The sequence below is a fragment of the Maylandia zebra genome, linkage group LG9 (assembly GCF_041146795.1).
Source record: "Maylandia zebra isolate NMK-2024a linkage group LG9, Mzebra_GT3a, whole genome shotgun sequence".
Taxonomy (NCBI): Eukaryota; Metazoa; Chordata; class Actinopteri; order Cichliformes; family Cichlidae; genus Maylandia; species Maylandia zebra.
This window is the reverse complement of record NC_135175.1, coordinates 14,085,834-14,226,309: the sequence shown is the minus strand read 5'-3', so window position 1 is coordinate 14,226,309 and position 140,476 is coordinate 14,085,834. Positions and strand designations below refer to the sequence as shown.

At 39.8% G+C, this 140,476-nt stretch overlaps 9 protein-coding genes, 1 long non-coding RNA gene and 4 other non-coding genes across 16 annotated transcripts; 9 read left to right on the top strand and 5 right to left on the bottom strand.

Annotated features, from left to right (window-relative positions):
* The first annotated feature begins 14,572 nt into the window (after positions 1 to 14,572).
* Positions 14,573 to 39,989, top strand: LOC143420490 (uncharacterized). The gene is made up of 4 exons (XR_013100319.1): positions 14,573 to 14,605; positions 15,319 to 15,381; positions 22,530 to 22,600; positions 39,709 to 39,989. It is a non-coding gene; the product is annotated as an uncharacterized LOC143420490 (long non-coding RNA).
* A 10,104-nt stretch (positions 39,990 to 50,093) lies between these two features.
* lg9h11orf65 (linkage group 9 C11orf65 homolog) lies at positions 50,094 to 52,823 on the top strand. Its single transcript, XM_076888759.1, has 9 exons — positions 50,094 to 50,207; positions 50,916 to 50,997; positions 51,094 to 51,186; positions 51,258 to 51,311; positions 51,426 to 51,635; positions 51,809 to 51,931; positions 52,134 to 52,330; positions 52,435 to 52,490; positions 52,661 to 52,823. Exons 1-9 carry the CDS (start codon positions 50,164 to 50,166, stop codon positions 52,741 to 52,743), a joined length of 942 nt encoding a protein of 313 aa, XP_076744874.1. The 5' UTR covers positions 50,094 to 50,163; the 3' UTR covers positions 52,744 to 52,823.
* A 613-nt stretch (positions 52,824 to 53,436) lies between these two features.
* On the bottom strand, positions 53,437 to 53,525 carry trnat-agu (transfer RNA threonine (anticodon AGU)). Its single transcript is given in 2 exon segments — positions 53,437 to 53,472; positions 53,488 to 53,525. It is a non-coding gene; the product is annotated as a tRNA-Thr (tRNA).
* Positions 53,526 to 53,987: 462 nt separating this feature from the next.
* On the bottom strand, positions 53,988 to 54,059 carry trnac-gca (transfer RNA cysteine (anticodon GCA)). Its single transcript has one exon. It is a non-coding gene; the product is annotated as a tRNA-Cys (tRNA).
* A 117-nt stretch (positions 54,060 to 54,176) lies between these two features.
* On the top strand, positions 54,177 to 55,798 carry pomp (proteasome maturation protein). The gene is made up of 6 exons (XM_004569534.2): positions 54,177 to 54,334; positions 54,654 to 54,751; positions 54,884 to 54,944; positions 55,136 to 55,237; positions 55,325 to 55,418; positions 55,514 to 55,798. The coding sequence occupies exons 1-6, from the start codon at positions 54,257 to 54,259 to the stop codon at positions 55,579 to 55,581; spliced, it is 501 nt and encodes a 166-aa protein (XP_004569591.2). The 5' UTR covers positions 54,177 to 54,256; the 3' UTR covers positions 55,582 to 55,798.
* A 953-nt stretch (positions 55,799 to 56,751) lies between these two features.
* On the top strand, positions 56,752 to 56,823 carry trnap-agg (transfer RNA proline (anticodon AGG)). Its single transcript has one exon. It is a non-coding gene; the product is annotated as a tRNA-Pro (tRNA).
* Positions 56,824 to 57,699: 876 nt separating this feature from the next.
* On the bottom strand, positions 57,700 to 57,786 carry trnat-agu (transfer RNA threonine (anticodon AGU)). Its single transcript is given in 2 exon segments — positions 57,700 to 57,735; positions 57,749 to 57,786. It is a non-coding gene; the product is annotated as a tRNA-Thr (tRNA).
* An 8,278-nt stretch (positions 57,787 to 66,064) lies between these two features.
* zgc:56231 (kinesin-like protein KIF20A) lies at positions 66,065 to 72,932 on the top strand. The gene is made up of 18 exons (XM_024799270.2): positions 66,065 to 66,336; positions 66,495 to 66,590; positions 67,156 to 67,275; positions 67,360 to 67,498; positions 67,576 to 67,760; positions 67,864 to 67,951; positions 68,032 to 68,190; positions 68,280 to 68,391; positions 68,466 to 68,528; positions 69,594 to 69,740; positions 69,958 to 70,117; positions 70,190 to 70,369; positions 70,640 to 70,779; positions 70,894 to 71,059; positions 71,279 to 71,402; positions 72,044 to 72,114; positions 72,206 to 72,325; positions 72,528 to 72,932. The coding sequence occupies exons 1-18, from the start codon at positions 66,235 to 66,237 to the stop codon at positions 72,741 to 72,743; spliced, it is 2,388 nt and encodes a 795-aa protein (XP_024655038.2). The 5' UTR covers positions 66,065 to 66,234; the 3' UTR covers positions 72,744 to 72,932.
* Positions 72,933 to 73,557: 625 nt separating this feature from the next.
* rgs9bp (regulator of G protein signaling 9 binding protein) lies at positions 73,558 to 77,293 on the top strand. Its single transcript, XM_004569533.4, has 3 exons — positions 73,558 to 74,004; positions 75,316 to 75,622; positions 76,359 to 77,293. Exons 1-3 carry the CDS (start codon positions 73,909 to 73,911, stop codon positions 76,730 to 76,732), a joined length of 777 nt encoding a protein of 258 aa, XP_004569590.1. The 5' UTR covers positions 73,558 to 73,908; the 3' UTR covers positions 76,733 to 77,293.
* A 497-nt stretch (positions 77,294 to 77,790) lies between these two features.
* Positions 77,791 to 83,723, top strand: mcur1 (mitochondrial calcium uniporter regulator 1). Its single transcript, XM_004569532.3, has 9 exons — positions 77,791 to 78,191; positions 80,239 to 80,334; positions 80,438 to 80,541; positions 82,047 to 82,148; positions 82,350 to 82,391; positions 82,540 to 82,611; positions 82,842 to 82,895; positions 83,022 to 83,136; positions 83,244 to 83,723. The coding sequence occupies exons 1-9, from the start codon at positions 77,939 to 77,941 to the stop codon at positions 83,297 to 83,299; spliced, it is 894 nt and encodes a 297-aa protein (XP_004569589.1). The 5' UTR covers positions 77,791 to 77,938; the 3' UTR covers positions 83,300 to 83,723.
* Positions 83,724 to 83,959: 236 nt separating this feature from the next.
* On the top strand, positions 83,960 to 87,490 carry dph2 (diphthamide biosynthesis 2). Of its 2 annotated transcripts, XM_004569530.4 has the most exons (7): positions 83,960 to 84,101; positions 84,362 to 84,518; positions 84,709 to 84,821; positions 85,157 to 85,377; positions 85,516 to 86,205; positions 86,497 to 86,679; positions 86,802 to 87,490. In XM_004569530.4, the coding sequence occupies exons 2-7, from the start codon at positions 84,369 to 84,371 to the stop codon at positions 86,927 to 86,929; spliced, it is 1,485 nt and encodes a 494-aa protein (XP_004569587.2). In that variant the 5' UTR covers positions 83,960 to 84,101; positions 84,362 to 84,368; the 3' UTR covers positions 86,930 to 87,490. The 2 variants fall into 2 exon arrangements, with proteins under 2 accessions (XP_004569587.2, XP_004569586.2); XM_004569529.4 differs by having other exon boundaries at positions 84,001 to 84,518.
* Positions 87,480 to 92,179, bottom strand: ncf2 (neutrophil cytosolic factor 2). The gene is made up of 15 exons (XM_012924228.3): positions 91,971 to 92,179; positions 91,685 to 91,767; positions 91,433 to 91,541; positions 91,159 to 91,293; positions 90,851 to 90,958; positions 90,612 to 90,671; positions 90,448 to 90,491; positions 89,584 to 89,725; positions 89,356 to 89,421; positions 89,147 to 89,201; positions 89,001 to 89,044; positions 88,763 to 88,911; positions 88,571 to 88,682; positions 88,307 to 88,403; positions 87,480 to 88,215 (listed from the first exon to the last, which is right to left on the bottom strand). Exons 1-15 carry the CDS (start codon positions 92,142 to 92,144, stop codon positions 88,124 to 88,126), a joined length of 1,470 nt encoding a protein of 489 aa, XP_012779682.1. The 5' UTR covers positions 92,145 to 92,179; the 3' UTR covers positions 87,480 to 88,123.
* A 734-nt stretch (positions 92,180 to 92,913) lies between these two features.
* garem (GRB2 associated, regulator of MAPK1) lies at positions 92,914 to 103,359 on the top strand. Of its 2 annotated transcripts, none has more exons than XM_014411056.4 (6): positions 92,914 to 93,300; positions 95,168 to 95,308; positions 96,570 to 96,700; positions 98,497 to 99,684; positions 99,966 to 100,120; positions 100,252 to 103,359. In XM_014411056.4, the coding sequence occupies exons 1-6, from the start codon at positions 93,180 to 93,182 to the stop codon at positions 101,108 to 101,110; spliced, it is 2,595 nt and encodes an 864-aa protein (XP_014266542.2). In that variant the 5' UTR covers positions 92,914 to 93,179; the 3' UTR covers positions 101,111 to 103,359. The 2 variants fall into 2 exon arrangements, with proteins under 2 accessions (XP_014266542.2, XP_014266541.2); XM_014411055.4 differs by having other exon boundaries at positions 100,249 to 103,359.
* Positions 103,360 to 105,035: 1,676 nt separating this feature from the next.
* Positions 105,036 to 136,464, bottom strand: prkdc (protein kinase, DNA-activated, catalytic subunit). Its single transcript, XM_004569526.3, has 86 exons — positions 136,167 to 136,464; positions 135,374 to 135,450; positions 135,190 to 135,294; positions 134,941 to 135,015; positions 134,644 to 134,752; positions 134,431 to 134,543; positions 134,207 to 134,306; positions 134,080 to 134,135; positions 133,972 to 134,002; positions 133,736 to 133,893; positions 133,445 to 133,591; positions 132,982 to 133,146; positions 132,721 to 132,889; positions 132,542 to 132,591; positions 132,310 to 132,426; positions 131,818 to 131,967; positions 131,528 to 131,637; positions 131,122 to 131,281; positions 130,837 to 130,923; positions 130,583 to 130,702; positions 129,679 to 129,838; positions 129,480 to 129,589; positions 129,112 to 129,199; positions 128,826 to 128,989; positions 128,361 to 128,513; positions 126,933 to 127,040; positions 126,571 to 126,797; positions 126,350 to 126,444; positions 125,953 to 126,055; positions 125,592 to 125,725; positions 125,172 to 125,402; positions 124,819 to 125,045; positions 124,516 to 124,724; positions 124,255 to 124,387; positions 123,980 to 124,138; positions 123,609 to 123,812; positions 123,309 to 123,497; positions 123,046 to 123,150; positions 122,782 to 122,949; positions 122,431 to 122,558; positions 122,088 to 122,295; positions 121,296 to 121,474; positions 121,027 to 121,195; positions 120,515 to 120,580; positions 120,374 to 120,437; positions 120,132 to 120,280; positions 119,810 to 119,950; positions 119,513 to 119,632; positions 119,276 to 119,419; positions 118,925 to 119,076; positions 118,051 to 118,182; positions 117,604 to 117,715; positions 117,291 to 117,415; positions 117,028 to 117,177; positions 116,384 to 116,557; positions 116,013 to 116,111; positions 115,663 to 115,873; positions 115,351 to 115,525; positions 115,041 to 115,244; positions 114,754 to 114,869; positions 114,480 to 114,611; positions 114,098 to 114,277; positions 113,788 to 113,996; positions 112,854 to 112,992; positions 112,496 to 112,684; positions 111,609 to 111,833; positions 111,307 to 111,415; positions 111,050 to 111,152; positions 110,789 to 110,951; positions 110,528 to 110,702; positions 110,224 to 110,423; positions 109,788 to 109,971; positions 109,446 to 109,606; positions 109,053 to 109,264; positions 108,872 to 108,959; positions 108,649 to 108,792; positions 108,281 to 108,488; positions 108,116 to 108,183; positions 107,810 to 108,030; positions 107,490 to 107,582; positions 107,271 to 107,372; positions 107,091 to 107,162; positions 106,799 to 107,000; positions 106,387 to 106,575; positions 105,704 to 105,843; positions 105,036 to 105,446 (listed from the first exon to the last, which is right to left on the bottom strand). The coding sequence occupies exons 1-86, from the start codon at positions 136,327 to 136,329 to the stop codon at positions 105,242 to 105,244; spliced, it is 12,360 nt and encodes a 4,119-aa protein (XP_004569583.3). The 5' UTR covers positions 136,330 to 136,464; the 3' UTR covers positions 105,036 to 105,241.
* Positions 136,465 to 140,476: the final 4,012 nt, after the last annotated feature.

Below are 140,476 nucleotides of genomic sequence, written 5' to 3'. Positions count from 1 at the left end.
CAACCAGCTTTATCTTTTTTTTTTAGTTTTCTTTCTTCTTCTTCTTCTTCTTCTTTTTTTTTTTTTTTTTACCTCTGTGTTTTGTCTGTATGTCTTTCACTCCTGAACAAGGAGCACAGAGGTTTTTTTTTTGGTTTTTTTTTGTTAAATAATGGTGAACAAAAGGAGCAGCTAGTAAAATAAAAATGAAAAAGCTACGCTTCTAAATAGATGTACGCTATTGGTTTTTCCATATATATGGTAATTATGATATATCTATTATGGCATCTGTGTATTCACATTCACATTAATTTATTTACTGTCACTGACATTCTTGCTGTTAAAGAAATGTTTAGTGAGTTGCGCGTTTTCCTCCTAACTTTCAGTTCCTTTGTTCAAGTGTTTTGAAGCACTTTTCCTGCCAGCAGCAGCATTTCAATGAACAAACTGGGTGGATTTAAGTCCCATTAAGTGGGTATTGGATGCTCTTCTTTGTTCCAACTTCACTTCCTGATTTAGGATGATAACACATGTATTTATAAAAATGACTCCTCTAAATCACTGTCTTTTTGAGTAAACACAAAGAGCCAGTTCTTCTATTTAATTCATTCTGGTGTGAGCTTTATAAGGATCTTATGCTTAAGTCTTTGGGATGAATGATTATTCCACAAAGCCATTATAAGCTAAATTGTTTAGGCAGAAACTGACATTCTTCCAGGAGTTTGTCTAAACCTAATTTGTGCTTATTAACTTTCTTTTATTCTATAAAGTATCTCTCCCTTCACTGGCTGCGTACTTTAAACCTCTTCTGTTCTTTTCAGTTGAAGCTGTGACCTTAAAGAATTTCTTGCAAAAGCTTTTCATTGCATAAGCAGGTTAATCTACCCCTGACTTCACTTGTTCTCTTATAAAATAGCACAGCAAGGCAAGCCTCATAAAAGCTTGCACAGAAAAACAGGAACACAACTAAACATGCACATTTACAGAACATACGCTGTCTGGTAGATTTACGGTTTGTTAGCTTGTTGGATCTCTTAGAAAACAGGAAGTTCGGTGGAAGGCACTGGCAGCGTGCAACACCCTTGACCTCTGGGTGACCACTTTTGATCACAAGGGGATTGCACAGGCCAACTGCTGGGAGGCAACCTGTATCCAAACAATCACAAACCAACTTGGACTCAATAACTCTCAGACAGATTTGTAAAGGCAACAATGCAGATCAGCAAATAATTGCTATTTAATTTATAAATGCAGATATATTTTCATTGCATCAAATCAGTGTGAACAACTGCAATAGTTTTCTTTGCAATGAAGGACTCAACTCAACTGGTTGCCAGCCTTTTGTATTCTGGGTGTAGGCATGTGTAAAAGCAAGGTTGCCAGGCACCTATGTCGTTTTGAAGTGAAATTGCTTTCCTGCAGCATCATTGGAATGGCTGGACTCTGAATGTAAGTTGGGTTCAAGGTTTTGGAGAATGCAGATGGCAACAGATTTGCAATTGTTTGCAGACTATCACAAACAGATTGCAGGTTATTCTCAACTTAACCTTGTTCAATAACAAACTGACAGCAGGGTCACTTGTTGTCTTGTTATTGCCGTCTTGTCACATCAGAGTCGCTTTGAAGTTGGCAAATGACTCCGAGTGGTGGCAGACCTGGTCTTAGTCTATGAAGCAGCCATTTCAAAAGCAACGAGATCACAAGGTCATTGCACACGATCATGATAATTCTGGTTCTGCCATGGTTTTCTCCATTCTGACTGTCGCATGATGGTTAAACGGGTCTCTAACTGGGGCAAAATGGTCTGTTTCTTAAATAGTGCTTTTCTACTTGAGCATTTAAAGTGCATGCCTCATTCAACTATTTTTATACAAGCACTTTTTTTTCTTTCTATTCAACATTCACACACATTGGTGAGGTACAGCCACCCCACTGATGGCTATTAAAATATTCATGTGTCTTATATTTAAAAAAGTCTGTTTTTTGTTTTTAAATCACTAAACGGCCGGGGCCCTTCTTACCTGCCTGAGCTCCTATTTATTTATGCTTCAGAAAGAACCACAAGGTCCATGTCAAAACTATCCTTAACTATTCCACGGACTAAACTTAAGACTCGTGGTGACAGAGCCTTCTCTGTGACAGGTCACCGACTCTGGAATAGTCTTAGATCTGCACAAACACTCGAACATTTGAAATCGTTACTAAAGACACATTTTTATGGTCTGACTTTTAACATGCATTTTACATTGTTAAGCACTTTGTGCAGCATGTACTGTTTGGAAATGGGCTACATAAATAAACTTGACCTTGGTGAAACACTGACTTTAAAGCAAAACTAAAAGTCAGGTCAGTAGAAGATACAGCGGGAGTAATAATTATTTGATCCCCTGATGAATGTGTAGGTTTGCTCACTTACAAAGAAGTGAACGGTCTCATTTTTATTGTGCACTTAAATTTTAATGGAGAGAGACAGAATATCAACCCAAAAATCCAGAAAAACCATATTGCATAGATATTATACATTGATTCCTGTCTTTGAGTGAAATAAGTGTTTGATCCTGTACAACCCAGGAAGAATTCTAGCTCCCAAAAATGAGTTATTGATTGACTTGAATAATGAATAAATGAATAAATCATTCAAAAACAGATACTCCAGACCGCATCTTGTCATGTGTATAAGGCATACCGCTCCACAGAATCTGTTTCTTCCATTACAATCTCTCCAGCACCATGGTTGACACCAAAAACTGATACCTTCCTTAAGGAAGCAAGCTTACATATTCAGCAGGTGATCCAATAATTATTTATCCCACTGTAAGTTATTAATAGCAGAAAAGGGAAAACATAGTAAAGGGTGGGAGTAATAATATTACATAAAGCAGGATAATTTAAAAACAAAATCCAAACAGCTGCATATTTCTTGGCTCTAATGTGAAAATGTGTTTTTGCTAATTTAATTTTCTCCCCATGGACAAGCTCACAGCTTGCAGCTTTTAACTCTCCGTGGGGGAAAAAAACAACAAAACAAAAGAGAGCAATTTACTGCTCGTAGCTTCTAGCTGACACAGAGCCAGCCATTGTGTCCGTGCTCGTGTCTATGCGCTTCAAAAAAGTTTTTCACGACAAGTGACTTGACGCTACGCTGTTCCCTGACAGAGTGAAATGTCCCCTGACTACTTCCACACACTGTAAGTGTAATAGAGGAAAATACAGAATACAAATGATCGTAATGATGTTTTTGTGGATGTACAGATTGTCGGCTCTCATATTTGTCATCATTGCATTGCCTTATGAAAGGCATAAATCTTGGCTGTGTAAATTACTAGTTTGTTTATTCCAAAAAGAATAATGGATACCCAGAGGAAACAACAAAAACCTTTGAGTCGTGGATGCAAATTCTCACATTTATGGAGGCACTTGTATTACTGTATTCCATCATAACGCAGTCGATGTGACGGGCCATCGTTCAGAATCTTTTAGATGTATGGTTGGATATCTTTGACACCGGGGCACCAAGAAAACACACACAAACAGAGGAAATCTTTAGAGTTCAGATAGCAGAGGTGTTGCGCTGATAAACCCCCTGTGAATACAGACTCTGTGTCTGACTCATCGCCTTATCTCCACGGCTGCTCCGTCTCAACACCTCACATGGCAGCTACATCTGTGTGGGCCTCCATTTTTCATTATGCAATTATACATCCACCAACTCCCTGACATTAGACAGGTTGTGCTCTAAGAATTTATGAGCAGCTTGACATATGCGGCCTAAGCCTACACAGTGTGTTTGTTAGAGGAGGCGTAGTGGAAGGGGGGAGGGGACCAAATGCCATCAGAGCCCAGTGAGCAGGCCGCTGACAGTTTGTCAAATGGATTTTTCTTGTTCATATGGGAAGGAAATAACAGCACAAACATCAAAGTGTAGGAACTACTAACAAAGGCTATTTAACCATATAAACTCTGGCTGTGCACTTCCTGTTTAATTTAAAAAGATATTTTTTAAACATTTAATCAGTCCCCACATTTCCGTCTCAGCAAGTACAGGTCACTTATGGTCAGTAGACTGAAAGGTATTTTTAAAAATGTGTTTATAAAAACCACAGACGATGCTCGACTCCTCCTTGTCATCTGCTCAAGGTCAGGATTTTGAAAAAGGCTCAGCCACCCACAGCCCAAAGAAGAGTTTTTTTCCCTACCTGACTGCAAATGAAATCGGTTAATATGCAGGAGAGAAACAGACTTAATATCTGTTTGAGTTTTGTTTTCTATTGACAGCCTATTTATTTTTGTTTTCCGTCTAGCTGAACAACACGACAGGCCTAATCCATCTGTATTTCTGGCTGTTTTTTGCTTGTTTTTTGTTATAGTGTATGCTGATCTCTGACTCTGTCTGGCTCTGCTAAAACATCAATACCTTACCTTAAGGAATCTGTCATTACTGAATGAGATGGATGAATATTTATTTGCAAAATAATAAATTACCAAGAGAAATGTGGAGTACCAGCCTTCATTTAAAAAAAAATATTTTGCTTCCAAGGAGCCAGAAGAGGTTTTGAGCAACAGTTCTCCAGGCTTTCAACTATATTTTTCCTTTGGACACTGGCTGCTTTTTCTTTCTTTGACTGTGTGTGAAAATAGTCACATACACTCCCTGTATGTGACTATTTTCAGCCGAATGCTTTTTTTGGTGTTGTCATTGTTGTTTGCTAAACCACCTACCACTGATCTAAGTGTAGCAGCCTGTTGCAAAACACATCATTTGTTCCACTTTCTGTAGCTAAATCTATGAAAAGCGCCCGCGACAACAGTATAACAGACATAAACTAGTCTTTTTGTATCAACAAGCTGAATCCCAGTGTTAAAAGCTGAAAACGTGGTGCATCTTAGCAGAGTGTGCGCTGTGTCCTTAAAATCGGAGGAAAAGTGAAGGAGAAAAAAATGCCGCATGCCTAAAAAACTATCTACAGCAGACGAACAGTATCTGAAAGTCATGTCTTAAAGAAACAGGAGAACCCTGCTGACAATCTGAGTTCAGTCAATAGATGAACCTGATGAATACTGGATCTAGATGTTTCATAATGCCTCTGTAATCCTATAACACTAAACCTTTAAGCCTGATTTAAACAATAAACAGTCCAGAATTGTTACTGTTTTTTTCCCTGTTCATTGCTATATTTTTCTTCCCTTTCACACGTGTAGTTCATCACCACAGTGTCCATGGGCTGGCGGTATGGATGGATGGAAGAGGTCAAAATCCAGTCACCTGTGTTTAACTGTAAACAGTTTTCTCACAGCGGTCACTCTTCCGTCTTCATCAGAATAGTGTGTATGTGTGTGTGTGTGTTCAGTCACATAATGAATCAAACTTTACCCTTTCCCATGCACATGCTTGGTTCAGACGACCCTTCAGTGACTACACACACTCACACATGTTATGAACTGATAGACTATGATGAAAATTAACCCATGAATTTATAAACATCAAGCATTATTTATTCGATTTTACAAGCCCCACTTTTCTCTTCTTACGCTTTAGCTGGTTTGACCCTAATGACTCGTGTTTTGCATTTTTCACTTGGAGCAGAAATCTAAACCAGCTTGATTACAGGAAACATGTATTTAGAGCTTAGTTCTCATCAAAGAACATTAACACTAAAGCATAGTCGCAAATTCCCATTTCTTTTACGAGTGTGTTTTGTAACAGACTTTAAACTGGATCTAGTCTATTAACTCAGTCGTAGTTTGCCTTTTATGTTGTGGGATGAAAAGTGGTAATGTGGGCATCTCTGTGCGAACATTATTACGAATAAGACAAAGCATTAGTGTGACTCTAAGGAGAAAAGAAATCAGATTTTCACTTCTAATCTTACGAAAAATAGGTCGATAAAAGGCATTTCATTATGAGACTAAAGTTATATTTCAGTGTTGTGCTGTGTATTACAGTAATCCTTCAAGTAAACGCCCTCTAGAATGACACGTACAAACATTAAAAAAAAGATATATTTACACTATTTGGCTTCAATAAGTCTAGCAAGCACAATCATCAGACAACATTATATTACTTTACTGTACTGGCGAACTGGCATGTTCACATGAAAGAGGCACTGTTGCTGCCAGATGACCATGTTATGTACAACCTGTCATGATTCTCAGGGACTCAAACACTGACATTTTATGAGACCACAGCAATCTCAGAGGTAATCACTGGGTGCACTTGGGAGTCATGGCAACCCTGCCAAGAGAGAACCGTCCATCTATTCTGTTAGGCTTCAGCCACACTGGGGAAAACAGTGGTTGTAGACTGCAGCATGACCAACATTAAAATGGCTGTGTACAATGAACTTGTATCCCTTGTATCTCCATCACTCGCAGCAAGTTGCCATCTTCAAAGTGACTTTGGTGCATCAAGATAGCAATAAAATGGTATTAAGACAAGTCTGCTATCAGTTTGCTATGAGTTTGTGATTGAATGAGGTCAAAATGGCAATTACAGTACATAAAATCTATTTTAAACAATATAGCAATTAGGTACGACAGATTGTCAAAAATTAAAAATCTTTTGCCATCTGTTGTAAATCTGTTGCCTCCTGCCGACAAAGAAATTGATATTCTTAAACTTACATTTCAGCCAGAACTTCATAAATTTGATGAGTGGGACTCATCTGCAAAATGTCTTACTGAGACTGAGTGCACTGCGTTGGCAATTTGTCTCTGGTTATAAATTATATGGCAATTATTTGCTTAGAATAAAGCCACTATTATCCACATTGAAAGGAGCCAGTTGAGGTGGTTTGGGCATGTGACTAAAATGCCCCCTAGGTGCTTCCCGAGTGAGGTGCTCCGGGCATGTACTACTGGGTGGAGATCCGGGAGTTGGAGAGCTGGAGAGATTACACTTCTCGACAGGCCTGGGAATGTTCCCCTTGGATTGGAGGAAGTAGCTGGGTAGAGAGGGGTCTGGGTTACTCTTCTCAGGCTTCTGTCCCTGTGGCTCGGCCTTGGATAAGCAGAAAATGAGGGATGGATGGATGGATATTTGCAGAGCTTTACAAATTTAAGCACCACTCTGAATTGGACTGCACTAGTTGATGTTTGCAGTCAACTGGTCATTCACTTCTTGCAATGAGTCAAAGCTGGGTAACCACTGATTTTTTCCCCAGTCACAAGGAGGTTGCCATCCAATTTTTTTCTCTACTGTGGCGGAGTCATGAAGCACTCATCTATTTCAGGATTGTTAGGGATGTGCAGCCTGGCTGACTGTGACTGAGAAATGGAGTACACCCCTGACAGGTCACCCGCTTATCACAGAGCTAAGGCAGACACAAAGGCCACCATTCACACCTTTAGACTCACCACTGTTCTGGCTGCGAGCCCTCCTGTATGAATTGGAGATTATGTATTTGAATTTCAGGAGCGGGACCACCCCTCCAAACACGCTCCTTCCGGTTGTCATCTATATAGGTTCCCACAGTTCTGCAAGCTGTTCATTCTCGTTTACGTGCCTCCCTCCCTTCTTGTTTTCAGTTCTTTAACTTCTTCATTTCTATTTAGTGCACGGGGATCCGCCAGGCCCAGGCGCCATCGCCAGTCCCCTTCGAGGCCTTCCCCAAACCGCAGCTCCATTCATGTCAAAGCATTCACTTTTACCTACTAAAAGGCTGTCAAAGCTAAATGAGACCGTGGCCGCAGCTAGTGAATCCCCCTAAAATGCCAGGAGCTTCAATTGTGGTGTTAATCCCAGGACTGTCCCATAGACTTTTTTTCAGACTCTGTGTTCTGTTTTGGATTTTCCTCTTTGCTTTCACGCTGTTTAGTTTTGTATAGTTAGGTTTGGGCTGGAATACAGCAGCACCGCCTGCACACATAAAAATTACTCTGATGTAATACAACGCTGATGCAAGGGGTAATGACCTTGCCTCCATATGGCAGACCGGCTTCGGCATAGGCTCGTATTTTTTTTAATTATTTTTGTTTGTTTGTTTTGTTTTAAACTAAGTAATAAGATCTAGATCCAGTTTCTCAGACTGACTGTCTGGTCTGTACCTGCAGCACAAGTTTACTTTTACCTTTTTACTGAGCTGTGACAAACGGTTGTATCCTCATGCGAGTGATGGACTTCTGCTGCAAACATAACTTAATCTGCTAAAAGAAGACACTATAATAGCTATGATGCAATAAAACCTCTTCTATTCTATTTTTGGTTCTTCCAACATGAAAAAACTACAAAGATGGAAATAAGAATGCAGTTTGGATGGATAGCAGATAGAAAAAGAGGAGAAATATGAAACAAAGTTCCGAGTTCAGCAAATATTTTGAGTGGAAAAATGAGCGCTAGACAGAGCAAAAAAGACAAACAGTGTGTGTGTGTGTGTATATATGAAGCCCTCCATCCAGCTGGCTTTTCTCCCCCAGTTTTTCCAATAACCATTCATTCTCCCGCCACCTCTGAACATTTTTCTCTACACAGCTTGCATTATTCAGTCATTATCCCCCAGCAAAATATGACTTATGAACACCATTGTGACAAATGCTTCACAACACACCCAAAGGAGTTCAGCCAGATGGATGTGAACCCACAATGCATACAGTTTGGAGTGAAAAATGACACGACATTAAAGTGTCTCTCATTTCAGATTTAAAGATGGAGATATTTACATGCTGCTGGTGATGCTGCATCAACAATAAACTGCTTTTTAAATGATGCTGTTAAATTGATTGAACACGTTTTCCCACCTGTTTTTTTTTTCTTTTTTAATCATTGTTCCTTCATTGTCTTAATTGGCTTCTGTCTTCAGCTTTTATCCTCTTTTTACAAGGTTTAAAAAACTATAATATAAATCTCTTTATTCAAGCACTGAGATGATGATGAATCCTGTCTCTTAACAAGGTTTCCTCTGTTATGTGCAGAGTAATGTGATGTGTGGAGGTATGACAAGCCTCTGCACATCAGGCTGTGCAGGGCCGCTCTGTCATCCTCGATTCCTCTTCCCTCTTCCTCCTGAACTCTTTGTCTTTCTCTTAACGTGTGCAAATCTTCTAATCCCTCTCTCTATCTGGAGCTGGATTTCCATGTGAGTGTGTCATGCAAATTATGATGAATGCAAACTGACAAACTGCAGGATTCTGGCGATGAGCTAAAAAAAAATCCTGCGTTTTTCTTTCATTTGTTTTTTTGCTTGTTATATATGTTAATATGGTAATATGTTATGCCCTGGTCACAACCCCTGAATGTCTCAAATTCTATTAACTTTATTGTATGAAGTTAATAAACTAGAGCTGATCTAGCTGTGTATATGTATGTAATGTAATGTAACGCCAATGTGGCTGAAGCTCTGTGGCTAAGTTGGATAAGCAGTGTATACCACAGCAGCGTGTCATTTCAGTACGCTATTCCATCTAATGTAAGCCCTGATTATTTCATATTCATTAGTATGCATACTAACTTTTTAATGGTTAAAATGACTTAAAAAAAACCCTAGCAAGCTTCTATGTGAATAAAATAAAGCTTATTTATATGCTTCATGTACAGTGCTCAGCATAAATGAGTACACTCCACTACATTTGTCAGAAAATCTTTAGTTTCCTTTCAGAATCAACATTTTCTATGAGATACTATAAAACACTCCCACAAATGTGGGCCATTGATTGCAAACAAGATTTGTTAATTTGCACACACAAAAAATGATTTTCCTAACAAATTCATTCAAGCCCATGTCGCAAAAATGAGTACATCCCAAATATAGTCTTGGGAGAAAAGCCACACTTAAGACTACAAAATTCGAATTAACAGGCATTCAACCACAGGTGAGTCTAATGATTCATTTAAGAGGTGTCCAGCAGACAGGTGACTACAAAAGGGTACTTAACAATGAAAAGCCCTTTCCATTTCATGCTGTCAGCAATGGCTCCACATGGAAGAGAAATGTCACAAAATCTGAGAAAGGAAATCATTTCTTTCCGAAAAAAAAGGTGAGGGCTACAAGAAGATCAGCAAAGGTTTACATATCAGTCAAAATACTGTAGCAAAAGTGATCCAAAAATTTAAGAAAGATGGAAGTGCAACCATCTTACAGAGACATCCAGGCCGTCCACAGAAGTTAACCTCTTGACAGGAGCGTCTTCTGATGAGAAGGGTTGAAGAAAATCACCATGGAAGTTCACTGCAGTTAGCTAAAGCAGTAGAAAGCTAAACTGGAGAGTCCGTTTCCTGTGACACCATACAGCACACACTGCAGAGGAATGGCATGCATGGATATATTCCACAAAGGAAGCCTCTCCTAAAGCCCATGCACAAAAAAGCAATTTGCTAGGGCCCATGCTGAAAAAGATGAAGACTACTGGGACTCTATACTCTGGAGTGATGAGACGAAGATCACTGTTTTTAGAACTAAGGGTTTCAAAACTGTATGGCGTTGTAAATGTGAGGATTTTAAAGAGAAATGCATGGTGCCTACAGTGAAACATGGTGGTGGCAGTGTCCTTATGTGGGGCTGCATGAGTGCTGCTGGTGTTGGGGAGCTGCATTTCATTGATGGTGTCATGAACTCTACTGCTCTATGCTGCCATCACTCTGTGCACTTGGTCGTCGTGCACTTTTCCAACACGACAATGATCCAAAACACACATCTAAAGCTACTGTTGCATTTCTGAAGAAGAACAGGATGAAGGTGATTGAATGGCCAAGTGTGTCTCCTGATCTGAACCCAATCGAACACCTGTGGGAAATTCTGAAGTGACAAGTTGAGCATCACTCTCCATCCAGCATCCGGGCTCTAAAAAAGGTTATTCTTGAAGAACAGAAAAAGATAGATGTTGCAATATGTCACTAACTTGTTCATTCCATGCCTAGAAGACTTGGTGCTGTCCTTGAAAATCACAGTGGTCATACAAAATACTAGATGTAGTAGTTTTTGTTGCTTCAACCATTTTGAGTAAAACTTAAGATTTTGTGATGTAAGTTATATTATTAACCTTAATTTCATGTTATGGAGTTAAACAAGTGTTCAATAAAACTCAGCCTTGTGAAAATTTTGGAAATTGTTCTTTTGTTCATTGAGCTACTGATTAAATTAGTACTTTTTAAAGTGGGTGTACTCATTATGCTGAGCACTGTATAAAGAGGCAAGTACAGATGCTCCTGAAGGGCTGGAGCTGCTCCCTATAAGCACCTGAAAAAAATACCAACTCAGCTCATTTAAAGACAACTGGTTTTCACCAAAGTGCTGTGCAAAAGATAAAACAGATTAAAAAAATATAAGGGAATAGATAAGGAATAAGTAAAAAAAAAAAAACATGTTAGAAGGTGGAAAAATTTATACAATTGTGGCTGAAAAAGGCACAAGAGACACAATAAGCTAATCAGACAGACTCAGATGGTCTCCCTGACTTCACATCTAGAGCAGGGGATGGTCAGAAGCATCTAATTATCTGACCTGGAAGGTAAGCAGGGATTTAAGAACCAACTTGAAATGATTATTTTAATTTACAGTGCATGCGGTGGTATCTGCCACTCAGACCAATTCATTAAAGCTATTAAAACAGGTTTGCAAATTTCAGCCTTTAATTTCAGACTAAAGGAGAGAGACAAAGGCAGCCTTTCATTTCTAAATTGTTAACATGAAATTCAGACCTATGAATCTTGAAAACTTATTTCATGAATTAGAAGAAAAGGCTTATAAGACAGAGTAATTGAGAAGGCTGTGAAAATAGCCACCCACTGTCTGGTTTTCTAAAGGAACAATAATGTGCCTCCTCTGTCTGTCTGAAAAAGGCAGTTAGTCACTGTTCTCTGCCTTATTACAGAACCGAGAAAAATACACCTCTAGTGGTTTCTACATCATATAACGTGAGCAGCATTTCCAGTCCTTGTTAAGATATTATAGTTTAACAAGGACCATTGTGTGTGGATATGGCACTAATCTAAAAATTAATCTCTGGCAGGTCATAAACATGAAATAGAAAGTTCACCCTCTTTCAATTTTAAGGTTTTATATCTCTGGACATAATAAATCTGGTCCTTAGCGGGTTTTGAAATAACGTAAGTACAACTTCAGATGAACAATCACATATTACATGTTAATAATTTAACAAAACTAAGCCAAAATGTGGAAGCAGTGTGTCGAATGCACACTGCTACACATTTCTTGCTGCTAAGTGCACCTTTACTGCTTGCACAAGAATTAAGAGGGTAAGTAGCAGCCAGGTGCTGCAGTCTGTAAAAGCAAAGTTTTGGCAGTTTGTTGATCTGGAGCATTCAGGTGTATTAATACAATGTCAAGAAGGAAAGACATCAGCAAAGATCACAGAGGAAAAAGTTGTTGCTGACCATCAGTCCGGAAAGGGTTATAAGGCCATTTCCAGGCAATCTGAAGTCCATCTTTCTACAGGGAGAGCAATTATTCACAAGTGGAAAACATTCGAGACAGCTGAGTCTTTCCAGAACTTGATATCCAAGCAAAGTGACCCCAAGGTAGGACCATGTAATGGCAAAAACAGAGGATCTGAGGCTCTATAGCCGTCAGTTAGCATGTTAAATGTTAAAGTTCATGGCAGCACAATTATAAAAAGACTGAAGAAGTATGGCTTGTTTGGAAGGGCTGCAATGAAACACGGCTTAGGTTTGCAAAGTTACATTGAAACAAACAAGAAGACTCCTGGAGCAAAGTGCAGATTTTTAGCAATCATACACATTGCCACAGTACGGTGGTGGAGGAGTGATGATTTGGGTTTGTTCTACCTGCACAGCACCTGGGAACCTTGCAGTCAGTGTATCCACCATGGACCTTTCTGTATACCAAATGTTTTCTAAAGTCAATTATGAGGCTGCCTGTTCAACTGCTAAAGCTTGGTAAAAACTTTTAGTTCTGCCTGCAAACCTCAATAAAGTAAAATAACGTAAAGATGTGTGGCCAGAATTTCTCTATAAAAATGTGAGACCCTGATAAAGTCATAGCCATAAGCTACAGAATGATGGCATGAAGTTAATTTTGGACACACTTTATCTGTGTTTTAGTTTAGTTTTTATTAAATAAGTAATGACATGATGTAATATGTATTGTGTTGTTGCTTAGTATATAGCCTGATTTGTAAAACCTTGAAAGATGGTATACCCTCGGTGTCCAGTTTTATTTGAAAGTAGTTTAGTTTAGTTTATGTTAGTTTAATTTTTTATTCATTTGTTTTATTCAGGTCATATTTAGTTCATTGTATTAACATAATAAAAACAGCAAACCCACCGAGATAAAGTTCAGCAAGCCTGACACACTCGCTTCAGGACACGGAGTATTTCTGAAGTCTGGCGTAGTGCTGACTCAAATGACTGTCTGAGGATTAAGAACTAGAAATTCATAATTCATCATTAGTGGGACAATCAAAGAAGACTTCAAACCTCCCACAGGGATTTGTTCCTGGTGTTTTAGAGGCTTTTCCACTTCACAATCCAACATCCAGCTATTAGAACAAACAGCAAGAGGAAATCTATTATTACAGCATGAAGATGGCAGGTTCAACTGAGAAACTGAATTATAGCATACTGACAATGAGTCATCCTCATTAGAGACCATTAAAATTTGGTTGGAGGCAGAAAATATTTAGCTCAGCATAATTAGTGGAATATCAAACACAGCCACATGCCCCAATAATCTTTTCAATTAACAGATTCAACGATTATTTTTATATTAATTTACAAATTTTTATTTTAAATAAATCTGTAATCAGTAAATGGTAAATGGATTGGTTCTCATATAACATTTTTCTAAAGTGCTTTATAAGCAGTTTGAGCTTGACCAAGGCAAACATATAGGATGTCGCCTCCAGGCCTAGCTATTGTATACTTTGTCATGCAATAATACATCATTTAAAAAAAGTTGGCCTATTTATTGTTAAATATGAAACATAAACTCTAAATATTTGTGCACTGAGGAAATGGTTCAACAAGCAGTAGGAATTGAGCTCTAAAAATGTTTTTAATATAAAAGGCTCTATATAAAAGATGGACGTGGCCACTGTGACATCACATTGGGCTCATTTGAAGCTTCATACACTGGAAGACAAGAGTGGAGTGTTACATTATCAGTTGCATACAGTATGTCCTAATTAACTGGTAAGTAACAGACTCAAAATAACATCATTCAGCCCAAATACAGCTAGAGCACAGACTTATTTACCACACAGCAGGCCATGATCCTCTTATGATGGAGGAAGGTAGATAATTAGAACATGCCAGCTTCATTGCTTAAGTTGTGCAGTTTAATGGGAAATAGGGCTCCATGGTGTAGTGGTTTACACATTGAGCTGGAATCGAAGGAGATTTGAATCTATCTGGGGATCTGTCAGGATGGGTATCTGATTCTAAGTCAAAAGATGGTGAGCCAGGGGCGATTTTAGCCCACCCCCAAAAATGAATCAAAGCACCCCCAAAGTTTTCTTACTTTTTTTTGACAATATTTGCTGTTTGTGTGACACACTACTAAAAATATAAAAAGCATACAGTACTGTACTTGTTTGAGACGTAACATTTTAACAACAAAAGTATAGATAACCCCCCTCCCAAAATGGTTTGTTCCAGCTCTCCCCTGCTCTTGCTCTAGCCAGAGCGATGGTGGCTGAGACGCAGCGGAGCGGAGGTGTAAGTGCCTGGCTTAAAATAGGACATATTAGCTGCATTTAACCTTCAGTTACTCTTTATATAGTTGCTAAGAGTCAGACCATGTTTCTTTTTAGCTCAAAAACATTACACCAGGTAACCTGCAGTGTTGAAAACGTGTTTACCGACTGTGTTTGCTACCCTACAATCCGTCCTGCTCTGTAGTAAATTCAGCGACATTTGACCGTCCTGTTGCTAACATTGAAATGTATACAGCCTATTTAAAATCTAAAACTTTAAATTCTCCGTAGCCTGCTGTTGTTACCACTGTCCTGTTTGAAATGGATACTAACTAGCTAACTGACTGAATGCCCATTAGCCTTATAACTCCTGTTGTGTGTGTGTGTGTGTGTGTGTGTGTGTGTGTGTGTGTGTGTGTGTGTGTGTGTGTGTGCGTGCGTGCGTGCATACAGAGAGACAGCCAGGTTCATAATGGATATGAGGAAGTTTTTTTAAAAAAGGAGCCACATTCAGGTGAAAGTGTAAAATCAAATGATCCGTCAATCAAGAATAATGTTGGATCAGTGTTTCAATATTTATCTTTTATTAGATGTTCATGTGGTTTGGTTATTTGCCTTTTGGTTGAAAGTAAACTGAGAGAGGACTTTTTTTTATTAGTGATCTTAATAGTATTTTTTCATATTAATTTAATTTATCATCTAATTGAATACAATCTATTTGTGCATGATTGTCAGTCCAAAGAGGGAGAGAGGAAAGAGGGGAACGTGAGGAGAAAGGGCACGGTCAGGAAGAACCAGGTAAGAAAACAGAGAGGGAACAGTGATAGGAAAAACAGAAACTGTTAAACTGACAAAGAAAAAAAAACCTGATTTTACTCATACAATCTGGAAGTTGTGTCCTCCCTATAATAAAGCTGATATACAGAATCTGCTAAACAAACTGGGTTGAAACATTTTTGAGCCTCTTTAACAACATTCCAACATCACATTATAATTGATCGGGGAGATTAAAATTAATGATATATTTTTATGTGGTTCAGCCACAACTCTACTGAAACCTCAGCCAGTAATAGGTAGGCCAATTTTTGGACCCTCCAGTTGTCTGTATGACTGCCGCAGTACGTACATCACATTTGCACACTATCAGAAAGAGCCAAACAGCCCTGGTGGAGTGAGGAGCTGTAAAGAGAAGCAGATGCTCTGTTTATATTCTAAACATGTTTTAAGCTTGTTTCAAAGATTCTGTACTGCAGCTTTAAATGTTTTCCAAAAGCACACACACACTTAACTTATCAGTGTTTCTCACACTTTTTACAGTGTGTACCACCTGATAAAAATGTCGAGCTCTCCTAAGGACCACTATGAAAGCATGAAACTCATAAATCTTACAACACAAAATTAGTGTTATTAAATTAGTAAAATTAGCATCTGCAGTAAAGATTTTTTTCATACATTGTATAAATTCTACCACAGGCAAAGTTGCCTCCATTTTTATAGTTTTTATTAATATTTTGTAATAATTTATTTGTAATAATTCTGTTTTGGGAGTGTTTTCTATGTATCTGTATTATATTATACAAACACATTAAAAGTGAATCTCTGTCCAAAAAATGCACTCAGTTTACTTCTTACTCACTATGAGCATCATCAGACCACCAGGACTGTTAGGAGGTGGTCAGAGGAGGCAATAGCGGAACTACAGGGCTGTTTCGAGGTGACCGACTGGGAAACACTCTGTGAGCCTCACGCCGAGGACATCAATGGGCTTACTGAGTGTATCACAGACTACATAACTTTCTGCACCGACTCCATTGTTCCAGCTCAGACTGTTCATTGTTACCCAAATAACAAGCCGTGGGTGACTAAGGACATCAAAGCCCTCCTCAACAACAAGAAGAGGGCTTTCAGAGGGGGCAACAAAGAGGAGGTGAGGAAGGTCCAGGTGTTACTAAAGGACAAGATCAGAGAGGCTAAGGACAATTACAGGAGGAAGCTGGAGTGGAAACTCCAGCAGAACAGCATGAGAGAGGTGTGGAGGGGCATGAAGACCATCACTGGATTCAGGCCAACCAACAGCAGGGGAACTGAGGGAGGTGAGAATAGAGCCGACGAGTTGAATCTGTTTTTCAATAGATTCGACACCACAGTGTCTGCTCCCACCCCCACAACCTCACCTGCAGTCAGCCTGGAATCCAGAGCCACACCACTGTGCCAGCCTCTCTCTTCACATGTTGCCTCCTGTGAGATTCCTGACACCCCTCCCCCACCCATCACCTTCACTCAATACCAGGTTGAGATGCAAATGAGGAGACTTCACTCAGGCAAGTCTGCTGGACCAGATGGAGTGAGTCCCCTTGTCCTCAAGGCCTGTGCCCCCCAGCTGTGTGGAGTCTTTCATAAACTGTTTATGCTGAGTCTGAGTCTGCAGAGGGTCCCGGTGATGTGGAAGACATAATGCCTCGTCCCTGTACCAAAGACGCCTCGTCCCAGTGGCCCCCAGGATTACAGGCCCGTGGCACTGACCTCCCACATCATGAAGACCCTGGAAAGGCTCATCCTGGACCAGCTGCGACCCATAGTAAGACCACATCTGGATCCCCTTCAGTTCGCTTATCAGCCTCGTCTCGGAACAGAGGACGCCATCATCTACCTGCTCAATCGTGTCTACACCCATCTGGACCAGCCGGCGAGCACTGTGAGGGTCATGTTTTTTGACTTTTCCAGTGCTTTCAACACCATCAGGCCGACCCTCCTGGGTGATAAGTTAGCAGCGATGCAGGTGGATGCTTCTCTGGTGTCCTGGATTGTTGATTACCTGACAGGAAGACCACAATATGTACGTCTCCCACAGTGTGTGTCTGACAAGGTGATTAGCAACACAGGGGCACCACAGGGGACTGTCCTCTCCCCCTTCCTCTTCACCCTCTACACCACAGACTTCAGCCACTGCACAGAGACCTGCCATCTTCAGAAGTTTTCTGATGACTCTGCGGTGGTTGGATGCATCAGCAGGGATGATGAGACAGAGTACCGGGCTGTGGTCGACTCCTTTGTCACGTGGTGTGAGCAGAATCATCTGCAGCTCAACGTGGCAAAGACCAAGGAACTGATCGTGGACTTCAGGAAGACCAGGAAACACTTGACCCCTGTTTCAATCCAGGGGGTCAGTGTTGACATTGTGGAGGACTATAAATACCTTGGAGTACACATTGACAATAAACTGGACTGGGCTAAAAACACCACAGCACTTTACAGGAAGGGCCAGAGTCGTCTCTATTTTTTGAGGCGACTGAGGTCCTTCAACATCTGCCAGAAAATGCTGAGGATTTTCTATGAGTCTGTTGTAGCCAGTGCGATCCTCTATGCTGTTGCATGCTGGGGGAGCAGGCTGAGGGTCGCAGATGCCAACAGACTTAATAAACTGATCCGTAAGGCCAGCAATGTTGTGGGGATGGAGCTGGACTCCCTCAAGGTGGTGTCGGAGAGGCGGATGCTGTCCAAGATAAAGACAATGTTGGATAACACCTCCCACCCACTCCATGACATGTTGGTCAGTCACAGGAGCTCGTTCAGTGAGAGACTGAGATTACCGAAAAGCACCACTGAACGACACAGGAAATCATTCCTGCCTGTGGCCATCTCCCTGTACAACGCATCCACTTAACACACTGTTTGCTGCTACAGCTACACATGTTTCTTTTCCAAATATTTATTTATAAGTGACTTATGTATGTATGTATGTATATATATGTATATATTGTACTATTCTTAGTTAGCGTATTGTCTGTCTTGTCTTAATGTTGGTTTAAAATGGAGCACTGTAACAAAAAATAATTTACCCCAGGGATCAATAAAGTATTCTGATTCTGATTCTGATTCTGATTCATTATTCTCCCCCAGTAATTAAGGTTAGGATATGTATTTTTTTATTCCAATACATTCTTCTTTTGTAGCATTTAAAAAACCTTTATCAGATTTGATGGTTTTGTTACAGACTTTTCAAAAAAGTGTTTTGCTTTTCTTTCACAAATGTGGGGATTAAATTGTGTTAAAATGTACAAAACAGTGATGTCATGTTTTGTGACGAGGACCCAGGCACAGAGAGACTTGATGAATTTAAGAATCTTATGATTTAACAAGGAAATTTGCAGACTTGCACAGAGATGGTAAAATTATGATGACTGATAACGGAGACGAAGACAACAGACGATGAGGACAGAGAGGAACAGGGGTTTAAATGCACCAAAGTGACAGTCAGAGAGAACTCGGGACAACATTTAAGGATGCAGGGACTGACAGAGACAGGTTTATCGTGCCTGGCTGGGCAGCTCTCTGGGTGCTCAGCACCCCCAAAGCTCTGATCCTAGAATTGCCCCTGTGGTGAGCCCTTGTTAATAAGGAGATAAAATCATTGGAGATTGATTGATTCTGGAGCCTCACATGGCTACTAGAGGAATTGCAGGCTTTTGTAATTTTGCATTGGCTTCATTTTTCAACAGACGTTGCCAACTGATTCATGACGTAGTACTTTTAGCTTCTTGGTGGTGCCAAACATGCAATCCTCACAATCCTCACACACAAAACTGTCCTCATCATGATCGTCTGCAGATTAAACCACACCAGTCCATGTCAGCACACTTTGCAGAATCAGGTTTTCTGACTATGTCCACATTCCCACAACTAGATACTAACTGGCCAAGTGCTACAGAGTTAAAAGTGTGATAACAACCGGTACTTCCTGTTATGGATAGCACCTATGTAGCTGCAGCCAAGATTGATGACCTGCTGATATTTTGCATAGAGAATATGTGTTGGCTATGTGATTAAAAAAAGACTTCACTACCAAGAAAATTCCCAAACTTCCCAGTAGCCACTCTATTCCTGTTTGTGATCAAGAATGTGGAGGAGAAGCTTCTATTGTTGTTAAGGTTGCAAAAACCCTTAAATCATGATCTTATCTGAAAGCCAATAAACAGCAGCTGAAAGCGAGAACAATAATAACAACAACATGTCAGCTATCTCACCTTCCCCTCACTTTCAACCAGTTGCGACAGATGGCTGTCCGTCCTTGAACCTGGTTGTGCTCATGCTAATGATAGCATTTTGCTAAGAGTCACATTTGTTAAGTTATACTTGAATTGCCTTTGTACATCTTACCTTATATCCTTTGCTTAATTTAAATTTTAAAGATTTAAATATCCCTTGGTGACTAATATAAACAACAGCTTTAGTAATCATGGATAAAATGGAGAATTACAGAAATGCGGCTAACAAGGTTATACTAATATCTTTAGTCCTATACAGGTGAGTTGTTATCCTGGCTCCAACTCTGCAGTGCACTAAAACTGCAACTCATACTGTGACACTGATAGTCGCCAAGGGGGGGCATGTGTCTCTATGAAAATATCACTGCAGAGAGAGACTGAAAACGAAATGTTCAGTTCAGTTCAGTTCATTTTTATTTCAAACATTTCAAACATGTGCCTTCACAATCATTACAAAATATCATTCCATTATTTGTTTGAAAAGGAGTAGGCTGAAGTATTTACTTATTTGTCCCTACCCCCTCAAGTTTTACCTCTCATTCATTTAATTTTTTTTTTGTCTTAAATTAAACAACATATGAAACATATAAACATATGAAGTAAAACAAAACATAACATACATAAATCAAAAACAAGAAAACAAATGTTAATGTGAAGCACACTCAGCTGGCCTTGGCTTTGCCTCCAGTTATTAAAGCATAAACAAAGTTTAATCTATAAACAAGAACAAAACAAATAAACAGCTGTCCTCAGCTCTCTGCTTTGTGAGCTTTGCATAGGATCATTCAGGACTCGTGGGCATTTTTAGGCTATTAAATTCCAGCTTGGGGTTTCAGAAAAAGCATGAAAGTCTGCTGGGACACTCACTACATGAGGAAAAATTTGAAGCTATGCTGCAGGAAGAAACAAGTTTAACAACTAATAACAACCTATGATTGAAAACAGAATGAACCTATGATCTGTGTGAGACCAGCTACAGCAAGTCAGCTGCTGTATAACAGGCCCCATTGATTACATGTGAGGCTGGTGAGAAAGCAAAGTTACAATTACAGTTGTGTGGCTGTGCAGTAAAACATTTCAATTGATCTGTCTGGACCTCAAACAATGATAAAAATGAAGAAAGAGTAAAGAGACGGTTGAACAGCCAGCAGTGACAGAAAGAAAAGATATCCCAGTGCAACACAATGCAGTCCATCCCAATTAAACTTGTTTATATAAATCTATGCTATGTAAATCTCTCTCTCTCTCTCTCGCTCTCTCTCGCCCTCTCTCTCTATATATATATACATGTGTATGTGTGTGTGTATATATGTATATATACACACATATGGGTAATTATGGATTTCTTTCTTAAGACTGTGCAGGACAAAAAACCCTGGTAAATCAATGAATACTGGCCAAGTAACCCCATCCACCGTGGGAGGGTTTCAATCAGCAGTTTATAAAACCTCTGATGCCTCACTCTGCTTTAAAAGGCTGCTCACCCACTTTCATTAATTTCATTTCATTAGAGGGACAATCAAAGGAGATTTTAAACCTCCCAACGGGGACTTGCAAATTTTTTTCTTCCAACATTCGGGTTAGTGTTGTGAAGTGGAAAATTAACCAGAAAGTGCATTTCTTAGAAAAACACTTTCCAAGAAATAAAAGGTTATTTTGAGATTCTGTCCATTAATCCATAAAACATGGATGGAACATTGTTTAAATTACTGATAAGTTACAAAATGGAGTTCTCAGGTGGTAAACAGATTTGAATCCAAGCTGCACCATGATTTCCTAAAGGGTCTCATCTCATATCTGCACTTTTATCCAGTGGCTTTCATAAAAATAATAGAAAATTTCAGTCAGATTTTAACAATAGTAACCAAAAATGTTTTGTTATTTTAGTTCTGCTATTTAATAAACCAAGATATGGTATTTTGATGAAGGTCCAAAGTTAAGGTATTAGATAATCATAAACAGCTGAGTGCAGAGCAGTCCGGTGTGGTAAACATTCGATTATTTAAAACACTGTGTAAAAGTCTTGAGTCAACCATCATTTCTTTATGTTTTGCTGCAAAAATAGGAAATACTTTATTAGCTGCAATTTTCTGAAACATTCAAACATATGAAATACAGCATAAATAAAAATACAGCATTCTGTTCCGTTTTGTGTTTTTCCTGTCCAAGTATGCTGTTACTGCACTAGCTGTGTGTTGGGAATCACTGAAATGCTGGAACCTGAATCTGTTGCCAATCGGATGCTACACACCAACATAGAATCGGAGCGTATAAGACAAAAGAGAGTTTGGATATTCTAACAACCTTGGTATGTCCAACTTTGTTCTTCAACACAGCATGAACTCTTTAAGCAAGCTCTCTTATAAATTCTTTAAGTAGTCTTCAAAGTAGCTCTCCAGGCTTTTCAACAGCCACTCAAAGACCTGCTTTGGGCGTTGGCTGCCTTTTGTGGAATAATAGTGTTGCGGTCCGGGCTCGGTGGAGGCCTATCCATGACTGAAAGTATTCCATTGTGTGTTCTTCTATTCAGGGATGCGTCTACTGCATTGACAGTGTGTTCGGGATCATTATCGTGCTGAAAAAAAGCCACTGGCTGTCAGACATATTTCCAGATGGTATTGCATGTTAAATCAAAATCTGTTGACACTGTGTTCAAATTTTCATCAGTTTTGATAAAATCCCCACCAGCAGTGACTGAAATGCTGCCCAAACCACGACAGAACATCCACCTTGTTTTATTGATGGTTGTAAACACTCACTGTTCCACCTCTCTCCTGGTCTCCTCAATACATAATAATGATAATTTGAATTAAAAAAAATTACTAAGAACTATGATTTTCAGCCCTTTTCTTCTGTAATTTGGTGTAGCTCAGTCTTTTCTCCTTGTTTCCCTTCTTTAAGAACGGCTTCCTGCAGCCACCCTTCTGATGAGACAACTTCTGACAAGACTTCAGCGATGGATCAAGTGAAGGGTGAGAAACATCCCTCAGGTCCTCTGTCAGATTTTCTTCCATTGCTTGAGGATATTACTTTCAGATTCTGATCTTCATCTGTAGAAAAATGAATATTCAGAGTTTTAATTCTAATAAAAAGGTAAAACTGTCAAAAATCTAGTTTACTTGATGGAAGTCACAATTTAATCTTAATCATGGCACAATCAATACTACAAAACAAAAAGAGATAAAAAAAAATCATTTTGGTTTGCTCATGGCTGAGATAGAAGAGAATGGATGGATGGGTTTGCTCCTGTTAGATTAAGAGATAGTTAAACCACTCAAAAGGTAGTAACAAACCTTAAACTAATTCAAAATTTTGACTCAAACAAAAGTTGGACAAAATGATCTGACAGTCTAACTAAATACTGAATTACGGTGTCGATCTACAAATGTTAATATCTTTATGTGAATGACTTTTCAGTTGATTATTTCTGGCATAAATGGGCTTCCATACATATCTCAGGCCAAATCCTAAAAGACTGCCAACTCTTCATTTTTATTTCCATTCTCAATGCTCCATCTCTTACTCCATCCAGTAACACACACAGCAGCATCATTATTCAGAATTTTGCTAGCCACAGCTGCAAACTGGGCTCAGGAGTGATTGTGGGAGGTCAAATGAAGATGCATGCACCACATTTCCTCATTTACAGCTGAGGGTACATTCATGTCATTAAGCTCAGCTGAACATGCTAACAAGCGAGTTATCTGTGAGCTTCGCCGATGGTCACATGAGGTCTGACACATATCAGACCTCATGTGACGCTGTCAAGTTCCTGCCTACATGTCTCGCTGTCAAGTTCCTGCCTACACAGTGACTGAGACTCCAGCAGCTCTATTAGGATATTAATCAGATCATATAATAAACACAGGAGCAAACACTGCTCTGCATGCCTGAGTATGAAGCTGCATGGTGTTTAAAATTTAAAGGAATCTGGAAGATAAACACTACTATCCCATGAATGCTAACCCATCTGGTACAGTCTTATGAGCTACTTCCATTCTGTTTGTGCTGTAAAACCACAGCTCTCTGCTTGTGCTTATGCAGTTATATGACTCAACAGGAATTCATAAATACAAGGATACGTCCTCAAAAACACGCTTAAACATCTGAGAAAGATTTTCATTGCTTTTATTTGAGCGGGTCTAAAAACAAATGAGTGAAAACAAATGTCTCGAAACTGATGAATTATAGAAAGAGACGTTCTTTATTTTGCTGTGATATTTATAGGGCTGCCTTTGAGCGAGTGAAACACATCACACATTTCAGCCCCGAGAGAGCGCTCACCTGTGGGAGTGTTAAACCCACTGAAGCCTGACATAATTATGACAGATGCTTTGCAGTCTAAACTTGGATGAAATTATTCTGCACCCTTTGAAATTATTCAGCAGCTAACCTCACACTGACTGCTCTCAGGAACAATAAGCGAAGGTTGCGTGATTAATGTGCAGGAGCTGCCCAGAGGCATCACCGTGGCGGCGCGCCGCGATGAGAGCTGTTTCGATTCAGCCTCCTGTACTTCGTGTAGATACTTTGTTTTCAGATGAACTGCAGTATACATACTATCCTCTCTTCCACACAAGCGATCAGTGTAACAGTTCATTTCAGGTTATCTCTATTGGCTTTCACTGCTGCCCAACTTCATTTAGGTTATTTTCTACTAATAGATCTTAGTGTTGGCCTCAGACGACACAAGCATTATGGAGAGAAGTAATTGGATTAAAGGGACCCATTCAGACAAACAAGACGCATCAGGGGAGAGGATTAGGAGAGATGATGTTGGGAAGGAGCAGACAGAAGAAAACAGAGAAGAAGTGACGTGGAAGTGCAAGAGAGAATGAGCGGTAGAGGTGGAGGGGGCAGCGTGAAAGACTGTCACAAAAAGGAATGATGGAGAGAGGAAAAGAAGAAGAGTGGGTGGATAATTATACGAATAAAGGTGGGAGAGAGATGCGCAGACATTCGGTGGGTGGAGGAAGATGCATGTAAGACGCTGTTCTTACTGCAAAGAGGCATGTAGAGATTAGTTTGTCATCCAACTGTGAAATTACAGCACTGTGTATGTTTTTATTATCTTGTTTTGGTACGATAACACAAAAGTAAGTTTCAAAGGTTTAATTAGAAAGGCTGTTTTTATTTCCTAGGTTAAAAATGAATGTGATAAGAAAGCTGGTGTACAGTAATGATGAAACAAGACTCGACTTTTGGTTTTGCATTACAAGAAAGAGTTTAGATAGTCTGTGGCATTTACTTCCCTTGCAGCCAAGGGGTTCCTGCAGTGCTCGACATTGAACAGGTCTGTTGTGATTCAGACAGGGTGTGAACATGAAGCTGTCACACTTAGATCTAAACCATGACCAGAAGTGAAAGAATGTGATTGTAGTGTATCTGGGTCCTTCATTAGAAATAAAGTAAATAGCTCAGTTTTCAGAGTTGATCAGACTAAAGCTGCTACTCTCGCACATTGAAAGTAGCCAGCTGATGTGGCTATTATTCCTCCTGGACACCTGCTAGGTAAGGTGTTTCTGACGTGTCCACCTGGGAAGCGGCCCTTTGGGGCACACCCAGGAATCTTTGGAGAGATTATGTCTCTTGCTTGGTTTGAACTGAACTGAAGGCCTGGGCTTCTCTACTTAGACTGCTGCCACAGTGACCCAGACAGAACATGGATGTAAGGATGGCCATTCTATAGACACACTACCAACATTACTTGGCAATGGAATTTCAATTATTCAAAGAGGCGAGTGAGACTGAGAAGATTGTGTTGCACTTAAAGGTAATACATGCTGAGCAACATTTACTTTGACTGAAATTACTGCGACGCAAAAAAGGAAAAGTATGTTGGAATCGACTGAACCTAGACACAGATGGCAGAGCTGTCATAACAACAAAATGGCAAATGGTGACAGGGCTGCAAATTATTTGCATTATAAGGACGCAAGACACAATTACAGCTTATTGGATTCTGTAAAATAGTGACAAAACAAGGCTAAGAAAGTTCAGTTTGACTGAACTACCAATTAAATACCTTTAAGTGGGTGCCCGGGGCAATTTTATATTCCACTTACGTAACTGCTAGACGTACTCTGACATTTAAAATAAATGCTCCTTTAAAAACTGCTAGAGACAGGCGCATTATCATAATTTTTAGACCATAATACCTCATTAAAAGTCTCTCTGTGTTTTGCCTGTTAAATCTAATGCCTAACATTAACATTAAATCCAGCACAGTGTTAGCTCAGGCTGGCCATGCTGGAAACTTAGCCAGCAGTCCCAGTAGATCAGCTGGTAATAGCCCATGATTCATCTGATATGCTTTCAAATTTGGACAAAATTTGATATTAGGGGTGTGCTATTTAAGATAAAGATTAAGATCCTTCCTGATGTGCAGTGCAGTGCATGCCACTTTACAACCCGCCTCAACCACAGACCCTTCTTTCTTTCTGTCGCACCTAATCTTCTTTTAACTGAAGTATTTGTTGTTAACATTATCTTGAGTTTAACTGAGGGCATTATTGTTCCCACAGCATGCCTCCAAACAGCAGAGCTCTGTTCCCTATCAAAGTAGAATCAGCAGTTTTCTTTTGTAACAAAATGTATATACATTTAAATTGTTATCCTCCCAAAGCCAAACTTCAAATACCTGAATGTCAATGCTGACTTGTAATTGCGCAAAAATATGGATGGATAAAATTATATTATATTACTGTCCAACAACAGCCATGCATTATTAATGCAACTTCTGCATCAGCAATCAAATCCATTTTTATAGCAGCAGCAAATACAAATGCACTAAACTAAACAGAATGAAGATATCATGATGCTTTTTTATTACACAGTGGGGGCTGCATGTTGACTACATCAGCAGTTTGTATACATGCATGTGTTGTGCAGCTTGCACATGTTGTAGTCTGAATATTATAAGAATAACAATTTTAACATTCTTATAGATACACTCTAGAATTCAAGGAGCCACAGGTCTTGAGTTCAGTGGCAGAATGGCATGTAACTTCATTTTTCTATGATTAAAAGTATATTTTTAATGATTACCTGAAAAGTTGTTGTAAAGAAAGAGGTAACGTTTGATTTAGGTTAGTGCTACAATATCTTTACACTGATTTATCATAGCTTGTACTCATATTACACATCTCTTTATACAGTTGTTTTATGGAAATTTGTGATACGTTTTATGGAAAGCACAGATCCTCAAAGCATTAAATAAAATGTATTAATAAAACATGAATTACAGTGAAGGTTAGTTTAGGTTTAATTACGTTTAGGGTAAGCAAATCATATATATAGTCATGAAGTAAGTGTGTCTCGAGCAGGGAAGCCCTGTCAGTATTTGATTTTTATCAAATCTTTCCAGCTCCGGTTGTTTACCATTGACTCAGCAAGTCAATAGCTTCCTCTTCTATTGTCTGTGAGTGATGACAGTTTTCCCGCGGTCTGGACTGCAGTCACACAATAGGGCTTACTTGTCATTTCCAATTTTCAAGATTGTGATTTTAAGAAGAAAAGAAAAATCTATTGAGTGGTTTCAAACCCAGTGTCTCAGCTCAGAACAAAGTGTCAAATAGAAACAATAAAACTATCCTTATAACCAGCTCTATTTCCTGAATGAACTTCTGTGTGCTTTGAACTTAGATTTTTATAACAAACTTCCACTGTTCACCATGTTTCCCTGTTATTTTTCAGGTGCCTTTGGATTTAATTGCAGCCGGGATCATTGATTAGCTTCCTGGGAAAAGTCGATTTCTTCGTCCACCGTGACAAATAATCAGTAATTTAAGTGTTTTCAGAGCTGACACATACAGAGTTTGGGGCAAAGACAGTCCAATAACATAGCGATCGATACTGATCCATTATCCTTCCCCTGTTTCTTGACCGTTTGAGTGGATTGGGTGATGCAACCACATCACCTTGAAATTCCTTGTACATTTAAGGCATCTCCAGTCAATTAATTTAAAGCTAAATGTATTTTCAAGAGATTAAAGTAGCATTATTCATATTTTAGCCTGTGTAAAAATGATAAAGTGTTGATCCATATGTGTACACAGTAATCAAATATTGCTTACTCATATTCTGTGGTTCCTTTTCAATTCATAAGTACAGAAAAACTCTTAATATTTTATTTTCCAAAAGTTTTACAGTGAATTAAAAAACCTTCTATATTTCATGACAACAAAGGGCAGGTGTGAAGTGGCTTAGGTCTCACTTGCAAGAGAGCTTCCAGGTTATGCAAGATCTCTGATAATCTTGTGTCTGGCATTTCTCAGCAATGGGCCGAAGAAGACATGTAGAAGAAGACACGAAGTGTGTGTGTGTATATGTATATATATATATATATATATATATATATATATGTACTGTGAAGAAGCCTTTAGTACCCCCTCCCCCAATAATTTTTAAATAGGTTGCTTCACAGAGCCAGTTTTTGAAAATGCCAAAAATAACACAGATTGATGGGCATATAATAGTATTTTTATACCAACAAGGTGATTCCAGAAGAGCTAGTTGAAAACCAGCCATATTGTTGCATGATGTGCGCATTGTGCCCTTAAAATTTTTGAGGTAAATGGGACAAGAGGAGGACAGAAGAAGTGGCAGATCTAAAAAAAACAAAACAAACAAACAAAAAAACCTCACAGCAAATGATCAGTGTCTGAAAGTCAAAGAAAGACACACAATGGAATCAGTCATGGATTGGTCTCCCCAGAGCTCGGACTGCGACATTATTGACATAGTGTGGGATCATCTCAGGAGAAAACATAACAAAAGAGCCAAAGTCCAAGGGAGAGGCCTGGAGAACTATTCCTCAAGACGACTTAAACAAGAAAGCTTGCCTAAGAGAGTTCAGGATGTGTTGAAAAATAAAGGTGGTCAGACCAAATATTGACTTTCAATAAATTGCTAAACCTATCTTACATTTTACTAGCAAAATATAAAGAAATAAAGAGTGATTTAATACTTGCAAAGTTCTGCACTGAGATATACTGACGTATATGGAATAGTTGGTTCACAGTGAGGAACATTGTTGTTGTTAAAAATGCGATGACATGATTACAACAGGTCTCCATGGAAGCAGTGTAGATAATTTGACCAAGCATCTTTGGTGAAGCAGTTTATTCCCCCAGGTTAAAGGTCACAACTGTCATGATTGTTTGCTGTTGTCAGAGTTTACCTCTGCACAAAATATCTCCTGGGTTGTACCTTTGAATTTGTAAGAAAATTCACGTACTGTTGCAAACTGAGTCAAAAAGTTACAACTGCATTGGTTTAACTGTTATTGTTATAGTGTAGCATCAGTATGTGTTCATCCCCAGCTTATAGAAATCCATCCTCAGCACTGCGTACATATAAACTACTGTTATTGCCCACAGAGATTATGACCCTGACAATGATGCATAAAGCAAACTCATCTTCCTCCTCTGTTCTCTTCAGCTTCTGATCGCTGCCATTTATTCACAGTTGCTCAGCACTCATATAATCCAATCAGAAATCTGTCAGCACATTTGCTAAAAATTGCAGAACGCAGCACATCATTTCCACATCTCTGGCACACTCTCCAATTTCCTTCATATTCCACTGATCTGTCTAGAAAAGCTTCACTTCAGTCATAGAAAATGTTGAGTATCATGCAGACAGCAGATTCAGCGAAAGTCAAAATCATTTTTTCTTTTGATTTCCAATCAAAGTCTGTGGGAAAATGTAGGGATTTGACGAGGTTGTATAGTTTTTCTACATGTCAGCTGTGGTCAGGACCCTAGGTCAGAGTTCAGTTGCCAAAAGCATATACGCTTGCTGCCTACCTGCTGATGTAGAAGGTTTAAAACCTGTAGCATATTCTCTGTTTTTTATATTTATATTTTTACTTTGGAAAGAACCTCATAAAGAATTCAGAAAGCAGCTAGTGAAGAGGCTGGTGGGCTCACTGGAACAGCAGCTCCTAACTCTGTACATCAGCGCTGCAAACACCATCAAAGCAGCAGACAATGTACCTTTGTGGTCTACACAAAGAGGGAAGACAGACAGACTGTGTTTGAGCTCAGGGAAGACAGTAAAAGCTATTAGAAATGTCAGGCTTGAAATGTAATACTGATCCTTTCATCAGACTCAGACAAAAAGAAAATGCATTTCCCCAAATATATGAAAATACATCAACAGTAATCTGGTGAGAATTTGTAAGATTGCCTGTACGATATCCCCACATACCCTTCTTCCTGTTAAAACAACATCCTACATTACTGTGCATTGATCAGCAGCCATGCAATTAAATTAGTAATATATTAGAGAGTTGGTTTAGCCACAACAGGAACTAAATGCTATGTACTTAATGTGTAATGCATGATAATGCATGGATTAATTCAGAAATTTGTGAAACATTTTTGCCCATTTCAGGAATATTTGGTTGCTTGCTTGCTTTTGACTTGGCAGAGAGAGATTTGAACCTTTCTCCCTGGATCTTATAAAGCTATTCTTTGCCTTGGTTGTGTCGTTCCTATTACAAATTGTTCATCATCCATCACTTCTTGCAGAATAAAGGCTGGGTAACTCCCGCTGCCACAGTTGCTGTCAGGTTTATTTAAACTGCTATGAAAAGGCAGAGACAGCTGACCTTTCCCCATGCTGAGGAATGTCTTGTGTGTTTTCACACTGTAGAAAACCGTTGTTTATAATTGGCTGAGATCCTGAATTTCTTAGATATGTAGCTACACATCAAGTGTTTTTTGTTCTAAAAAGATATACTTGTACTCTACCCTCCACATTTACCACATGAGGAAAGTTTCGTCCTTGAATCAGAAATCTATCTTCAGTCGACTTGCCTCCACCTCTGTCTTCAAATCTATCTGCAGCTTGCACTTTTAAGCTGAGGTCTGCAGGGGCCACTTTAGATTTTCAGAGGGACACACATATATATTTATTTATCACTGCTCTACTATGATTTATCTGCAAAAGCTTTTCAAGGTTAGCAGAAAAGATAAATTAACCACTGACCAAGTCCAAGGAGCACATCTTTTTCCAAGGCAGCAGGCAGAGAAAGAGTTTGGTGAGAAAAGTTCAGAAGCAGTAGCAACACACTGACTTTCAACCACTTTCACAGATATGGAATAAAACAAGTCAAAGACTAACAGAAGAATTGGCTCAAGAGTTTCAGAGACAGAAGACTGGGCCTGATGAAGATTCAACACTAACTTAAAGATTTAGCTGTGATTAAATATAATTATCATCACACAAAGGACTTGATATACTTATATCTATATAATAATTAATCGTTTTGTCACAACAGATACAGACAAAAAACGACCTCAGTTCATCCAAAAAGACTCATCAAAAAGCCTAATAAGGAGGGACTTTCTAAAGTTATCCATTATTGCGGGGGCAGAGGGTCAGAGCCTTTATGAGAGCTTCAGACAAGGTTATAATTATTCTGACATGTTGATTGGCAGCACCACCTCCATCCGTTTCCTGCACTTCTGCCACCTCACTCAGAAGAAGGGTTTGAAGCATATGGAGTGCTGATGTATGTGCTGTAAGAGCACTTTCTTCAGTATTGCCTCTTAAATTTTTAATCGAAATGGACATATTCAAATATGCCTTTAAAGACCAAGTCCTCGCCTGTCTTTGCCGATTCACCCTGTCTTGTGAGGGCAGAGCTATTAGTTTTCTAATCACATGGCAGACACACACAGACACACACAGAGGGTGGGAGGTATTATCCAACATTGTCTTTATCTTGGACAACATCCACCTCTCAGACACCACCTTAAGGGAGTCCAGCTCCATCCCCACAACATTACTGGCCTCACGGATCAGTTTATTGAGTCTGTCGGCATCTGCGACCCTCAGCCTGCTCCCCCAGCATGCAACGGCATAGAGGATTGCACTGGCCACAACAGACTCGTAGAAAATCCTGAGCATTTGTGTGTTTGTGTGTGTTTTTAGTCCAGTTTATTGTCAATGTATACTCCGAGGTATTTATAGTACATAGAAGTACATATAGAAGTGCATGTTTTACAAGAATGGATTAGATCAACATCAGCGATTCACTTTTCAGCTAGTCCAATCATCAGTTCCAAATTAGTCAAATGCAGTTAACAGAATATTATTCAGTCATCAAACTACATTGTTAAATGAAATCAACACTTCAGGGTCTCTAATTGTGTAGATAAGCCTTTTAAGGTGAGCTTGAATAGAAAGAATGTATGAAGAAATAATTATTTGACTTTTGCCGTCTGTGAGCAAGATTAGAAAAAGTTAGATTAATGGAAACTTGATCGGAGTCTCTGGAGCTCTTAGAAGTGCAGCGAGTACTAATTTCACTGCTGTGAGTTTCTTTGGTTTAATGAGGTCGCTCAGTCATTAAATGGAGATTGAATATTATTTAGGTTGCTGTGGATTCATTTTTAGAGCAGTAAGATCATCATCATCATCTGGAGTACCAACATGGAAAAAAACACAGTGAATAATATGAATATGAGGCACTTAACTCAGGGGTTCCCTCAGGATTACACGTATTATTTGGTGCTTCAAAAGCTTTAAAACTCTCTACGGTTACATTTTTCGGTATTTATTTATTTTTATATCTCCAGAAGCAACTTTTCACACTTGCAGGAGGAAACCGAAACATAAGATGCAGGAAAGCAGAATAAAGTCTCAAACACAAAGCTGTAAGAAAAGGCCGAGGTCATGCACGGGTCGGCAGGCTGGCAACGTGGCAGACAAACAAGTGAGGGCCAGGCAAAAGTCAAAGTCCATGAAAGTGCGAGAAAGTCATGCATGAAGAGAACACTTGGAAACATGTGTATATAAAAAATAGAAAACTGGAAAATACAAGGATCATGAAAATGTGATGGAAAGCTGCAGCACTTTCTGTAGTCCAAACAAGAGAGGGTGGGGAAAAGGCTGGAAGTGACGTGACAGAAACACTGATTTCAAAATGAAACAGGAAGCGATAAAACAAAGATGTAAACCATGGGCAGTTGTTGCTGATCACAGATGTTTTAAACACAAAGCACATAAAATTGTCAACAAGCCCTCACTTACTCACTGCTGACACAGCAGAACAGAAGGTAGCCAGTGACAAAAATATTGTCATAATCTCCTCTGTAGGTCTGGAAGATTTATTTGTACACTTTTACTTCACCAAAAATGTAAAACTAACTATCTAATTTTTTTTTTATTTCCTTCGATTAGGAGATTCCTGGTTCTCTTAATTCCTCCTTGTCCTATAGAGGTCATAAATTATTTGCTACCACTTAAAAGTTTCCTCTTCCTTCATATAGAGGATATGTGTCAGTCTGTGAACTTTGTTAGCAGTAGAGTTTATCATTCTCCAGATTGTAAACTCATTAACATGCCAGCACCACCTGGAGTCTTACAAAGATGTGTTCCTGTTTCCTTTAATATTAGACTCCTGCAACTCAGACTTGTCTTCCTGTCTTCGTCTATAAAGAGAGCAAACATCTCTGTGTTGGCTGAAGGAGCTTTTTGGGAAGTTCTGGACTGACTGCAAAGTTATTAACAGGCTTCCCAAATAGGGCTGTGCTGCACGTGCCAGCACCGAGACACCCATCCTGTGGAAACTCCTGCTGACTGTGTCAAGAGTGATGCCTGAGAAATCTGCGTCTGTAGTCTCCGTAGAGTCTGTAGCTTTTTCCACTAAACTTGAACTCGTTAATTTCAGTCTGCAGATTGAGTTGGCATATTAAAAATCTGTTTACAGTCTTTTCAGAGGGCTGCTTGGGGCATTCACATCATTTATGCAAAGCCTGATCTCACAATCAGCATTTACTCAAAACCTTTACCTGAGGTATGTCAGAGTTTCTAAAGTGTTTTCTTCTGATTGCACTTTAAAAGAAATCATTCCTGCTTGTCCTGAACACCCTGAGACGCCAGCCATTGTCCCCAATTGCACTGATTCTTCAATTAGCACAGCGGGAAAACACAACACAATCAGTATCTCTATTCAGACTTTTGCATTGGTCACAGGAGGGGAACATGACATTGTTTATTGTTGTTAAAATAGCATGCGACCCAGGGATAGGGAACGTCGACTGCGATCATTTCAGCTTTTTTTTAGGCTTTTTCGAAGCCTTTAAAAAGAGTTTGAATAAGTGAGATAATACTAAACAATGGAGGGAGCCAGGAGCCAAGCAGCTAAAAATAAAGGGGAAAAGAATCTGGACATAGGGTGTGCGTGTGTGTGTGTGTGTGTGTGTGTGTGTGTGTGTGTGTGTGTGTGTGTGTGTGTGTGTGTGTGTGTGTGTGTGTGTGTGTGTGTGTGAGAGTCAGTTTCTTAAGGTCAGTGGAGAAAAACTGCAAAAAGAGGAAGCACCTGTTCTTTTTCATAACACACATTTGCACTGCTATCTGTGTGAGGACTGGCAGTGACATTATGCATTAACTAGCCCTGAAACTTTATTACAGTTGAATGTCTAAACTCACCCTTATGTGAACCTGATTTTAGCCTTAAACTTAAAACCAAGTCTAAGCCCTTCAAACAGCCTTTGGTTGTTATAAAAGAGCAAAATGTGCCCAGTCACAGTGCCTCATATTCAGAGTGGTTCCCACAAAGATACATATACAAGCACACACAGTTTACAGTCTTGTTTACATGGACGTGGCCCAGGGCAGGCCTCCATGGGGGGCACACGAGTGAAATGAGCATGCAGAGGTTTAGCGCTTTATCTGTTTTGTATTCTCCAGTTTGCTGGAGGATATGCAAAAAAATAAATACATTTCTATAAAAACACTTGTAGTATAAGATCACAAAAGCCTGCAAAGCAACTGTTTACACAAAGTAAAGGGCTGTATTCTGTTAGCTATATTTATGATCATTATTTGTCCATGGTGGTAATGGCTCCACGGTGTGCTGGTTAACACACTCACCTACAAACCAGATCTCTGGTTTGAGTGTTGCAGGGCTTATAAACCCACCCTCTAGGGGTGTACAAGCGAGTATACTGCCAGTTCCAAGTGTGGATTAATAGAAGAGCGGTATTAGTAAAATCAGCAACTGATCAAACGTGCAGATGCATCTGCTGTGGCGACCCCTCGGGGAAATAAAGGAGCAAAAGTTCTTTATAGTTTTGTTTTTCCATGAGTCTTATAAATGGACACACACATATAATGAATAGAATAGAATAATCCTTTAATTCTCCCACAAGGGGAAATTTGGTTGTAACAGTAGCAAAGAAAAAAGCACATATACAAACAGAACAGGACACAGAACAGAAACAGACACAATCTTTACAGAAAAAATATTTACATAGTTACAAAAACAGAGTACTGTACAGTTTTTATTAATTAAAGTACAAATAAAAATGGCAAACCCAGGTTGTAATGTGCAGACAGAGCAGGCTACTGGAAGATGTTTAAATAATTAAGAATATTTAGAAATAGTACAGATTGTGCATCGTACCTGTGCATTAAAAAGTAAATTTGTAACTTCCAATAAGTTAGTATATATAAATTAAGAAAGATAATGCTATAAAAATGGAAATAGGGGCAGAGATTTATTAATATTTCTACAAACATACATGAAAATGGAGTATGTAAGTATAATATACATTGCACATTCTGAGGAGCTTGAAGGTCAATATTAGGTATGACCACCTTTATTCTTCATTACAGCCTCAAGTGTTTAAGGCAACCTCTCTTATAAATTCTTTAGATAGACTTCAAAATAACTCTCCAGGCTTTATGAAGGACCTTCAAAGCTCTTCTTCAGATGTTGACTACCTTTTGTTCTGTTCTCTATCGACAGAGAGGACAGAAAATGGAATAACAGTGTTGAGAGCCGGGCTCTGGGGAGACCAATCCCTGCCTGATACACTTCTTTTGTGTGCTTTTCTATGCAACAGTGTCATGCAAAAAAATGTAGTTGTTATCAATCAGAAACTTTCCAGAAGGTGCTGCATCATAGATCAAATCTGATAGTACTTCCTGTTTTCATAATCCCATCAATTTTCTTAAGATCAACACCACTGGCTGAAACAGCACCAAACCGTGACAGAGCCAGATAGCTGCCCCTGCTCCCTGTTGTACCTCTCTTCTTACCTCCTACATACAAACTGATGATGGCTTTCAGGTCCTGCAATGGGTTTTTGCTGATTTCGTTTTCCGGCTTCTTAAGGACATGACACTCAATTGCTGATTTTTGCCCGATAGTTCTTCTTTTGTCCTCCACTTGTCCAGTTAATGTTATGTGTTTTTGTGAAGTTGCTGCAAAACGTTGTCTGTTATCTGTATACAAAAAAATGGGTTTATCCCTGGAGTTGAATGCCATTTTTATGCTTGAATGATTCATAAGTCAATGTTAAAAGCTTAACGAACAAAAGCAGTCCTCTGAAAATGGCCAGGTACAAGGACTGGACTGGATTAGTGAAAAAAGCAGCCAAAGAAATGTCCAAAGAAAAACTTTGAAAAGCCTCCTGAAAACCTGGAGAAGTATTGCATGAGGCTACTTTTAAAATGCTCCATGAACCTTTTAACTATCAATTATTAAGTAAAATGGATGTGTGGCTACCAAGTTCTTTAAAAAAAATCAGAGAGGTGCACAAGCTTTAGCATCACAGCTATGCAGTGTGGCAGAGATTCAAAGTTTGATGTGCTGGATGGCTGGAGGCCGATATATGAGTTTTTCCCAGGCGCTATGGCTGTTACAGGCCAAAGATGTGTGTTACAAATTGGCTGCACAGTAGGTGTTAATGTGAGAGCAGTTAGATTCCCAACAACATGGCAGGGGCAGACTCAAAACCATATTTAGAAAAGAAGGCAGACTTGGAGTCGTCACTACGACTCGGGCTTAATGTTAACTTTGGATGCTAATTTTAGACTTCATAAACCTGGCCTTGTAAATGTATGTACCGGAGACAGTGGACAGTGAGCTCCCTGCAGTGTCTTTCAGTACAATGGAGAGTTTAACAAGACAAAACAGCATGCAACATTGCTTCAAAACAGCCACTAATAATGCATAACTCTAAGCCTTCATCAAATTCAAATGCGAAGCATTGTGCCCAGCTTAGGAGGTAAGTAAGTGAAACATAGGACTTAAGAGAGTGTTCCCGCCACGGTCCTGAGAACAGGAAGTCCAGCTGTAATTCACAATTGAAGATGTGGTTTTTTTTTATATTATTTGTCAGAAGAACTATCCCAAAAAGCTGAAGTTATATAAAAAACAAAAAAAAACACACATAAAACTAGCAAATGTTTGGAAGCCGAGGACGGGACGTGTCAGTTTCTGCCAGGGAGCAACTTCTGGAGCCAGGGTTTTTGAAACGACTCGATGACAATAAAGACAAACATAAAAATGTTGTAAAGTTGTTTCAAAGGAAGGAAAAACTAAAGAGACCAAAGCCATTTTTGGTACCAGGCTATAAACATTAAATATAAAGTCGGGCATTTCCAACATGGAGCCTTAAGAAATGAAATTTCTTCCAAGGTTTTTCTTGGGGTTTTACTATTGCATTTAATTTGCCTCGTCATAGTTTCATGTCAACACCTCTATTTGTAGCCAACACCTGATGCACAGATATACCCAACCTCTTTGACAAAACTGTGTCTGAGGCACAGCTACAAATGCATCATCTTCTTAAAATGAGAGAAAACACACTAAGAAAAAAAGTTCAAAATTCTGTCTTTTCTGTAAGTTTTTCAGTATTATTATTTTAAATTGGAGTTTAATTTACCTGTGTTTGCAAAGATGCTGGTGTTTATTGTGTGTTTGTGTGTGTGTACGGAGAGACAGGTGGAATAATTTGCACATGTAACAAGGATTAAATAGTTTAGTAGAATAACAGGCCTAAAGAAAAAAGCTAAAAAAGAAAAGTACAAAGTGCTCTACAAAGCACAGAATCCTTGTATCATCCATCGCTGCACGGGCTTTTCTTAATTAATGATATTTTTTGCCTTCTGCTGACTCAGGAAAGTCAGGTCTTTGATTCACATGTTCCAAATTTTGGTCAAATATTTGCAAAGCTAAAGCGTAATCTCAAGTGAATACCTAAACTACTTCTTTCTTTGAATTTTTTTGTTTCATACCTGTTGTTGCTGTGATCTCCCATTTGGGAGATGAAAAGTTCACACTGTTCACGCGGTCCCGGTCCTAAAGGAAACAATTTCCAGTCATCTTAAAAATTAGAACAACTTTTCCTCCAGGTAAACGAGACACCCCTGTGATCATGCACATTGCACATGCTGCATGAAACAGTTTACCTCATATTATCTAAGTATTAATCTCTGTTGAGCTAATATTTGTCATCAACATGCATTATAATGCAAGTCTTACAAAACTGTTCTGCTCTAAATGAAAGCCATTTTACACAGTGTAGAAAATGTATTTGCTTCAATATGTCTCCAATGTTTGGTTAAATCTATACAATTCATGATGTCACACCTCACTGCTCACATTTATTTAATTGCCGCGCGGAAAATATTCCAACGAGCCATTCGTCAAACATAATGAATTGTCAGATTTTATTAAAGGAAGTGGTAACGGAGACCCTCAGAGGTTATGTTACAGGCGGATATCTGTGTACATTCAATTACATTCTGATGGAAAACAGGAAGGCTTTGCCTAATGAAGCCTCGAATCTTGTCGGGTTCCCGCTTAAATGAATTATAATAACAAGACAAAAAAAAGGCAGCAATCAAAGATGGGCTTCTTGTGGATTGTAATGCTGCACACGTGTGTGTGTGTATGTCTGTGCAGTCTTGTCAGTATTTAAGTGTAATTCAGAACAATCTTTTCCTGATTGCACACACCTGATATGAATGCAGAAACAGACACAATGGGACTTTTTTGAAACCACTTTGCAATTGATGATTAGATCTACATGCAAACTGGATGTTCAAAGAAAATATTTTTCTGTTTGCTTCACACTTTGGGCCTTATAGCGTACTTGTCTGTCCATCTGAGCGTCTTGTACTGCACAGTGACATTTCATATCTTTAGCTTTTTGTCATTTACAGCCATCAATCATGTTGAAAACACATATTGTTGGAGACCACGCTTATTGATGGTACAGATTACTAGGTCACTATACACAAACACTCTTAACTCGTCACTAATGCAAAAAGCATAGAAAAACAAAATATGTAAACAGGATCAGCTCAAACTGGACTCAGAAACCAGAGTGTCGACTGTTTACTGAGAGCAGGAATGAAATAAAGGAGAGCAGATAAGCAGCTAGAGAAGATAACCTTTCAAATATAACCAGGAGCGCTGCCAGAGAGGCCAAGGTGAGTTCAATAGGATCTTGCAGTATTTGTTTGTTTCTTGAGCAGATGCTCTGGAGGGTAAATGGCTGTCAAGTAGAAGTCCAAGATGAATGGGTGAGCAGCAGTGAGAAGTGAACAGGCAGGTGGAGAAGGGGAAGTCCTTTCCTTTGCAGGTCCCGAGAGCAACTGACCGGTTCAGGCAACAGTGACTGGTGGTGATAGCAAAACTCCTCATAAAAGCAGGAATCCAGGAAAACAGGTTTACACAATGATCAACTACAAAGGAGACTGAACAAAGACTACAAGAACCGTCACAAAGAAGCCCTAATCACACTATATAGGCATTAACCATCTGGTAAACGGCAGTAGCACCATCCAGTCTTTAACCCTCTCGAGGCAGGCGTTGCCGATTTGCAACAGTTAAAAACTAACAACCTGATTACCCCACATACATATTTTATGAGTTTTGTTTTACTCAGAAGTACCACTGCAGGACTTGGTTGTGCATTAGCAACAAAAAGTTTAATTTGAGAGGGTTAAAGCTTCTCTGTCTCATGGCTCTGGTTCTCCTGGATTCTCCTTGTTTCTCTCTTTCTCTCTCTCTCCCTTTGTTTTTGTGTGTATGTGCAGTGTTGATCGTGGGCTGGACTCTTCTTGAGTCTCTGCCCTACTCGGCTGTGATTGTTCCTCCACCTGCAGTGGAGGAACAATCACAGCCGTTCTAAGGCACAGAGAGACAGCTGTTCATGGCTGGAACATTAACCACGCCGTTAGCGAGACCCCGGCTCAATCTCTGGTTGACTTGTCGTGTGTTTCCTCGTGGCTTCCCTCGGTGATTGTTTGCCTTCCTTCTGTTCAGGTTGTTGTCCCCTTCGTTGTGTCCCTGGAGTGAGGTGAGCTAGAGAGTTTCCCCTCAAACCGTGAGAGTGTGCGTGGGTCGTGAGGATTGGATGTTTGGACTGCCCTCTGACCTCTGGATCTCCCCCACATTAACCCTCTTCTGTGTGGCCTGTGATTTTCTCTTCTCTGTAAATAAACAGAAAGGACAGATTCTAAAAGTCTACAGTGAGCTATGTAGCTAAGCCTGGTATAGCTAGCAAACATCTATACACGGGCTGTTTGTTGTGAAGATATGCATAAGGGGGAAAATAGTTTGTTACATGTGTTACTGAAAATAAACATTTAACAATAGTAAAACTGTACCGTCGTGCAGGACGTAAACTGTGAAGTAAAAGGTGAATCTTTTTATAACGAATCAATAAAAAGCCAGTTTAAGGTAATATAATAAACCTAATGAATGAATTAAAATGTGTTGTATTTGACTCAGGGGGGCCACAGGATGACCACCACCGCTCTCAATCATTTTTTCTTTTTATAGAACAGCAATTTCTCCCTTGCAGCTATCGGAAACGCAGCTGGCATGAAACCCAGAATGGCAGGGTCAGCAGGTGGTTCAGGGAGAGACACAGAGGGGAAACAGGCAACCAGAAGGCAAGCTTGATAACAAGCAGAATGGACAGATAACAGCTGGGCAGAGAGCAAGCAGACGGACAGAGGAAGTGTAGGTAAAGAGTGCAGGATCTTTGAGATGAAAACCAGAGGGAAGGTATTCAGTTAAGTAACGACAAAAAGGCAAATGAGTTTTCAGCTCTCTGGTCTTTTCTAATGTGAGATGATGTGATACGCTGCAACAAAGACAGAGGAGAGAGAGGAAAGCAGCAGTGCCATTAATGGAGGCCCTCCATCAGGATGAAAGAGAGCTGCAGTTGCCTCAAACCGTGGACGCCCACACAGCACCACAACTTCCCGGTGACAAGAAACTTAGGACACACAAAGAGATGGGGGGGGGGGTGACTGTGCTGTAGAGTCCTATATATCAGAGGGCCAGCAGACAGAAGAAGGTAATGAGAAAACAAAATAAAGTTTAAAAAAAAAAGAGTGGGTAGAGAAAGAAGAAAATGAAAGGACGAACTGACGGTGCTTACAGACCTCACTGTACAGTATGTTTTCTGTCTCCACCCCCCGAGTCCATTATTTATTTTATTGGAAGAAGGCATTTCTATTGTCCCACATATTGATTTATGTGTGTACATGCTGAAGTGGTCTGATAAAGTACATTCTGTGTATCTATGACATTTTAGAGGTCAGCGCAGCACCGTCTCATCTATTTCTTGTCAGTTCGATTTACAGTGCATCACTGGAGGAGTTCCCATCAAACCCAGACCTTGTTTATATTAATTTCATGACAATAATAAATGAAAACGGGGAGTGTTTTCATTTTGAAACATGAAAAAACTGCTATGCGTTCATTTAAAGACCAAAACAAATGTCTTACAGTGTGCGATGTTAGCTGGGCTGGTGTGAGATGTTGAAGCACAGTACAAAATCTATTTTCTTCCACTCATAACATCTGATAGAGCCATGAGGGTCACTGAATCACTAAAAATCAATCTCCTCCTGCAATCAAGTCCTTCTGCCTTTGTGAGCATTATACTTCATATCAGATGCCCTTACATATGCAGCTTGGTCTGAATACAATGAATAAATGTTTATGAATCGTCCCATAACTCGCAGAAAGACAAAGAATATTGACCTTGGGAAAAAAAAAATCTCCAGCTTATGCATATCAGTTATTTGAAGTTTTTGGGGAAACTAGTTTCGTGAGATCTGTGACACAGATAGTTCAAAGCATTTTTTAAAGACTTTATTATCAATTGTCTTAGCAAGTGAGGTTCTTTCTAGAGATGTCCCAACTAAACATCATCATCCTCCTGCAGCTCTTATATAAGCAGTTGCACTGCATCTTTTAGCTCATTCTTTGGGTTTTATTGCTCCCTGTTGTGTTTTAGTTCCCTCTAATCAGACAAGTGAAGTAAACATCCTTTTTTTCCCCTTCCCATTAGCTGGTTTGACAAAACCACATACTACAAACCACATCGGGCTGTGTGCCCTATGCTCACTCACACAAAGGGTTGGAAGGAAGGACTGGTTGACTCTTCCACACAAAACTGACCAAGTGCCTCCCCATGAGCTTTATTCAGACAATATCAGAGAGTGGATGATAAAGACATATAAAGGATATTAAAAGTTGGCAGTTGTATTGTGTTGACGAGGACACAACCTCAGGACACAAAGACAGGTGATGTAAAACAAAAGGTGAGCTGTTCAATTTCAAAAAACAAGCAAGAAATCTATGAGAATTACTAAGAAAATATCATCATCACAACAGAGTGTATTAACACACAGTCTGGCAAGAGCCAAAAGATAAAGACAAGACTATTTATACACGCTGCACTGATCAGGGAATGAGACACAGGAATGAGACACAGGTGGAAGCAGTTGCGCACAGGCATGGGAGGGGATGAACGGGAAGCCATGTGACACATTACATCAAAGAAAACAAGCCTTCAAAGTAAAACAGGAAATAACCAAATGATGCACACATAAAGACAGAAATTCCCAAACTCAATCCAACAAGTAATCAAACACACTCCTTAGAGCACTAACGTGGCAGTAAACGCAACCAGAAAGCACATAACACAAATGCAAAGAGCTACAAAGCAGCTCAAAATCCAGGGACTAAAGTACATTAGAAAAGGCGGTAAAGGGGAGTATGTTTGTTTGACCACTCAGAGCAGTGGTGCATTTTGATTACAATGTAGCAGCTGCACATTGAGCTCTGAAATTTACTTGTTGACATTTTTAAACATTAAGATCTACTCAGTGGTATCAGATCAGCTAATTAGGTATGCACAGTATGAACTGAGTCTGTCAGGTGGAAATGCAACATACACAGCACAGCTTCATTTGATGCCATTAACAATACATGACTTCACAAGTTACCTTTACATACATATAAATCTATCTATCTATCTATCTATCTATCTATCTATCTATCTATCTATCTATCTATCTATCTATCTATCTATCGATCGAGAGAGAGAGAGAGAGAGACTGAATATAGCTTAATACAGATCAACATTAGTTACCATGGTGATCGAGCCAGGTAAGAAGAGAGCCACCTTCGTGACACTGAAAACCCGACATACCTCAATAAGCCATTAATCTCCCTTTGTAGTACACTCCTCTGGTTGTCTTCAGCTCCAGCGGGCAACTGCCCAGCATCAAATGGCTGCATAATGGGATATTTAGCAGAGGAAGACAGAAATAAATAGAGGATGAATGCTGGACACAAACCTGCAGTAGAGCATAAGGTCGTACTGCATAGTCTAGGCAACTATTTGTTAGCCAAGTGAATCAGGTAATAGTGAACGGTCAGTGTGCTAGTTCATTCAAAGTTCAGCAAATTGGGTGCTTGCACAGACAGATGCAGTCCTTCAGGCTATCCAAGTGTTCCAATACATTTGTATACACAGTAGGGCTGTGTGTGTGTGTGTGTGTGTGTGTGTGTGTGTGTGTGTGTGTGTGTGTGTGTGTGTGTGTGTGTGTGTGAGAGAGAGAGAGATTAACTAACTAACTAACAACAGTAAAAGGTCATTTTAGCCTAACCCTACTATTTTTTGTGTGTGTGATGGTGAGAACATTTACTGAGTGATGAAGTAAAAGTTGTCCTCGTGACACTGGCTGTGATCCATAATTACAGTCTGGAGTGGGGACAGCTTAATTGTCACGTACAAACACGACAGAACAGCTAACCAGTTAGCTGCGTCATGCACATGTGCAGCATGAACATACAGTGTGTATACAACTGTAAACAGAGACACAGAGAAGTATGCAAACCCTTGTGTATGTTTACAGATGCATCATCCAAACATACCCACACACATAATTAGTCCCACAGTGTTTTCTCTCTCTGTATTATTCATGCAAACTTTCTACATTAATTATTAACTGTAAACCAAGTATTGTTCTTCATATCTGGAATGTTTTCCACCAAGCTTTAGCCATAGTTATAGTTGTTATATGGCACATACCAGTCTTCGTTATCTTTTTTTAAGGACATTTTTAATTTCAGCTGTTGTTCTGTATCTGATATTGTTTAGTGATTCAGATTTTCTTTTTTGTGCATTGTAAAAAGTCTTTACTGATCGAACAGAATTGGTACAAACAATCTGCACTACAGATTGCCATCATGCCAACTCATTGTCCTCTATTGTATTTTACAAAGAGCTCTAATGAGATACAATAAGGGCTCACTGGTTTGCTCTTGACTGAATCCAACTGACTGCTTTTTCTAACCACCTTAGACAAAACCCCTATCTGACACTCACTGGTTTCTTCTGTGCAATAATGACACTAATGTTTCTTTCTTGCCACATCAAAGTAATACTTTTGTGTTTGTCGTGCCTGAAAAGGTGTGTCGGACTTAAAACAAATAATACAGCTTTCACAGCACATCACTAATTTGAAAATGTATTCCAATATAACAATATCAAACACAGAAACTGAAAAAAAAAAACGAATTTATATTAACTGATTTTGAAAAACATCTCTGATAATACATGTTATCTATCAAATGTGTGCTCTTGGACTATAACACATTATTCAAATATATATATTCCTGTGGCTTGTATTGTTACTACATTATTGTGTATTTTTATCCCCTTTGGAATTTGTCTTATACTGCCCCCTACTGTTTGAGGTATTAACTATTCCCCTGTTCTTGTGAGTGGAACAATTTTCCCTGTCACAGAACACAAAAATGCACTTATCAAATTTGTGGGACTTTAACAGTAAGGTTGTGACATAAATGGTGTAATATCGATTTAAAATGTAATCAAACACTGGAGTTCCCCTCCAGTGTTTGATGGTGGAGTTGAAATGTTCCCATTTTGATGAGGGTCTGAAACGAAGAAAGCATTTCCTCAATTGACTGTCATCTCTCTGGGGCCCTGGCACTGAAATACTGATAACATCTGGAGCCAGGAAAGAAAAAATAGTGAAAGCTGTGGGAGAGAGAAATATGAAAAGCTGAGATTGGCACACCTAGTTAAAATGCAGGAGGTTAAAAATGAGAACATGAACAAGAAATCTGTCCACATGTCTGTCCACACAGAAGAACAAAGACCTCTGTCTTTTGTTTAAGTTGGGGTCAGCAGCATGATTGTGACGATAAATTTGCACTTTTTAAAACAGAATAAGAAAAGAACTTTCAGATGAAAGTTGTTTTTAACAAGAGCTTTGCTACAGGGTGTTTGAGTGTCTTGGATCCTTAGACTGTGAGCTCCACAAGTGAGCAGTGCAAACAACAAAAGGCCTGACCACCTTTAGTTTAGCCAAGATTTCAGAACTGTTAGCAGGGCTCTGCCAGAAAATCTCAAGCAGCAGTTGGACTCATTAGCAGAACCCACACATAAAAGCAGGAGCTTGATCGTTCAAGTCAGTAAAAACAAGCTGTGAAAGGCATTAGATAACACTGAAGGGCAACAAGGATTAGTGCAATGTGGCTAGTCCCCTTCAAACGTGTTACAAGGCTTGTAGAAGCCTTTCAAGTTAAGTTATAGTATTATGATGTTTCACCTTCTGATGCTTGAATAACAAGCGCTGCAATAATGCAGCATAGAGGAGATAAAAGGATGTATGATTGTTTCTAGATTAAAGGTTAAAAGAACTGGTCTAGTGCTGGTTAAATATTTCAAGAGATGAAAAGAGAATGGTAATGCTGCGAATGCTGGGCCACTTGGCGTAATACTAATTAATTCTGATTTGGAGTCATTCAGCTGCAGGAAACTATTGGACATGCACTACTGAATTTCATCAACACAGAACATGATAGATGACACGCTGGTGGTATCAGGACATGAAGCTCTTTTTCATCCTCTTAGTAGCAGAACTCTATTATATGTTTAAGTCTGATTTGACCTAGTGGTTAAATTTATATAGGAAACGTAAAGGGAAGATAAAAATAGACCCCTGTGGCCAAGTATATGTAGAGATACAAATCAAAAATCAAATCAAATCATTTTTATTGTCACATCACATGTGCAGGTACATTGGTACAGCACATGTGAGTGAAATTCTTGTGTGCGAGCTTCACAAGCAACAGAGTTGTGCAAAATACAATAATGTAAACAAGCAAAATACAAGAATGGCTACATCTGAAACTAATAAATATATGTACAATATATAATAGTATATGCATTCCTGGATGTGTATACTAAATATTTTTCTACGCGTGTGTGTGTGTGTGTGTGTGTGTGTGTGTGTGTGTGTGTGTGTGTGTGTGTGTGTGTGTGTGTGTGTGTGTGTGTGTGTACACATATTTTACAAATTTTACAAATTAAATAGAGTAAACAATAAATAAAATATATAAAAATATACAGAGTGAGACATGTGCAAAACAGTGGCATTACTGTACAGTATGTAGTGCATAATGTTGAAGTTCCAGTAGTGAAGCTGAGGTGTCTATGACGTGTTCAGCAGTCTGATGGCCTGATGGAAGAAGCTGTCTCTCAGTCTGCTGGTACGGGACCGGATGCTGCAGAACCTCCTTTCTGATGGAAGCAGTCTGAACAGTTTATGGCTGGGGTGACTGGAGTCCTTGATGATCCTCCCCGCTTTCCTCAGGCACCACTTCCTGTAGATGTCTTGGAGGGAGGGAAGCTCACCTCCAATTATCCGTTCAGAGCACCGCACTACTCGCTGGAGAGCTTTGCAGTTATAGGCGGTGCTGTTGCCATACCAGGTGGTGATGCATCCAGTGAGGATGCTCTCAATGGCACAGTGATAGAAGGTCCTGAGGATGCGGGGGCTCATGCCGAATCTTTTCAGTCTCCTGAGAAAGAAGAGGCGCTGCTGCGCCTTCTTCACTGTTTTGTTTGTGTGTACTGACCACGTAAGATCCTCAGCCAGGTGTACACCAAGGAACCGGAAGCTGCTCACTCTCTCCACAGCAGCGCCGTTGATGGTGATGGGGGTGTGTACTTCTCTGCACCTCCGGAAGTCCACTATCAACTCCTTTGTCTTTGCGACGTTGAGGGTGAGATGGTTGTCTTGACACCAGTGGGTCAGGGCGCTGACCTCCTCCCTGTAAGCCGTCTCATCACCGTTGGTGATAAGACCCACCACTGTAGTGTCGTCCGCAAACTTCACAATGATGTTGGAGCTGTTAGTGGCTGTGCAGTCGTAGGTGTAGAGTGAGTACAGGAGAGGGCTCAGTACACACCCCTGTGGAGCACCAGTGTTCAGTGTGATGGGGGATGAGGTGATGCTGCCCAGTCTGACCACTTGGCATCTGTCAAACAGGAAGCTAAGGATCCAGCTGCAGAGGGAGCTGCTCAGTCCTAGATCCTGCAGTTTCCTGTCCAGCTTCGAGGGAACGATGGTATTGAATGCTGAGCTGTAATCTACAAACAGCATTCTCACATACGCGTCTCTCTTCTCCAGGTGTGACAGGGCAGTGTGTAGTGTCAGGGCTATGGCACCATCAGTGGACCTGTTGTGGCGGTATGCGAACTGTAGAGGGTCCAGTGAGTCGGGTAGTGCAGAGCAGATGAAGTCCCTGACCAGCTTCTTGAAGCATTTGCTTACGATGGGGGTCAGGGCTACAGGTCGCCAGTCGTTCAATGAGGAGATGGTGGAGGATTTGGGTACAGGGACGATGGTGGCCATTTTGAAGCAGGCTGGGACTACAGACAGATACAAATATATATGTCAAATATATACATACATACACTCCCAGTAATACTTATTTTGGTTTCCATTAAGAAGTTGCAAGTCAGTGTGATTCTGGCAGGATAATTGACCGCTCTTGGCAAAATTAGTAGAGTTCCCAGCTTTTAAGCCCAGTCCACAAATTTTCAGTACAGTCGAGGTCGAGTTTTGGTGAGGCCATTCAAGAAGCTTAAAGTTAGCCTTCTTTATCCATTCCAAGACCAGTTTTGATGTGTGTTTGGGTTCATTGTCCTGTTGGAGCACTCAGTTCTGCCCTAGTTTCAACCCTTTTGCTGCTGATATGACTTGTTGAAGTTGATAGAATAATAAAAACGTCCTCCTTCTTCTTTGTTATATTACTTTTTTGCACTATACCAGTACCACTGGCAAACAAAACGCCAGCTCCAGTGCATGATGCTACCACCACAATGCTTTACAGTTAACTTCACAGATTGCAGTGAACAGTAACACTGGTGTTCCAGCAGTTCATGACAGGTTTTCAAAATAAAATCATAGATAAAAATGTTAGCTGAATGGTATGTTTAAAATTACAAGAGAAAGCTTCTTTGAAATAACATAATTATTAGAAGTTTGTAAATTAAGAGTGGAAATGCTCCTAGTCAAAGAGCAGACTAGAAAGAGCTTCTTATTTAGTATTCCGACATAGCAAAAATAGGTTTTTGTGCTTTTTCAAAGTCATTAACCATGAGGTACTGGGGTGAATTAAGGAGCACTTTAGATTCAGTTTGTAGAAATAACAAAATTCTTATCACCTAAGCCTGTTGACATATACTCTTGCATCAAGATATAGATATTTTTTTCTTCATTTTGACAAACTTCTTGTCAATGCTTCAGTTAGCAGCTATGAAGCACAAAGGTGTCAACAAAGCAGAATGGAGGAGAGTTGTATCATCAGAAAGGCAAACTTCAGATTTAACAGTCAAGTACTTTTTTTTACATGCTATTATAATGTAGTGTGACTTATGCCTTTGCAACACAAATTTCAGTCAAATCACAGGGTTAGGCCAAATATCAACAATTCCAATACATACTCAGGAATCCAAACTGTGTTGAAACTATCTCCAATTCCAATTTCCCACTCGTGGGACTAATAATAAAGGCATCTTAATATATCTTGAGTATTCACCCTAAAAACCAGCCTAGCTAATATAAAAATATCTGTCCTTGTTAGGAATCATAGTGACAGCACATCCCCCACAGAGAGAAAAGAAATAGACTCCTGCTTTGAATACATGTGAAATGAGTTTTGCTACATGCCCACAGGCTTTGGTTGGGAAATGCATTCTGTGCCTATTTGCATAAAGGACATCTGTCTAGTTAGCAATTCATATCTACAAATGTTCTCGTCCACAGCTATGCGGACAGTTTATCTGGAAAGCAAACAGGACTGGAGTCTGGGTGATATATAGACCACAAATGCATGTTTGAATATTCAGCAGCTAATAAATATAGAAAGAGTGCTGAGAAATTCTGCCCGCCTGCAGGCAATTCACTTCTTATTTAAATGTTTAGTATGAAACTGAAGGAGCAGAAAGTGAAATATAAATGTCTCATCTTTATGTGTGAATGTGATTGATTCGTTTGGGTTTGGTGGAGTTGGTTTGATAGTGTCGAGACAGTGACTCATGAAAGCACCTGTCTTTGCACCGTCAAGATAAAACAAGGCAATTCTGCAATTTTTTGGCTTTTGGGTTCCTAAATTTCTTTCAGTATGCTGTATTTGAAATAAAATCTCATGCGCAGGCTCTGGGCTCTGGTAGACTTTTAGTGCTAATGCATGAAGTCACCTCAACATTAAGAGCTCTGATTTGCTGCAGTTTCTTATTACCATGGAGAAATCCCACACAGCTGGGTGATGAATCTGTGCCTCGCTATCTGACAAACTAATTGAGTGGGTGGACTAAGAAACACAGGGTCTTGCTGCCTGGCCTGGCTGTTCAAGTCAAGAGGCTGAGAGAAAAGAACATTACTCATTAGAGATTTGAAAAGTTCCTTTCTGATTCAGTATGTGTATGTGAGTGCTGGTACTGGTATTGCTCATTTTGTGGGTACAAGTCTGTTCAAACATTCATATTTAATGGACGTGTCCACCTTTTGTGACAAAAATAAACAAATCCCAACTAATGGAAAGTTGTGAAATTGTATTAAGGATTTGGCATATAGTTAGAGTCTAAAGTTTCAGAAAATATATGCATACTAAAGATTAATGTCAACCATAAGAGTGGTGGAAAAACCAGAGAAGCCGGGGTTACTTGTAAAAGAGCTCCATCTAATGGTCAGTGATATTAAAACTACACTCATCTGCCACTATATTAGGTATGCCTGTTCAATAAGTCGTTAATGCAGATATCTAATCACCTAATCATGGCAGCAACTCAGTGCTTTAGGCTTGTAGACATGGTCTATTGAAGGTCAAACTGAGCATCTGAATGGGGAAGAAAGGTGACGTGGTTTTCAGTCTTGGTCTTGACTTATAGTGAACGTCTATGTCCAGCCGTTAAGTAATACAACTGAGCAAAAGAACATTTTATTTTGAAAGTATTTCCCGGAAGACTAATTAATGTCAGGCTACGTTGCCAAGTAACCTACTGAGATATTTTCAAAACATCTGCTGCCATCAGCTGATATGTTTAGAGAGTAATTGGCAGCAGTCATGAGGTGATGTATATTTTACATCACAATGACGTTTGCATGTGATAAGAAGTCACGTGTGTATCACACAATGTAAATACTGTATATTTTATTTCCCTGGCTTAAGTTAGCTAACGTTAGCTGTTTGATGCCTTTGTTCCCAGATAAATTGCAAACTTTAAATCAAGTTGTTTTTGTATTGTATATAATGGGACAACATTTTTTATGACTTTTCCATTATGCAGAAGTTTTTATGCCGTTTTATTGATACATACACACACACAGAAAACCTAATTTGTATTTTATCACAGTAATATGCTATGTCAGAAATTTCTTGAGTGAGTTATTATTAGACTTTATGTTGGACCTATACCACAAGCTATCTGCATAGTATTACTAAGGCTATTTAATAGGCAACAAATGTGCTGCTGTGTATGATATTTTAGAAAATGGCTGCACATTTTTATATGTAAAGTCCTAATCTATAAAATAACATTTAACCTTAACAGTTTGTTAAAAGTAATGGAAAACATACATTAAAAAAACCCAACTTAATTCCTCCTAAAGAAAAAAGTGTGGTGAATTAGCAATATGAAGTCAATTAAAATGACTATAATTTGAATGAAATAAAAGTGCATACCACCAGATTATATGAAAAATAAGTATCTAAATCAGAGTAAATATTCCCACTGTTGGTTCTCTCATCAGTAGAACTCATCATAAGACACATTATGCAATATTTTGTAATGTAAAAAGTAATCGGTCTCTTTGTCCTTCCTTCTCATGTTTCCTCTTCTGTAGCTTGCAGGAGGACGAGCCCCAACAAGGGACACTGCAGGAGGTGGCAGCCAGAATAATTCAGAAGACTTGGAGAGGATATGTGGTAGGAACATCTACTACTACTGCTATGGGAACACAGACTCACATATGTGCACAATTGTAGTAACAGCTTTTTTTTTTAAATCTACCCAAATTGCAGGCCAGTGAAGTCTTCAGGTATTTCAAAGAGTTGATTTTCTACTGCAAACAGCAGGATCCAAAGACCATCCTCAAAACTGTCAATCCTCGAGAGGTAATGGAAATTGCAACCCCTATGAAATAAAACCAAATCAAACAAAATGAAATGTGATTTTGTTGTGGCAGGCCGAACTGCTGGATGCTGCAGCTGGAGTATTTATCAGATTTCGACTTGGAGGGGTAAGAACTCAGAGAGGAAATAGTTTAGGTCAGGAATAGATCACTCAGGAGCTATATGAATATAATATTAGAGACATGCCTTCCTCTCTAAGGCTAACCTCTCTGCCATTTTAGATCAACTTTCCTCCTGATATTTATTACAAGATCTTCACCCATCGGCCAATTACAGATGTGTGTGCAGGCAGCCCAAAAGACTACACCAAGCAAAGTCGTAGGAAGCTTGTGGCCCAGAAGACCAACAAAGGCCCAGCTGTCGCAAAGGATGACCGATCAGGTTGGTACAAGCGCATGGAGAACAATAGTTGGAGGCTGTTCTGTAACAAGGTGAGGAACAAAAATGATTTTCTGTTCTGCTTTAGTCAAGTTCTGCCATTTGTTTAGAAACAGGGAGCCAAAGAGCTACAGCAAGTTTACAAATGCTGTTTAACAGGAAGCCTCTAAAAGCCGAAGTTCTGCAAGTCTGTTTTGGGGTTTTTTTGCTTCGTCTTCTCTCTTAGGTGGTTTTGGCACGTGAGCCTGCAGAGATCGGTGCTGACAAAAAAATGGACTTTCATTACTCCAAGTTGCAGCGGAAGCAAGATTTAGAGAGTTGGAGGAAAAGAAAGAAAATTGAATGGCTGAAGCAGAAGCAGTGCTTTATGTTTTTGTGAAATGAAACAGTTGGTGAGCAAACCACTGTAGCATCAGTGATCACAATAATGCACATGCAATCTAAAGTTTGTGTCTGTTACTTATTAATAGTGATAGAAACCTCCCCCTTATAGAATCACATCTTTGCTAACAAACACATAATGATGTGTTGTTTTAATTGTGTTAAATGAGCTGTCACTCCTGTTCCTTACATACAGGTATAAAGAGGGTCATCTGCAGGATCATGCAGAGCACAGACACATGGCGGCCCTGGTGGAGAGTTCCGCCCAGGAATTGATGGAGACAGTTGAAAAGAAAGGAGATGATGAAATACTGGAATGGGAGCTGGATGAGCTGCTGGCCTGGACCAACACTCTAAACTTCGAGGAGTAAGGCACTCTGATTAGAATGTTTGTGGCATTTGTAATCTTTCTCATAATTTCCTGCATCATGGGATGCCCCCCGTATGAATTTTCCTCTCTTGCCTGTGCAGGTATATGGAGGAATGGAGACATTTGGCCTGCAGTTACTCCTCTGAGCTGAGCAAAGGTAAAAATATTCCCTAAATACTGTATTCTGTGCTGCCATCTGATTTTTTTTAAATTGACAGCAAACATGGCAACATCATGTATGTTGCTTTGGAAGTCTTTGCATTATCCTGATAATCCAGTCTCATGCTATTCTGTCTTCCTTTTTTCTTCATCACCTTTTTCTCATCGTATCTCCTACAGATGGCCCTTCTCACCCACCCAGGTTAGATCCACACGAGCTCGCTGATGAAAACGCAGCAGAACAAACATGATTTGTGTTAAAACTGTGCAGTCTCGAAGTGGAGTGTGCCACACTGTTATTGTCGCAGTATTCACTTTAATAAAGTCTGAAACTTGCAGTTGTTTACAGTCTTTGTTAGTCTGTCATATAAGTAGACATCACTGTGTGACATTTTTTGTTAGTTTTAAATAGTTTTTAAAAAACTATAAACATGTGATGAGCGTCTTTTGAAGTGGATTTTAATATTACGCTGCAGCCGAGAGAGCACTCTGGTCAAACGTCAAAATGGTCTCTAAGTTTACACGTTAGTTTTGACTGCTAATGAAAATAGTTTTCTTTACAAATAACTCTCGCACTGAACTAACAGCCAATCCCTCAACAAGTTTGTGCTCTCTGCTCATATTGCCTTCATATTAAATCATTTTGTGCTTTTTAAAGAACTTATTTTAACATTGCACTCAACAACAAACAAATCCTCCCTTACAACAAAAGTAACTTCAATGGCCAAACTGCATTATATTTCTTCAGGTCAATATACGGGCCCCAAGTAGGAGGGAGGTAAGCTGTGAGTTTGAGACCCTTGCTAAAATGAAACGGTGGAGAGTCCCAGGTATTTATACACCAGTGGGATGTGTCCCTTAAAGGAATCCGGACACTCATCTTTCAAAGCTCCTTAGACTAACAGGCCCTGGATGACTGAGAACAGACAAAACTACTATCTTTTAGGCACTGCTGGGAGTTGAACCCAGGATCTCCTGTTTTCTAGTTTAATACTTACTAGACAGGCACTTTAACCAACTAAGCCACAGTGCCACATAGACACAGATGAGTGACTTGTTAGTGTGTAGACTATAGTTTGTTACAGTAACATTGTGTTAAACCACATTCCGAATTCCAGACAGTCAGACTGCCAAAAATTGCTGCTGATGATGAACATCTGCAAATCAACATACAGCTGATATCCTGTGTGTTTGTATCTTGACTGTTCAATTTCAAATATATGCTGGTGGTATATGAAGGCAAAATGACAATCCCAACTGGTCCTAACTGTATTTATGCCTTTTGTGTTTCTTAACTTGAATCTGAGGGTGTTCAGCTCATTGTGATAACACACTGTAGCACTATAGAGAGAAGTGCATTTTAAAGGTCAGCCTTACTTGTATTCTGGCTGTTATTATTATTATTATTATTATTATCATTAAATTCCAAAAGCTTTACTTGTCATTAAGGTGACAAATTAAAGTTTTGCAAATGACTAACGCAAAACTGAAAAACAGGGGGCACCCGGATTTGAACCGGGGACCTCTTGATCTGCAGTCAAATGCTCTACCACTGAGCTATACCCCCTCACATTAAGCACAGAGGACGCATACGTATTTATCATCATGATCATAATCATTCCCCCATACGAAGTTGGCATAGAGTTCATGTTTATATCTTCAATTAAGTGATAACGAATTGATTTCGTATACTTTACATATTGTACAGCACACCATTGTCTGTTTAACTGGAAAGACGTGATCCTGTACATAAGCTATCAGCGGATGTGTCGTCATCAAAACGAGACGTTACCGGATACAGCAGTGTATCGAAAGGAAAGGGGAACAAACGAAGTGACAATGGTATGATAGCGTTTTTAATCCCTATACCATATTTTTAAATATCTTAAACCTTGTTGTTGCGTACTCTCTCTGCTTTATAATCTGTGTGATCATTTGAAGTCTCGGTGGTGAAGTTGTTTGTCTTTAACCGTGCCCAAACTGAGTAGCTGTGAATTTGATTAGTCACTCGAGCTAATGCCAGCTAGCGCTTAGGTTAGCCACAAGGTCCCTTAGATAAATACAACTTCCAGTATTTGTTGCTATTAGCTACATTAGATAGCCATTAGCTAAGTGTTATCAAATGTAAATGGTTTATGTATGTCTTTGATGTGGACTACAGAATTCCAGAGGACTTCGCTCTCAGCTTAAGGACAGTGTACCTGTGGCTGGGTTCTCTCCACAGGGAGCTTACGGAGTGCAGGACTCCCTCCGTAGTGGGTGAGAAACTGTTAAAAATAAAACTCTGTTGCATGGTAATCTCCAAAAACACATTTTTGTATTAGCCCCCAAATAAAGAACAATGTGCTTTTCGTAATACTGTTTTTTTTCTCTTCTACTTTTATTAAACAGATTTACCAGTGTTAAGAATGAACTGCTTCCAAGCCACCCGCTGGAGCTGTCAGAAAAAAATGTGAGTCATTAAACCAATTAATGCGGTTTTCATGAAAGGCTTAAATGGTATTTGTGTTCTGTGCTTGGTTTTACTATAAAAATTACTGTTTTGTCAAATGCAGCTCAGTTTAATCACAATAGACACAAAGTGCAAGTAGTAAAAATAGGTTTCTGTGGGTATCTCACTGTTTTCTGTTTCTCCATGAGCAGTTCCAATTGAACCAGGATAAGATGAATTTCTCAACACTCAGAAACATCCAGGGTCTTCACGCTCCTCTAAAACTGCAAATGGAGTACAGGGCGGCCCGACAGGTAGCTGCAGTCCTTTTTCAGGTGTTCTCGTGTTTTGTTTTGTTTTTCTCCTTCTCAGTCCTGACACCAACTGTTTCTTCCCTCCAGATCCAGCGTCTCCCATTCCTACAGAGCTCAAATTTGGCTCTCGATACGCTGCGAAACAGCGATGAGTCCATTGGATTTGAAGACGTCCTCAACGGTGGGAACCTTGTCCTTCCCTTTTACACCTTCAGTGATATGTGTGACGACGTGAAACCATGGCTTATACTGTGCTTTTGTCTTTTTCCTTTGTAGATCCAGCCCACAGTGAAGTGATGGGTGAGCCACACATGATGGTGGAGTACAAATTGGGATTGTTGTGAACAGAGTTGTGCACACAGATCCATATTATTATTATGTATGAATACATTTGTTTATCAACTCCATAACCAAAGTTAGTAGTTGGTGGAGAGTTTTAGTTGTGGAGTACTTTTGAGCAGGAAATGGGTGTGCGTGTGTAGTGATCTTGAAAAAAGTCACTCACACAGGCTGCTTTTGTATGATTTCATTTGGTTATTTCTAATAAACTTCATGACTCTCCTCATTGTCCTGGTTCATTTGATCAGTTATTGACATTTTTAGATGAGCTTGCGCTGATAAAATTACCTGGTGATGTGTTCAGAGAGAAGGTGTAACAAAGCCTCACTCTACCCACTCTGAGTTTGTTCACCTGTATAGCTAACATTGATTCGCCAATGCAACAGGTTAATAAAGAGCAACACTTGTATTTTAATCCATGTTATTCTTCACTTCACTCATTTTTCATTTGCCTAACTTGAAGTATCCTTAAAAACTCATTGATATCTAAATCGGGTTTTTTTCATCCCACAATTAAATTCTTCAGATATGTTATTTAAGTCTAATTGCATGTTTATACAACTGTACTCTCCAATTAGAGCTTAAGGAGCTGTTGGCAAGGCTCTCCGCTCTCTTTTAAAATTTGCACTGTGAAGCCCGAGCTTGTTAACATTAATAGCAGGGTGGAAATCACTGAGGTTGAATTTATAATGGCTGATGCTTGGTGGCATGGGCCGGTCAAACATCTGCAGCGAGCTGAAAAAACGCAGAGTATAGGTTTGTGATTGCTGCTTTTCTGGGTGATGTATGACGTTCATGTGAAAATGTGCTAAAGAGAAATCCTACAAATGAACCCTAAAAAGGCACATCTGTGAAGTGAAAACCATTTCATATATCATGATGCTCATTGAGAGAAGGCTGAGGGTTTGTGGCACTGTGAAATAAGCAAAGCGTGGCTACTTCCAGGAATCTAAAATTTAAAACATATTTAGTTATTTATCATTCTTTTTGATGGTACATGATTCCATATTTCTTGCTTCATTTATTTGACGTCTTCAGTTTTGGACACACATTGTCAGGGTTTTTCTATATTGTAGATAAAACTTTTGACTGGTAGCTTTCAAGACAATCTTTCATACATGCCGCTTTATTTGCTCTGATATGTGACTTTTGGAAAAGACTGCATATTTTCATGTGGCTCGTTGGTCTAGGGGTATGATTCTCGCTTAGGGTGCGAGAGGTCCCGGGTTCAAATCCCGGACGAGCCCATATGTTGTCTACATGACCAAAATGTTGTTTAGCCTCTATTTAATCCAGCAATCAGTGAGATGTTCTCTACAGCTGCAAATCACACATGTTCCCATAGTAACTGATTTAGAGGCCGCTAAGAGATCTGATATGAATGACCTCATTGTCCTTGGCCAAGTAGAAAACATCCACAAATATTTCCAAAAATCTAGTGTTGTGTTGGTTTTTTATTTTCAAATATTGAATAACAAGACAAAACTGCAAAGCTGAATTAATTATTTTCACACTCTTAATTAACTGAAGCCTTTCACTGAACTACCAAACAAACAACTTGGTACTCTCTTTCTGGCCAGTGTCATTGAAGTTTTTAAAAAACTATAAACATGTGATGAGCGTCTTTTGAAGTGGATTTTAATATTACGCTGCAGCCGAGAGAGCACTCTGGTCAAACGTCAAAATGGTCTCTAAGTTTACACGTTAGTTTTGACTGCTAATGAAAATAGTTTTCTTTACAAATAACTCTCACACTGAACTAACAGCCAATCCCTCAACAAGTTTGTGCTCTCTGCTCATATTGCCTTCATATTAAATCATTTTGTGCTTTTTAAAGAACTTATTTTAACATTGCACTCAACAACAAACAAACCCTCCATAACAACAAAAGTAACTTCAATGGCCAAACTGCATTATATTTCTTCAGGTCAATATACGGGCCCCAAGTAGGAGGGAGGTAAGCCGTGAGTTTGAGACCCTTGCTAAAATGAAACGGTGGAGAGTCCCAGGTATTTATACACCAGTGGGATGTGTCCCTTAAAGGAATCCGGACACTCATCTTTCAAAGCTCCTTAGACTAACAGGCCCTGGATGACTGAGAACAGACAAAACTACTATGTTTTAGGCACTGCTGGGAGTTGAACCCAGGATCTCCTGTTTTCTATTAATACTTACTAGACAGGCACTTTAACCAACTAAGCCACAGTGCCACATACACACAGATGAGTGACTGATGAACACCGAGAAAACCTCCAACCGTTAAATAGATTTGAGCCTAAACAGAAACACATGAAAGGCAGTCTTGTTTCTTATATTACTCACCAGAGGTTGTCGCATAAAAAGAGACGACGTGTTTAAAACTCAGGGGTTAAAAGTGGGACGGTGTTTTCGTTTTTGCTAGCTAAAGGTTCAGCTGCTGTTTTTCACAGGGAGAGAGAAGAAAGGGAGCTAACATCACATGGAAATGGAGAAAGATAAGAAAGACAGGACAGGAGAGGTGAAAGTGGTTCACAATAGTATCACACAGATGTACATAAAACATACATCATCATCATACAGCACAAATCCATTTAGAAGCTAGTCTAAATAAATGAGTCTTTAGCTGCTTTTTAAAAAACCTAAAGGTGGAGTCAAAGCATTCCACAACCTGGGGGCCACCGCTCTAAAAGATATGACTCCTTTGATCCTAAAACGTGCTTGTGGGACCACCAACAGCCTTTGATTAGATGATCCCAGGCTGTGAGAGGGAGGGTGGGGTTCTAACAGATCAGAGATGTAGGCAGGAGCGTCACGACTCAGAGCTTTAATAGTCAGCAGTAAAAGTGAATTCTATAATGTACTGGAAGCCAGTGTAATGAGAAGAAAACCTATGTAATGTGCTCTCTTTTTCATGCCTTTGTTAAGAGCCTTGCAGCAGGACTGACTGGAGATAGTTACGATTCTTTTGGCTCAAACAAAGAAAACAGCTGTTACAATAATCTAAGCAAGCCGAAATAAAAGCTTGAATAATTATTTCCAATTCAGATTTAGACAACAACAGTCTGGTGAGGGGTAGTTTGGGAGACTGTGGGTGTTCATAAAGTACCTCCTATTCCTAGACTTTTTCTTTGATGTTGATGAGAAAAGGTCATTGATAAATCGATAAACGCCTGTGAAAAATATCATTACAAAGGTTGGCATATGAAAGAAAGAACCTCTAGGGTCAGATTTACTCGTGTCTGCAGCAGCTAAAAGCCTTCTCTTGACATTAAAAAGCTGTTGGGTTTACTAAAGAGGCTCAGTGTCAGCTTGTGACTGAAAGTTGTGAACAGGAGTATTTTTGCAGCTGGCCTTTGATTCAAAATCTTAAACACTAAATGGGATTTGAGGCTAAGAAACTCAAACTGAGGATCATCCACAAAGACCAACAAGTCAAAGAAAACAGGCACGTTCTCATTTTTACAATCTCACATGTCAGTGCAACAGGGACTAATATCAGGTTTAAATGTCAACATAGTATACTCAGCTTAATCTGTCTCTCAGCCCAGGAAGTCTGAACAGCCCCTGCTATGTAGTTACCAGCACAACAACCTGGATGTGATCCTGATCCCAAAGCTCTACTAAGGGAATAGTTTAAGCTTTTAGCCAATTCATTTCTGTGTTCGGGATTCCCAAAGTAATTCAGAGGGATCAAGGCTCTAATTTTACTTCTAGATTATTTGCACAGGCTCTCCAACAACTTCATTTTAAACATAAATCATTGGTGTGTCATCGTCAAAGTAAGGATTCATTAGAACGCTGCCATCAGCATTTAAATCATTGCTACATGCTTGTTGCACCAAACTGAAGGCTGATTGGGATGAAAGTTTACCTTGGTGCTTACTGGCAGCCAGAGTAAGTAAGTTAATCCATTTTTTTATATAGCGCTTTTTAAGACATGAAGCTATTAAAAAGTGCTTCTCAAGGGAATATAAAAGCGTATCAAACAAAACAACATATTACACACGAACGTTACCCAAATGTCTGTCTAAACAGATGTGCTTCAAGCTGTTTTTTAAATGAAGCCACAGAGTCGATGGTGTGTAGTGGGGGAGGTAAACTGTTCCACAGTGTTGGAGCTAGGGTTTGAAAAGCGAGATCCCCCTTCGTTTTCAAACGGGTCCGTGGAATAGTCAGAAGACCACTATCACTGGCTCTGAGGATCCTGTTTAGAGTTTGAAGGTTGAAAAAGCTCCGCGATATAGGTGGTGGCCTCACCTTGTAAAAATATGAACTTAAAAGTGAGGATTTTAAACTGATATCTGTACACAACCAGACGCCAGTGTAAGGATTTTAACATGGGAGTGATATGGGACCTAATTGCAAGCGACAACGTAATTCAAACAGAATTCAAACAGTTTAACAGAAACACATGAAAGGTAATCTTGGTTTTTATATTAATCACCAGAGGTTGTCGCATAAAAAGAGACGACGTGTGTCAAAGTCAGGGGTTAAAAGTGGGACAGTGTTTTTGTTTTGCTAACTCTCCACGACACTAAACTTCAGGCTGCTCACCTACAGTCAGCCTCCTCCATTGCCTCTTGATGCCCACTCACACTAGTCAGCTTCTACGACAGTGGGTGGGGTAACTGCAGAGTTACTGTAGTTTTGCTTTTTCATTTTTTCATTTGTTTTTAATTTTGTCTAGTTTCACTTACTTTCTGTTGTCAGTTTATGTATTTTAGTTTAGTTTTTATTGTTTGAAATTGTTTTGCTTTTCATTACAATTTTCAGTTCAATTCTATTTTATTTACATAAATAAAATTACAAATCACAGCAACAGTTGCCTAGGGGTGCTTTAGACTGTAAGATCAGACCCTACAATAACACATACCCCACAGCGGCCATGAAGAACTCCCTTTTAAAAAGAAGAAACCTCCAGCAGAACCAGGCTCAGGTAAGGGGCTGCTGTGCCAGAGAGCAAGAGAATAATAATAACTAATAATAAGATGCAGAGTGGCGTATAAACACATAGTCAGAAAAGTGACATGAGAAGAATCTTATTGCAGCATAACTAAGGGAGGATTCAGGGTCCCCTGGTCCAGTTCTAACTTTATGCCTTATTCAAAATGAAAGTGTATGTTAAAGGAATTCCCTGACTTGCACGGTCTTTGTGTCTTTGTTTAGAAGCAGAACGACATAGATGGATCCACTTCTCAACCCTGTCATCGCTGTGGTGGTGGGAAAGATATTTCTGTTCTAAAACCTTTGTGCATACAAAATAATACGACAGGACTTGAAGGAAAGTAACACATTTACTCTCATTTGGGGCGACTGAGGATGGATCAGATGAGTTTCACACCTACCTTGTGTCCTCATACCTGGTGGTAATGGACAGCATGTTGCCTTATCAGCACTGGGGTCTTTTGTTTGATGGTTCCACAGTGCCTCCTTCTGGCCGTGAAGAAGCACCACACCTCTCTGCTCTTTCCATTACAGGGAATGTGTAGAAAGCACAAACCTTTAATAATCACAGCTGAGATCATAAAGTGTAGTTATCCTTCCTTCCTTTCCTTCTTCCTTCCTCTTAAGCACTTAAGGGTTGCTGGAGAGGGGGTTGAAGAGTATCCCAGCTGTCACGAGGTAAAACTCAGGGTACACGCTTGACAGTTCACCACTCATGATCACATTCCCAATAGATTATTGTAGTTCCCAAGAGAATCAACAATTAACCTAAAAAAGCAAGTTGTTGGACAGTGAGAGGGAGCCGGAGCATCCTCAGAGAACCCAACATGCAAACAGCAGATTCACATGCACGACCTTCTTGCTGTGAGGCAACAGAACTAACCACTGCATCGCCATGCTGACCTTAGAGTGCAGTCCTGTGGTGGAAAATGTTACTGTGGGTGCTTTAGATTAAATTACATACAAAAAAAGTACTGGTTTATTATATCAGTGGGTAAAAGAGTCAAGATTGGATCTAAAGGATGTAAATGGACACGCACAGTGCATTTCTGCTCAGTCTGAACACTCAACGCAGCCTCATTCGCCCAACTGAAACTCAGCGTTCAGTATCTCCTTTTTTTCACCAAAAGACCTTCTCTGTATCTCTGCTGTTTGTTTTTGACTTGAAACACTAAATAAATGTTTTACTACACATCTGTCTCGATTGTTTAATCAGCTGCTGTAAACTGTCCAAATTTAAAATGCTACATTTAGTAGATTTAGAGATATTAATTTCACTATTTTTAGGTAATGATACTTTATAAACCTATTCTGCTGTTTAACAAAGACAGTATCATCATGTTTAAAGCACTTTTAAATCTGACAGCAGCACTCAGTTCTCCTGCACATGTGTGATCTTGGAGTGAACTGAAGGTTCAGATGCATCTCTCAGGACCTGTGTGGGGACTTTGCTGGACTTTTGTCTGTTTCTTAAAGATGTGACTTTCAGATGCTATTCAGCTGGTGTGGATGGTGTGGATGGTGTGTGTGTGTGTGTGTGTGTGTGTGTGTGTGTGTGTGTGTGTGTGTGTGTGTGTGTGTGTGTGTGTGTGTGTGGGTGTGGAGGGGGGGGGGGGGTAGGTCTGAAACATCTTCCAGTTTCATGCTTGTTTAATCAAGTGTAATAATACTCATCGATTAAATGTCCCAAAGTTAAGAAATCTCTCTGTGAACCTTTAGTTTGCTGCCATCTTGTGGCATGTGGAATGCTCCAGACAAGCAAACTTGCTCACGGTCAGTTAATCAAGTGCATAGAGCCCTGTGATGAATTTTCACATTTACTCCGTGAATCTTCATTCTTCTAGCTAGTCTTTACTCTTCTAGAAGCTTTCTTTGCTCGGATTTCTGCAGCATTGAATCTATGTCTTCTCCACTGCTATTCCAAACATGGTGCTGATGCAGGGGTCATTAGCACAGTAAGATTTAAGTGCACAAAATGTTCACATCATAACTGCATCCATTTTGACAACATTTCTAACACCACTGGCTGAAAGGCAGCCCCAAACCATGACGGAGCATCCACCGTGTTTTAAAGATGGCTGAAGACATTCACTGCTGTAGCGCTCTCCTGACCTCCTCCGTATATGATGATGATTTAGACTAAATTTGGAGTCATCACTCCATCAAACCTTTTGCCCCTGATTTTCACTTGGTGTTCAGGAGCCAGACTGCTTTGGGGGAAAATGCTATTGCACAATCTTTCCGACCTGTTCCTGATGACGCAGAGTCGTCTTTTGGATGGAACGGTGGTAAACAGTTGGTGGGAAGGGTGATGCGGGTCAGCCATGATGTTAGTGGCTTTCCCAGTGAGGTGTAAATAACCTGTAGACTGGGTAGAGAGCTGCCAATAACACGCTCAGCGGTCCACACTATCCTCTGGAGGGCTCTGCGGTTGGATGCGTGGCAGTTTTCATACCAGACTGTGATGCAGCGGGTTAGGATGCTCTGCATGGTACCTCTGTAGAAAGTATTAAAGATGGGTTTGGGGATGTGCACCTTCTTCAGTCGTCTCTTGAAATGCAGTCGCTGCTGAGCTCTTTTTGTCACTGATTTGGTGTTGCTGGTCCAGGACAGGTCCAGGGGTGGATCTAGAGAAATGTTCCTAGGGTGGCATGGAAATCAAATGGGGTGGCAAAATCAAAGCCTTGTTTTAAACATATATGCAGGTGTTACATATGGTTAATGCATAAGTATATGTTTCATATAAATATGGTCTATAACGTAATTATTTTCTATAGCCCACATAATTAAACATTTCTGTTACATAAAATGTGTGAATTTGTATTTTATGTGCTATATAGCCTTTATAAGAAATAAATATGTAACCAATGAGTATAAAATCCAGAAAGCTACACAAGTCTAACTTAAGCTTCACACTGTTTTTTGTTAGAAAAACAATCAAATTGTTACTGACTACTACTACTGTCAGAAATATGTACTGTCACAAACAATAATTTAAACCTAATTTTTCATGATTTGTTGGGTTAATATTTTGAGGTCAAAAATATAATTGGCCATTTTTGTCACGGTTCTGGGTCAGTTTCAACCCAGTATTTTGAGTTTTGATTGTTAGTTTATTTTTGAATGACTGTTGTGGTTTTGGGTGCTATGAGTATTATTATTATTATTATTATTATTAGAGTTCCATGTTTCTGTTTATTTGTGTTTAAGATTTGTGTTCTCATGTTTTGTGTGGGTTTTAGTTCCATGTGTCATTTTCTGTCTGTCTCTCAGTGTCGAGTCTGCGTCTTTGTGTAGTGTTCTTGTTTCCTGTTTAATTGTGAAGGTCTGCGTCTCATGTGAGTGTGTTCAGTTTTACCTCTGTCTCCTCGTGTTGATTACTCCCAGCTGTGTTCCCCACCTGTGTTTCTCTGTGGCTGGCTGTGTCCCAATTCAGAGTCTGCAGGCTTGACGTAGGCATTTTAAGTGCGGTTACGTCACCGCCACGCGTAGACGGCTGTCCCAATTTGAAGTGTACTTCAAATGCATACTCCTATAACAAAGTATTACATACATAAATGCCGATATGCTAAATCCCCCCCTTCATGGCCTGCTCTTAAAAACGAACTCTCCCTGTTCCGTAAATCTCTTAAGCTAATAAATAAGCCCCAAGCAATCAAATTGCATAGATTTTTAGAAGAGTTTGATTTTTCTTAGCCCCTTATTTAAGTTATGTGTCTTGTTTATGGAACCTCACTTTCAGAGATTTTATGATCCCCCTTGTCTCGTTTATTTCTGTTCCTTGTTTTTCTTTTTTTTCTCATTCTTTTTTTATTGTTATTTATTTTTGTATTGGTTATTCATCTTTTATATTATTATTATGTAGATGTGTGTATATAGATGTGTACGTATGCATGTGTATATGCATATATATATATATATATACATATATATATATATATATGTGTGTGTATGTATGTATGTTTACTTTCAGTTATTGTCGATTTCATTGTGGTGTACAGGAGGTGTGATTCTGTTCTGATTGATTCAATATGTGGCTTGTCTCTTTGAGATTGTCATTATTATTGTTCTAAATAAAGTTCATTTAAAAAAAAATGCATACTCCAAATGCGCCATCGATTTCCCCAAATATCAAGCGTGGTCCGGTGCACGCTTCGTGGTCCCATATATTCCACAATTCATAGCGCCTCAGATACTCAACTAATCAAAGTGATGTCATGACAAAAATGAATTTTTCTCCTTCATTTCTGTCAAACAAAGCTGTATGTAACGTGTCTCGCGTTAGTATCATGGTTGCTAGGCAACCTGAACAGCGCGACAAAGCGTATACCGTCCCATTTCACAAGCCTCTCACTTCCGCACTTCTCGTACTTATAGTACGCATCGTACGTAGTGCGCGTAGTGCGCGTAGTGCGCGTACTTCAAGCATGCGGTCTCTTAATTGGGACACAGCCCTTGAAGTTCTCCAGAGACCTGGTAATGAACTAATCATTTGATTCAGGTGTGTTGACCCAGGGTGAGGTCTAAAACCTCCAGGACACCGGCTCTCAAGGCCTGGAGTTCCCTACCTCTGCATTAGGGCCTATATATAGGCAGTGCAAAATTTTGTACTGGGTTTCTCCCTGGCGGTTGCAAGTGAAAGTAAACCTAACTATGCTAATAGTTCCTTTCGATTCCTCCTCAGTATATTGATTATTAAGATCTGCCTCCCATTTTTCAATAGCACTCAATGTACTGCTACTGTGAGCATAGAGTGATGAATAAAAAGCAGAAGTAAAATGAGTTCTGTATGTTTCCTTCATAAGAAATGTCTCCAGGTCATCATATATAGCTGTTTCTAAAAATTGTGACAACACAGTTATGAACCTGGAGAAAGCTAAAAAAAAAAATGTTCGGAAGAAAAATTTAAATGTGACTTCAATTGTTGAAAGTTCACCAATGTGATGTTTTGATCAAGGTCGCTGATCATTTGTAACCTGTTGTTACGCCACATATCAAACAGACTGCAGTTTCTCAATAAAGGGGTTAAAAATAATGTGCTGTCTTCTCTATCCAACCTCTTACGTATCTCCCACCAAACCCTAATTATGTTACAGTATTTGGGTTATTCTTAATCTCTGTTTGTAATTTCGTTTTGTCCCAGACAACTAAACTCCAAAGTGAAGGTGGCTTAATTTTTAAGTTTATTTTGCGTAAACCTGAGCAAAAATAAGATTGGTTTAATCCTACAGACTGCGCTTGTGAAACCGGCTGCAGATCTAAACCACAGTGAACACTGGTGGGTTAGACTGCGCTCTCCAACATCATAATCAAATCAAACCAATAAGGAAATCTATGTTTGGAAGAATCCTCAAAGACTAAAATGGTTCTATTTTGTCTTACTTGCTTGTTTGCTTGCTTGTTAACTTTTTCAATATGTCACCTTTTTGTACAGTGACACATTCATCAAATGAGAATCTGACACACAGGGCACTCCAAGCTGGTTGGACATATTGATGACTTGCTTGAACTCACATCTGCTTCCAATTAGCAGTGATTAGAAGCTTTCCCTTGATTCTCAGTGGAGGGAAAACCAGCAGGTCTACTGGCTCTTGTTAAGTTATTTCAAACCTACAGTAGTCAGTGACTGTTAAATCAGCTTTAGTGCTGATATCTTACACTCAATCTCATGTATGAATTTAACAAATAACTATTACTTCTTTTTGTAGTTGTTGTTTGAGCTAATTTACTTGAAGATGAGTAAAGTTAGTGAAATGATTCAGGAAAACAGTGTTTGTATGCAGTCTGTTGACATGGACTTGACTTGTCTTCCTCCCGGCAACACGTCCCTGCAACAGGTAATGTTTATTTGTGTTTGTTTGTGTTTTTAATGCATAACCATTACTGCCAATTCTTCGCTTATTTGGGGTGTCTGTCCCAGTAACTGAATGGAGGGACTGGAAGAAACGGTTTAAACTCAGCTCCTCTGCTTTGATTTGTCTTTTTCTGTTGTTAGACTGATGCACCCAGTGCAGCTGAACAGCAGACAATGAGCGTTTATCTCAGAGTGAGGCCTTTCTCTAAAGAGGAGCTCTCTAACAATGAGGATCAGGTACACTCGAACATACTGGGATGACCAATAAGGAAAAAACAGTGTGTATCGTCTCTGCTTTCTTCTGCAAGTGTTGTAGTTCATCTGCACATTTCCATGAATATAAGGGACTGGAACATTTTGTATTAAAACACAAGAGGTCCCCCCCCCCCCCCCCCGTAAATGTAAATGGCCTGTATTTATATAGCGCTTTACTAGTCCCTAAGGACCCCAAAGCGCTTTACATATCCAGTCATCCACCCATTCACACACACATTCACACACTGGTGATGGCAAGCTACATTGTAGCCACAGCCACCCTGGGGCGCACTGACAGAGGCGAGGCTGCCGGACACTGGCGCCACCGGGCCCTCTGACCACCACCACTCCCCTTGGATTAGATGATCTTGTAGCCTAATACTATTTAAGAGCAGTTGTCTTGCATTCAAAATAAAACTAATGGAAAGAGCACCTGATTTAAGACACAGTTGCCACTTTTGCGCCAACATACTGCCCATGCCAGTTCTGACTCTGAGATAGTTGGATTTACAAAGACTGTTAAACACTTTGTTTTCCCATCTCTCAGGCTTGTGTTGTGATTGAAAACAGCCAGACGGTGACACTGAATGCACCAAAAGGTTCTGCCACCATCAAGAGCCGTGAGAAAGGAATTGGCATGTCACTCCACAAATTTTATTTTTCACAGGTCAGTAACATTTGAAATGACCCATTTTCTCCCCCCCTTTCTATGTCAGTAATTGTCGACTTTTTATCTTCTGTTGCCTTTTAGATTTTTGGGCCTGACACAACACAGGCTGAGCTGTTTGAGAACACAGTCAAAAGCCAAATGAGTGATTTCTTGGATGGGAAGAACGCACTGATATTCAGCTATGGTGTAACCAATGCTGGGAAAACCTTCACAATCCAAGGTACGTACAGAAGCACAATATCCTTGTGAAGTTCAAGTCCTGCAAAGTTCTTCTGGTAATGTTTTGAAGTCCTACAGGATCTCCAAAAGAGCCAGGGATACTGCCTCGAGTGCTGGAAAGCACTTTTCAGTACATTGGAGAACATCAGTATCCGGGAATGGACCTGAAGCCCTACCTCAGGAATGGTGTGCAGTCTCTGGATTTTCACCAAGTAAAGCAGGAAAGAATCACTAAAGCTGCCATTTTTGCTTCATTTAAAGAAGTAAGGACTCAGTTCTGTCAAATGTATTCCAGAAAAGAGAAGATGGTAATAAAGCACTTGAGTGTAGTGCTGTTTACATTCGTACGTCTCTCCTCTGGTCTAGGAGTGTGATTCTCTCAGAGGCAGTGGTTGTCTAGAGTCTTGTTTGCGCAGCCGTCTTTCATCCTCTTCTGCATTTTCAACTCAAACGGGTACTACTCATTAGAATAGTGATTATTGTTGTGGATTCTTATTATTTCTATATTTACGGTCTTCTGTGCTCCTACTTTAGTGCTGACCAGCAACAGCCAGTTTGCCTTATGGGTGGCTTTCTTTGAAATCTACAATGAGTATGTGTACGATCTTCTCCAGCCATCTTTGTGCTCCAAATCCAAGAAACGTGCCTGTCTCCGTGTATGCGATGATGGTGCTGGAAATGCTTATGTTAAAGGTGTGGAAATGACCTTGGCTTATGTTCTTAAATTATCAGGTGAATGTTAGCATTAATGATTAAAGGAAAAGCATTTGTTTTGATTTCAGACCTCATTTGGATCAACATTCATAACCTGGGTGAAGCCTCCAAGCTGCTACACTTTGGGAATAAAAACAGAAGTGCTGCAGCCACAAAGATGAACCACTCATCTAGCCGAAGGTAAAACCAGTTAAGTTTATCATGGATGTGGTGTTAAACAACCTGTTCAAAACTCACACAGGCTTTCCTTACAGCCACAGCATATTTACAATGAAGTTACTGAGGATCAATGGAGGGACAGCTGAAAGGGTCTCTGAGTAAGTATATGAAAGTAGAAGTTAACTTTAACCTGCTCAGAAAACTTGTGTATTGTAAAAGGATTTTGTAACATTGCAAAAGTCCATCCGTCCGTGACTGAGATAAAAGATGGGGGGATTAAAAAGACAATAAGCAATTTAATATAAAGATGAAAAATAATTGACTCAAAATTAAACAAATGTGTAATGCTAAATAAGAATGTGATTTTTTGCAAATGCAAATAAAGCATACTAACAATCTAAAATGGCAATCAATAAATGTAAAGTGTACTTAATAATATTTTTTGCAACTAATTTCTCAAGTTGAAAATCATGCTAAAAATCCCTACTAACAATCATGGTTCCATCTCAGTTCATCAATATTTAAAACGGTGGTTGTCCTCCTAAAAGTACTAAAATGCATTATTGCTGCAGTAAAGCTAATGAAGATCATATTTAAATCAAAAATGTAATCTAGTACAGTGAAAAACAAAAGTTTTGCACTTGGACAGAGTGTCTGATATCTTGATACTTGCTCAATCATCCAGGTAAGTAAATCCCAAAGAGTTGACTTTAAACAATAACTGAACCTAGCCAAATTAGTGGGCTAGGCCGCTTCAGCTATTGTGCAAATGTATTGTTTATAAGATTGCAGTCAGCTGAGACTGAAGAAGTCACTTGGATCAGTGACTCCCACTGAAAACGCTACGTCCAGATGAACAGAATGAACTCTTTGGGAATGGTATCCAATACTTATAGTATCGAAAATAATAGTGCAGTAAAAAATGGAATATTGTGTCAACATGATATTTATCTTGCATCTTTGCTATAGAAGTGCTTCTCATAGTGGTTTTTGGGATCATGTTTTAAATGTTAAAATAAACTAAAATGGTTCTTCAAGTACAGGAAAATAAAATGGATCACATGAAATGAGTTTCCCTAAGGGAATGTTTTGGGGCCTTCAGCGGGAGTTATTAGGTGAGAACTCTGATTCATTGCTGGGACTGAGGCACTAACATGTCCACCTTTTTTGTAAACATAAATTGTGAAACTATGATTCTTCTGTTTGTGTTTTTTCTCTCGCAGGTTCTCTCTCTGTGATCTGGCCGGCTCAGAAAGATGCAACAAAACAAAGACTTTTGGAGAGAGGCTTAAGGAGGCGGGTAACATTAATAATTCCCTGCTTATTTTGGGGAAGTGTATCACTGCGCTCCGCAACAGTGGGCCTGACAGGTACAGTGAGACTATCACCACCAGAGCAAACATGAGTGTTGACACAAAATGCTAAAGCTTTTGTTTGTTTTTAAGTAATGTAACTTTTGTCACATCTTGTCCTCGTTAGCGTTATTGTATGTTGGTTATGGTGTTGGCGAAGGAATAAATGAACCTTCATGTCGGATGGTTATGTGTTTTTAAACCTTTTGCATGCTTTTATGTTGTCATCCATCAGAACGAGGAGCATCCCCTTCCGAGAAAGCAAGCTCACCAAGCTGTTCCAGGCTTTCTTCTGCGGGAAGGGAAGACCCTCCATGATTGTCAACATTAACCAGTGTGCTTCCACCTATGACGAGACTCTCCATGTCATGAAGTTCTCAGCTGTTGCCAAACAGGTTAGCCCGAGTTCAAAATGCAGAAAAGGCCTTGGTGACGTGAAGCACTGATCTCAGCTCTGATTTGTGTAGGTGGTGCAGGTGATCCCAGATAAGGCTCTAGAATCTCTGGCTCCTCGTCTCGTAGGTCATGATGGCAAGCCCCTGCTGAGCAACGGGGTGTTTGACAGCAACGTCCTGGAGAGTTGCCTGTCTGAAGATGAGCTGCTTGATGAAGAAGAGGAGGCTGACATGTCTTTGTTGCCACAGAGTGTAAAAAAAAAAAAAAAAAAAAGTCTTCCATTAAACACTGATTTAGCTGAAAGCATGCCCTATGCCCAACTGTAGCTTGAAAGTAGCAGCAGCATGCCTGTACTCACGTTCTTGAAAGATAATGGCTAAGATAATAGAAATTGTTTCGGGGGGTTTTTTTTGTTTTTGTTTTTTTGTCTCATTTCTAATATTAACGTTCATTTGTTTCAACTTATTATTATTATTATTATTATTATTATTATTATTATTATTATTATTATTATTTTATAGGAACTTTTGAATGTGGTTGAGAACTTAAGAACAAAGCTACTGGCTGAGCGAAGAAAAAACCTGCTGCAAGAAATCGAAATTCGCAAAGAAATGGGAGACGCCATGTTGCAGCAGCTGATGGAAAGTGAAGAACTCCGCAAGTATGTGCAGTTTTGCAAAAGCGGGCCAGCGATCTTCCATAAATGTGTATGCTGTTGGTAGTGATTTCAGGTGAAGTTGATTATTTTCCAATATTATCTTCTGCAACTGTGAAGTCGTCAGATCGAAGAGCTGAAGGAGAGCTACCGGGATAAACTGGAAAACACATTTGAGATGTACAAGGATGCTATTAAAGAACATGCTTATCACAGCGCTATGACCAATCTGGAGGATAACTATGTACCGCTCGATGAGTTCACTGCAGAACAGGAGAAAGTGGAAGTATGTTTCAGTTGGCTGTTGAAATATCCCGTCTAAACTTTTTCCCAGGGTCTTGCTAAATTCACTTGTGTACTGATGTAAGGGAATCTTGAATAAAAGATTTGTCAAACAATGGATCAATCGGTAAACTGCACATTAGCTATGCTGACAATTTAAGTAGCCAACACCCTGAGATACTGATGATGAACACAACAGCTTTGACTCTTCTTGACTGTGTAGGCCCTCAGGCGTAAAGTGTCAGAGTTGGAGGCCTTGACTTCGAGGACCGGTGTAGTTCCTGCTGCTCCAACCGTGGATCAATCGAGCCAGACTGAACCACTGAGTATATGGGCAGGAGAAGCAGGTTGGTCCAGTTAATGGGTTTTTTGTCTTGTTTCATAGATGTGAATTTTCCTTTGGATGGTGGCACACATTTCTCAGCGTTGCTCTACTTTGTACACCATCACAGGACATGTAAAACAATCAAGACTTGAGTAGAGTTTTACTTTTAGACTTTTTACTTTTTTTAAACTTCCTTGAAATAACAATAGGAACTTAGAAAGTTGACAAATGCAATGATTTTTGAGAAATGTAGTGCCTCAAGGTTTTAGAGACTGATAAAATTATTTAGTAGTTTTAAGTGTATTTATGAATAAGGACTATTTTTAAATTTTCGAAAGGATTAAAAAAAGAACCCCTTCCAAAATACAAAAAACTTGAATCCGTTCAGTTTTCTTTTTATAGCGCAAAATCTCAACAGTTGCGGTTTATATTGAAAGGTTGAGACCCCACAAGAATGCAGAGAAAACTTAGATGACCCTCTGAGCAAGCACTTGGGAACAGTGGGAAGAAAAACTTCCGTTTAATGGGAAAGTGGTTTCCTTGATTTTAAATTTTAAGTTTCCTGCTCTTCATTTGTTGTAATTTTCATTTGCAATTAAGTTTTAGCTTTTTTATCATGAGGCCAGCATTTATTAAAACAGCAGCAAATTCAACCCTACACAGGAGATGATCGATACAGGTGCCTACACAGAGAGAAATGTGCCATAGAGCGGATGTGTGAGGATAAACAACAGGTAACAAGGACACAACTTTCCAGTTAAACACTGGCTCTGATTGGCTATGTAATTATGTGTGTGTGTGTGTGTGTTGATGTTTGCTCGTCAGCTAATTTTGTCGCTGGAGAAAAGGCTGATGGAGCTTAATGAAACGCTACAGAAGGTCAGAGATGGTTTTATGGAGAAATCAGCTGATCTTGAGGCTCTGCAGAGGACTGCTGATGATCAGGTGAGATGATGCACAGCAGGAGTACACAACATGTTCTTGCTACCAAGGGTGGCACAACCAGATATTAGATTGATGGAGCAATTACTTTCTTACACATGACCAGAAAAATTAAAAAAGGAGAAATCAAGAAGCAGCAAATACTTTTCTCACAGCACAAATAATGCCTGTCTATATCATATGAAATTATTATTTATTTTTAAAGAAAAAATCCATGGAAGAGATCCTACAGCAAAATGTGGAAAAAGACAAGGAGATTGTCTCGCTGAAGGCAGAAGTTGCCAAGCTCTCCCAGAAGTCCCCTGTGCAAGCAAAGACTAAGCGAGGCCTTCTCGCCAACATCAGGGAGGCTGTCACATCACCACGGAAGGGAACGTCTGCCCGAACACTGAGGAAAACGGGCAAGACTGTACACCATTGAAAGCCCAGTTGTTGTACAACAACTGCACTCACCCGGTTAGTGCATGAAAATGTCCTCCTTTCAACTGAGGAAAATTGCATTTTGTTTTTAAGAACTTCCTTCGGATTTGAAGAAAATCCCCTTTAACTGAGAATGAAATGTGTATTTTTGTGTGCGTGTCTTGTGCTATAGTTTTTGTTTTGTTTTTTAAATAAAATAAAATTGTACACTTAATGCTTTACATATGAAGATGCACAGAAAATCTAAGCAATCTCCTTCTGTTTTTAGAAGGCTTCGTTTCAAAGCTCCATTGGTGTAATGTGAGTTCATGCTCACCGTATATGTGCTGTCTTTTTATTTGGTCTATACACTTTTTCCACATGAAAAAGCTCCTTCTGCATCCACTGCTATAGAAATATAACCTGCTTCTTCTAAGCATGCATTCAGTACATGGAGCTGTTCAAAATAAGGCCATCCATTTTCCAGAGCCTTCAGGGGAAAGTAAACCACAAAGAACCTTGATAGGACAAAGCAATCTACAACTTTCAATACTCTTAAGTGCATCAGTGTGCTTTCTAATCTGCTTATTAGTTTATCTTTACACACAGTCAATTCAAATCTTTAATTCTCACCTAGTGCAATGTACAACAAATTTCCAACATGCTAATAAAATATTTATGGAGTATATTGACCTTTACAGCTGAGTGAAGGAGGTGTAGCCACTGTGGTGTGCTTGAAGTAACAGAGCACAGCGTCCTCAGTTAGTGAAGGGGCCATTGTGGTAGGCAGCCAGCTGCTCTCCTCTCTGGTATCGTTGATGGTTAATAAGATTAGCTGCCTGTCTTAGCCTGCGTCAGTGCAAAGGGGTCAATCACAGGATTAGCACCTTGCTTAACAGTTACATCATTTTATTATCATTTTTTTCATTTTTCTTCATTACTTTGACTTTTCCCCACTCCAGCATCCATAGCATGTTTAGGACCTGTAATTGCAATATAGTTGCTGCAGGGGGATATTGTTGTGCATCATGCTGCCTTGGGACTGAGTTTGTCTCGACCCTCAGCCACTGAATGAAGAATCTTCCAGGGGAAGAAGAGGAGCAGTGGCAGCCAGGGAAGTAAAAGGTAGCCGGGCCAAACTCTTGTCTGCTGTGGCAGAGTCCTAGACTCTGGACAAGTCATCCCTCATGCCACTTGTAAATAACAAAGTGGGCAATGACTGCACAGTTGGCACAGACAAGACTTTGGCTGATGGGAAGGATCTGGTGGAATCTGTGATAAAGGTAAGTTGCTCCAAGTCTTCTCCTCTGGTCATAAAGAAAGCTCTGACCTCACTCTAGTCTCCTTTACATTTGTCTACTACGTTGTATTTGCATGTTTATGTACCAGTCTAATAGATTTGTGGACATGAATATGAAAAAATGGCTGGGAAGTTGATTTGTACACGGCAGTAATTTCCAGAATTTCATGTGAATACTTGGTATGTAAAGAGTTCAGTATTGCATGAGAATATAAAACGTATGGAAAAAAATTAACTCCATTTGGTTTCAGTTCTATAGCCGTCGCCACGTAAACATTTTACACGCAGAGCATGCACAAAGGGGGGAAAGTAACATCCTTTATTCCCGACCCCTGTGGCTAAAAGTGCACTCTCACTGAAAAGAATTTCTTGGTCCACTGAGTCTGTGCGACTCTCCTGCGTTAGATAATGCCGTGGACATGTTCGACATTTTCTCCCCATTAAAATCAACTGTTTAATTTTAAAGTTATTTTTGTCAGTATGATAAAGGATGTTTGCACAATGGCAGTTTGCATCTTATTTTCCTTGTACCTAGAGGTCGATGGTAGTATTTCTACTCATTAATTGGTGTAAGCAGCCACAAATGAAGCGCAGAAAATGACAAGATGGTGTTAATATTTAATATAACCGATTTTCAAAGGAAACGTTACAATTTAAGAATGGTATAGCGCATCTGTGGTTTTACCGTCACCAGTGCATGCTAGGAAAATGGGCCACTCAGAGTACACGAGGTTGCTTTGGCTTATCTAGAAATAGATCAATGTTAATGAGATTATTTCTAATATTTTTAATGAATGAAACCACCTGCTAATCTCTCTCTCCCCCCAAGGTTAAATGTATCGGCTGAAAGTAAATAATTCTTGCAGTATGATTTAGATCAGAAAACAAAACGTGTACGTTTTTCTGCACTTCAGTTGCTGTTTCAAGCAGGTTAAGATGACTAATGTTCAGCTCGATCAGCTTTTTTCCCCAAACAGTTTTCTTTCAGTTTCGGTACTCTGATTTTTGTGTGTGTGTGTGCGTGCGTGCGCGTGCGTGGGTTGGTGAAGTGTTTAGCAGAGAATAGCTGCTCAGAAGGTTAATGATGTGCAATACCTAATTAAGATTAGTGGTCTAAATACAGCAGGTGATATGGACAGCAAGGGCATGTCCCTACTATGAAAAACAAAAAGCCCATTCCTCTTGCAAACTTGGAGTTTAGCCACCTTGGAAGGGAATTATCTGGAATACTTTTGTTTAACTAGGAGTTCCTGAACTCTGCATATTACCGAGCACTGTCAAATCTTTGTTACAGGTGGTAGCATGTTACCGGCATTTGGCTGCATGTGTTGGTGGCTGCACAGACAGTTTGCAGCTGCGGGATGAGCTAAGACAAATGCGAGAAAAGGCCCTGAATTTGGCCGAGGCCATCCGTCTGCATCTGACCTCACATCTGCGGGACAAGAGCCTGCCCGAGGACCAGCGCAAGGAGATGGAGCTCCTCTGGGTGGCCTTCTCCTCCAGTCTAGAACTGCTCCATGTTGACATGTGCAAGGTTTTCAGCATGGGTGACAACTTCTCCCTAGCCAACACTGCTTCCTTGGTGCAGACTGGCCTACAAGGTAAATGCAAGCCTTTCACATACTGCTGCTACTAGATGCAAGCAGTGTTGTCAACTGAAATCGAACTTTAAGCAAAACTAAGAAAACCGCAAAATAACTGCACTACTTTAGTCTTCAGAGGTTGTTTTAGAGTGAATGCAGAGGAAACTCTATTATTGTATCTTGTAAGACTCAATGACTACACATGGAGGGGGAAGCTTTTTGGATTGTTATGTAAAGTATTTAGCTGTTTTTCATACTCTGCAGATAATATTTTATCAGAATTAATATGCTCAAATCTGCCAGTGTGCTAACATTTTAGAGTATCTCGTGTGAATGTCCTGTGGCATCAGTAAAGGTGAAAAATTTGGACTCTAGCCCTGCATTTATTCAGTTTACTATTATTTTTTTTCTGTTATCATTGATGGATAGAAGTAAAGTGTGTGGAGCTGTGCTTGAGTTGGTCCATCACACTGATACACAATGTTTTCCCAACTTTTAAATGGACTGGTTCAGGTTTTAATGGCCCCCAGATGTTGGATGCTGCTGATTTATTTATTCCTCTGTAGTGCCACTGTGACAATATTACATTAGAATTTTTAAGCAATGAGGATTGCCATGAGATTTTGTTCAAATATTCACATTTCGTTTCCCCACATGATGAAGTGGAAAGCTTCTGCCACATTTTACAAATCCACTATTGAGTTGTAAAAGCCAAAAGAAAATGGAAAGCTAAAATTTGTTTCTGGTAATGCAGGAGGAGGCAGTGAGGTAGCAGCTCGAGCACTCAGTTTGGCAGACTTGAACCAGGAGCCTCCAACCCTTCCTGCTGGTCTTGAGAGCCAGGAACGGAGCACCATGGAGCAGGAAATCAGCCAAATCGACCACATGATTGATGACATGGAGAAAAAAGTAAATGTGTTGCGCTGGATGGTGGAGCCCCGGGGGCCACAATACGCAGACCCGCTCAGCAGCACCGAGAGCGCCTCCCTGGCTCTGCTCAGCATTGACGAGGAGCAGCCTGGACACAAGCCTCTATGCCAGCGCAATTTGATCTTTGTGCTCTTATTGCTGTTTGCAGTTGTTTTGGTGGCAGCCACGTTATCTGTCTGTCTTGTCCTTTTCTCATGAACAAAACCTTATTTTTTATTTTTTTTTTTGGTGCAACCTCAGAAATGCTCTCTAATACTGTAACACTGGCAAGCTTTGCAGGTACAGTAGTGTTCTTTTAACTATATTCTTTGCAATGATGAAAAGGTGACTTTTATTGTAAACCTTTATTAGTGCGTTCTACAAATACTGAAATTAATCTGGATGCGAACTTGTTTGCCATGTCTTGCAGTGAATCCAAGGCTGCCATATGCATTAAACAAAGTACATGACTGCCTGTTATACAATAAAATTGTTTTATTTCACTAACAACGGTTTGAAAAGAAAATGGAGCCAACATTGTATTTTTTTTTTTCCTGACTAGCTTTTGATGCACAAAAGGAGCAATTCTACTTTTTTTTTTTTCTTCTTTTTTTCTAAGCAGCCAGAAAGGCACTTCCTATTCCTTATTGCAACTGAGAAGACATAGGTGCAAATGCTTCTTAATATAGGTGATCATGTATTTTCTATATAAAGTGCTGTAGAGAACTGATGATGTTTAGCACAGTTGCACAATATAAAAGTATCAACTTTGATATGAAACTGTCTTCTTGGGGTTTTGTTGTGTTTTTGTTCTGTAAATTATTACCTCAAAGCACAACTTTGGATCCAAAATCCTCTCAAGTCTTGCATAAGTTACTGCAGGCTGACAAGTCCCCAAAAGATGGCTGCAATACCATCTCACTCCTCTTAGGTTGGTTCAAAGCTATGACAAAACCGCTCAGCCACTGGAAATTATTTTCATATTCATGAAAGAAAAGTGTATAGACTACAGTATAGATAGCAGCAGATTCTCAGTCCAGTAAATCAAATCTGAAAGGTTGAAATATGAATCATCAAATATACAAACAAAAAATAGTACAATAGGAGCTTTATATTCATTCTGATGTATTAGTACTTATTAATTTATATTTTTCGGGTACTATACTGGTACTAATTGTACATAAAATACCCATTATGACTTAGCACCTAATCAATTATGACAAGAGGTGTTTTATTTTGAAAGGCGTGACCGGTAGTTTGACGATTCTTTGTCAGTTTCAATTGTAGTCCGGAGAACAGTAGGTGAAAGGGTCGATGCAGGCGTGACTGTGAAAATTTATCATCTGAGGCGCTTCACAGACGGAAGTACAGCCTTGGTAAAGAAAAAACAAAACTCGCTGTTAGTGGGACACACTCTCCTTGACGATGGTGCTTAAACAGTGCCAGTCTCGACTTAAACTTTTTAACTTTAACCACCCAGAAAAGTGGTATGATCCTCAAGACAGAGCTAGCATTTTTGTGCCTGCAGCGACATCGATTTTCGTCAGAGCCTCAGCGTGTTCTCAGTGTAACCTCACTCCGTCATTTAGCAAGTTTGAGAAGACACCGCTGAGATGGAGACGAGCTCCTGGAGTGAACATTACGCATTTGTCTGCTGCGACATGGATGTCCGTGAGAGGTAACAAACAGCGCTTACGCTTACAGTATCAAACAGTCTTTAACTGCATGTCTGCCACTTCAAACGTCGCCACGACCCATAAAAATGGCAGTTTTTAGCTGTGATGACCTAGTTTACATAAAGTGCACAAGTGAACTGGAGCTTCGTTTCTTCCAAAGACCGCAATCATACGCCCTTCAAAACTAGTGATGCGCGAATCATGAACGAATCGTTCAATACTCGAGAATCACTTTACTGACTCATGAATCATGATTCACAAGCCCAACTGACTCACTGACTCATCCCTGTTGCTGTTAGCAGCAATGTATCTAGCTCATAATTAAAATTGTGGAGAAAAACACAACATCCAGTATCGTAACAAAAAAATTTCTGCTCTGAACTGGAAGAAAAAACCCTGAGTAGAAGCTCACATCAAGAAAATAGCTCCTCGGTTCACAGTAGCATCGCTCTGCTAACATGCTAACAGCACATTTGAGCTACTCACCCCCTCCCTCCTGTGCTGAATCATAGAGCAAACGAATCACTCAGGACTCGCTCCCTCCCTCCTGTGCTGAATCGTAAGCGTAAGCGAATCACTCAGGACTCGCTCACCCCCTCCCTCCTGTGCTGAATCGTAAGCGTAAGCGAATCACTCACTCACTAACCCCCTCCCTCCTGTGCTGAATCGTAAGCGTAAGCGAATCACTCAGGACTCGCTCACCCCCTCCCTCCTGGCCTGAATCATAGAGCGAACGAATCACTCACTCACTAACCCCCTCCCTCCTGTGCTGAATCGTAAGCGAATCACTCAGGACTCGCTCACCCCCTCCCTCCTGGCTCACAGCTTCTTCTTCTTGGTTGGCAACCAATGTTAAGGCGCATTACCGCCCCCTGGCTCACAGCTCAGTTGACATTTAGATGAGAAAATATATATTTAACACATTTAAGGAAAATACTAATAAAATAAATGTTTATTAAGCAATTTTGATAGGAAATTGCTTAATTTTAGAAATGTTTTTGCTCTTTTTTGCTCTATAAAATAGTTGTTTTCTTTTAGAATCATTCATCTTAGCAGTAGGATTTACATGAAAAGAGAAACAAATTAAGTTTGAGTGAAAATGTACATTTTTTGCACTCTGGTCAACTGACAGTGAATCAAATGACTCAAAACCGATTCACTTTGGTGAGTGACTCATTAAAACTTGATTCAGTAAAAAGAATCGAATTTACCATCACTATTCAAAACCCTCTCACGCGAGACTTTAAATGACTACAGGTACTGTGATTTTGTCATGGTAACTGAGTTACTGTAGCCCATGTGCATGTCAAAATAAAAGTCAACTTGTGGACTGTGATGGTGCTAAACTTTGGCTACCTCCATAATAATTAATTAGTTCGCAGGTGTCTGCAAATCGCATACATCTATATTTTATTCACAGAAAACACTGAAAACATATCAGATGTTTAAACCGAGATGTTTCAATATTTAATGGAAAATATTAGCTCATTTTATGGCAGCAACACATCTAAAAAAAACATGGGATAGTTCCCTGTTCCCTGTGGGACTTGATGATGGAGGGTGAGTAATCCCCCCTCCCTGTCACTCCTTTCTGGACGCTGCTGTCTGTCCCTTGGATGTGGGTGCTTGATGATTTTGCTCCATGTGGCCACTGTGGTCACTGACCTGCTGCCTTGGGGGTGGTAGACAAGGGTGGCTTGGACATCTTCTGCATCTGGGGCTCTGCCAGGTGCTGGGTGGTTCTTGGGCACCATCATTATCAAGTACATTTACATAAGACACATATAATCACTTGCATTCTGTTTTTATTTACATTTTACACAGCATCCTAAATTTTTTGGAAATTGGTTTTGTGTGTGTGTGTGTGTGTGTGTGTGTGTGTGTGTGTGTGTGTGTGTGATTCCAAATGGAACGGTTCATTTCAGATAATAAATAGACTGAAAAAATCAAAAGCTACATACAGCAACCTAAACAAGATGTTAATATTTATGTGTATTACAGTGTTGAGGTCATTCTAAAATGCTGTGTTTCTTAAAACCTCTGTCAAAGCTTTCCAGTATGATCTAAAACCAGACGTACCAAAGGCTGAAGGCCAGAAGCTGTTCTTTGATACGCATGCAGTGGTGCGACTCCTTGAGGAAAATGGTTAGTTGTTCGATTAAAAAAGCTACAGCATTATATTTCTTTTAAAATAGTAGGTTGCATTGATTTCATTTATAAGAACATATTTTTTTTCTCTTATGAACAGGTTTCACTACATCTCAGTCTGAAGGCATGGTCAGCGTACTGGTGAAGATGACAAACTCTAACATGGATGTCATTTACAGTGACATGATAACCAAAGTGCAGCAGGTGAGACAGCAGTACAATAATGTGCACTGTGTGCAGGCGTTGGTTGTGTTTCCTCTGTGTGTTCACTCACAAGCCTTTTTCTCTGGTCCCGTAAAGGTCAGTGAACCAGGATCGCTGGGTTGGTCATTGTACTATGAAAACACTGACCTGTGTAGTTAAATACAAACAGTGCTTGTGTTCCTAGAAACCTTTGATGTTGGTGTCCGTGATGAGTTACTTTTGAAAATTCATGGCACTGGAATGTCTGATGAGAATAAGGCCGATCTGTGATACAGCTCTCCGTGATCACTCTTACTGGCTCTTTTAACAATGTTAAGACTGATAGTGATATGGGAATATCTTTTTTTTTCTTAATGTTAAAATTTACATCTTATTATAAAATATTGCTCAAAACCCCCCTTTTCTAGCTATAATATAATATAATATTCCACTTCTTATTAAGTCGGTATTAATGTTAAAAAAATTCCATAATCCATATATCGCTGGGATTTCCAAGTGGCAGCCACCATGACATCGCTTGTACATGATTAATAGTTCTTCCTGGACTTCATATCTAAAGGCCTTAGAGTGAGTTGACTGTGAGGCTGGACACTGAGGTAAGAGAAAAGGACTGGTATCATTTGGCTAAGCAGGGAGGTTAAGCTGGAAAGGATGTGCAGCAGGATGGAAGATGGAAGGAGTACTTTGAGAGCTGATGGAAGAAGGAAATGAAAGAGAGGGGAGGATGGATCAGGAAGTGGAGAAGGTTTAGTATGGTGGGTGTAGTTATGAAGATAATGAAGATTGGAGAAGTGGTAGGTCCAGATGACAAACCTGTGGAAATATGGAAATGTCTAGTAAAAGATGGCAGTGGACTTTATATCAAGGTTGTTTCACAATTTTGGAGAATGAAAGGGTCACGTGTTGAGCTCTACTAACTACAGAAGGATAGAGTTATTGATCCATACCATGAAGATATGGGAACGAGTTGTTGTAGTTATGTTAGGAAGAATAATAATTTGTTTGTGTTTTCCACTTGCACTGCAGTACTGCTTCATGCTGAGAAAGAGCACTACAGGTGTGATGTTTGCTTTGTTTTGATGGAGAAGTATAGAGGAGGAGGAGTTGCTGCACTTTTTTTGTGGATCTAGAGAAAGCATATGAGGACAAAAATAAGAGCTAAGTCTTGTTATAATTTAATATTTTACATCTTCTGGTATCCACCCATTTATCTTCACTAATTAAGGATTTCTATAGGTTAAACCACTCTTTGCTGTATGTGAATGCTTTGCTCTCCCAGAGCCTTGGTAAAGGCTATAAAGTGAAAGATCAAGGCTATCATATACTTCACATTACCATCTATGGTTTGATATCGGTGTGTTAATTAAATCCCCACCACATGCTGTGCCTGTCAAAGCCACAGCGGCAATAACTTTTCTAAAAGCTCTGAATTTAGTGTGTTCCACTCGCACTACAGTACTTTATTTTTATGGTGAACCCTCTAACGTTTTGTGCGATCTTGGCAGGAGATCATGTTGCAGCGTGTGATGTCTCAAATAGCCGCTGTAAAGAAGGACATGGTGATCCTTGAGAAGAGCGAGTTCTCTGCTCTGCTGGCAGAAAATGAGGTAAATGTTTTTTTCGGAGTTGTTTTAAGAAGAAAAATTATTTGTTCGATAAAGATCACTTACTGCAGTGACAGTGTATCACGTTTGACTTGATCGTTTCGTCTGTCAGTAGTAGAAACAGGGATGACTGCACAGTGTGTTTGTGCCAACGATTTCCTTCCACTTAATCTGACTGTGTCAGTGTTTTGCCCTTTCTCCCAGAAACTCAAGGTCCAGTTGCTCCAGCTCAAGGTCCAACTAGCTGTAAGTGATTACTGTGAATGTATTAACCTTCATGAATAGCATTTTCCCATTCCTTGATCGTATTTGATTTATCTTAACTTGGTTGAAATCTCCATTTAGAAAAATGTTTTGACTTTCTTTTGTGTGTCTCTTTTTTACAACGTTGCAGGATGAAATGAAAAAAGTGCAGTCAGACAATATGTTGGATATGAATTTGGAGAAAAGCCAAGTGAAAGAATTGGTACGTGTTTGAGGAGATCAGTTCAATTATTGTTTGGAAAAAAATGACTGAATTTAAAACTACACGACTTTATTGTTCCCACATGAAGTTCTGCCTATAATTATGTTTGCATTTTATGCCATGGTGTCACAGTTACACAAACATTGCCTGCATTTATTTTTACATGTGCAAAGGAGCGTTTACCAATGTCGTATCACAAAAGGTGTCATGAAATCACATTTTATTTTCAGAGAGCAGAGCATGAGAAGAAACTTCTAGAAACACGAACTGAGATTATGGAAATGGTTTGTATACATGCATTTGGGTTTATAGCACACTGCATTCAGTCATTTATTTCTATTCTCCATTAAAGGTTTTTAATGCTTGCTTTTAATTTATCATGGGTCTTTATCGCCTTGCCTTTTTTACAGACTGCAGAACAGGAGCGCTATTTGACTCAGACAAACATGAAAATAGACACAGAAGTGGCTGGATTGAAAACCATGTTGGAGTCTCATAAACTGGATACTATAAAATACCTTGCAGGTACACATGCATGTTAAATATGGGTTGTAGTTACACTTTCTATCTTTTATTTTCTTACAGATACAGCTGGTACAAATAATTGCATGTGATATTTTTTTCTCTTGCAGGTTCAGTGTTTACGTGCCTCACTGTGGTCTTGGGTTTTTATCGTGTTTGGATGTAATCAGGACTTTGATCATTGACTTTGATAATACTTGAATTGTTACTGCATCCTCTGAATGTGCTATGATTTGTTATTTCCCGGGCAGTGGTGATCTTTTTTACAAGTAGAACTTATGGAAGGACCAGCTCCTTCACCGATCACTCGTGGAAGTTATTTGATAAATACATTCATTCATCAAAAATTTCTACCGCACCACCCAGACAGTTTTTTAATTAAATTTTTATTGTCTTGTTTTATGGCTTCTGGAACCAAGTTGACAATTCACTTAGTAATTTTAAATACTGGAGAGAACATAATATTAATACTGAGGCACAAAGATTTTTGTACTTTTTTTGTCATTTTCAGAAATATGTGAAAGATTCTGGGACAAATATTACGTGTTATTTAAATAAAATGTATTATCAATAAATGTAAGATTGATCTAGCTGTTGTCTGTGAGGTTTGTGCTTTTAGTACAGGTGGGCAGTGAAGTGAAGGAAGCTTGAGCTGCTTTCCTTTCCATTTTCAAAATCTATCAGTACTCCTTGAGCATTACAATAATGGGAAACCTATATGTCTGCAACTCAGTCATCTAGAATTGAGAGTTGTAGGAGTGATAGCAGAGAGATTTTTGATGAGGTTGTGAATACCGGACGAGCGAAACAAAAAGTATTTTCTTAATCGTGCCAGGCGAAGTTTATTTTGAAAAACATTTGACCCGGAAGTCATTCCCTCAGCAGAAAGGATGGAGTATCATATTGACACGTGTGTAGCTGTAAAGTGAACATTTATAAGTCCACAAGTAACTCCATGACTCTGAGTTGTGAGTATACGTTGTGTAGCCCTACAAATACACAACCTGACAGATTAGAAACAGCACTTAGTTTGTTTAGAGGCTCCGCGGACACCTATAGGGAATCTAGCTCCAGCTAAGCTAGCAGACAGCTAAACTACATTTTCCGCACTATGTGCTGTTTTTCAGTGTTATGACTTTCGTTAACGTCTGTCAGAATTTCATTTAAAATATCTGGGTTGCTGAATCCAGTTTACTGTGTTTCTACACGCATTTCTACGGGTTCACAGCACAGACATGGCTGGTGCGTTTAGCAGCAGCTCGGAAACTGTAATTCAGCGTGTGGTGGGAGCTGCAGTGAAGACGAGCACACCTGCGGATGACCTGGAAAAGTTTTATCAGATTAAAAAAACCTGCGACTTCATCAGTGAGCATCAGTTTGAAAAGGTAAGGAGGAGCAACATTTTACTTTCTTAGATGTCACTCACCTTTGTTTACAAAAGCATTTATGGCCTAGTAGCCAAATATTCTTAATATGTCTTGTTTTAATTAAAAGCAACTGCAGTTTAAAAATATAAAAGTGCCTAATTTATACTTTATTTATTAATTATTATTACATTGGTTGCCGTGTGTGCAGGTAGCTCTGCAGTTTCCCGATGAGCTGTTGGTGGATTCAGTTGCAGTGGCAGAAGAGATCGAGAGAAACACTAATGCAGAGTCATACATTTTGGGTGATACATCCTATGGAAGGTAACACAGTAGATTTAAGAAATCATTGCTTTAATGCACTCATGCAACACTGTTTTTTTTAATGGTTTTGAGTCATCAAGTAAAGTTGGGTTTTAAAATTGGTGGCAGGTTGCATTCACTGATATTTTTGACAAAAACTTGTCAACATCTCCAGACCTGTCAGACTTTGGATTCAAAATCTCAGCTCTGTTTTTCAGTACATGAGAATATTTACTGGGAGTTTTATTTTGATATAAAAGAAGCATTCGGTGTTATATAAAACAGTGTGCAAGGAAATTCCTCATCTAGTAAGGGTGTTAACTTATTTAACACTTTTGTTGAACTCTCATGTGCAGTTGCTGTGTGGATGAGGTCGCTGCAGAACACGTTGGCGCTGACTGCATTGTGCACTATGGCAGTGCTTGCCTTAGCCCATCCAGAAGGCTGCCCTTGTTATACATCTTTGAGCAAAGAGCAGTAGATGTGGAGAAGTGTGCCTCCTCCTTCAGAGAACTCTACCCTGACAGACACAGTCACATAATCATCCTCTATGATGTCAACTATGCTCATGCCATTAGTAAGTTTGCAGTCACCTTGAAAAGTTTGTGTGATCCTTCGAATTACTATGTCTCAACACAGATTTTTGTGTTTCGATCAGTCCCATCTGTCCACAGATATTTACCAGTATACATTTTTATTTTTTTTCCTCCCTCAGATGGTCTTTTGGCTCTACTGTCACCAGAGTATCCAAACCTTGTTGCATCTGAAATTGTTGTTGAAGGGGAGCAGTGTTACAGTCATGGGCAGATTAAAAGACAAGATGATGACGCCCGTCTCTCTGACCAAGACGATGGCCAGGTCATCTATCAGTTTGGACGTCAGTTCACCTTGAAAAGCAGTTTAAGCGTCACGGACTGCAGTATGTTTTATGTGGGCCAGGAGGGAGCGACCCTGCGAAACTTCATGATGACTTGGAATCGGTGCTCGTTTTGCTCTTTTGACCCTGTGACAGCGAAGGGGCAGGTCGAGTCTATAAGCATCAGCCGCGCTCTGATGAAGAGATACTATGCTATAGAAAGGGCCAAGGATGCCAATGTGGTCGGCATCCTGGTTGGGACTCTGGGGGTTGCCGATTACCTCTCTATCATTGAGCAGCTGAAAGAGACCATCAAGAGAGCTGGCAAGAAGAGCTACATGTTTGCCATGGGGAAGCTGAACGTACCCAAACTGGCAAACTTTCTTGAAATTGACATCTTTGTTTTAATTGCATGTCCAGAGAGCTCACTTTTGGACTCAAGGGGGTTTTTAAAACCTGTAGTGACGCCGTTTGAGATGGAGGTGGCCTGCAACAGGAAGAGGGAATGGTCAGAGGAATATGTCACAGACTTCCGACATCTCCTGCCAGGTGCGATTGGGAGTTTTTCACATCAGCTTTTCTTAAATGAACTCTCTTAAAGTTCTGTATTAATGTTAAGGATGTTAATGGTGTTGTCTATATGGCTTCGTAGTGTAGTGGTTTACGTGTTCTCCAAACAAGCAAAAGAGCCCAGGTTTAATCTAGAGAGTAGACGCAAATCTGCAAAATCAAACATGCGGCCATTACCCTTCAGGAAATGTTTCTATATGTCTGTTATCAGTAGTGTAATGTAGTTTCATTTTGCCACGTCTAACCTTTTTCTTCCCAAACTTGCTGTAGGTGGACAGAGTCACGTATCTTTGGCTGATCAGCAGGACGAGGAGGATGAAAGTGACGTTTCATTAATCACTGGTGCTCTGCGAAGCCACAATCTCCTGAGCAGTGAGCCTACAGAGCCGGCCTATGGGTCCTCTGTGGTCTTGAGGAACCAGACGCTGACCGTAGCAAACACAAACTCAGCTGGTATGACAGTGTGCTCCACCTAATCAACATGCGTGAATTCCTATACAAAAGTAGACACTTATGAATATCTTGTATTACACTACAAGTGTTTATTTATTCATTTTATTATTTTTTTTTTCCAGCATCTTTTCTTGCAGGTCGAAGCTGGATCGGTTTAGAGCAGAAGCTGGGAGAGACACCTGTGGTGAAAGCAGTAGAGGGCAGGAGAGGCATAGCTATAGCCTACGAGGAGGAAGGAACATCGTCGTGATCATTTTTACCAATAATCCACAATGTCTTTGGTAAATTAATAAATAACCTATCAATGTACCAAATGTATAGCATATAAGCTGTATTTACTGGAAGAAGAAAGTGATTATTAAATGTTTTTTTTATTAACATCAGTACCAGGCGGTGGTAGTTTTAATACTGCATTACTTAAATTATAGGAATCTGTGATTCAGTGATTACAGTATTATGACATCATAACCAGACCAAAGGTTGTTACTCTGAACCAGGAAATGACTGAAATGTATTTTGATCTCTGAGTGTTAGAAAAAAATAGCCCAAGTGTCAGATGACCACTCATCTTAAATTATTCACGCAACTTGGAGGAAATTGGCCTTGTATGAAGTGGAAATGTATTAAGTATAAAAATGCACTTTTCAAATCTTATGACCTCTACGCTGACCCTGGGTTTGAGCTTTATAGCAGAAGGAAATTGTAACACTGCAAAGAAAAGAAAACAATTTGCTGACCGTATTAAAATATCCCACAGTTCATATTTTTCATTTTCTTTAGCAAAATAAGTAAAATGCATATAACCTTTGCATTTCATGTGTTTATTTGCTTTACATTGTTAAATAAGAGTGTTGTGCAAAAGTGTGGAGCCGCCCCTCATTTCTGTATTTTACTAGGAAAATGAAGAATTATTGCTTAAGACCCCTTTAAGAAATTACAAGAAAGTCTGGCTCCATAGAAAAAATAAGGGGTGTCTTAAGACTTTTGCACAACATTGTACACATAATGTTCTGGAGAATTAATGAAACTGACTCCATGCTGCAACATCCTACATACCTGTGATATCTGGACCAGGCCTGTCAGGATGACCTCAAAATAAATGCAGTCCTGTTTTTTTATGTTTTTTCTAATATAAAGTTTGATAGTAAGTCTTTATATAGTGCTCTTTTTAAATTGTTACATAATGAAGAAAGGTGAAATTCATATGAAGCCACATAAATGCAAAGATACAGACTTAAAATTTTTGACTAAAAGTCATTTAAATAATGTACATAAGTGGAAATTGTAACATTTTAAGCATTTATAATCAGCTATTGTAATCATCATATTTGGACTTGGTATATCAAAAGAAGTGGCACATTTTATCACCAAAGCAAACAACTTTTGAAAAGTTGTTAATCAGTGTTTTCAGCTTTTATAACAGATTAGCAAACCTGGCCATAAATCACTGGCCATTCGCAGGAACTTCTTCCACAAAGGATGCAGGGAATATCCCAGTATTCCCGTTACACTGCCCTTCCAACCAGTCTTGGTTAACTGAAGATGAACAAATTGTGAATTAGAATCATATATTCCATCAAATTGTAGAGTTTCTGTATGTTTGACGTATAAAAGAATGAAGCTTCACTTTTAGAGAGCAGTTTGATTTTATCCCCTTGCTGAAAATTCAGATCCTCGGGATTTGATGACTCGTAGGAGTGAAGTGCCACCAGGTGAATCTCCTCCTGAAATCCCCAAAGATCCACAATGGTTATCAGTGTAGACGGAAATTATAACAGGAGTGCAAAAACAAAAAGATACTAAAACTACGTCAGTATCGCTAATACTGGGAATATTGCTGTTGTTACTATAACAACAGCAATAACATGGCAATAGATGGTTGCTCTCTTACCTCCTTGGTGTTACACCACAAAGTGACACGCCCACCGCTGGCACGGCTCCACAGCTCCTCCATTTCTGTGTTGGCACTGATTACACTTTGTTCACTTGCCTCAGAGGTTAAACTAAACCCAGTAAAGGTATTCAGTTGTAAGTACAAACAATGCATACCAAACATTCTTGTTTTCTTAATTATGCACTCTACCTCAAGGTGATTGCAGAAGAAGGAAGATTCAGTTTCCTGCTGATTTTCTCAATCAGCATCGTGTAGGGTGACCCACACGGGACTGAGACGACAAAGTTGAAATTGAAATGCACTTTGACGATACATGAATTGTCTGTGGACTGTTTTTCCTGGAAATGATGAGAGGAAATAAAAGAACTTAAAATAACAGCCAGAATTAAACATCTCAGTACTTCTCATTTTCTTTGCGTTGGCATACCTGTCGCTGACGATTTCCACTAGTGACTTCACTTGGAGTAAGACCTTACATAAAGAAAATATGGAAAATTAGATTTTTCACATAAGGCTCAGATATCATTCGAAAATCCTCATTTAATTTTTGTATCCTGTACCAGAAAAGCCAACCTTGTATCCTTTCAGGTCTGGTGGGTGGCTGTCGGCTTGGAGGCGGAGTTATTCCCTGTTTATAGTTGTTCCCATTCAAAATAAAGAAAAGTAAAGACTGTGTTATTTTAAAAGCTTGGAAAGGAAACTACAATGTTTTAAGCGCTGACATTACCAGAGTCATTGATTATGACACCAACAATTGAGAATAATGACAAATAAATGCTTACCTTGTTTTTGTTAGAAGCTAAGGAGATTTCCAAACGTTCCAGATAGTTGTAAGGAACAAGCCCCCTCTGTGAAAGACATCACAGCCATGTTTACTCTCAGCAGACACCAGCAATGCATTAATTGTGTGATAAAAGTACATGATATGAATGCTGGCTTTAGTGCATAAAAACAACACAGTGTACTGGTGTTAAAATTTGTACAATAAGTGGCAGATGTGGAGATCTTACTCTTTCATTGAAGACCACATTTGCCCAGTTGTCAGCACCCTTCTGCAACACAAACACAATATTGCCCGGCACTACAGCCAGCTCATCACTGGTCTCAGGAATAAACTCAAAGAGCACAGTGTGCGGTTCTCCTTCCAACACCCTGTAAACACAAGAAATGTCCACATAGCATCAAGAGTGAATCCTCCCTTAGTTTTGCTGCAATAGGTGTAGGCTGCTGGGGGATTCCCATGATGCATTGAGTATTTCTTCTTCTCACTAACTATGTGTTAATGCACCTCTCTGCACTGAATCATACTTGTTATGAATCTCTGGCTCTCTTCCACAGCACGTCTTTTATCCTGTCTTCCTTCTCTCACCCCGCCCCTCCCTGAGCCTGGTTCTGCCGGAGGTTTCTTCCAGTTAAAAGGGAGTTTTTCCTTCCCACTGTCGCCAGAGTGCTTGTTCATAGGGAGTCATATGATTGGTGGGTTTTTCTCTGTATGTATTGTTGTAGGGTCTACCTTACAATATAAAACACATTGAGGCGACTGTTGTTGTGTAAAACTGAATGGAATTGAAGTGAAATTGAAGAGACATAAGACACAAAGGTTAAAGTTGCCACTATTCTGTGTAACGGTACATGTCTATTTTCAGGTTTTAATTATTAAACCTACACTCTGAGTCCCATTTTTCTCTTTGTGGAAAGCACAGTTTCATAGATATGTCTCATGCTTTCCCACATTTTGTATTTGTACGTTGTAAACATGTATAGTGGCGAATCCACATATCACAAAAACTTGCCACCTACAACATCATTAAATACTAAAATCATTTCTGTTTAAAGAGTTTCAAATCGGCATGGATCCAAAGTGACTATCATACCTCAGAACCTCAGGCTCTTTTGGACGAGTTGGACCATCTTGCACCTATCAAATAAAAAAAAAAACACAGTCCATCACAGACATGGCAACACACAGGGGTATGTAAAGGTTCAGTCTATCATCAAACTGTAAAGTTTTTATAGCCAATAAAAGCCAGCGTGTCACCTGAGGCTGCAATGGGGCAAATCCAGAGAACTCATCTTGAGGAACAACAGAGGCAACGACCTGATGATAACGGGGGGAAAGTGGCTTATAGATATCACTCAACAATAATTTCTCCTCTATATATTTATATATATATATATATATGCGTGTGTGTGTGTGTGTGTGTGTGTAGAGATGCTGACTTTTGATAACTTTATAATCACACTAGATTAGATAAAACAGGCTGGGTAATGAGTCACCTTTGCTTTGCCCAGGTAGTCTTTCTTCTCCAGCTCTGCAACATAGTGCTTATTTGGTTTAAACATCTCTTTTGATTGGAACTCGACCAGTTTGAAAAGTTTCTGCTTCTGTTGGTGAAATTTCAGTGTGAGTGACACTTAAAGTCATGTGCATATCATTATCCTGTCACCTGATTTAAAGCAAAATTAGAATAAACCATATCAACTTACCAAATATAGGTTAATGGAATGAAGAAACTACTACATTTGATATCATAAATATAATCACATTTAAATGGGTTGACAAAAGTGATTGTATCACAACTCACTAGGATTGATTGCAGAGCTTTGTCGATGATATTAAACCTGGCCTCTGTCTTGTAGTTAAGAGCCTTCGTGAGGTGTTCCTGGGCCTTTTCCCAGTTACCCAGCTCAGCTTCAACCAGGGCCATATTGTGGAGAACCTGTGGAGACATTGTTAAGCTTGTGTCCTTGGCCAGGAAAAAAGAATGCTAAGTTGTATTATGAATGAACAGCTCATAACATCAAATGAATTATTTAGGTGTAATGTTCAGGATTAATAATAGAATCAAGAATACTCACATCACAAGCATATAGTATGTATCTGAGACCAAGCGCTTTGTAATCTATCAGCTGGTTGCCCCTGAGTGTTTTAAAGGTTTTCTGGAAGTCCGCTAAACTCTCCTCATACCTTTATGTAGAGACAATAAAGTTAAAACATTTGCATATGATATACTATTAAGCATTTTTAAATCACAACATTAAACATAAAAAAAAAATATGGTCCTTTTTTAAAAAAAAAAGAAAGAAAGAAAAAAGACAGGTGTGTCTTGCCTCTTCTTTTTGTAAAAAGTGATTCCTCTTTGAAAGAAGGCAATGGCCAAATGTTCATCCTTGCGTATGCTGCAATCAAACGCCTGAGAAACAAAGAAACTGTCACTTCCTCTAGAAAACATGGTAAGGTCTACTTCTCCTTTCTCAGTGACTTGCGCTTTCAGGCAGCATATCGGAGAATTGTATTTCAGCAACTATCAAAAGAGTTTCTTGTTTGGACTAATTTGCTGATACGACAGCTGTTAATATTTGTGTGTTTATGCTTCAGCCTGCAGATCAGACATACCTTTTCAGCAGCATCAAAGTCTTGGTCAAGAAGATGGAGACAGCCAATGTCAAAATAAATTTTGGAGTTTGGTTCCTGAATACCCAAGAAAATCTCAAGTGCTTTGGAGAAATCTTGTCTGTTGACGCAAGTTACCGCCTCATCCCACTGGCGCAGAGTGTCCACAAAAGACATGTTGGCAGGTTTGGAGTATACTGAGCTATAGACCACAGTAAGGAAGTTCCTCTGATTTGTACCATTGAGAAGAGGAAGTGTGATGAAAGTCATTGTTGGTGTATATAAATAACACATTACCACCAGGTCTTAAAGCTAAAGGGTTGTCCCCTTTTTCCCAATGTGATGTTACATGACAATTCATTATTTGTGTTTGGTGTTTAAATAAAGCTAATCTGATTTTGTTATACTTTCCCATCACCAGATATGTCATACGTGTGATGTTTAGCCATAGATTTCCTCTACCAGGAATGTTGACAGACAGGGTGTAGGGAATGTGATTGCACAAGAACAACTTAATGATGTGTCATTAAACAAGGATAAGATAAGAAGAAAGACTGAAAGTAATAGGGTTATATATTTATTTGTTTATTTATTTATTGAATCACGATTTGCAGCACCAGGTAAAAACACTTTGAAACAGGCAGTTGGTATTCTTTTTGTTGTCTTTTAGTTATCAGAAACAACTACAACTTCCGGCTTAATGTTTTTAAAAACGATAGTGACCTACTAGTACAAGCTTTGCACTCTAGCACAGCTTTATTAATTCACTTGTATTGTAAATGAAATCAGTTGTATTGATGGGTTTTCTTCTGTTGTTTACCAAAGTATGCATTCTTTACCTTCAGAAGAAAACTATTCCAGCTTCCTTGCTTTGTGGTTGGTTCTCTACCGCCTAAGCCCACCTACGCTGGCTCTCTCCACCAATCACAGCAGAGCGACTTGCGCGCTGCCTCCCTCCGGCTGATCCAAACTAGCGCTGGCCCCATCGGTAGTTAAACAAACATGGCTCTGCTACATTATCAGACAACGACTCTTTATGATACGTAGGCAAATTTAAAGGAAAAAATGCGAAGATTATTAAGAAACACGCCATGCGTGATGTGACACCGCGGACGGAGAGTCGCTACATTATTTAGTGCGTTAGCTTAGTGTAGCCTTTTGTGACCGTGTTTACACGTAGCTAGCTCTTGTTGGCTAATGTAATCTAGCAAAATGGACCTTGGATCAATGTTGTACAACAATTTAAAAGAAATTACATGGAGTACTACGTCCTTACCATTAGATCAACTCGTCAGTAATTATAAGTTGCCTCAAATTGTCAAGCTGGATAACGGCAAGTAACTTTACCTTTTCATGCCATCAGCGCAGCGCTTGTTAGCTGCTAGCTAGCAGCAAAGGCAAACTTAAGCTGTAACAAATCTTTGCGATTGAGTTTAGCAGTGTGACTTACCGTTTCTCAACAGCGTGATCTAGTTTACATTACAAAATAAGCGTTTTCTTATTCTTTCTTTTCTTTTGGTTTATTTTTGGTAATACCTTTGCATCCGTTGTGCACATCTCACCTTTTTTGGTATTAAACGTGTAAACCCTATAGTCATCATTATAATGAAGTTATTTCAGGTTTAGTAAAAACTGTATTGCAACGACTGATGAGTTGTACCACATACTGTCTAGCTCCACCATTGGAAAGCCATTTTTCTTAATATATAGATGTATTGTTGCAGGCTGAGTCACAATGCCAATCTTATAACTAAATCGTAACCTAGTTGCTCTGTTTAAGCTGAGAAGCATCATTGTCTTCATTTTGGTTACAAAAAGACAAGTATTTGTTTATTTGTTTTTAAGAATTAAGACATGATAATGTTATGGTGCTGTGCAAAAGTATTTAGCCACCACTAATTTCTTCATAATTTGCTTAGAAGTTGCCAGATTTGCATTTTCTGAAGTGGTCGTGAGCAATAGTTCTCCAGGTTTTCTGAAGGTTTTTCAAGGTTTTTCTAGGTCTTGTATCTGACCATTTTCTTCAAGGACAAAAAAGTACCTAATTTAAAGGGATCGTTTAAAGGGACCAGCCAGTGTTGTGTATACACTCCGATTCCCATTTATTTTGTTGAGTCCACAAAAAATACCAAATTAACCAAGAACCTGACTGAAAATCAGTAGCATCAGGTCTGATGGAGCAGTGAATGCAATTTAGAAATGTTTGGTTCAGAGCATTGTGAGTATGTACAGAGAAAGTCAGGAGTGACTACAGCCACCTGTTAAATAGGGTGGAGGCTGAACTGCAGCAACTGGTGTAAAGAAATTACAAGAAGGCTGCCTTAGAGTTTAGGCTGTGTTAAAGAACAAAGGTGGTCAAATAAAATATTGACTTTCAATTTTGTTAGAGTTGTACAAACTCTGCACTTGCCTTATAGCCTGTATTTCCATGTATGTTTGCACATATTGCAGCCATTTCCCATTTTCCTACTAAAATAAAGAAATGAGTGGGGGCTCAAGACTTTTGCACAGTACTGTTACTATCCCTCTAACTAAACTATATGTTAATGCAATCCTGGGTCTGAACGTGTATCTTTATCAGAATCAGAATACTTAAATAATACTGATTCTGATACAGTCCTGGGTCTGAAAGTGCATCTTTAAAACTATGTTACCCTCAGTATGCCTGAAAATAATGCTGACTGTGCCCTGCACTTTGCTATTATGTATCATTAATAATTTGAATAATTTTCTCCATCTCCCTGACACATGCCTGGCCTTTTCTGGAGAACTAAAGTGGTGTATTGTACTTTGAATGATAGAGCATGCTTTTTAGAGAGGTATGGATTAGGCCATTAGTCATTGACTAATGGCCTAATCCATAGTGACTTTAAATGTGCTTGGTAATCCAATGCCTCAGTTTGAATGGAGCAGACTGTATGGCTAAAGAGTGGTATGAAAGCAGTGGTGTTTCTCAAAGTGATATTTAATAGAATGGCCTGTTCTCTGAGTTATTAAGGTTCAATAGTTCTCTCATGACCCACATCCAAGACACCACCTGGTAAAAACATATATAAACATTTTTTGTTTTAGATGTTTTGTTGCTGGATGGTTCAGTGCTTACTTTGCGGTTAATTTAAAGTTGTAATTATGCAAATTATGCTGTTTTCTGCTCTGTAAATAGTGTGGGTTTTTTTTTTTTTTTTTTTTACTTTCTGTAGGTCAGCTGGTTGAAGGGCTCAGAGACAATGACTACCTCTTGATTCATTCCTGTCGTCAGTGGACGACTATTACTGCTCACAGTCTGGAGGAGGGACATTATGTCATTGGGCCCAAAATAGAGATCCCAGTTCACTATGAAGGTGAGATGCAGCCACAGTCTATGCTTATTTAGTTTGTCTTGTAAATGGTAAATGGACTACCGTATTTCCCGGACTACAAAGCGCACCTAAATATTAGCCGCACAAGCTAAAATCAGGGGAAAATCCTGTTTTGTACATACATTAGCCGCACCTGACCAAAAGCCGCAGGTGTTTCAATGTTGACTTATCATATGTAAGAGAATATGCACAAAGGGAATTGTCAGGAAAGAGATGGCTGTTTGGAGACATCACTTTTATTAATATTTTGAAAAACAAGTTATGGGTACATATTTGCACATGTAGTACATAACAATAACCTACAGCACACCAGAACAATAGATTCGGCCTACCTTTTAGGCTCAGGTGCAGTGACACAGCTTTAACAAGAAGAAAAGTCAGTCATTCACCACCATCTTTCTCTTCTTCCTACGCACTAAAACCACCAAAGTCCTCTTCTCCAGTGTCGGATACAAACGGGCTCATGATGGCTTCGTCATCCACTCTTCTTCTCTCCTTCGTTGTCACTTTCAAAACCAAAGAAATCCTCATTGTCAGTGTCAGAGTCGAACACCCTCAGAAGGGCCGTGGCGGTGTCCTCCTCTCCATCATGCAGCAGTCCAGCCCTTCAAAATCCGTTGGTGATCGTGGATGTTTTCACACTTTTCCACGCTGTCAGAATCCACCGGTGGAGTTGGGCATAACTTGCTTTTTGGGCATAACTTGCAAGTTTATCGCCGCTCATCATCCACGACTCCCGCTGAACGCGTAGCGCTACTTTGAAGTTTGTTTTTCGCGCTACTTCGTACGGCACTACGTTGCCTGGCGGACGGACATGTGACTAACATACCACTCTTGAACCCCGATCCTTCCGCCAGGCAACGTAGTGCCGTACAACAGCGGAACACACAAAACAAATCGTCTTACGATATGACAAAAATCACGGACAATCCATAGAAAAGCCGCACCTGACTAAAAGCCGCAGGGTTCAAAGCTTGTGCAAAAAGTAGCGGCTTATAGCCCGACATTTACGGTAGTTCTTATAAAGCGCATTTCTACTCTATCCGAGCATTGAAAGTACTTTACAGTATTTATATGTTGCGCATTGTCAGATATCAAATATGATATTTGATGATGCATCTTTGCCTAAACTGAAGAATTATTCACTAAAATATATAAGGCAAAAATAAATTATGTGATTTTATAGTTGTAAGTCTGTGTTGATGCAAAACACCATTGACGTGTCTTTTCCATCTTTTCGTAGGTCAGTTCAAGCTGCTTGAGCAGGACAGAGATGTCAAAGAGCCTGTGCAGTACTACAACAGCGTGGAGGAAGTGGCCAAAGCTTTCCCTGAAAGGGTATATGTTATGGAGGAAATCATTTTCAATGTTAAGGTACATTTAATCCATCTATTTTTATGTGACATTTATGAATATAATATAATAATATATACAGTGGGGCAAAAAAGTATTTAGTCAGCCACCGATTGTGCAAGTCCCCCCACCTAAAATGATGACAGAGGTCAGTAATTTGCACCAGAGGTACACTTCAACTGTGAGAGACAGAATGTGAAAAAAAAATCCATGAATCCACATGGTAGGATTTGTAAAGAATTTATTCGTAAATCAGGGTGGAAAATAAGTATTTGGTCAATAACAAAACTACAACTCAATACTTTGTAACATAACCTTTGTTGGCAATAACAGAGGTCAAACGTTTACTATAGGTCTTTACCAGGTTTGCACACACAGTAGCTGGTATTTTGGCCCATTCCTCCATGCAGATCTTCTCGAGAGCAGTGATGTTTTGGGGCTGTCGCCGGACTTTCAACTCCCGCCACAGATTTTCTATGGGGTTGAGGTCTGGAGACTGGCTAGGCCACTCCAGGACTTTCAAATGCTTCTTACGGAGCCACTCCTTTGTTGCCCGGGCGGTGTGTTTTGGATCATTGTCATGTTGGAAGACCCAGCCTCGTTTCATCTTCAAAGTTCTCACTGATGGAAGGAGGTTTTGGCTCAAAATCTCACGATACATGGCCCCATTCATTCTGTCCTTAACACGGATCAGTCGTCCTGTCCCCTTGGCAGAAAAACAGCCCCATAGCATGATGTTTCCACCCCCATGCTTCACAGTAGGTATGGTGTTCTTGGGATGCAACTCAGTATTCTTCTTCCTCCAAACACGACGAGTTGAGTTTATACCAAAAAGTTCTACTTTGGTTTCATCTGACCACATGACATTCTCCCAATCCTCTGCTGTATCATCCATGTGCTCTCTGGCAAACTTCAGACGGGCCTGGACATGCACTGGCTTCAGCAGCGGAACACGTCTGGCACTGTGGGATTTGATTCCCTGCCGTTGTAGTGTGTTACTGATGGTGACCTTTGTTACTTTGGTCCCAGCTCTCTGCAGGTCATTCACCAGGTCCCCCCGTGTGGTTCTGGGATCTTTGCTCACCGTTCTCATGATCATTTTGACCCCACGGGATGAGATCTTGCGTGGAGCCCCAGATCAAGGGAGATTATCAGTGGTCTTGTATGTCTTCCATTTTCTGATGATTGCTCCCACAGTTGATTTTTTCACACCAAGCTGCTTGCCTATTGTAGATTCACTCTTCCCAGTCTGGTGCAGGTCTACAATACTTTTCCTGGTGTCCTTCGAAAGCTCTTTGGTCTTGGCCATGGCGGAGTTTGGAGTCTGACTGTTTGAGGCTGTGGACAGGTGTCTTTTATACAGATGATGAGTTCAAACAGGTGCCATTCATACAGGTAACGAGTGGGGGACAGAAAAGCTTCTTACAGAAGACGTTACAGGTCTGTGAGAGCCAGAGATTTTCCATGTTTGAGGTGACCAAATACTTATTTTCCACCCTGATTTACGAATAAATTCTTTACAAATCCTACCATGTGGATTCATGGATTTTTTTTCACATTCTGTCTCTCACAGTTGAAGTGTACCTCTGGTGCAAATTACTGACCTCTGTCATCATTTTAAGTGGGGGAACTTGCACAATCGGTGGCTGACTAAATACTTTTTTGCCCCACTGTAGCTATAATTCTAAACGCTTCCACCAAGAGTATTTCATAACTGTAGATTTCCAGTTAAAGTTTAAAATTTTCCAAGTTAAGGTTGGTAAAATAGATTCATTTCATTGCGTATATCGAAATTCATGTATGTAATGTTTTCATAGATGGCTTCAGGGGAATGCAATGAAGACACAGAGGTTTACAACATAACACTAAACACTGGTGATGAACTGACGTTAATGGGCCAAGCTGAGATCCTTTATGCCAAAAGCTTCAAAGAAAAATCAAGATTCAACACCATTTTTAAGAAGATTGGAAAGCTGAACTCCATCAGTAAGATCGGTCGAGGCAAGATGCCTTGCTTGATTTGCATGAACCATCGCACCAATGAGAGCATCAGCCTGCCGTTCCAGTGCAAAGGCAGGTTCAGTACCTGCAGTCCACTTGAGCTTCAGATGCAAGACGGGGAGCACAACATCAGGAACATCGTGGAGAAAACCCGTCTCCCGGTCAATGTGACAGTACCCAGCACCCCACCCCGCAACCAGTATGACCTCCACCTCATTAGGGAGGGTCATCGGTACAAATTGGTCAACATTCAGACGAAAACAGTGGTTGTGTGCTGCATTCTGCGAAGCAATAAAATTATCCCTATCCATTTTCCGTTTCATATAGCCATGCCACGATTTATTGTTCCAGAAGAATTGCTGCAAGGAGAGTTGTGGTTAGATACTATGGTGCATCGCTGGTTTGCGTTCTGCCAGGAGCAGTTTGATATCGATGACTATTCTCGTGCTGTCCGGGACGTACGAACAGACTGGAATGAAGATGGCAAAAGCCCCAAAAAAAGCAGTGGCAATGGTAGTTGTAGCAGTGGAGGAAGCGGGAGTTCAAGCGGCTGTCCCAATCATATGCAAATTCCCAGCTCTTTGACTTACGCCCGAGATGAACTCACCCAGTCCTTCCACCGACTGTCTGTGTGTGTGTATGGCAGCAACCTGCACGGTAACAGTGAGGTCAACTTGCAGGGTTGTATGCCATGCGGAGATTGGGCTCTTATGCCTTCTGATAGTCATCCTTCAGAAGAGAATGAACACTTTTTCCCAGAGCTGTTGGACTGCACAAACCCACAACCAACCCTCAACAAGCTGGATGTTCCCTATGAGGAGCTGTGGTTGGATCACTTGAGAAGTCAGATTCCAAAACCCTCTCAAAGCGAAGGAATCAGAGGCCTCAACAGTGACTGTGCCACAACAGCTGCACTGACAAACCCAGTCACTTGTCCTCTGGGAGCCATAACCAGCTCTGATGTGCCTCTTGCTCCTCCACCAGTCCCACCAAAGTCTGAAGCTGTGAGTATAATCTATTGTACTTTAGAGTTTTCGGTCTTAGGATTGGAGTGTTAGTTGATTTGATGGCGTCCGTGCTCACAACAAATGTATTTTAATACTACAGCAAAAGCCAGCATGAGTAGCTACTATGCAGTAAATTAATAAATAAAACTACTTGAAAACAACAAGTTTGATTGGCTGTTGCAGATAAAAAGCTGAACCTGAGGGTTCTTTGAAGAATGACTGTAATGTAAGAACATAAGCTTTAGTTACTGTTTCAACACAAACTCTTTTCATCCTAGGTGAAGGAAGAATGTCGTCTTTTGAATGCACCACCAATCCCACCACGAGGCCTGAAACAGATACCATCAGTGCCTGTCCTTTTGAAGCCACGGCAGCAAGAAACTCGGTCTCCAAGTCCAACCCTCTCCTATTATTCTTCTGGTCTCCACAACATGTAAGAATTTAAATTTTCACCCACATTCTCAAAACAAATGCTGTAAGATATCAAGTTTTGTACCTTTCTATGTTTACATGTATGAGGCTATTCTTATGCTATAAATTAATCTACTATTTTTCCATTAGCAGTGGAACATGTGAGCAAGAAGGAACTGACCCACAAGAGCAAAGCCATGTGTGCTACCCTTGCAGCTGGGCTAATTCCATCAGCACTGAACCGAAGGCTGTTTCGCCATGTAGTAGCTCACCGTTAGATGGAGTTTTATCGCGGTTGTCTTGGCCAAATAATTTCAGTGGAGGGGATTCGCATTGCATGGACGAGTTTCTGCCTACAACCTGTCGAAGTTACTACAGCTACCCCAGAAAGAGAACCCCAAGCACTCCAAAAACCTGTACAACCAGCCTTGTTGACTTTGATGGCCGAGAGTATGCACACCGCAGTAAGGACTTTAACTTGCCGAAAGCATCTCTGAGTCCTTTCTGCAACAAATCTTCAAGCTGCAATTCAGAAATGTACAGTGACAAGCTCATAGATGCATCTAACACTAAGCAGAGCCTCTCCTGCCCGATCTTGCCACCAAGAACACCAAAATCAAATGCCATAAAGAAGTGCACAGATGTGCTGTCAGAGTCAGTCTGTGACAGTAAGCCGGAAACTTTATATTCCTCACTTGCTCAACATGAGCAGGGAACAAAAGAGATACACTCCATCTCTAACACTCCAACTGTTAACTGTCCATCCTTGTCTCACACTACACAGTGGCAGCCACCATCGAGCTTGGCTGGCCTTTCAATTGAAGAGGTCTCCAAATGTCTGAAATTTATCGGCCTGCCAGATGACATTGTTTCTCTTTTCGTGTCTGAAAAAATTGATGGGAATCTACTCCTGCAGCTCACCGAGGAGATTTTGTCTGAGGACTTCAAGCTAAGCAAACTGCAGGTGAAGAAACTCATGCAGTTCATAAATGGGTGGAGACCCAAGATATAACAGTATGTAACTTAAAAACTCCTGTAAAGCTGAGAACATCATGCCTTCAGTATGTATGCTATGCACATCAAGCCACAAAGAGTTTCTTTTTGTATAGTATGAACTTATTTCTTGTTACTACATGGTGGGGAAGACAAGTGGGTAATGCCCACTTAAAGTCTATGACTCCTATTTGCTAACTGAATGGAATCATTTGGCACTTTCACAAAGACATTTACATGTCAACTGCTTACTTTTACACCCACGACCTATTCGTGTCATTACACAGATACTAATTTAAGCCAGGGAATTGAAAGAAATCCACATAATCGTTTTAATGTGAGAGCTATATGAAGACAATATTGTCTTTTGTAAAAGGAGAGTGTCACAGAATTTTGCTGCGAATAGCTAAATGTTTAAAAGAGCACGAACTAGAAAATATTTGAAATATATATATAGTAGAGCCAACTGCCAATAATTACAGAAAACCCAGTTTGGTATCAGGTGACAGGAGATAGTTAACTTTGGAAAATTAATTACTGCATGACAGGGTTCTGTTTTCCCTCAGAATTTGCATCCCCTTAATATAACTGTGCTAATAACAGTTAGCTACGCTAAGTCATTATCTGCAGTAGGGTTTAAAGGTGACACTTCCTATGCAAGAGCTCTTTTTTGTGTGTGCCTGAAGTTAAACACTGCTTATTGTAACCTAAAATGTCTCAGCTAAATGTCACTTTGGGTTATTTAAGCCTGAAAAGAAATTGGTTACATCTAACCAAATTCTGTCCTTTCTTTTAAACTCACATGGAGATAACCAAAAGCGCCAACAGATCTTGGCGTCCAATATAAATGAAAAATTAAATGCATCATGCACTTTGGTAGATTTCAGATTAAATATAGCAGTTGAGGTCATTAAATATAATTGATGAGATTGTTTATGTAGAGAATGAATGCACTACATTTTTTTAATTGCAAGGGTACTCATTTGTTTCCACTGTATGTATTGGTAAGTGTTACCTACAATACTTGCGAGACAGAAGTAATAGTTTTTTGCGCCTTAACCCAGAGACCTTAAACCATTTGATATTTTGACGTAACATTTTCTTTTTGTCAGAGAGTATACACTAACAACTGGAGTTTCTCCAGACCACGGAAGCATGTAGGCTAAACTTGAAAATGATAAACTACAATGAAATATTTGTTTGTATTGGTAACTTTTTTTAAAAATACCCTTGATTCAGAATTGAGTTATTTATGCAGTAATTTAACATGATGCAAAATATGCAGGAGAGTTATTGTCAGACCATTCTTATGGCTGACACATGAAGGTGCCTCAGCAGTCACAGCTTTTGTACAACTCGGGTCTGGTCTGTTGGCCAATAGCTGTTGTTTTGTTTCCCCCCCACCCAACAGTTTTTTTTCTCTTTTTTACAGTGGGGTGTTACATATTTTACTTGATATTTTTTTTATTTTGTATGTAGGTGCAAATTAAATATAAATTTTTTTATTGAAATGATTACTAATGTTGAGATTATTTTTTATTGAGAAAAAGCTTATGTTCAAATTTCTGTTCTGTTTTTTTTTTATTCTGTAAAATGTGGGTTCTACTCGGGTTTCTAACTTCATGCAGTAAAATAACACTCGGTCACGGGGGGAAAATACCTACGAATCTCTTTCGCACTCCATGGACACTGACCAAAAGATAATGTTAATAAGCTGTATTTCCTTTTAAGTTAGTGTCAGTATCGCTGTTTTTATGGAGAATGATTTCTGTCCCTGGAAACTTATTACATAGCATAATGTCTTATGCAATAGCCATGGCACTCCAAAGTGACCACGGAAAGGAAATGCAAAGCAGTGGAGTATTATAGGGTATTATTAAGCGTATTGAAAATGCCACAGTGTTCATTTATAAAAAATGCATGCCAAAGAAATAATTCAAAAACCATTAGCCAATTTAAATTGAAGAATTCTGCAATTATTCAATGAACTGTGAAAACACTCCAACATCTAGCCGTGTCCGACTAATCCAACGTTGTGAAGCACTCGGAACCAAAGCTCATTCTGCGTTGGTAACACACTCAGCTCTGGATCACTGCCTACATGAACTGTTGCAATTTTTTGTACAAAAAGAAGGTAAATAACTGTGACACTGGGTTTGACATCATTACTTACAAGTTGAGTTCTGAACATTTGTTTTTCATTTTAACTCTTGTTTTCCCTGTTTCCCCTTTTGCATTGTATCATCTATTAAACATGGATTAACTGGTGCTCGTGTTTTTCTTCTTGGTCAAGTAACAGTAGTAGGCTTCATAGTAGTAACGAGCATGACCATTTTACTACTGATCACAAAGTTTGAGCGATTAACGCAATCTATATGATATACAGCAAGAGCTTTATGTGTAAGTCAGTCTTCATTCATTGATAATTCACAAAATAATTATTTTAAGGCGTGCCTGCCTGTCCAGGGAAATACGTGTCTATGCTGTGACATGGAGAAACATGAGTTTCATCAATTCCCCAGAATATTGTGACATATGGTGGTTTCACCACTTGGCTCCATGTCTATGTTAAAGTTGCAAAGTCAGAGCAGAGGCTAAAAGGACAGGGAGACATTCGAGGATTTAAAATTTGAATTTCATACGTCATAAAATTACAGCTTGTTCCAGTTCAATTCATCAACAGTTTAGAAGAGTAGCCATCTGAAATTTACCACCTTGGGTCATTTTCCCCCAAAATTCACGTCAGAATTCATTTTAGTCGTCTCTGGATTCAGTGAATAACTTCCAGTTAGAAAACTCACCTGGTTTATTTATTTCTAACATTATTTTGCTCTTTTCCAGTGCGACTGATGATTTGTTCAGCTGATAGACAATTATTTATAATTTGGGTCATTTCTCAGGCAAAATTTGAGATGACTAAAGAATTAATAGAGACAATAAGTAACTGATTAACTGGTTATTTTTAGTAATCGATATTGAGTGTATGTTATCTGCATCTTTTATAGAATAGCAAATTGAATACAGGCGCATGTCAAATGCTGCAAAAAGGAAGTGAGACAGCAAATTGCATCAGGTGTTCAGCACCTTTATCAACAGTTTGCTGTTTCGTTACTTCTGCTGTCTTGCACTTTCCGGTTGTACATTAAGCAGGCTGACATGCCGCAGATCAAAGGTTTCGTAAGTTCTGCTTTTTATCAACATGTGATTTAGGTTTACATATTCTAAACCACATACTTTTAAAGCTTTGATTAAATTTGAATGTCTTTAAGTAAGTGTGATTTATTGAAAATACTTTGCACAAGCCTTATCCATATAAACGATTTCAATAGAGGTTATGAAAGAGCAGACATGCCTGTTTTCTTCAGTTGCTGGTGCACTGTGCAGCATCCGGTTTTTAAAATAAGTGTACATAAATGCAGATTTTAAAGGTTTTGCCTATTTTTCATGTAATTATGTGTCTACTGTTACCAACATGTTTTATTACCTCACTCTAAAGACACACACTTGGTCAAATTTGGCAAGCTCGACTTTTAAAACAACTGCATATGAACAATGACTAGGCCTGTGATGCCAACTTGTGCTTATTTGTTGCATTGTTAGCCGTTCCTGCCATTTGCTGCCTCCTTCCTGACTCCACCAGGTTTTGTATGGAGCATTTGTCTTGATGTCAACACAGCAACTTGTTTAAAAAATGGCTAATGCTCTAAGGAAACTAATTTGATTGGACTGGTACTTGACTGGTATTAGTTACCATTAGTAACTAATGGGTGATCATCAGTTATCCCGTTCAACTGTCAAATCTCTAATCTGATTAATTCCCGTTCTTAATGGGAAAGTTTTCTGATTACCTGCCCTGTGCAACTGAATTATAACTACATGGCTGAATTCATAATAAAATATTACTATATAAATGCCGTAGTGTATAGTTATAAATTAGTTACAGATTTCACACTTTCCACAGAATTTTATTTCTTCCTTTTGTTCCAAACGTCATACAATTTTGCCAAGCAAATTGGCAAAAAAAAGAACAAGACGCATATAAAGGTTTTCCACAACTGCATTAGAGAACATATTTGACATCAAAGGATTCTTTCAGGCCCTAAAAATCATTTGCATACAGTTTCTAAACGTGTGATTTATTTTGAATGACTCAAATCCACGGTTCCCAGCCCACCCAAACTCTGCAAAGCACATTTGGATCCATGGCCTGGTCTAGCAGACAGTCCACCTGATTCTCCACTGACAGGCCTTCGGCTGGAAGTCTAGCACGAATGTTGTGCTCCTTAGTGCCCAGAGCCACCGACTGCATCCCCGGGAAGGCACCATCCTTCTCAAAACCCAGCTTCAGCTCCTCACTGACAAAATAAACCCAAAACATCAAGTCAAAAACAAGACAAGCTGGAGAATAACAAAACAGTGACTGAATTGTATTATAAAGGTTTCTGATTTCAGATATGACCCCTAATATGAATCAACACACTCAGTAAAATGTTACCATTAGTTGAGTACTGGGAATTTCCATCATTATGGATGTCAAAAACAGAGGGTTGTACTAGCATAGAACGTTAATTAAATCCTATTAGACGTTTCATAATATGATTTGATGATCTACCTGGTTATAGCAGCTGGATTAGCTCCATCCAGTTTTCTCTTGGCAAAGTTAACCTTCTGCAAGGGATACCAGTTGATTTCTTTGGTGTTCACAGTCTCTGTCCATGTGCCTCCTTTCCTCAGTTGTTTCATCTCAAAGTTCTGCATGATAACAATAACACAACTTTTTTGTATCGTAATTTGAAAAACAGATTAAAAGTCTTTAATGTGCAACAGCAAGCAACATTTTATTGGGGGAAATTAAATTAATTCAATTTCACAAAAAAAACTGTAAAACAACAATAGACTATACAATGGCCAAGAGCCACAAATGAAAACAGAACATGCCACATGTTGTATATAATACAATCTTGATCCGTATCCAAAATTCAGCATGTGCTGTCTGCAAAGTCGAGGGGTGATGATTTGAACTTGCTTTGGATACAACACAGGACTTGGGCACTTTGCAGTCATTGAGTCGACCATGAACTTCTCTGTATTCTAGAGTCAAATGATCCTAAGCACAGACCCAAATCTTCAAGAGAAGGGCTGAGGAAGAAACGAATCCAGAAAAGTCCAGACTTCAACCTGACTGGAATAATGTGGCGACACCTTAAGAGAGTTGTGGCTAAATGGATGCATTAAAATCTCAATGAACACTATTGAAAACATTATCCAAAATCTATCCACTCATTCAATGGTTACCTTCCAGTCCAGGGAGGGTTCCTTGACAAACACGTCCATAGTGTTAAGCAGAAGGTCTGGCTCAGCCCTGTAGGCCCGCAACGAATGAACCATGATGTTCTGGATCAAACCGGACTCCTTCAAGGGTTGCATTAAATTCACAAACTGTTGGGTCAGCCGGAAAGGCATGAGCTCAGGCACAGGGAGGAACTGGGAGAAAATACGGGATTGCACAGAAAGAGATTAACAGTACAGTAGGTCACCTTCTGACATGCTTCACATTCATGCAGCCGGTCACCTCAGCGGTGACAGTAAGATTCATACACCTAAACCAGACAATAAATTCTCCCAACCCAATCACGTGTAAATCACTTATTGCCTCTTCTATGGCATTTTGCTTTAGGCGAGTTAACATTCCTTTCACTGGATATACCTGTGTGGATGAGCCAAACGCATGCCCAAAGTCAATGCCAATCATGCCCCCTGTTTCCATATTTATCATGAAGTTGGAGAGGTGGCGATCTCCAATCCCAAGAATCCAGTGACTCACGCACAGCAAAGCGTGAGAGCTAATGAAGTGGGATCGCAGGGACAGAAAGGCCTCCGGACTGTTGCACATGTTTAGAAAAGCTCTCCTAGAATTTAAAACAAAGAAAAATATGAAGGTTATTACTGCAAGTGTTACCATGTCCCGAGCAGTCATGCTATACATGCAGTCCACTTACTTCAGCAAATCGCTGGGCACACACTGCAATACTTTCATAAAGTTGTTGACAGCATCGGCACGTTTTGCTTTCCTGGCAAAGAATGAAATGCAAGTGTAAGTCTGTTAAAATTATTCAAATTGTTTTTTATGAGCATTTATTGAACCCAGTGTCATAGGAGTAAAAATTCAGGTAACTCACTTATAGGCCAGACCATAAAGTGCAATAGCGCTCACACGATTTTTGTCTTTTCGGTTTTCTGGTGCAAAGCGTGAGAGCCAGGCGTTGTACTCATCCATGGAACTTTAAAACAAAGACACAACTGCCATCATATCATCAAACTCATCACACACTAGATGAACTTCATGTTCTTCACCAAACACAGGGCCACGGCATTAGGGTGGAATAAATATACTGTACCTCCCTGCCCTCTGCTGCTCCTCCTCAGTCATTGTGTTGAGCACAAACTCCTTTAGAGTACAGGTGTTTTCCATCCATTCAATCAGACCAATTCTGTAATCATAATTTGCTTAGTTAGTTAATATTTTGTCTAATAATTGTTAAGTAATTAAATATGGGACCAAGAACCAAATGATACTTATAATATTACCGTAAATAAATTTTTCTTACTGGATAGTCTTATCAGAGAAAATTAAAAAAAAAAACCCATTTTATTCAATCTTTAATCAGTGTAAGTGGAACTGAAGGGACAGATATGGAGACACAGACATGCCCACCACCTTGTGTTTATAGGAATGACTTGATAGGTGCGGAGCTGCAAGCCTCTGTGCAAACACGACGTGTCCTGGCTCAGCAGGATGTTCATGACAGCGAAAAGCTGTTCGATTCGTTGGTCCTGTCGGAGGTCCTCCCCGCCCTTTACCAGAAAGGGGTGGTCCCGCTCGTCATCCCCACGAATGATGAGACGCTTGGGACGACGAATAGAAGACATCACCTTTACCTGCAGGCAAGATCCCAGAGAACTTTCACACTTACAGCCAGGACGAGAACAAACCGTTTAACTCTTCCTGTTTTAAAGTGCATACCCTCTCATCAAAGCCGGTTATCTTTGCATGATACTCTGGCAGTGGTTTGGCTCTCCCGTCATATTGTCCTGCGAGAAAGAAAACACAGCCTCATCAGTGGATAGAACATAACGGATGAGACTGTTTGAAATAAATCAAACAATATTAATCAGTATAGCTCTTAACCTGGGATCTCCAGCTCATTTCTGAATGAGTCTGCTTTAAATCCACTCAGCCAAGGTGAGTATTCCTTCAGGTTCCCTGGCTCCTTCTGAAATCCACGCATGGATGCAGCCAGGTCATCCACTTTCTGCAAAAAGGTTTTATCTTTCCTCTTTTCAAACAGCTGTTTGCCGTTCGGTCCCAACAATTTCTCCACGTCTTTGAAAAACTTCTGCAGGGAACAGCATAACATTATATTTTCTTGATTAGAAGCTGCATATTCTTTTCACTTGCTGATGAATGATCTGTACTAGCCTCCTAATTTCACAAATTTCTGGAGAATCATATTTTTGAGATAAAAAAAGAGGAAAAAAAGAAAAGAAATGACAAACTTTGATGAATTTCTTTCGAAACATCCCGTGACTATCTGCGCTGCAGTCTCCGAGTATAGACCGCATCTCTTCATACAAGTCTCCCATTTGCTTCCTGTTAAAAGTCGGCTTTTCCAGTTCATTTCTTACGCCATCCCACCAATCCTGCGTGTGGACAGAATGAAAACAATCAGTTTTCGTCTGGCATTTTGATTGAAATCATGTCTGAACTTTCACTCATTACCTTAAAAATCATCTCAGGATTTGTCAGCTGCTGAAGCGCATCCACAAAGTTCTTCACAGCACCTCCCTTGTCCAGCATGCTCTTGAGCCTGTTGATGCACAGCGCTCATAAAATTAAACTGAAGCTTTTGAAAAAATATTTTTAACACCGACCCCCCAAAAAACTGCACCTACAAACTTACCTGTTGACAAACTCCTGTTGCTGGTGTCCTGTAGCCGAGTCCTCAAACTGGTAGCTCTCACTGCTGATCATGAGTGCATAAACCAGTGCCTGAGGGTAGCACTCTGCTATCTGCTCTATGCAGTGCTGTACTGCCACAGCTTCTGGCTTGTCCAAAAGAGCAACCATCTGACTGATCCAGCTAATCAGCATCCAGCAGGGAACAGACATCATCTATATACAGACAGACGACACAATTAAAACATCTGCATTCCCAAAGCTTTAAGGTATTTGGTTTACATTTGCTAATAGTTTCAATGTTTTTTATGTTTACTGGACATATATTATTTTTCTTTTATAATCAGCAGAATTACGTTTCGACATACTAAAGACATTCTTTGTTAACAAAGCTAACCTCTTTTGTCATGAGGTCCAGCGTCTCAGACGGGTACAACTCAATGATCTGTAGCAGGCGTGGGAACCTGAGGCGAGCCTCCTCTGAATTCATCTTCAGTGCTTTCAACATGTTTTCCACTACATGCATCGGCAGCACCAGAAGCTCTGGAAACTGTGTTTCTGTAACCGTAAACAATGGCAACCAACATTTGAGGGAGGAAATAATCCTCTCAGTAGTCTTCAGCACACAGCTAAAGTGTTAAGACCAAGTATTGATCACATTAAGTACTCTGGGTGCTCACTGTTGGTCTTTTTTGCATCAATCTGAACAAATCTCTTCCTGGGAAATGTCACTACTCACCAGCATCGCTCTGCTCCTCCTCTCTTAACCGTTTGTCACAGAAGTTAGCCAAGGTCATGTACGTCTCTATGATGCTGCTAGTCTCCACAAAGTCCTGAGAATAAGACTGAAGCTCCTCGTCGGCCTTTCTGGTCGCTTCACATAGCAACTTCAGCGCCTGTAACTGCAATCCCACTTCCACTTTCTGCAGGAAAAAACTGCTTTTGTGATTCATTTGTTCATTCAATTGGTATAAAATTACAAAGAAGGGTTTAGTGTGATAATCTGCTGTGGAATAAAGTGGAGCCTTTTGCAATTCCCATATATAGCACAGAAATGATGCAGAACACTTTACATCCAATTATTTTTGCCACTATAATCCCAGTTTAGTCATTCATGCAAGTTTCTTCTCTAGCCAGCAACTATAAACAATGTATTTTCCTAAAAAGTAGAGTACCTTTGGATCTGCATTGGACGAGGAAACTCCAGAAAGCTTTACGACTCTCTCTGCTTTGTCAGCATCGATAGTTCCTAGGACTGACGGACTTCTGCTTACAGCTGTGGCCAAGATGTCGAACGATGTACCCTGGAGAATCTTCTGGTATCTGAACACTTTAGCTGTAGCACTCTGACTGTCAGTGTCAGCCTGAAGGTCCTCTGGAGAGAGAAATGAGCTGACATGAAATATGGCAAAAAAGAAAGCTGAAGGCCTTTAAGCTTTGAATACTCGACACTTGTGTGGCATTCTTTTTCCTTCTCACCCAGGAGTGGGATGGTTTTCAGCATGGTGCTGATTTGCTCCACAGGACCCTGAGCCTGACACCGTTTATGGCTGTAGCGGCTAAAACTGTGGACCCACCGCAGCAGCCATCTTCTGTCCATTTTGGCTTCTTTGTGAAGTTCTTTCAGCAGCTTCACAGCTACGGGGAAGTTATTCTGAAAACATTTGTTTGTCCAGGATGAGTTTGATGGGAAAGCATGCTAAAGAACAGACAGAGGAACATCCACACTTGTTTCTTCACCTGCTTCTGGGCTCCATCAGCCATGCGTAGCTTCATGTTGAACTTGCAGTCATTTACTAATGTCTCAATGTCGCCCGCTGGGTCACCTGAGCCGTCCACCTCCATGCTGTCAGATGGAGCATGGCCTCTGAGCTTTTCCCTGATCTTATCCAAAAAGAAACACCTGAAACGTAGAGAAAAAAATAAGGTAGTATCAGGTTCTGTTATTTGTCTTTACTTTAAAAAAAAAAAAAAAAAGATATGCACGCAGAGTCTTCTTACCGAGATGTAATGATATCATCCCACACATTCACTGGGTCCACTTTAGCATCAGGATACCGTTCAGTCCATGATCTGATGAGGTGCTTGAGGGAGTCCAAAGACACTAATAAAAAAAAATTGTAAAAATTGCAAAAATGTTTCAGAGCTTGAAAAAAAAAAAATTCAAACAAAGACAGTTTTAGGAATAAATATTCCAAAATCTTGTAAAAAGACCAAACAAACATTTTAAACATTTTAAAAAGCCACTATCCACTCACCCTCTTCTTTAATAAACAACAGGAAGTCCTGGATTTCGGTCAAGGCCTGCACTGACTGCAGAATGGTTAGCCGGCTTTTAGTCAGGAGTGTATCCACGTTGGAGTAACTCTATATGAGGCAAACGAAGTAAGCATGTGTAATAAGTTAATCTAGATAACACACTTGTCTGCTTATTCAGTTAACAGCAACAATCTGTACATATATAACCGTTTCCCCCCCCCATTTCATTTATGAAATAAACTGTTCTCTGTAAATCAAAGAATCGAATGTGCTGGACAGAGAAATGAGTGTGAGAGCAGACCTCCATAAAGAGCTGCATGGCGTAGTTTGTGTAGTATTTGGCGCGGTCGTAGTCCTCTTGCAGGATGTAGAGCAGGCTGAGTTCCTGGCTGTAATGACTTTCCAGCAGCTTTTTGCGCTCCTCCAACTTCATGGCATTGTCGATGAAGCTGAGGAGCGTTTGGTCCCGCTCGCCCCGCTGCAGCTGCTTCAACATGCTGCGTATCATGTGCTGCAGGTACATTTCCTAGGACAAATGCAATCGCCAGGGAAGCAAAACATTTGAAGAATGGATTTGATATCAAATGACCAAAAATGTCACAACATGCTGTGAATGCTTTTGTTACACTGCTATGCTACACATTTCTTTTCAATTTTAAAGATACAGTTTTAAGGATTCAGTGACACCTAGTGGTGAGGTTGCAGAAGGACCCAACTGTATACCCCTAAGTCTCCTCTTACTAGCGTGAAGGAAAAGCCACAACTGCTAAAAAAAAAAAAAAAGAAAGAAAGAAAAGAGAAACACTCTAGAGCCACTTTTGTGTAAACAGGGCTAATGTGGAAATAAAGTGGGGCAACATAGCAGGGACATAGCATAGCATAGCTCACTCAAGGTAATTAAACCAAGATTGTTATCTTCAGGAAGGGAAACCGAAGGAACATGATTACAAATATGTTCTATTTCTGCAGATCAACAGCCCCAAACCCTGCAAAGTAAATCTTTAAACCTAATTCACTGCGGCAGTGTTTCATTCAAGGAGTTTTGGAAAGCCACGAAATGAATGAATAGATTACAAAATGTAGGTTTCCAATTTAAGCCATCAGTTACCACAACAGAGGAAAAATGCAGGCTTCAGTTGCAGGTGAGTGGGAATTCCTAAACTGTAAAATCATTTGGGTTATTATTACCTGGTAGAGAGGCTCTGACCACATCATTTCCAAGTTGGGTGGTGAGTTTTCATCTATGTTCACAGTGGAGCAGTACTGAAGAGACTTCCACTCAGTCAAATGACTATATGCATCCATAGCAGCCATCTCCCAGAAGTCCTTCTCACTGTCTGTGGGCTCGCCATCAGGCCAGCTCTCGGTGTTTAGAGCCTGTCAGTATATAAGAGTTTAAACAAACAGCAAGCAATCCGGTGAAACCTGGTGCCCTTTGATTTCATATATTACTTCATATGTTTTCCTGAAATATTTAATATGGTTTCCTTCCCTTCCGGTGGGAAAATATGGGATTCAACCACCAGCTTCTACTGGACTAACAAACCTCATTGTAAAGCTTCACAGCCTCTGCAAAGTCAGTGTTGGCTTCAGCTTGGAGCGCAGTACAAGTGATGGATTTGGTCCCGACTTTACCACCAAAGATTCCACGCACAACATCATAATCTTCCAAAGATTTGTAGAGCCTGGAGAACAGCGGGAGACAAACAGCACAGTAAATATTAGAGGTGGCAACCACCACACACCCCGTGATACAACTTTATCACTATACTTCACTCCTGATACAATATTACCGTGATTTTGTGACATGCTGAATATTGTTTTTTGAAGCAAAGTGAGACAGTCAACACATGCAAACACTGACAGTGAAACAAACGTTATTTAAGATAAAGTCATTATACTATTAGTCTAGTTTGCAGTTAAAAGCAATCTACTTATTATATTACAGCAATTAACTGTGATAAATCAGTGAAAGTCACAGGTGTTGCTGTCTACATGGAGAGAAAGTCACATTTAACTATTACATTTGCTCCCAGCAACGTTCCTATTCTGCAGGAATATAACCACAATACAACCAGCTGTCCCCTCGAGTTGTGACACAGATTCATTCAGACTGATGGAAATGCAGCAATCTGTCTGCATTTATAAATTAGACAGTACTTGTTGCCAAACCTTCAACAATCTCTGTGAGTGAGTGAAGTCAGTCCAAAATATCAGAAAAATATTGATATTTGGTGTCCATGTTATGACACAAAATCATAACACACAATACTATACTGATTTTTTTTTAATTTTCCACTTCAAAACAAACTCCAGACACTCTCAATCAGCAAACTAAAACTCCTGAACCTGTGACCTTCAGTGACATCATAGCTCTGATTTTGTTCGTTGATGTAATTAAATATTTTGAAGAATAAAAAAATCAGATAAAGAAATATTAAGAATAACACTCAGCTGTAAGGCAGCAATTACTGCAATACCTTGCGAGATAAATCCATTTATTGGTGTCTGGGGGGATTTCTTTGTGTCCTCGTGACCGTTTGGCAGGACGTTCAGCGGGGCCGTCAGCATGCAGTAAACCCTCTTCCAGCAGCAGGATGCCCGATGGCTGCTGCAGACTCATGAGACAAGTGGAGCTGATGGAAGCTGGGTTGAGCTGTTGGAGCTCTTTATGTTGGTAGCACATATCCTAGCACACAAAAAAGCCCCCCAAAATACAACATTTATATATATTTTCTTCAATATATTAAATACAGAAAGGGGAGTTTAACTATCAAATCTGTTTCTTACCTGCACACATGCTATAAACGGAGGAAAGCAGAGCGTACTCTTGCTCAGGAAGTTGCTCATGTTGGACCGCAGCTCCTCTTTGATCCTCGCGCTCTCCTCTGGCCTCCGTTGTTTCGCCATTTCTTGCAGTATACCAGCAAAAAGAGAGCTGAACAGCTGTTTGGCTAAAATCGGGTCTCTCTAGTTAGGGCAAGGGGAAAAATGTAATATTTAACATTTTACATACAATATTTCTTCCTTAAAATTTCCCCCTTCATTTTGGCCCATCATTTGCAACTATTTTTGGTCTATGAAGTGTTTATGATAAAATCAAAGTCTGATCATATGGTTCATCATGTGCCTGTTTATGGTTTGTCTGAACAGATGGCGTTGGCAGTCTTACCTGTGCTAGAGCTTGAAGTGGAGCGATGAGGTTACTGTACGGGATTTGGATGTCTGGAAAGTCTCCCACCCTGTAGTTACGATACAAAGTCACCTGAGCCTCTTTTCTAAGGGCCAGATTGGCTTTTTCTTCCTGTGACACACAAGAGAACCACTGATAGTTACGAGTCTATCGCAGGCCTGGAAAGTTAGCGAGAGCAAACACAGAAAATCTGCATTATAGATGAACGGATTGGTCTGAGTGGCTCCTGGTTGAATCCCAGCACGGTAGATACCTTTTCCTGCCGTTGATGCTGGATCTCCTTTTTGGCAAAACCTAAGCTGACTTTCTCCTGATCCTTCAGAAACCTGCGTCTCAGTCTCAGGATGTTAGCCCGCTGCTCATTTACTGCTGTTCATACAAAGTGAAAATTTACATTTAAACCAATGAGTGAAGCTTTAGTCTCTTCTTACTGAAACAAGATGTGTTTGTGGTGGTGCTTTTTTTTTTTTATCAAAAACTGAAAAATTAGTTTACATTTAATACTATGCAGTTAATACTGAGGTGGATGGTCAAACTAACCTCTGGTGCGGCTGTCCACCTCATCTGTTGATGCAGTGAGGCGCCTCAGCCCAAAGCCTTCTCCTATTGGTCTTCTCGCTGCGGTTCGCCTCTCTGCTTTCTTATCAAACACCAGCAACGACGACATCGACTCGGAGCCGAGTGAGTACTCTGCCAGCGTATCCACGCTGCTGCCTGTCAGCCAGTTATATGCAGTACGTCGACCTGGGAAAAACACAGCTGTGGTAATCTGCATATTCAAAAATGAAGGAAAGCATTTTAACAGGTACTTTGTTGCGTTGAAGGTGGGTAAACTGAAACACAGCGGTACCTTGTGTTTGTGTCTGACTGAACTCTAATGAAGTCTGCGTGGCTCGGAGCTTTCCCTTCATCGCTCCAGACTGAGATGCTGCCACACTCTCTGGGCCTTGAGAGCTTAGGGTTTCAACAAACATGGGGGTCATTACTGTGCTCCTGAAGCGCCAATTGGAATCGATCACATAGTCCTATAGAGTGAAATGAAAACATGATATTCACAAATCAGGCTTCTTAGTAACAAGCAAATAAAAAAAACCCCAAAACAGATAAAGTTGTTTCTTCTTCTTCTTTTCTGTAAATGAATCCAAGAAACACAAAAGCTGACCTGGAAGGTGCACTCGGACAGCGGATACTCAAACATGTTTCGTTTAAAGTCCGGACTCTGGCTCGTCATTTCCAGAAGCAGATTGGTGGCCAGGCTTAAAAAGCACCTCTCTATTTTGCAGGAGTACAGAGAACGGAGCACCATCAACATTCGCTCGAGGGTCGCAGTGGGGAGGCGCTTCTCCTGACTCCAGAAGTTACAAACATACAGCCTGAAAAGACGGAACGAGGAGTACACAACATCAGAAGAGTCGACAAAAGATGAAATAAATTTAAAAAATACAAATATCCACTGTGGAAAGTATCTCATTATATTAGCATGGGGATAAAAAAGTCATATTGGGTGCTTACTGAAGGCCTTGATTTTCTTCTGACAAACCCTGAAGCAGTGTTTCTTTAGCAGCATTGAGAATTTCCAGTGAGGTGTTGTCTTCCATGCTTTCATCATCGCTGGAAGAAAAATAACATGTCACATGAATAAAACGGTCAGACGATCCTACTGAAAAAAGACTGTACAAAGGCATTATGTGGGTCGAATCTGAAAACACTAATTTTTTATTTAACCTTTATTTAACCAGGAATGTCCCGTTGAGATCAAAAACCTCTTTTTCAAGGGAGTCCTGGCCAAGAGGCAGCACATTTCCAAACAAATAAATACCAATAAGGCAAACAAAAAATAGTAAACTATGATCTGGTTGAGGCTGGAAGCCAAAAAGCCTCACCCATAGTTGTCCTGGATCCACATTAGGATGTCGTACATCCGCTCTCTGCAGACTGGAGAAGGATGAGAGACGAAAGCCGTAACAGAGCCCAGCAGCTCTTGAAGCTCCACCGGCGTCAGACGGGGAATAATCTTGTGGATGATATCGAGGCATGCTCTCTGCCGTGCCTCATCCCTGGAAAGAGAAATGTGGAGGAACATGGTTCAGCACCTCTTAATTTACACTTTTAATTTTGTAAGATTTATTTTTGGCTTTTATTATTTTTATAACAAGAAAGAAGGGACAGAGAACAGGGAGAATGGCACACAGGACGGGTGGAGGTGAACCCAGGCATATAGATCACCTGCTAACCCACCCCACATTTATAGTTATTTAATTGATCACAAACTAAATTTAAAAAAATGCCCTGAATGTCAAATTCCCATTGATTCCGTATGGTTAATGCTTCCATCACCATTAAAGGATTTTACTTGCGCTAACACACATTCAAATGTTTGGCCCTGTTGGCGTGTATAAAAAAAGAAAACTCCACCGCAGAGGCCCAATAGGGTTCTGTGATCATTTCTGACATTTTTGCAATGATGATGGTGGATATGATAATAAAAAAAGAGAACTAAACAGAGAGGCAGCAAGGAAGAACTCGCCTATGGTTCATCATCTGAATGAAGCCGGTGATCTTCAGCTGCAGGAAGATGTCTGGAATGACATCAGCACGGCTCAGAACGCACTCCAAGCAGTTAGTCTTTAAGACGCCGTGCAGCTTTGGCAGGAGGAAGAACACATAATTCACAAACCTGAAAAATACAAAGAAAATAATGAAGACCAAAGCTTGGAAGGTAGCTTGATAATTACATTTAGAAAATTATACTAAAATAAATAAATAAATAAATTCGCACTGTAAACTTACCGATCCATAAATGGAGGAAAATGCTTGGAGACTTTGTTCAAACAAATAATGAACTTGTCATCCAGGTCTTTTTTCTTCAGATTTGTTATCTTACTTGTAGCAAGACTGAGAAGTTCTTGATGTTGCTAAGCAATAAAAACATTAAAAAATTAAGTCATACTTGTGAGGGAAAAACAACAATTCTTGCAATAAAACTGAAAAAGGGATTTCAGTGATTTGAGAAGGATAACATAAGATAAACACTTAGACTCGTCAAAATAAATCTAACATGTGGTCGAGGCATAAATGAACCGAAACTAGAGAAAGTTCATACCTCGCCCATATCAGTCATGCTCTTCAGGATGAGGCCGATAATTTCAGCAGCAGCCGAGTAGACTTCTTTATATCTTACATAGGACACGTTGGTGGTGAGAGACTGAATGTACCTGAAGGAGAAAAAAAGAAAGAGGACACCATACAGAAATCATATTTTTGCAGCACAGCAGTACATGAGCTACAACACACATATATACATGTGACTATAATGTCAGTGGCATAGTAGCTCATCTGGATCGCGATCCTTTTCACACATTACTGCTCGACAAATCTAACCCTGACCTTGAGCACAATTTGGTGAAGAACCATTATAACCTGTGATTGCTGTGAACTGTGGAAAGATCCAGGAGGATTTGCCAAAAATACACCAAAGTCTGCCTTTCGCTTCCTGCTTGCTGATTTCAACTTTGATTTCAACTTGCATCTTCCAACTTGCAACTTTTACCTCTCATATTCAATTTCGCACGACGCATCGTAGGCAGGGAGGTTGTTTGCCAAGATGATTCCCAGCAGCTGAAGCCCAACAGAGTTGTCTTTGCTGTTAGCGTCAGTGCCACAAAATCGCTCGTATATTAGACTGAGAAGGCAAGAAAAGAGAGAAAGCCAAGGACCACAGATCAGTTTCATTTTGTTAAAAACAAACAAAAAACAAACAAAAAAACATGCAAGAAAAAAAATTTACATTTATAATTTATGTTAATATGTTTGAGACCGTACAACATTTGTAATTCAAATAAACAAAAGGATAAAATAATGCAGCATTTTTCCTACTTTTTATAACAACATAAGACATAATTAGAGTCGACAACAGACAACTTTACTCAGGAACAACTCATCAGAAAGTGTTTATTCCTAAAGATTTCATTCTCTGTTCAGCACACCAGTGTTTATAACACATGGGGCGATCGTGGCTCAAGAGTTGGGCGTTCGTCTTGTAATCGGAAGGTTGCCGGTTCGAGCCCCGGCTCCGACAGTCTCGGTCGTTGTGTCCTTGGGCAAGACACTTCACCTGTTGCCTACTGGTGGTGGTCAGAGGGCCCGGTGGCGCCAGTGTCCAGCAGCCTCGCCTCTGTCAGTGCCCCCAGGGTGGCTGTGGCTACAATGTAGCTGCCATCACCAGTGTGTGAATGTGTGTGTGACTGGTTGTGTAAAGCACTTTGGGGTCCTTAGGGACTAGTAAAGCGCTATACAAATACAGGCCATTTACCATGTTGGTAATTAAATGCAGATTTTTGATGTACAAAATAAGATGCCAGCAGCTTAAATATTGGTGACTGTTAAGTTTATCTGGACTTGATGTGATCTTGTGTGAGCACTACCTGTAAGGCACATGCAGACAGTCTTTCCAGCACTCTACCAGAGTGCGGATGATCTCCAGGTTGTGGCGGAAAACGGGCCTCTTAGAGTGAAAGCAGTGCTTCATCAGGAACTCCAGCAGCCGGTTGGCAAGGACTTCATCTCTGGGGTTACCCTTAGATTAAAAAAAAAGAGAAGTTATCAATGATAAACTTTTATTATAAGAAATGTATCATATCATAGCAGATAACAAATGAGTAAAATACAATTTATGACTCTCCGTAGCGTTTTAACAAAAATAAATAAATAAATTAACTGAATCGCAGCTGATTTGGTGCCACGTTTTCACATTCATAAATTGAACTATGACAAACTTTGGGTGTAGCCAGGCTTGTCCAGGATAGCACCGTAACCACCACATCCACCACCATAAAATGGATCCCCACTCCTCCAGTGTTTCCAGAGACAACAAGCTGTAGAAGTGGCCCAAGCCAGTACTTGGCATAAGGCCGAAACACCTGGAGAAAAAAAAAGAAAAAAGAAAATGAGTCGTACAACCTATTTTATTAACTAATTTCTATATTTGAAAGAATTAACTGAGGGACATCCACCTCCTCTGTGTTGATGATCAGCTTAGAGATGAAGAGTCGAATGTTCAGAGGTGTTGATGGATTTGCCAGTTTTCCATGTAGGAATTTCATCCATGGAGGAAGCTCACTGGGCACATTTCCCTGTTTTACAGAGCATTTGACACAAACTCCTCAGTAGTCATCATACATTCATAATATTCATTACAGAGATTAATTAGAGAGTTGTAATTACATGAAAATTTTTAGGATTTGAAGTAAACGTCAGACTTACTTAATCCTGTTATAAATAATGAAAACCTGCCGTACTTTGGCACTGACCTGTTCAGTTTTGGGGGTTATGTTGTTCCTTTGCATGTGCCCAATAAGAGCAGTCATGGTCGTCATGCATTCATGCTGGTTTAGCTCATCCATTTCTAGATCAACCATTGCATCCTGGGACGGGCTCATCTCCTCTGTCTCCTAGATTTACAAACACGTTAGCAAACCTTCTTGATAACCATGAAACCAGAGCCATTTTGAAACAGCAAATGACTTATCCTTAACACTGGTTTCCATTGGGGCTTTCAAAAATGTTCAACTGGTTATACAATAGTCATTTTAAACTCCTGTGTTCTCATTTTAAAAGACAGAAAAAACTAACTCTTTTTGCAACAGCCCGCTTTTCTCCTTCTGGGTTTTGGGAACTGAAGGAAAAGCTTTGGACTCCTGTGGAAAAGTCAAACTGGCTCATCTCCTCGCTCAGGCTGCTGTCAGCCATGTATGACTGGGAGGACAGATAGACTGGAGCTTCTGTGGAAATCACAAATAAATCACAGAAACACACACCGTCAAGCTGCAGTAAGATACATTTATACGTCTGTAACAAACAGAAACACTTCTTACCTCCATTCTCTTCATTTACTTCTTTTCGAATCATAACGTATTTCTTTTTCCTCTCAAGCGGGACCTGCAATGTTTAAAAAAAATAAATTAATAAACCATGACTAAAACTAGCAGAAAAAACAAACAAACAACAACACATACCTCAATTTCAATTGGAAAGTTGTAGGTCCTTTCAACATCAATAATGTTTTCAAGAATAAACTGATTCTGGAACAAAAGAAAACACCATCAGTAAGGTCCTGTGAAGTCACTAACAGTAAACTTTTTACCACTTTATATGAATTACAGAGTATCACAAGTAACAGTGTTTAAATGTCACCACTAGATGTCAGTAGAATGCAGATTATGGTCAACTGAGTTTTGTTTTCTTGCTCCTCCTAATTTAAGCACATAATCCCTGCTAAAGGATCATGTGCGACAGGACAAACATGTTTTAGTCAGCCAGCAGGGATCAAAAGCACAAGCTGGAGTGTTTCTGTTTAATTCTAAATTTATCAGCATGCATCACTTTGTTGAAAGACACAATTACACACAGTGTGAGCACAATATCCAATTTTTCTATTAAATAAACTAAAAAAAAGTAGTTTGTACTGCATTGTACTAAACTAGGCCGTCTGAGAGATGTTGGTGTATTTATACAAACGAAGCACTACCTTCTCAGGTTTCTCACTGAAGAGGAAGCCATGGTAGAATTTGGGCTCGCTGAAGCTGCAGCTGATGACGGCGATGGCGCAGTTGTACGAAGTGCAGTGATAGCGTCTCCGGAGTTCAAGGAGCTGAGTCTCACCAGCCATGTTCTCAGTGAAGGCTTCAAAACACGACCTAATTGAAATAAAATGTATGTAATCATATATCACGAATGAATCACTTATTCATGAAATAAAAATGGAATTTAAGTGACCAAAGCGCTGGAGAGGCCTACTTGATCAAAGTCTTGGACATCTCGTTTCCCTCAGTTTTCTCAGAGCGACAGTAGGCTTGATTAATGCGGGACTCTTTTGAGTAAACCTCTTCTTTGGGAAGCCGTGAATACAAAAGCTCCATCAGCTTGTAGCAGCCATTCTTCTTCAGCAATTGGACCTCAAAGGCTGTCTCGCTTGACTGAAAGTGAGAAATGAATGATCATAGTTCAGGTTAAATAACAATGATACAAAAACAGAATGGGACAGAGTTTCTAGTCTTTCATTTGACAGGCAGTGGCCAGCACAACAACACAGGCATGTCAACAAATAAAAAGATGCACTAAATGGAATAAAACTGGGTTCATGCTTGATCAGAGTGACTCTTACAGAGGTGACAGAAAACCTTTCATGTCCAGTTGAATTAGCTCTGAATGCTGAATGTGTGCTCTGCTGCTAGACTCATGTCAGAAATTTGAAGATGAGGAACATTTCCTCTGGTTAACTGAGAAGAAATTGGGGAGACTGACAGAACATGAGACTCTCAGTAAAGCACTCGCTTTACTGAGAGCCAATCCCATAGCAGGCACTCCTAATGTGACCTATACTGATCGTATTCTAACACTTTTAGGGAGGATTCTGCAACGTGATAACTGATGCCATCATCAACATCAATGCTGACAGCAATGTTCCTGCCAGCATTCCTGCCAAAATTAGCGGGGACTTCAGATTTTTCAGTTATTGTCCACAATTTACATCAGTGAAGAAAAATATCCAGTTAACTAGATCACTGTTAACAGTGTTCAGAGGCAAACCTTGGTGAATCGACTGAGCAGGAAAGAAATTATGTCAAAGACGTTTGTGATGAAGAAGTCATTCAGGGCCTTGGCGCTGCAGTGAGAGGCCAGAGGCAGCAGAACTCTCTCCATCATGGCCTGCAGCATGGAGCTCATCGGCACGTCACCTTGTTGAATCACCCCGTAAACTGTACACAGCAGCTGGAGCTGCCGCTCAACGCTTGCCCTAAACAGACATTGGCAAAAACATTGCACATAATGAAAGCAACTCATACAACTACATCTCCTTGTAGTGGAACAGTAAAGATCTATAGAGTCACTGCTGTAATGTGGCTCTAACAAATTAAAAACTTTTGCCTACCGCTTGGCAGTTCTTTGGAAACAGGTTTGGAACTGGTCCTCCATGATGTGTTTTGTGTCTCGACACAAAATTCCCGCAAGTAGTTTGAGCAGGAGTGGGCTCTGAGAAAGCTCCAGGGCGTCCAGGAACTAAGAGATGGAAGATGTAGAGCTGATAGCTGCAATGGTCTAAATCAACAACCTCCAAAGCAAATTGTCAGTAAAACCATCCATCCATCCATCTCCTTATATATATATATATATATATATATATATATATCTCCTCATGTATAACCAATCTTTTGTAGTCAGATCAAAGGGTATTTCACGCAGGCACGCACACTACTACTACTTTCTAAATCCCACTGTTTACCTTTCGGACACAGTCCATGTAGTTGTTGCGATGAAGGGAGCCCTTAGCAAACTCATCAGACTGCATGGGGAAGTGTGAAGCCACCAGGGTGTCGAGCGCTACCTGCAGCTCAGCTAGTGGCTCTTCTGGGAGTGTTGTGAAGAAGGGCAACACCAGCAGAGCCTGGCTCTGAAAAATTGATTGAGTTCAGCATAAAGTTTCACCGACTAGAAAATAACTTAATACATAAAACTGTCCCGTAACTTAAATAAAATCTGTTACTACCTTGAGATTCAGCGGCAGATTCATGTCAACCAGCAGCACAGTGAAAGTGGAAAACACCTGTCTGAATGCTTCATGTTTTATATCGGAGCAGACAGAGGAGTCAATCTGTTCAGAGAGAGAAATTCAATAAAATGAACTAAAATGAAAAGAAACACCAATATATCTGCACTATTACTATTACAAAGGTCTTAACATATTTTCACAGTTTTAGTTTATGGCTTTTTAGCAGGGGGCAGACAGCAGTAATTTGATCCTCCTGATACCTGCAGAAGCTTGGAGAGCAGCAGGAGGATGGCAGTTTTGCTCTCTGGGGTGGAAGAATCTCCCTCCCACCATGACTGCAGGCTCATCCATCGTTTTAGCACCTCTTCAACCAGCTGCTTCCCCTGAGTCTTCCTCACCGATCGTTCTTTAAAGCTGTGGTCCAGCATGCCATTCAGCAACACGCTCACCTGAACACCAGGAAATAAAAATCAAGTTTGTAATGAGAAAACAAGAAGTTATCCGTCTTCAGATGCCCGTGGTTACAGTTTTATCGTAAACTAACTAAAAATGACAAGTACCATGCTGGGGTTTTGGGAAGAAGCTTTCATCAGGCGTGGCACTGTTGTGTTCAGACTTCTCAGCAGCTCAGTGTTGATGGTCGCCTGAAAAAGGCTGTAGAAGTACTCGCCATGCGAGAAGCTCAGGAAGTTGTGGCTGTGACTTCCAGACACGGGCACAGAAAGCATGATGGTGTTCAAGAGCAAATCTACCAACTGCTCGCTCTGCAAAGAAATAGCAATAATGCACAACGTTAGAAAGCACTGTTACCTCAAACACTAGTTACCTTCACAGCAACACTGCTCAAAATGGGAATCTTATCAGTCCCAGTTTGCTTTTTAGTTCAGTGACTTGATGTTTCACTAACACCAGATTGAGCAGCAACACTGACCTGCTGACTGAGAGAAAACGCAAGCTGAAGCAGACCATCTGCAACCCTCCTGGTGTTTACGTCTAAGGATGGAAGTGCCTTCCTTTCTTCTCCTGGTGCTATGCCTTTATACACTGTCATTAGAAGCTGGGATCCAAGTTTTTTGCCATAAGATGAATCCTTAAGGAACACACAAAAAGATCTTACGGCAGTGCATTCAGTAGAGATGATGCAGTACGTGTTATAAATAAATAATAAAATATCCAGGCAACCTTACTTTGGTTTAATGTTCATACCTGGCTGTGCAGGATGGAGCTGAGGAAGCCGGCTTTGTGAATTTGCTTACAGGAAGACAGAACCATTTCCATCTGGTCATGGTGGCTGAGAGTGCTGGAATGGTACAGGTCTACGTTGCACAAGCCCTCTACACTACAGTGTTCATTAAAGAAATTTAGGAGGAAAAAACCAAAACATTAGTGGTTTTGATAATTGCACCAGTGCTGCAGAGTCAAATTAAAGCCCTACGTATCTTTCTTTAACAAATAAGAGAACTCAACCTTTTACATGAGATTTTTGTCCTCAAGCTGCTTTCCAGACGACTGCAGTAAGGTGAGGCCAGCAGTGCTTTCAGTAGAGGAACACACACTTCTGGTAGGTTCTTCATTACCTCCACATCTGCCATGTTGAAGCCTACAGCGGACGGCTCGCAAACCACCATCGCAGTCAGCTCGAAAAAAACTGAGCATAAAAACTCTTGTTCCAGAGACTATGAATAAAAATAAGGACATGATGAGTAAAACTTTGAAATGGAAGAATCAGCACCAAGTTACTTATTGTCAGTTCTTGTAATTCAGCGATACCTTCCAAAGCTCCTTGTCTCCTTTGGCAAGAATCATTGTGGTGAACTCCAGCAGGCGGACAATGATGGTGCATTTGCTGTAGTTGTACTGCTCCACCTCTCTTGGGCTGAAGTGTGAGGTCTTCTCACCAAGTGGGAAACAGCTCTCTGCTGCTACCAGTTCATGAGTTGCCAGCTCCGTCAGAAAGAAATGCAGAGCTTTCAGAAACCTCGATTTGTCTTTTGAGCCTTGAACATCAAATAAGCAGAGATTAATTGGAATCACTGGAATCTACCAAACTGATGTAGAATTCATTTGATAATGTTACGCAGAGTAGTGAACTTGGAGAAACTTTGGCACAAATATAGACTTACTTAGAATGTACTGAGGCTTGATAATGTGTAGGCCGATGAAAGTGTTGTAGCAGTCCAGAACAGCCAGCAGGAGGTCCAGCCACTGCAGCGTGGCTCGGACACTGAAAGGGCTCGTCAGGTCCCTGAGTGTTGGTTGGGAGAGGAGACCTCCGCCCTCAAACTGTGACATCAGAAAGTCTGTGCCATGATCCTTCAGCATGCCATCCACCCACTGAGGTGGGGATTTCTTCCCTAAGTCACACACATTCGGGAATTTACTGACATGTTTGGCAGAAGTTCATTTAGAGTAGCAGGGTAGTTATTATGCTAAACTGTAAATCTCAATTAATTGTTTTTAAGTGGGTTTTCTTTTTTTAATTTGCATGTGCCCATTTTAAATTTTCAGGTCACCTTTGCAAAAATTAAACTGTTGGTTCTCACCTGGGAGGAGGGGGATAAACTCATACAGGAGCTCCATGCATTTATGGCGACACTCAGTCTGAGGGCGGCCACATTGCTCCAAGAGCCATGAAACCACATCTGAGAGGCACAGCTTCTCATCGGGCGGAAAGCCTCTGAAAAAAGAGCAAGAAAGAAAGAACGATATTTAAACTGCTTGAAATGTGCTAATTTTTATCCTTAATTTTTTCATCGTTCTGTTGTTTTCATATGGAGACGAGTGGCAATGTTAGGTCACAATGTGATATACTGCAAAATTGACATCATTGGACGTATAAATTGAATGCACATTTAATAAAAGCAAAGAAGTAGAAAGGATTTTCATTTTCACCATGGTACCAACCTTGGGATGCGTCTCTTTGCATTGTGGTGATTGAGACTGGGAGCCTTGTGTTTGATTATTCTTTTTAAATGGTCAATGGCACTGCCACACTGCTGTAATGTACCTGAGTATGAGGGAGTTGCAAGAAAAGCATCACAAATCCTAAAAGAAATACCCTTCAACATATTTGACCAAATATAAAAACACACTATACAAACTTTTTTGCATATTTTCTTGAAATATAATTCCTATAAATCAGTTTGTGCAAATTCTGGCATAAATAAATTAACAAATGTTACAAAGCAGAACACATTAAGGAGTGATTGTCTTACATAATCTGTCTTTAATGAGAGAGGGAGAGGTTGATAATGACATGAAAATCCGAGTGCACAGTCTACAATGCTGATGTGACAATTACCCATAGATCGTTCATCTGAGTGTGCAAGAGCCAGACTTTCGACAAATATGACGAGAACCTCGAAGACAAACTGTTCCACCAATGAATTTTCCTCCCTGGAGAGAGACACAGATGACTGCATTCAGCACAGCATAATATCCCTTATTCAAAGGACCCAGTTAACGGCCATGGTCACAATTTAGAGGGTAAAATGCGAGTAGACAGACAGAATTCCTTTCCACCTGAATTGTCTGTAGATGCTATTGAATGCTAAGGCAGCACCAAGTCTTTTGAAGCCATTGGGGTGGAGAGCCAAGCTGTAGATGCGCTTAAACAAAGACTTCATGTTGGTGGGACTCCTCTCCTGCTGCTTGGGGGTGGTTTGCTTGATAGACCATTTGACAAACTCTTCAATGCAGCGGCCACAGAAGTCTCTGAGAGTGCTGTCCATTGGGTCGACCACGCCGTCCTGAAGAGAGCAAACCATGTGAGGCTTAAACTATTACAGAGAAACAGCTCCTGTGTGACCAATGATGGAAAGGGAATAAAGGGAAAAGACTCAAAAACTGTGTTTAACCTAGAACTGTAGTATTCAAACGCTTACCAGGATGGCCTCAAGAACAGCAACTGTGTCCTGGCTCTCAAACTTCTTGTTATTTGTGAACCAGTGAATGAGCTGCATAACCAGTGGTTCAAACAGCTGTCTGGTTACCTAGCAAAGAAATCCAGAAAGAAAAAAGTCAGGGTCTAAACAAGGCAGTGAGCAAGTGTGCTTAATGTTTAGTTCTGTTTCTTCAATTTTTTTTATTTATTTCTATCACAGCAATTTATAAAGTAGCTTGGATGAGATGTTCTATGTTGCCTGTACAGATCATCCACCACGTCATCTCCATATAGCTGTAAATATGTTGTTCAGCATGATTTATTTATTTAAATGGACAAATCTCAGTTGGTGGCACTCAGCAGGACAGAGCTGGTGTTTGCTACACCTGCCTGTTTAAAGGCGCATGCATTTCTCATTAAACACACACCAAAAATCTTTCTTTGCTCTCATAAAGAATTTGTAATCTTTTAGAAATTCTCTGATTTCTTTAGAGGATTTATTAGCCAACATCTCAATTACCATTAAGACAGTTTGATGGGGAAAAAATACCATACCATAAATTTATATAGCACTTTAAAAAAACGACACATGGCCGACCAAAGTGCTGTAGAGCATAAATATAAAAAATACAATAAGAATAATAAATACAATAAATAAATAACAATAAAACAACAGTGTCAGTTACCCACTGAGTCAAAGGATAGGGAATAAAAATGAGTTTTTAATCTGGATTTAAAAACCAGCACTGATGTAGATTGCTTAACGTGAAGAGGAAGATCATTGCAAAGCTTCAGGGCCACAATAGAGAACGCTCGGTCTCATCTAAGTTTCAGCCGTAATTTAGGGACTGCTCAGCTGACTGGAATGAGCGAGGGGGGACATAGGGCTTCAGCAGATCAGACAATTGTACAGGTGCCAGACCATTTAAGGATTTAAAAACCAGTAAAAGGATTTTAAAATAGGAAGCCAGTGTAAGGCGGCCAGAACCAGAGTAATATGGTCAAATTTTCTTTTACCATTTAAAAACATGCCGCAGCATTCTGCACTAGTTGCAGTGCCCTGGCCAACCCCCATTAAAAGGGAGTTGCAGTAATCCAACGTGAGGTTATAAAAGCATGGATGACAGTTTCCAAGTTGCGTCTGGAAAGAAAAGACTTAACCTTTGACAGACATCTGAGGTAATAGAATCAAGATTTCACCACCCCATTTATGTGGCCATCAAAACTAACAGCAGTGTCGACTGTTACCCCAAGATTAGTAACCAAACTTTTCAGGTGAGGGGTACCAGAGGAAAAATTGCTTCTGTTTTACGTTATTAAAATTTTTAAAAATTTAGAGTCATCCATGACTTAACAATCGCTAAGACAATCAAGCGATTGAAAGGTAGATAAAGCTGGCAATCGTCAGCATATAGATGAAATGAAATACCTGATCAACATCGCAAGCCAGACGTAGTAGGACAGGAAACAGTCGTTTGTGTAGCTTGTACATAGGTGGCAATGTATTCTCTCCTTCAGCCATCTGGGCACTCTTCCCAACCATGTAGACCACCATGCTGTGGAGCAGCTCACAAGCTGCTACCTACATCAAAGACAGGGAGTAATTCTGAGCAAAGTGGATGTTGATAAGTGTGACTCACAGAATTTTCTTTTTTTAAACTCCAAGTGATGGTAAATAGACTGGCAACATAGTGCTTTTCTACTCTGAGCCCTCAAAGCATTTTATACAACTAATTCATTCACCCAATCACACCCATTCACACAAGCACGTTTTCTAAGTTGTTAAGTGCTTACAATCTAACATTCATACACATTCCCACTCCGATGGATGTATCGGAGAGCAACATGGGTGTAGTATCTTGCCATGTTCAAAAACGACTGTTAGAGGACTTACTTTAGTTTGTCTGTCACTTGTGGAAAGAGCCAGCTCACTGATCCGAGGCAAAAATGGGTCGAGGAAGATGACCGGCTTCATGTCCTTGAATGGCACTGCAAAGCTGAGTCTTTTCTCAGTATCCCAAGACACAAATTTCTTCATCATTTCTTCTGAGGAGACCACTAAATGCCAGAGCAGAGGCTTATGGTAACAGAAATACATCACAATAACAAATCGATGTAAAATAGAGTAGAATATTTTAAAAAAAAAAACTTTAAAAAGGGTTGGTTTTAGAGATCCTTACCAGTTACAAGGTTTCTATTTAACTTTCCTCCCAAGTGACCGAGTAGCTTCACTACCCTCAGCCTCACCTTGACAAGAGGAGCATCTTCCTACAAACAAAGGTTAATATTAAGTTTTTGGACTCGTTGCTAAATAAAAAGTAGTTCAATGTTATTGATCATGACTGTTGTGTTTTGCATTTGTACAAAAAATGGAAACACCCAATAACACTGAATTGTGCATTAATCTGGCTGTGTAGTGACTACAACTGATATGGTGGTTGACACATAAATAAAAACAGAAACGTCTTAATTAGGAGTTTTTGTTATAACAATGAGATTTCTCCTTTATTATGAGTATTGCATGAGCAAGTTGCTTCTAATCAATTACCATAGAAAGCTGGTCGGATTTCTTCAGAAGCCTGCTCATCACCCTGCTGTATCCTCTGTCACTTTTTGAAGACAAAGACGATATCACCTCCCAGTTGCTCTCATCTTTGTCTAAAGTAAACAACAACAGATTTACACTTTTTGTTTATGATATGTCCAACTGACCAGCTGTGATTTAGCTCAGCTATCATCCTTCTTACTGTCAGTGGAGGAGGTTTTCAGGTATCCGTCCAGAATAGGAAGGACACTGGTGTAGCAGGGCTGCATCGTCTTCAGAGGAATGTGTGAGGACCAGTCCTCAAGAGCATCTAAGGCTGCGTTGGCCAAAGGAATGTGGCTCAGGCCTAATTTCAGAGCAGTCTAGACCCATTTACAAGTACACACAGACGTATAAGTCTTCAGAATCAGGTAGCACAAATGGTAAAAATTACAATTAATGAAAAGAAAAATTAAACCAGAGCTTTCCCATTTTGGTTGTTTATCCTCTTAGCCCTATCAGGGAAATATAGAAAACTTACTCACACCATTAAACAAGGTGCAAAGGCAAACTGGCTTTTATTAATTCATTTATTTTCATTTTCTTAATAAAAAAGTGGCTCTAAAAGCAGTTTAGAGCCAAAAAAAAGCCAAGCTATTCAATAATTTAGCCATTATTGTTAGCTAGCTAGGCTAACTGTTTAGCTTTTATTATTACATTTATTAATTCAGCATATATTCAATTGTTGACACTAATAACTACTATTTAATAAACATATTCAAAATATTTATCTAAAATTTTCCGATATTTTATAGTAAATAACCATTTTTAGCAACCAATTTACCTGATACATTTTAGCTAACGTTTGCCTGACAGCTAGCTTGCTAAGTACTTTGCTTGTAGTTGCACATACTTGGGCACCTGCTGTTAAATGTCACTGGGTTGAGATTTATACTCAACTGGTTATTTGTTTGTTTTGTAATTAAGCTAGTTCTGAATATTCCTACAGCCTCTCAACTATCACTGCAGTGGAACATTAGTGTACATTAGCGTTTTTGCACAGAAATATATCATTAGAAATATATCATGGAGCAAAAAAAAAAAAAAAAAAAAAAAAAGAATCCCACCTCAAGAGCAGGACAATAGGCCTTGATGTCCAGAGCTACAATGTTGTGGTGCAATGAGAGGACAAAAGTCAAGCAGGATGCCAGGAGCTCATCTTTGTACTGCTTCATTCTGACACACACCTAGCCAGAAAAAAATGTCACATAAATACATAAAAACATACACTTTAAATTCCACAGTACAGCTCTATTTCACTTTATAGTAGCAGAAAGCATGTTTACAACATTCCTGCAAAAGCGCTGTAATGAGAAGCTACCTCTTTTCCAAACTTGGAGAAGAGTGCAAAACAAGCAGTTTTCACCGAGTCACTCTGGGGGGATGTCGAGTTTCTCAGTCCAACTCCCTGTTCAAAGGCAGATATGTATTATATTATGTATTTAATGGAAACACTTACGATGAACAAGCCTCACCGGCTACATAGAATCTTAATGATAAACAAATTTATTCGACTTATAAGACATGATGAAACAACTTGATATTCTTGCTTCATGAGCAGCTGGCAAAATTCATTTTTCAAATATCCCAAAAATAAAAAACCTACCTGGTAGTACTTTATTCTCTTGGCAATTTTCATGGTGACAGAAAGCAGCTTGTAAAAGCCACTGACAAGAGGATTTCTTATGGAGTGGAGGATGAGCTCATGACTTAGGGGATACATCCAAGAGTGAAAATACTCCATGTGTTTATTCAGCAACAACTCACTGTGGAAGCAGGGGAAAAAAAGTTTTCACTCCAGTTGTGAAACAAAATATGGGTGGCTGTTTCTTATATTATAATGTGATGTAAACCAGTGTCCAAGGTGGAAGACAGTGGAAACTGGGGCATAAAAAAATGCATAGATCAGCTGTACTTGGCCAAATTCACACTAGTGGGAAAAGCACATATAAAAAGAATCCCACACAGTTCCGCTCCCATGTGGAAAAAGTGGAAAGTTCTGTCTCAGTTACCTGCAGAAGTCCACCAGATTGATAAAGGCGGTGAAGTCTTTGACCTTATTGGGGAGCAGGTGAGCAGTGGGGTCGGACGAGGGCAGGATGTGGGCTGCATCATCTGGAGCCTGGTCAACACAGAGATAAGTGGCAGGTGATGAAGGTCAACCAGCAGAAACGCTTTTGAAAAACTAAATGTGCTCTGTTTAAACTGATGCTAATAAAAATACCCTGTGCATCTGTCAACTCCCATATATGGGTCAATGAAGAAAAATACATAAAAACGTAACATTAGCGTGAGACCCTACCTCCTCTCCTGTTGTTACTTTTTGCACTGACAAGTCCAGTTTTTCCACGATACGCAGAATCGACTTCACCAACTCGTCATACAGGAGACGGCTCAAAGACCCGAGAGCTGCATTCTGACTTTCAAACGCTCCATCCAAAAAACCTGAATCCTGCAGAGGACGGCACAAGTGAGGAAGTGAATGAAATGCGCTGCTTTCCAAATGGCTTTTCATTTATGACATTTTCCAGCCACAAAGCATGTTTTTAACCATTGAGAGCACATAGAACATATGTCAGGATCAACTACACCTGAATATTAAAAACAGTGAACACATGAGGCCTTCAAAGGACGTCTGCATAATTTTAGCTACTGACTTTAAAGACTCCTTGCAGTTTAACAGCAGAACATAGACTTTTCTATAGATATGTAAATGCTGTTTCAAGATTACACAGCTAAATAATATGTAATGTGTAATATGCATTTTAACAGGCAAGTAAGAACATAAATGTACCTTCAACCGATCGCAGTCTAAAAGGTTTTTATACAGAGAAAGGTAGTCGTGACTAGCTGGAACTTTCCACTTCCCAGTGCGAACTTGGGAAGACTCAGAGGAACTGCTCGATGTGTCCTGCAAGATGATGGAGAAATGTACTTTATTAGAACAATAAGGAAATAATTCCACACCAAAAAAGCCTTCAACTTATTACAAACTGTACACATTTGTGTAAAAAGAAAAGTCTGACCTCAGAAAGAGTGAGGGGTTTTGAGCAGACGCGGATCAAGCCTTGGTGAACTGAAAAAGAGGCAAAGATAAGTGTCCTGTCCTCCAGTGAAGCATTTAAACAGCCATGAATAAATAACAGACGTTAATAAAGGGTTAAGGGTGTTTGAAGCAGGTCCAGTGTGCTCATGATCCACTCACCCACAGAGCTAATGAAACTCCATAGAACGGGTCCTTTAGAAGCGATGGCCACAAGCACCTTAAGGATGGACCTGGTGCAAGCAATCTGCATTCTCTCGCTGTACTGAGGAAAGCTGTCGATCTGCACCACAAGGAGGCGCTCTAGCAGTGGTGTATATACCTCTGGAATCTGGGGTCATTGAAACAAACAGGAGATTACAGTCCAACGTTATTTGCTGTTATTTAACTTAACGTCAAAGTAAACTGCAACAGAATATATACCTTGTCCAGGTGAATAAGAACACTGGCTATCGAGTCCAGAAAGCTGGGCAGCTGGTAGAAGCTGTCATCCTCCCCGTCGGACTCTGTCAGGTACATCTGCTTACAGCGCTGAATCAGCTCGGTGTACATCAAGTCTACGTCCTGGGGGCAAACCTTCTTGCATGGCTATAAAAAAAACAAAGAAACAAAAAAGAAACACTCATTTCAAGCCACATTGTGTTGGACTCCATCAGAGTAGCTTTGCATGATTCACAGTTCAAAATAATCCATATCTATCTCACACTGGGCCTCGGTGCACACAAGTCCGTTTTAAGCATACCCTACAACCGGGAACAACTGACTATTTGAAAGCAATGTACAGATCTGTTTTAGTTTACAACAATTCATTCATATGGACAGACTTTATCTACTTCTTACTCAAATGATTTGCATTTACTACAGCTATCACAGGAGACAGACGTACCGCTGCAAAGAATCCATATCCTCGTATGGCAATCGACAGCTCTTTGTATGTCGAGTCCATGGTCTTAATGATGCTGCAGAACTTCTGCATGAAGAACTTCAGCTTGGTTTTATGCTCCTCGATATTGTCAGCCACCAACAATGCAACCTGACAAATAATCACAAAAAGCATCAAAATATTTAGACTCTTAACCTCAGCGTGCATGTGCAGAGACATGCCACTGATTTTATTTAGCGTGTATCCAAGGTTAGTCCGGCTGTGCCTTTGCAGCTATGACTTGAAGTGTTTCACCTGTTTGAGGAAGGCCTCAAGTGCATAGTAACTCGTCTTCTTCATTTCCCCATTGATGTGTCCACAGAGTTTGGACATGACTTCAAATAAAGGTTTGTAGTGGTCCATGAGGCAGCTGCTGAATTGGGAGGCATGTCTGGCGAGCAACCTGAGGCCGGCTGTTAAAGAAACAGATCAACGAAAGATTACTTTTTAAAAGTTTTATCATTAGTTTGCCAAGAAATCACAAGACTTACCAAACGTGACTGCATATCGAGTCATGTCCATCTGTATAAAAAAAGATAAAGTTTATAGAAACATAACAAAAATGTTAAATATTGATGAAAATGCACTCTCTGAATTACCTGGGGACTGATTGACTTTAAGGTGTACTGAAAGATTTCCTTGGATGTTGCTGGGTCTGCAAATCAGGAACAATTACAAGTAATAAATAGTTCTTATGAATCTAAGCTGAAACAGGTGAGCACTCACCTTCTTCCATGGTTTTAGTGAAGTTGACCATTAGGGCAGTGATTCCTCTCAGACATCCAGCAACCACTAAAAGCTTGGGTTCCTTTGTTGAAGAGGTCATCTGCAAAAAACAAAGATGAAACCAGCTGGTGCTGTCATGCTCATCAGACAGTCTTTTTTTGTTTTCTTTTAGCCTTTAGTTAATCACAACTTTTCCATCATTCTTCTGTATGAATGCTCCGTACCTGATCTTTCAGTTCTCCTAGGTAAGCCCTGTAGAGTTTGTCTGAGCTGTTGACCATCTCACTGGGATGAACTTCTGCAAGAACTCCCAGCAACTCATAGACTTTTCCAAGGACTATAAAAAAGGTAACAAATAATAATCATAAATGAATAAATTAATCGAAACCCTTTTCATCTTTTTTACTTCCTTTTTTTTTTATTAAAGTGGCACTCGCCTGAATCTGGCAGTCTGCTCTTCTCACACAGCTCGCTGTAATATTTGTCAAATATTTTTGTGATTCTAAAGTTTGCAGCAACACTGGAAGCCTTTGTAGTTTGGAGAACCTAATGAGACACATTAACAAGGATGATCTTTAAGAAGAACAAAAGTAAAAGTCCAGTTTTAAATCTTTTAAATTCTAAAGTCCATTAAAGAACAAACATTGCAAGATCACAGGAATTTAAAAATCTGTTTTTAATGGATCTCTTCCTCAGGTCTGAGGGCAGTTCCTGGAGTCTAACTAGAAACCAACCTTAATAAGGAGCTCCAGCACTGGGGTCCTGCATTTGGCTCCTTTGTCTTTTGTGTACACGATGATGCATGTGTCCTTAAAAGGCACAGAATTACCAAAACATTTACACATATAAAAGCAAATCTGTACTAGTAACAGTGCTGATGTAGTTATACCTGTCCTCTCACCGGTCACAGCCCTGTCTTTACCATGTAACACACAATAAAGACATGTAAAAAAAATAAATAAATAATGGAAAAGAATACTTACTCTTATGTCAGTGGCGTAAGTCTTTTCCCAACCTTTGAGCGTTGGTGAGACTTTGTCCAAGAACTTCTCCAAAAAAAACAGGATTTCAATCCGAGTGTCCCGCAGCTGGAAAACAGATATATCAGCCAACAGGAGAACTTAACACTTACTTACATAGTTGTTTACTATAGTTCGAGAAACCCACCTCATCCAAAGCCAGGGACTTCTTGAGGAAGGTAAGCAACCCATAGTCTTCCGAGAACAATAAAGATGTCTGCAGTGCTGGATGCCATAAAAAAGATAAAAAAAGACGGATTAAGAAATCTTAGTACTTTTTTCATCTGTGCAATTTTAAATGTTCTGCTACAGACCAACAGAGCAGGTACTGGGACAAACATGGTTGTTAAACTTTGGTAGGATGCTGACAGATGACCAGGGTTTAACATTGCGCTTGTTTTCTAGTAATATTAGCGATCTGTGTTGTGTACTGTTGGAACAAAAGAGTTAAAGCCCCCCCTGAGGAATAAAGAGCAATGGAGGGAATCTGTGGTTGCATCGACATCCTGCAGACTTCTGATCTGTGCTGCAAAACTACTGATTTTTTGTGCTTTTATAACATTTAAAACCGTTATTACTATTATTTCTTCAACAATAAATATTTGCATTTAAGCTGTAATGCACCTTGAAACTTTCCTTATCATCAAAGAATCACGTGTGTTCTTCTTTGTTGTGTTTCGACTGAACGTTACCTCCCACCAGTTTTGGCGGAAGAGCTTGCATCAAATTGATTGATTAAAAAAAGTTATCGATGTTACTAATGAATATTGTCTGCACGACGAACACATCAGTATCATCTAAAAAAAAAACCCCAAACCCTTATCTTTCAATAGATTTGACGATGATCTGCAACAGAAGCCCCAGAAAGATAAAATTGCCGTATTGTTAAGGGAGGTTGGGACGGACAGTAAAGCGAGCGTTTAATGGAGTTTTTGTCTTACCGAGTTCATTCTCGGTTGCTGTTACCATGCACTCCTGTACCAGATCACCGATAATATCGTGAGATTTTAAAGCTGCCGCTCTAGTGTCTTCGTCCGAAAGTGATTCGTGAAGTTTCAGAAGCAGCCCTTGGATTCCTCCTGCAGCGCTGCTGTGGGAAGACATAGCTGGAGTGATGGCTTAAGCTAGCATTAGCAAAATAGATGTGGATTTATCTGGTAAGCCCGCAAACAGAGAACACGTGTTCTTCTAACTAGCTAAACACTGAACATTTCAGACTGTCAGCACACAGCCATTCAGTCCCAAATCCTTCGCATCAGGAAGAATCACAATAGCATGTAAGCTGCGTGTGTTTCAAAATAAAGGCCCCGAAAATAAAAATGGTACACAGGGTGACCGAGTGTATATTTAATGCCTATAAAGTGACAGGGGTAATATTACACTGTAAACAGACGTTACTATTTCGAGAAGAATTTCACTGTAGTTTCATTTATCTACTTGTGAAATTTTAATTTTGTAAGATTTATTTTGAAGGTCTCTACCGGATCAAACACTACAAATATTTGCATATTAGAAAAGCGACAAAAGTATAAATCTATTCTTTTTTCTATTTTTATTTTCTATTTATATCTACCTTGGAATTAATGCGTTTAATCGTTACTTAGGGTTTACTTTGAGGTGATTACCGGAAACGTACCGATATTATTGTGTCTGCTTTAACGCTACGTCATACGCGAAACACTGACCTCTAGTGGTCACAATATGCTTTACATAATTAACTAGTAAAGAATTTATCTTGAAATACTTTTTTTAAACATTTTTTAATGCTGTTCTGTTTGCTTTGGACTAGACAGAAAACAGAGACATACATTTCAGGAAAATTAACTTATATTCTTAACTTATTAACCTATATTCTTATATCCACAGACCTCAGTCAAACATTCGCATGACTGCTGCAGTTTGACTGAGGAAGAATAAAGTAGTCGTGGTAAGCCAAGCACATGACCACTTTAAGATGACAAAGCAACAAGGTGATATATACAAGTATAACACACAGTGAAATGTAGCCTGACACGCTCCTCGACATGTGCAAAAATTGGGGGGGTGTAGAGGAAGAACATTATATATATACAGACATATAGTGTATATACACTGGGTGAATGTGCAGTAGTAGCAGCAGCAGTTTCGTAGGTTTACTGTCTAAGGACAGCGCTAGCAAGCACTCTCGGCTTATGACCCCCAAAAAACAAAACAAATAACTGCCCGTTTGTGTTGGTGGAAAAATGCACCATGTCGACCAATCAAAAAATTATATGGCAACATGACATTTGGTAGTTTAGGAAGAGAGGGAGGTTTTAGGAGTGACTGCGAGAGAGAGAGACAGAAAGAAAGAAAGACAGCAGAAAAAGAGAGAGAGCGAGTTTTGAGACGTGAGAGATTTGTGACGTTTGCCGTGTTTGGAGTGTGTAGTGAATGTGTTGTCTTGTGTAGTTAGTGTGTAGTGTTGTGGATAGTTTAGTGTTGTGTGCCAGAACAATGAGGTGACTGCTGTCTCCAGATAGAAACAGGAGCAGTGATACACCTGCTGCTGTCAGACCTGCAGGTATCAGGCTGTGATGTTCTCCTTTAAAGGGGACAAATAATTTTTTGAAGTGGCACAAATAATTTGTGTGGCATGTTATTGATTGCGTTAATACAGTAAGTCAAAATGTAAAACTTGACTGTAAATTCAGACACGTGAGGTTGTGCTGAAAAGAATGATACCAAGCAAGGAAAAGTAAAAGTAAATAGTTTTTAAAGGTGAAATGTAGAGGGAAAATCAAAAGTGGACAGACAACATCAAGAATGATACCTCTAAAGAAATCAGTTCTGACTGTACAGAGTTTATAATATAAATAATTAGCATTGAAAATATCTCAAATTTACATTAAAAACACTTACTCAGTAAATATGTGTACCAGAGAACAAATATTGATCATGATTATGTATTCTGGTAAATGTCATGTAAAAGTATTTAGCAGAAGTATCACAGGATTTAAATGGGATCCTCAATTTCACCACTAGAGGGCAGTGAATACCAATGATATTACACCCATCAGTAGTGTGTGTGTGTGTGTGTGTGTGTGTGTGTGTGTGTGTGTGTGTGTGTGTGTGTGTGTGTGTGTGTGTGTGTGTTGGCAAAAGGCTCATAAAACAACTAGCTTAAGTGGCAACATTCCACATTTTTGAGACACGAGGGTGGGGTTTCTCTTTCTTTTTTTGAAACTGATGTTTGATATTGTTATGGGCCACAGAGGTCACATTGTGCCTGACTGTCTCAAAGGCTCTGTGGGTCTTGTGGTTTGTGATTGGCCCTAGGCAATGCTCTATATCCCAGTGCGATAGAGAGTGACCTGAGAAACTGATTTTTCAATCATCTACTGACGGGGAGCTTAAAACAAGTGAAACAGTAAGAAAAATGTTTTAAAGTTCAGTCCACTGCACAGCATCAGAATATCATTCAACCTCTGTCAGATTAGTTTCCTAAGAATTCTGCTACTGACCAGCTGAGCGACGGCATTAACACTGCACTCTGCATCCATCCAGCCAGTATGACCGTCACTCAGTAACTGACTTACTGTTGACGCGTCAACACCTGCTTAGTTATATAGACCATAACCAGAGTGAAAAATGAACCACAGACAATGTGAGAGTGTTTCATAGTGAGGAGAGCAGGAACCCACACTGGTGACCCTGTTATTATCAAAGTGTCTGTGTCAGCCTGAAGGCTCACTATAGACGTCTAACCTGGTCAGTCACATGTGCTCACATCACATTTGTGTCAAGAGATTAAAAAAAGCTAAGAGCTTATTTTGTTCCTTATCTTTAGCACTCATTGATACGAGTGACAGGATGAAAGAGGGTTGGGTCGAGCCCTTCTTTATGGCCACTGAGTATCAATAAGCATTATTTAAACAATCAATGCTGTAATTTGAAGCTTTTTATTCTTTAACACACATACAGTATTGACACTCAGACCTGGGCTGTTACTGTATTACTTTTATTGTATGTCATACCACGTAACACAGGAGACTCACATCCATACACATGCAGCCAAACACAGACTGATTTCACAGTATTGTGGCTCTTCTAAACCCCAACTGTTGTATTTCCCCACGACAAATTCAGATTTATTGAATATGGACCAACACACAAGTCCCCTTGTCCCCCTTGGGAGTGGACTTGAGGGTTGTTGACCTGTTATTTATCATCTGAGACATCACCTGAGCCAAGGTGTGAAAAAAGGCAATGACTCTCAGGACCATTTGGTAGACCAATCGGCATCCCGCTGCAAGCACAAGTACAGTAATTCATTCAGTCATATGTAATATATAACTGAGGTCGCAAGCGAAGGATATTTTCAGTGCTGATATGCTTTTTTTTCCTCCTGTCCCGTTTTACTGTATACATCGGAAACGTACTCACATCCAAAGTAAGAACGTTTGATTAACAGATGAAAGTAATGTTTGGTTTGTGGGAAATAAAAGTAGGGCTTACTTTATATTGTCAGATAGCTGACTTGATGTGTAAAGATTTTCCAGGGATGTTCATCTAGAGATCTATGATTATTTGTCCTTGTAGGAAATCTCATGAGGGCAAAACAAGTATCCATGATGCAAATGACTCAGCACCTAAGAGCAGTTTGTAAAAATCAAAATGTATCCACCAACAGCCCCATTTCTATTCAGAGTCATTAGATCTAAACAACTATCAAGTTCATGGGGACAATCGACCTTATGGGTAGGCTGTACTAACCCCCCCCCCCCCCCCCTCCAAAAAAAGCAAACAGTTATTACTTTTAAATATATAATTATTATCATCTGGGTACTGATTTTAAAAGTCACCAGGCATTAGTTTAGAAAGCTTGTCCGTGTCCTGCAAGCACAGTTCCCACTCATTCTTCTCCTTTAAAAGGACACAGAGTGGTGTGCCTTTCCCAAAGGAATGTCCCATGTCCAACAAACGTCCTGATCCAAGAAAAACAAATTGCAAATGGGAAACTAGTGCAAACCGAATGTGTCTGCCATACAGATTTGCTGTAGAAGTACATTTACATAAGCAATCCAGGCGAAGTCAGTGAAATCTTTGCTGCCTGCATGCATGCCTGTATATACACCATATACAGTAATCAGCAAAGGAGTCAATTAACCTATACTCAGTGTTTACTTTATTTTAGAACCAGTGACCTATGAATGGCATTTCAAAAATAGTTTTGTCAGAAAATGTCAAATCGGTTGGAATAGATAGTTTTATTTTCAGAATAAAGGTTTAA

Coding starts and splice junctions, on each gene's coding strand:
- rgs9bp (XM_004569533.4), top strand. CDS start 73,909: ATGCCACTTGTAAATAACAAAGTGGGCAATGACTGCACAGTTGGCACA. Junction 74,005..75,315: donor TGGTGGAATCTGTGATAAAG/GTAAGTTGCTCC, acceptor TCTTTGTTACAG/GTGGTAGCATGTTACCGGCA. Junction 75,623..76,358: donor GGTGCAGACTGGCCTACAAG/GTAAATGCAAGC, acceptor CTGGTAATGCAG/GAGGAGGCAGTGAGGTAGCA.
- zgc:56231 (XM_024799270.2), top strand. CDS start 66,235: ATGAGTAAAGTTAGTGAAATGATTCAGGAAAACAGTGTTTGTATGCAG. Junction 69,741..69,957: donor CGCAACAGTGGGCCTGACAG/GTACAGTGAGAC, acceptor GTCATCCATCAG/AACGAGGAGCATCCCCTTCC. Junction 70,780..70,893: donor GAAAGTGAAGAACTCCGCAA/GTATGTGCAGTT, acceptor GCAACTGTGAAG/TCGTCAGATCGAAGAGCTGA.
- lg9h11orf65 (XM_076888759.1), top strand. CDS start 50,164: ATGACGTTTGCATGTGATAAGAAGTCACGTGTGTATCACACAAT. Junction 50,208..50,915: donor TCACGTGTGTATCACACAAT/GTAAATACTGTA, acceptor CCTCTTCTGTAG/CTTGCAGGAGGACGAGCCCC. Junction 52,491..52,660: donor CTCCTCTGAGCTGAGCAAAG/GTAAAAATATTC, acceptor TTTTTCTCATCG/TATCTCCTACAGATGGCCCT.
- pomp (XM_004569534.2), top strand. CDS start 54,257: ATGTGTCGTCATCAAAACGAGACGTTACCGGATACAGCAGTGTATCGA. Junction 54,752..54,883: donor CAGGACTCCCTCCGTAGTGG/GTGAGAAACTGT, acceptor TTTATTAAACAG/ATTTACCAGTGTTAAGAATG. Junction 55,419..55,513: donor ATTTGAAGACGTCCTCAACG/GTGGGAACCTTG, acceptor TTTCCTTTGTAG/ATCCAGCCCACAGTGAAGTG.
- mcur1 (XM_004569532.3), top strand. CDS start 77,939: ATGGTGCTTAAACAGTGCCAGTCTCGACTTAAACTTTTTAACTTTAAC. Junction 82,392..82,539: donor AGCTCAAGGTCCAACTAGCT/GTAAGTGATTAC, acceptor ACAACGTTGCAG/GATGAAATGAAAAAAGTGCA. Junction 82,612..82,841: donor AAAGCCAAGTGAAAGAATTG/GTACGTGTTTGA, acceptor TTTTATTTTCAG/AGAGCAGAGCATGAGAAGAA.
- dph2 (XM_004569530.4), top strand. CDS start 84,369: ATGGCTGGTGCGTTTAGCAGCAGCTCGGAAACTGTAATTCAGCGTGTG. Junction 84,519..84,708: donor GTGAGCATCAGTTTGAAAAG/GTAAGGAGGAGC, acceptor CCGTGTGTGCAG/GTAGCTCTGCAGTTTCCCGA. Junction 86,680..86,801: donor AGCAAACACAAACTCAGCTG/GTATGACAGTGT, acceptor TTTTTTTTCCAG/CATCTTTTCTTGCAGGTCGA.
- prkdc (XM_004569526.3), bottom strand. CDS start 136,329: ATGTCTTCCCACAGCAGCGCTGCAGGAGGAATCCAAGGGCTGCTTCTG. Junction 128,990..129,111: donor AAATAGAAACCTTGTAACTG/GTAAGGATCTCT, acceptor TCTGGCATTTAG/TGGTCTCCTCAGAAGAAATG. Junction 114,870..115,040: donor GGTGGACAGCCGCACCAGAG/GTTAGTTTGACC, acceptor TTGTATGAACAG/CAGTAAATGAGCAGCGGGCT.
- ncf2 (XM_012924228.3), bottom strand. CDS start 92,144: ATGTCTTTTGTGGACACTCTGCGCCAGTGGGATGAGGCGGTAACTTGC. Junction 90,672..90,850: donor ACTACCTGGGCAAAGCAAAG/GTGACTCATTAC, acceptor CGTTATCATCAG/GTCGTTGCCTCTGTTGTTCC. Junction 89,045..89,146: donor CAGACCTGAAAGGATACAAG/GTTGGCTTTTCT, acceptor TCTTTATGTAAG/GTCTTACTCCAAGTGAAGTC.
- garem (XM_014411055.4), top strand. CDS start 93,180: ATGGACCTTGGATCAATGTTGTACAACAATTTAAAAGAAATTACATGG. Junction 93,301..95,167: donor AATTGTCAAGCTGGATAACG/GCAAGTAACTTT, acceptor TACTTTCTGTAG/GTCAGCTGGTTGAAGGGCTC. Junction 99,685..99,965: donor TCCCACCAAAGTCTGAAGCT/GTGAGTATAATC, acceptor TTTTCATCCTAG/GTGAAGGAAGAATGTCGTCT.